At 38.7% G+C, this 144,179-nt stretch overlaps 1 protein-coding gene and 3 long non-coding RNA genes across 5 annotated transcripts in view, besides 2 other annotated features; 2 read left to right on the top strand and 2 right to left on the bottom strand.

The window, feature by feature from the left end:
* COL1A2 (collagen type I alpha 2 chain) overlaps window positions 1-19,464 on the bottom strand; it is a 36,333-nt gene extending 16,869 nt beyond the window's left edge. Inside the window, exons 1-29 of the mRNA NM_000089.4 lie at window positions 19,258-19,464; window positions 16,601-16,611; window positions 15,963-15,977; window positions 15,275-15,310; window positions 14,071-14,163; window positions 12,739-12,792; window positions 9,759-9,803; window positions 9,613-9,666; window positions 9,467-9,520; window positions 9,107-9,160; window positions 8,633-8,686; window positions 8,056-8,109; window positions 6,468-6,512; window positions 6,123-6,176; window positions 5,979-6,023; window positions 5,536-5,589; window positions 4,939-5,037; window positions 4,751-4,795; window positions 4,538-4,636; window positions 4,064-4,117; window positions 3,832-3,939; window positions 3,417-3,470; window positions 3,205-3,303; window positions 2,238-2,291; window positions 1,677-1,775; window positions 1,223-1,276; window positions 616-669; window positions 412-465; window positions 84-137 (exon numbers count right to left, since the gene is read on the bottom strand). Of these exons, the coding sequence (NP_000080.2) occupies window positions 84-137; window positions 412-465; window positions 616-669; window positions 1,223-1,276; window positions 1,677-1,775; window positions 2,238-2,291; window positions 3,205-3,303; window positions 3,417-3,470; window positions 3,832-3,939; window positions 4,064-4,117; window positions 4,538-4,636; window positions 4,751-4,795; window positions 4,939-5,037; window positions 5,536-5,589; window positions 5,979-6,023; window positions 6,123-6,176; window positions 6,468-6,512; window positions 8,056-8,109; window positions 8,633-8,686; window positions 9,107-9,160; window positions 9,467-9,520; window positions 9,613-9,666; window positions 9,759-9,803; window positions 12,739-12,792; window positions 14,071-14,163; window positions 15,275-15,310; window positions 15,963-15,977; window positions 16,601-16,611; window positions 19,258-19,327 (1,719 nt within the window). The 5' untranslated portion in view covers window positions 19,328-19,464. The remainder of the gene's footprint in view (window positions 1-83; window positions 138-411; window positions 466-615; window positions 670-1,222; window positions 1,277-1,676; window positions 1,776-2,237; window positions 2,292-3,204; window positions 3,304-3,416; window positions 3,471-3,831; window positions 3,940-4,063; window positions 4,118-4,537; window positions 4,637-4,750; window positions 4,796-4,938; window positions 5,038-5,535; window positions 5,590-5,978; window positions 6,024-6,122; window positions 6,177-6,467; window positions 6,513-8,055; window positions 8,110-8,632; window positions 8,687-9,106; window positions 9,161-9,466; window positions 9,521-9,612; window positions 9,667-9,758; window positions 9,804-12,738; window positions 12,793-14,070; window positions 14,164-15,274; window positions 15,311-15,962; window positions 15,978-16,600; window positions 16,612-19,257) is intronic.
* COL1A2-AS1 (COL1A2 antisense RNA 1) lies at window positions 22,167-47,147 on the top strand. The gene is made up of 6 exons (NR_147206.1): window positions 22,167-22,241; window positions 22,826-22,954; window positions 23,613-23,731; window positions 28,819-28,907; window positions 33,974-34,052; window positions 47,080-47,147. It is a non-coding gene; the product is annotated as a COL1A2 antisense RNA 1 (long non-coding RNA).
* Window positions 47,148-53,659: 6,512 nt separating this feature from the next.
* LOC112267858 (uncharacterized) lies at window positions 53,660-137,832 on the top strand. The gene is made up of 4 exons (XR_001745273.2): window positions 53,660-59,317; window positions 106,710-106,800; window positions 134,969-135,030; window positions 135,373-137,832. It is a non-coding gene; the product is annotated as an uncharacterized LOC112267858 (long non-coding RNA).
* Window positions 64,791-67,709: an enhancer, noted in NCBI's record as "VISTA enhancer hs1626". NCBI's record gives its function as "enhancer in: branchial arch[6/6] | facial mesenchyme[6/6]" and the evidence as "EXISTENCE:transgenic organism evidence [ECO:0001131][PMID:17130149]".
* On the bottom strand, window positions 67,296-103,224 carry LOC107986821 (uncharacterized). Of its 2 annotated transcripts, XR_001745275.2 has the most exons (4): window positions 103,111-103,224; window positions 101,875-101,947; window positions 70,641-70,732; window positions 67,296-67,699 (listed from the first exon to the last, which is right to left on the bottom strand). It is a non-coding gene; the product is annotated as an uncharacterized LOC107986821 (long non-coding RNA). The 2 variants fall into 2 exon arrangements; XR_001745276.2 differs by lacking the exons at window positions 67,296-67,699; window positions 70,641-70,732 and adding an exon at window positions 100,749-100,815 and having other exon boundaries at window positions 103,111-103,198.
* Window positions 112,904-114,103: an enhancer, noted in NCBI's record as "CDK7 strongly-dependent group 2 enhancer chr7:93929568-93930767 (GRCh37/hg19 assembly coordinates)". NCBI's record gives its function as "activates an origin of replication core promoter dependent on BRD2, BRD4, P300/CBP, MED14 and CDK7 cofactors, with strong dependence on CDK7, by STARR-seq in HCT116 cells {active_cell/tissue: HCT116}" and the evidence as "EXISTENCE:reporter gene assay evidence [ECO:0000049][PMID:35650434]".
* Window positions 137,833-144,179: the final 6,347 nt, after the last annotated feature.

Below are 144,179 nucleotides of genomic sequence, written 5' to 3'. Positions count from 1 at the left end.
ATAATTGCATAGCAGTGGGGTATTAAACAGGGGGAAATTCTCAAGTTTAGTAGTTACTACTTACTATTACTTGTTTTACTCACCCTTTCTCCTGGTTTGCCAACTTCACCAGCGGGACCTGAGGGGCCAGGCAGACCCTAAAAATGAAAAGAAATACAAATCTCAATCCCATGGCTACGTTCAGGAGATTTGCTAATAATTGAGTTTGGGGGTGGTGGCTACCAAATATCAACATGAGCACGATTGTATGTTATTAAGCATTACACAAAAGTTTGTTTGAAAAAAATGCACCTTTCTTTGCTTCAGTCCTGAAATCATGTTTATTGTGGTGGAGAAGAGAGGTACGGTATGGTGATTTACAGCTCAATAGGCTGACCAAAGGCAGTATTGTATATGTTTGAGTTGACTTACCTGGAAGCCTGGAGGACCAGGGGGACCCTGTTCACCTTTTCCACCTTGAACACCCTGAAAGTGACAGGAAAGAGAGCATAAATAGCAACGTATGTCACCACTGTTGTCTAGCTGTATAACTTTTGGACTGAAAATGGAGATGGCCAGTTTGAGGACTATATACATTCTAGTGCAGAAGAGCACAAGAGTGGGAGAAATACTCACCTGTGGTCCAGGAGGTCCCTGAGCACCATTGTTTCCATCAGGACCTGGAGCACCCTAAAAATATTTAACAGAAAGGCTGATGGTTAGCTGCAAGCCAGGTAGTTTAAGATGTCTCAAAGCCTCAGGTATTACTTCCTTAAAACAAGTTTGTCATTTTAGCATGAATTAAACTCATTGTGGGTTCCCACGAAAGCCCAAATACTGCCTACTAACTTTTTAAATTTTTAATTTGTGTGGGTACATAGTAGGTATATATATTTATGGGTTTGCCTACTAACTTTTGATATGACTCAAGCGAAGTATGCGACACAAGGCAATTTATAAAGGCCAGAGAATGCTACTACATATTCATACCCTTTTAATTACAAAATGAATAAAATAAAAGCCAAGTGCTTCTGTATTTTTGACCTAATGTATATTCTGATTTGTTTTTGCTCACTGTTTTATAAGTTTGGTTTTTAAAAAGGCATTTTATGATAGTAAAAGGACCCCTGGGGATGCCATCTTGAAAAGAAAGTGACAAAATGATATCAGATGGTGTAAAAAAAAAAGTGTGGTTCTTAGATGAATGCTATGTGAATAGATCTGTACACAAGTTAGCACCTACCCGAGCACCAGCAAGACCAGCATGACCTTTATCACCGTTTTTGCCAGGATCACCCTAGAGTAAAAATGAAAAACAAAACAAAGAACAGCTTTGCACATTTAATGTCAAATTAACCACGGTGATTTTGCAATGTTGAATCCTGCTTGTTTTTGTGTTCTTTTGAGATCCCTAGTCTGTGGTTTCTGTTATCTAAGGATGATCCATCACCATGCAGCTCCATGTACAGTAAGATGTCCCTGTGTCTGTGGAAGCATGGGGCTCAGGAGATGGATTTTTAGCAGGGATATAAGGATACACTAGAGGTAAACTTTTAATGTGATAAGTGGCCTGCAGTTTTCCTGTGTTGAAAGGAAACTCCCTGAGACTGGACTGATTCGCAGGAGATAAATACTAGAGTTTGGTAAAATTTGGCTACAGAAAGTGCTGAGGGTAAGAAAGTTGTGGTGATTCTTACAGTGGGGCCTTTGGGTCCAGGGAATCCAATGTTGCCAGGCTCTCCTCTTGCTCCAGCTGGGCCAATTGGGCCAGGCCTGCCGTCGATGCCAGGGAGGCCCTGAAAGCAGAGTTATTTCAAGTTTACTCAGTGTCAACATATTCTCACAACCTCAAGCTTATGATGCTGCCACGGATGAAACAGAATAGTTTTCTGAATGCATAGAGCTTCTTGTATAAAGCGTTAATAAATTATGAATCCATTTTCCTTTTCTAACTAGGATGTCAGTACACACATAGCCAATTCAATCTCGTATGTATGCAATTTCCCTCATTCCCTTCTCTTGCATCCCCTTGTCACCTGCTTCAATTTTCCCTGCCATGTTTTTCTCTCCCCTGCTCTGCTTTCAGTCCTGTATTCATTTGGACTCCATAATTACAATCTATTACTCTGCATTCCCAGATGATGTATGTGTCTGATATTTATTTTCAATGTGTTCATGTATAAATAAGCCACAAAATAGACTTGATAAGGGTGCAATAAGTGTCCTTGAAAATATAATGGAAAATGAGCAATACTTACGACAGGACCTTCTTTTCCAGCGGGGCCGATATTTCCAGGGGAACCAGGAAGACCCTATAAAATAAATGAGGATGTTTTTATATTGGCACTTTAACTTACATACTCAAGCCTTAGATTAACTGAAGTCTAACAAAGGCACCTTTTCCCCCGACTTTTTGTTTGTTGCCTAGGGTAAATCATTAGGAATATTAGCCACTAGCTGGGAAGTGTGAAAAGAGTTCTGAAATTTTTCTTCTATTTTTTTGTGGCTTTCCTTTTATTGAAATTTAGTGCAACTCATCCTTTTATAGATATCTCAAGAAACTGTTAAGCAACATGTATATGGGCAAAATGTATCACGTTATTTACCTCATAATAGAAAAACTAATACTTTTAGTAAACAATTTCCAAAGTGGATTTCTTATTGCTATATTTGGTGTCCCTATTACTTGTTTATGGTACAATTACAGTTGATATTCACCCATAAGAGGCAATGGAGGCAAAAAAATTACTCTATTGCTATGGATTAGTGTGTCTATGGACCTAGAGGTTATTTCTCCATAGCTAGTGTGATGCTGAATACATTACAGCACTTTGTGATTGCTAGGAAAAAGACTTCACTTATGAATCTAATAAACCAAAAATGTATAGTCCTAATATATTTCATGAACACCTTATATAAAACTCACAAATTAAGATAAAAGATTCATGCTGATAGGAGGACCAATCTAATTTGGATATATTAAAATAGATCTATTCTTCCAAAAACCTCATAGCCATTGTATCAAGTAATAAATAGAAAATTTATGAACTAATTAAATGCATGAAAATATCTACTGAGCTTTGATAAAGTCAAAAATGCAACTGTCAGCAAGACTACTAACAAATTTACTTTTGATGTTTTTATTGTTATCTTCAATATTAACCAACCCTTTAAAGAAGGAAGTAATGCCAGGTGTGATTTGCTCAGAATCAGTTTGAAACTTACTCTGGGTCCCATGAGACCAGGCTCCCCAGGGCGACCAGCATCTCCATTAGGTCCTCGGACTCCAGCAGGGCCACTTGCACCACGACTACCAGGAGGGCCCTATTCAAAAAAAAAAAAAAAACAGATAGAGGAGGAGGATGCTAAAGCTAATGACACACCCACCACCAGAAGCAGCAAGCCCCTTTCTAGGAAGTAAGTGATAGACAGCTTACCATGACGCCAGCTCTGCCATCAGCTCCAGGAAGACCACGAGAACCAGGACTACCCTGCAAGAAAGTACATGAAATAGAGAGAATTAAAGAAATCTCTTGGCTTTGATAAGGTAGAGTTTGTAAAAAATAGCATGATCTCCTTACAGGGGAGATACAGACACAAACCAAGCCAAAACACTTCACCCAACCCCTAGAGGAATTCATAGATGAGCATCCTGCAAAAGTAGGTCAACATTGTTTCCAGGCCAATTTTATAACATATTAAATTGAGAGTCACTGATTTAATAAGGCAGATGGAAAGCAGATGCTTTTTTTGCCTAAGAAAACACAGTCAGTAATTTTGACCAATTCCCAGTGAAGGGGTATCATAATCTGCCTCTGGTGTGTTAGGGTGTTGGGAGCATTTGAAACCTACTCTCAGCCCAGGAGGTCCTGGAGGGCCGGCAGATCCAGCTTCCCCATTAGGGCCTCTCTTTCCTTCTTCACCACTGGGACCAGGAGGACCTTGGGGCCCAGCAGAGCCCTGTTTAATGAAAAGAACAAAAGAAGAGGGAGTAAAAAAATAATTTTAATACTATGTCCAGCTGGAGAAACTGGAATGAGAAAAACAATTAACTTTATAAAAGTGTGATGATAGAGCTACTTACGGGCTCACCCTTGTTACCGCTCTCTCCTTTGGAGCCAGCTGGACCAGGCTCACCCTAGGGTTCAATACAGAACAGTGGTCAAAGGACAAACATTTGTTGAAACTCTCTTGCAGACAAATCTCTTAGAATATTTGTGGGTCAAGGTAAAGAGAAGCTCAAGTTCTCTAGGAAATGTACCCTGTTCATATTTAAATTGAGTACAGGGGAATGGTATTATTGGTCGAAGGGACAAAACTGATATTGTAGAACTTTGCCTCATTTACCTTGAGGTAATGATTTAAGATAACAGGAAGGGCATGTCTGTGTGCATATAGCAGACGGGAGTGTACATATATATATAAGAAATATAAACTAAAAATGCTAAGGAAGAGAAAAATAGGAATAATAAAACTACAAGTGGAAGTCTAGATAGTGATGAAATGATGGCAGAGGTGGTATTTCAGGATGATGAGAACCACAGTCATGACCACTTACAACAAGTCCTCTGGCACCAGTAGCACCGGCAGCACCAACAGGGCCAGGAATACCGCGGGGTCCAGGGAGGCCGGGAGCCCCAGCAACGCCGGGAAGGCCCTGTGAAGGAAAATGCAGTGTGGTCCATTAGGGAGGTGATGGGCTGTAGAGGCAGCACACATTAAATGCCTTTAAAATCATAGCAGCACATTTTAGCTACGCAGGTATACTCACAGCAGCACCCTTGGCACCAGTAAGGCCGTTTGCTCCAGGATTACCCTATGAGGAAAAGGAAAGGAGAAGGATATCAGTTAATTGGAATATTTCGGTTCTTCTTTGACCCCATCTTCATTCTTCTTCTTCCCCATACTCCACCTTTGTTTTCTTTTACTCAATAAAGTTTAAAGACAGTGGCTACTTACAGGAGGTCCAACGGGGCCGGAGAGGCCTGGAAGACCCACTTCACCACGGGGACCGGCGGGACCAGCAGGACCAGCGTTACCAACAGCTCCAATTTCACCCTAAAAGAGGAAATTAAACCAAGGAATTAACCAGCAAATAATGAAACAGCATATCTGTTTTTAAGATGCCAAGTTTTATGAAATGTCTTCATAAAACTTCAAAATTGCAATTATTTTTCTTATCCGTTTTATTACAAGATTTGAGTTTGGTTTCCTATTTTCCTTGCTTGATTCTGCCATCTTGGCTACTGTTACTACCTTCCCTCTCCTTCTGTCTCTCTGTGGTTGACTCTGGTTCTCAGTCAGTCCTAACTAACTAGTCCTAGAGACAATTTCCATGTTGTCATCTATATCGATGGGCACAGTGCACAGTGCAGAGAAATGATCTATTTCAAATGTAGAGTGAGAAAACTGGTCATTCTATGTCCATTTTGAAGGGAAGGAATAATTAAGGTAACTGTTTCGTAATTATCTCTTTATCTGCAAACACAGTTCCAATCTTTCACATCACAGTAAAAAGTTTATCAAAGTAGTGACAATGGTCACCAGTGTTTTTACCTTGGGGCCAGGGGCACCTGGGAAGCCTGGAGGGCCAGCAGACCCAATGGGACCCTGAAATCAAAGCAGAAGGTGGTAAGAAATTTCCTCCAAGTAAATTAAGAAAACAATAACAATGGCAGAAGATTGAAGTTGCTTACAGTGGCATGACACTGTTTATATTAGTAAAGAAAAAAACTGACAACCAGTCTGTTGTCGTTAGGATCTCATCAAAGGCAAGACATTCATGGTATCCAGGGTGGGGATATTTTGCTTTATACATCAATCAAAAGTTCAGGTACTTATAAATGGCTTACACTACTTATAAATGGAGCCTTCAAAAGACCTCACAGAACATTTGGTAAAGTGTCTGAAATGATGCTATTTCGTAAGAGATTAATGAAGAAGACAGCACCCACCCCACATTCTCAACTCCTTTCAAACTCCCCAGTGTCAAAACTTACAGCAGGACCCACGGGACCCACACTTCCATCACTGCCACGGGCACCCTAAGAAGAAAATAAAGGGAAGATCAGGTGGAAACTTAAATGACAGCCATTAGAAGATTTTTTAAAAGGATGAAACTGAACAAAAATGGAAGCACTTACAGCTGGGCCAGGGGCACCAACACGTCCTCTCTCACCAGGAAGCCCACGGGCTCCCTAGAAGCAGAAATATTTTCAATAAAATCCAGAATGCTAATTTAAAAAAAGTCACAGGCATCATTTGCTTTGTTCAGTTTCCAACCTGTACAAGAATACACTAAAAATAAATAAGTTGCCTTCTAATTCCAACTAAACAGTAGTGGATTTCAATTAAGTATCAGAAGGCTATTAGAAAAACATCAAAGAATACAATGCTGAAGGATACAGTGATTAGCAAAAACATTAAAGAAGTTCCATCTCATAAAGAGTGTACACATTTAAATTTACAATGAAGTAGTCAATACTTACTGTTTGACCTGGAGTTCCATTTTCACCAGGGGCACCAGGTTCACCCTACATGGAGAAGGATTGAGTTTTTGTTCATTAAATATAACAATTATTTTTCCTGATAGTGCAATTTTACTCTATTTTTTTTACTTTGAACCATTCATATACTTCATAATATTTCTTACACATATAGATTGTTTTTCAATTATGCCAGACACACAGATTTTAAAATGTGCTAACATGAGTTTTTATTCAGATAGTACCACATATCCAGGTTCTAAGGAGATGTGGTTATTTGAGTGTACCTCCTCCCCAATTTCTCCCTTAGATTCAGGATATCAATTATATACTAGAAACAATATCATAAAAAGAGATGGCAAAGGATAAATTTGCTTTCAATGTAACCATATTTATCCTTTTTAAAGTTATTTTGAACACTCAGTGTTATCACTTTCATAAAATGTGCATGAAAAATTGAAGCTTCATGGTATTTTTTAGAGCCATCATATTTATTTCCAATCTATATTCTTATCCTGAGTAAAAACCAGGGTAGTAGTAGTAGTAGTAGTGGGATTTAATACTATGGCACATGTAAAAGAACTTTTTTTAAAGATAATCTGATTTAGATATAGGGGAAATATGGTTTAAGAGACCTCATAAGGACCCTTAATTTCCAGGATTCTATGTGAAGTCTATTCTTTGGGAATAAGCATTGAAGTGGCAAGGGGGGATCATTTCTAGCCTATGACTTTCTAACCTCTAGATGTGTGACTTTGGGCAAGTCAATTGCTCTCACGAAGCCTCAGTTTCCCACCTCTGCAAAATGAGGGGGTCTCCAAAGCTCCTTGCAGCTCTAACATTTTATGATACAGTGATTAGTAGTCTGAGCTGTTATATCGGGCTCTTGGGAGAATGAGTTTGACCTTATCCATTTGTGTGGCAGCTGGAAAGTTAGAATAGATTCTCCATATTCATGTTCATTTCTGGTCCCGCTAGTATTCGTTACTCATTAATTTGTAATTACGTTGGTATTCACTTTAATATCACATTATCTCCTTAATAGGAAAGAGAACATTTTATAGTTGAAAACGCTGTCAGAGAAGAGCCTAGCCAAGAGATAACACACTTCTGAGACTTTAATTACCTAATTAAAATTTTTTTGAGTGTGCACAGATAAATCACAGGAAAGAGGTTGAAAAGTGTATAGCGACATGAATGTACCTATCTAATTAGTGTGTGGCAAAGGAGAATTTACAGTTTAAAATAATACAGAGTGTCGTAATCTCTGATTATATGTTTATTTACTTTTATTTTGGCTGCAGAGATACACTGGAATTATAGAGGGAGGAAAGGAAATGGAACAAGAAACTATTAATATTATTTTTATCTCAATTGTTTAATAGATATTGAATTTTAATAAATATTAATAATTGACCTTTTTTCACAGACTCTCATAGTCCCCATCCTTGAGGGATTTGAAGTACAGGAAAGAAAAAAAATAAAAATACTTTTTGTAATATGGGTAGTCTTCAGTATAATATACTTTTTTGGAGGTCATGGGGAATTTCAATCAAGTGCTTAAAAACAGTGCTTCTAATTTAATATTTACCTTCACACCAGGAGCACCGGGCTGTCCCTTCAATCCATCCAGACCATTGTGTCCCTGAAAGGAAAGCCTTATTATAAAATGCTGTTCCATGATAGTGTTTGGTCAAATAAAAATTGTATTGTATATCTTTGCCATTAATCTCTCTTGGGTAAGTCTTGTCTGCTGCAGTAGAAAGAAGTCCAGTGTTCCAGGTCCCAGCAAACTCAGTCTATTGCCCTAGATAGGTCACTTAACTTTCTTGCCATTGAGAGAGAAGGATGGAGGACTAGGTGTTCTCTCACATCTTTTCCATCCTTAATAATTTTATGATTTTCAGACGGTTGTAAATACTCAATAAGTAATACATGTTCTATATAATTTTCTCTGTAGTGAGCCTGTTTTTTGGTAGCTATGAACAGACTGAAAAAATTGCACCCCACTTTACTTTCAAGAAATCTGACTCTTTAACTCTTTCTTCCCTTTGGCAAACTCCAGGGATTTGAAAGTGAGTATATGTCACCCAAGATTTTAAACATACTTGAGTTTTTTCCAAAAATTAATAGGCATTTTCTCTCTTCTGAGTAAAGAATGTGCTCACCCTAATGCCTTTGAAGCCAGGAAGTCCAGGAGTTCCAGGGAAACCACGAGCACCCTTAGAAAGAAATACAGAAGATGGTGAATAATGTTTTACCATAAATAAAAAGACAGTGACTTCTTCCCTCCAAAGTATTTATTCTCATCAAAGTTCAAGCTTTGAACCAAAGTCTAGTATACCTCTAAGCACAGAGTGACAAATTAACTTGCTCTAATGTGAGTAACTAATAATACGGTATTTGTAGAAAACACAATTTAGTTGCTTATGGTATGCTTGCTGTCATTTATATTCCATTATTTGCATGAATAAAATGTATATGCATTTTTTTTTAACTAGGCTTTTTTCTTTATTAGATGCCTTCGATTCATGTTATGAGTTTGGGTGACATCTATGTTGTCATTTAGATTGATGCTAGTTTTAGCAACTATCTTATAGGCCTATGATGTTTGTGCTATCTACCAATGTAAAAAGTCTCACCTGTGGTCCAACAACTCCTCTCTCACCAGGTCGTCCGGGTTTTCCAGGGTGACCCTAAACATGAAAACATTGTAGAGTCAACTTCTTCTTGGTAAACTATCAGACAAAATGGGGGAATCTTGGTTTTTACAAAAGGGGAGAAAGTTATCACATAAAAATATGGATCCAGATATATATTTAATCTTTCCCTTAATACAAGTAGGTTAGTTAATATTTCATTAAAATAATATTTCCCATACATTAAGAGTTCTGTCAGGCATATTCAGCTTTTGGCAGAATACTTAATTTGAATCTAGAAAATCTTGTTGAGGCAAGAGTATTTAAATAGCATTTTGAAAGTGCTTAAGAGTAAATACTTACATCTTCACCAGCCTTGCCAGGAGGGCCAGCTGGACCACGAGCACCTGCAGGACCCTAAGAAAATGGGAGACCCATCATTTCACTAAGGTTATATTCATAAACTTCCTGGAAAAAAACTTATCACAAAGGTGGAAAAATGTACTCACAGTTTGACCAGGTTCACCAGGCTCACCAGCAGGTCCTTGGAAACCTTGAGGGCCCTAAAAGAAAAAAAGAATGTCATACTCCAAGCCTTTATTTCTTAATTCTCTGTCTTTTTACATAAGAGGCATTACAAGCTTTCAGTACTTACTGGGGCTCCAGCTGCACCAGGTGGGCCTCTAGGTCCCATTAAGCCCTGTAAAGAAAGCAGATATATCAACAGTTAGCACTGATAAGTTGTCATGGTGTTGGCTGGGGTCAGATATGACCAACTTAGCAGTGCCATTGTTGTGGTTTGATTCCATAGTTTTTATTCCTCCCAAGGAAGAATTTAAGGACTCAAACTTCCTGCACTAGTTCTCTCCCTTTGCTTTTCCTTTTCTCCCAATCCTTATCAACAGAAATCAATGAGAATTAGACGGGGCAGATAGGTTCCTTAAAGTTGTGCACAATTGGGCATATTGAGATTGTTCTGATGCAATGAAGTGAATCAGTCTTTGCAGAAGTGCAGAATATACAATTGTCTTCTATACAGCAGATGAAGCATGTCCATTTGGATATCTTTGATCATATGTCATCTTCCTATGTCATATTTAGCTAAGAAATTGGTATTTTTATTGCCACAAAGGACATAAATTGAAAAGAATCAAAAGTCCTTCTTAATGATTAGAGAGAAGTTTGTTATAACCTTATCGCTCCTCTAAGGGTTATTGGTGACTGATGAAAATGTCAAACAAAAGTGGATGTAATGAGGGGTGAAGGAAAAATAAAACATTATTGAAACAGCCTTCTGGAAGAGTCTATTATATGATATTATTGTTGAAAATATGGCCCAAATGATGGAAGATTGTTTTCCCCTTTGTTGTTTCCATAGCACAAAAGTAGGGTAAAACAGGCTGTTAATAGTTTGTAAGCTAAATACACTTTCTTGACTCCTCTTTGCAGTAATCAGTGCCTGTGTAAGCTCATCCGTAGGGTCTGTTCCTCATAATGCTGAAAATATTTCATGTACCAGTCTCAAGTAATTTGTTCATGACATCAGCTGTGGGGACTCTGCAGTCAAACCTACCTTACTGTATTAATGCCTAGAGTGAAATAACATGGATTTTATCTAAAATGTATGTCATTTTAATTATAAGAATTATTCATTTGGTTTTAGAAATTGCTCTGACATTAAAAGAAACTGTCACTTTTCCATCACAATAGCTTTTTAGGCATACATTAAAAAATAATTTTCTTTGACATCATGAATTTCTAATTATATTTATTTTTTCATGTATTTGCAACAATTTCATTTACATAAAATGTAGTGTATTTCATGGAGGCTGTGATTACTCATTAATTCAGAGAAGAACCCTGTGGGGTTTTATAGTTATTGATTTTCCAACATGGAAATTATTTTAATACTTTATTGCTGCCTATCTTCCCTATTTGTGAAACAGATATCTGTTGATTACATATGTCTGTGCATGTGTGTGGATGTGCAAGCTTAAATTATATTTCACTGATATTTCAAAGTAAAATACTCTGCTTTATGCCAAGACAGATGTTCCGAAAACAGGGGTATCTGAAATCCATATTAATTTTCCCAGCTTAGTGGGCTTTTTAAAAATGACATTTAGTAGCTCTTTACTTTCCGCCCCCTTGCTTCTTCTTGAGATGTAGGTACTGCTTTAAAACTGACTAATGTCCAGCATTAGCTGAAACAGCTAATTTCAAAAATCCAATATAAACAAAGCCAAAAGAAACACTCTACTTTTTCATTTCAGATATGAACATTTTAAACTACCAGAAAAAATTAGGGAATTAGAAGTCGTCAATTAAAGGTACATTATTTCTCAAGTGGGAGTTTTAATTTACAGAAAATATTATCTCACCCTTAGAGTATATTAGCTTACTGTGGGCCATTAGCTCCAGCAGAACATCTTCTTTTGAAGATAGAGCACTAAGTGCACTGCCCAGGTAAAATTTACATTTTAAAGACCTTGTTGACTTTGGGCAGATAAATACCTTTGTTTTGAAACAATTAATTAAAATCACTAAATTGCGTGTGTGTGTATACATTAAATTCTGTAGTGCTTAATCAACCTAACACTTTGACTTCTGGCAGTTTTCCCCTCTATTTCATATATGCTAGTATACATTTTGCATGCTCGTATTAGCATTTTTCCCTTCAAACTTCTCTCTAATGCTTGTTAGAAGCTTCATTTGTTAATAGTCATCATCATCATCATCATCATATAGGGAATGTTTCTAAGCGGTGCTCCACTGATAGGGTATGGTGCTGAATATTTGTACTGAGTGACATAAATGCTAGATTTTTACTCATACTCTCTTCTATATAGATTTACAATCAATAGACTAAAAAAGGATTTTTTTGGTCAAAATTCAGAAAAAGAAACATTTCCTATATTGTTAACTCCTTGAGGAAGGATCAGAATCTGTCATATTCCTTGTAATTTCCCCAGTTCCTAATACAGTTTAGGGCCCATTGAAGGCATCTGATTAATATCTGTTGACTAAATGAGTGGTTTATTCAAGGACTAGGTACATAAACCATGATGTAAGCAAATATTAGACATCTTGCCTGGCATCTAGTTCTAGTTATGTCATTAGTTACCTGGATGACTTTGAGAAAAGGGCTTAAACTCTCCCATTTTAAAATGAGTTAGCTGGACTAGATAGAACTTGTTGATCCTTTCCAACAAGTTCAGAGAACTTAATAAATAGTTCTATGCCTCTAAGTGTTGCTTAAAATTCTAAGCAATGTTAAAGAATATTAAAAAATTAATCAGAGTGATTACTGTTTTAAATTAAATTGATTTGCCCAAGTTATGGTTACTATGTCCAAAGATTATTTCTTGGACATAAGTATATGATCTATCTTAATGAGGATCATATAATCAAAAAGATCATATAATCATAAAAGATCAATTAATCTTTCTTTTGTAAAGAAAAGTGAACTCCTTAACTTATGTTTTCATAAATTTGAAAACAAAAAGAGTTGTTTTTATATAATCTAAGTATTGAGTGTTAACTTAGGTAGCTAAATAAATGGCGTGGTAAAATGTGACATAAAATGAATGATTTATTTAGCAATTTTTTTGGCTAAGATAAACAGATAAGCATACCATTGGTCCAGGGCCAAGTCCAACTCCTTTTCCATCATACTGAGCAGCAAAGTTCTAGAGAAGTAAAAAAAAAAAATTATATATATATATAAAATATTTTTAGTTACTAGTCATGTAGTTCATTTTCTCATTCTACTTGTAAATATTTTTCTGTTGTTATTTAAAAGAGGGCAATGTTTTTGATATAATTATTAGTTTAAAATTCTATATTGAACTAAATTCCTAAAAAGTTATGAGAGCTGTACGTCAAAAACTTGGCCGACACCTCTTTGAAATGGAGAACTTCCCTACTTTACTTTTTGAGCCCTTCCTCTGCCTTAACTCGGTGTCTCCACTCCCACCTTTTACCTCTACTCTGAGGAAGGGAAGCTTTCTAAACTTTTAATGTTACTAAGGGCTCCTGACAAATTAGACAGAGCTCAAGAGGACATCTTCACATTTTCACCTGTTGCCCTTCCCCACCGGAGCTACACAAAATGACTAAGAGATCTTTTTCTTGCTGGAGTTTCAGGAAGGGCATAAAGAGTTTTCAAGTTTAGAGGAAAATTAAATTAAAATACCCCTTGGAAGATAAAACTTCTAAAAACTAGTTCACAGTAATAACTTTACTGTTAAAGATCTCTCTTATAGTGGTAGCTCTATTAAAGAAGCTGCTTTTTAATGCAATTCATAGATAAGCAATCATAATAAGATCTTTGGGGGAGAAAGGTCTTATTTTACTGACATACAGTTGGGTATTAGAATCAGGCTTCTGATTCATAGTGCTAACCAATTAAGCAAATATGTTTTCCTTCCTGCAGTGAGGTCATTTGGCACTCATACCATTGTTAAAGACATGAAGCTAAAAGAAGATATTAATGAAAAAGGGAAATGTACTTTTCTCAAATTAGTTTCAAGCAAATTAAACCTAAAACCGCTTTGAATGTTGGTTCAGCAGACTTCAAGTCAAGGAGAATAAAAAGCGTAGGATGTTTGTAAAATTGCTTAAGATCAGGGATTTCACTTACACAGTTCAATCTAATCAAAATCCTTAATAATGCAACACCTCTTATTTGTGCCTTACTAATAAAAGATATTAAATCTCCAAATTAAATAATGGTAATGATGGCCACAGCTAACTTCAGTGCACACAAAGACCAGTCCTGTAATTGACAAGGGCTCACAAAGAGAATGGGTAAAGCAGAATCTTGAGTGAAAAAACCAAATAAATGAAATAAAATATACTAATTTTCAAATGGAAGAATTATCCCTTAACTGCTAAAAATAAATTCCACAATAAACCTTCTTTCAACTGAAGTTAGCTAAAAGTTAGCAATACGTAAGACACCTTACCCCACCGAGACCAGGGGGGCCAGGAGGACCAGGTGGACCAGGAGGGCCTGTGGGACCATCTTCACCATCTCTGCCTGGGGGGCCTGGTGGACCCTGTTATGTAAAAAGTGAGTAAGGTCAGGTTAGACAGGCCCTGTAGAAACCTAAGAATTATATGTGGTAAGATCAGTTGTTCAGACCTTTCTATGTGCAAGTAGGGTGGAAATTTAATATACTATATTTGTCATTGATTGAAATTCACTTATGAGTCTATTTTAGAAAGAGGGTTAATAACTCTTAAGATATCACAGGGTAGTTTTCCTAAAGAACTATCTCGGCCATTGAATATTAATTCATACTGAAGCTCCAGTATTCAAATATAAAAATTATAGCCAAAATGTATGGTTCCACGTGCTTCATATGTTTAACAGTGCACAAGGACTTACATCGTATTTTTATTGCCGATCTCTGACTGTGACAAACTGATTCAATTGTTTTGGTATGTTACATGTGAATGAATTAACTGATGTGACAGTTAATAAGGTCACTTTATCATAGGAGAGAAAATCCTGCAGATTTACTATCATTAACTACTTGTATTGTTAAAATAATTAACTGATTTAATTCTATTTCTAATAAATTGAGTGAAATACATGTAAGTCTCCTCTTCCTAATAGATATAAGATATAGGTATTCATATATTGGCAAAAGTGTTATACAATGCAAAACCACATAGTTATAAATGTCAAATAAGCATAGCAGGGAGATTTAAGAATGCCACAAATAAAATGTAAGCCTGACTTGTACATGCATGAATTTGAGCAGAGAAACATGTTACTGACTACTAATTCACTATTATTTCCAAGCTACCTAAGGGATCTTAGTTCAAAAGCAAATGAAATGTGTTAAAAAGAGGACTGTGGTGGTAGGTAGATATATTTCCATTATGCATGTGTTGGATGGGTCAATTACAAATAAAGAAAGTAGACCATGCAAAGAATATGACTGTAACAGTTTTTCTTTTTTAACGGTAATTTTGACCTAAAACAAATATTGATCATATATAATAATGCTCATTCGCTTCTTCTGCAGTGCATTACCTGTTTAAAGGGGTGTACAATTATCTGGATACATAATATTCTTATAAATTGCCAGTTCCTGTAGTTTCTAACATATAGTTATTCAAATACGGGACGAAGCCCTTTATAGTTCAAAAATTACACACCCTTTCTCCACGTGGTCCTCTATCTCCGGCTGGGCCCTACAGGAAAGATACAAACAGGACAATAATAAATGCCTAAGAAGTAATTTCCAGTGAACAAACAAATCATTCTTGATAATAATTAGTTGGTAAGACTGATGTAACTACAATGTTATTAGATAGCATATAAAAAATTGACACAATGCAATAGATAAAAGTATATATTTTAATTGTAATTATACGTAATTTTTTTTCAGCTGGAGGATTGGAAGCTGCTATAGTCTTCAGCTATTAGGTCAATACTATGCATAGCATTTTGAATAAGATGATAACTGTAGATTAAATGATCATTTTGTTACATTTTTAACAGCACATTTATATAGTCAAAGCCCTTTAAAATAAACTTTTTTTACTCCCTATAATTAACATAATATGCCTTCCATCTCCAGAATAAAAACAAGTCTTTTTTTTTCCTTTTGTATGTAAATCACCAGTTTGTATCACATAAATGTAATTACAGATGATTCCAGAAGATAATTAAACTTTGTTATCTTAAACATCAAAGCTACTTTATTTTATGCTTTAGCTAATGTATATTCATATGAACAAAATTTTGATAAAGTATTTTCCTTCTATAGTCTACTATAAATTTAGTTAAATTATGTTATCCCTGATAATTTTAGATATTTATGGAGAAGTAGTGTACTCTTACCTTTCTTACAGTTTCCTAGAAAAGAATAAATCAAAGATTATTATGAAGAAAATTGTATATATATATTTAAAAACAGCTTCCATTTTGGTGTAGTATACAAATATACCTTCACAATTCATTACATTATGCATTTACTATTATCTCAGTTTAATATTTCAAACTACAATTTAAAATTTTACCAACATGTCAAATAAAAATATGTACCTACAGAACAAAAAATACATAGCAATACGTACCTGTACTTATGCCTCAAATTCAACTCATGAGCTAAGAATGTGTTAACAATAAGTGCTTTTGCAAATAATTCCAAAGGAGTGAAAAGATTCTCTAGCTCAGTGAAATCTTCTGCTTCATAGAAGCTGATCCTAAAACTCAAACTTCTATTGGATTATTTACTCTATATTTCTTATGAATATTTTATAAACCTAGTCTTATTCAGTAGCCCCGCCTATTTTGGAAAATTGGGTGGGTACTTTCTAAGGCAGCCAGAAAGGTTTTGACTATCATAATTCTTCACAATTTTCTTGGGAATCTAGGATGGTCAATATTAATGTAACTTCTTCCCTTCCAAGAGAAGACATCACTGTAGCCAAGGGAATCAAAGTATTTTTAAAAATTCTAAAAAAAGTTTTACTCACCTCTTGTAAAGCTGTAGAAAAAAAAAAGAAAAAGTAGGAAACAATTATTAGTATCACTTCATGGATCAATAGCAATAATTAACAAATAGAGAAACAAGTTTATAGAATTGAATTACCTAATTAAGGACCAATTATATTTTTTTAAGAATATTTTAATGACCTAGAAATTATGCAGGTCAAAAGTATGGCAGGGATCAGCAGGGTGATTTGTTTGCAATATTAATATGTAAATGTATTTTGAATTAAATTATTAATTATTTACTATTTTATAACTGTTGTGAAATATTAATGTGTCTGAAGGATATTTTGAATGCTTAGCAATTAAGCTGGTAAAGTGCACAGATGAATCGCTGAATGTAAGACTAGTAGATTGATGAGGAAATAATTTATGATTTTGATCATTTTTAATACCTAAATATCGAAAAAAGGTAAAATTTAGGAAAGTATGTTACCTTAAAATTCTATATTGAATTTGTTTTTTATGAAACATTGAAGCTGACTTACTTTTTTATAAAACATTGAAGTTACCTAGTACTTCATTGAGTTTGTACCATTCTTAATATCCTTTTTCAAAAGGTCTAATTTGCACATTATTAACTATGAAAATGGATTAATTCAGACATCTGAATTTTGCTTTAAATTAGTTCACTTAAATTAGGTAAGATCATTTTACCAATATGTATCATTTTTGTCTCGGAGAAAGAGTTTTGTATAAATGGAAAAACCGGATTAAAGATCTTGAAAAATAATAGAAAAAATAAACAAAAGTACTATCCCCCCTTTTGCCATAATTGTTATAAGTCCTTAAAGAGTGAATTCTTCTCCTACGGTACAAAAATTATAGGTTAATACAGGATACAAGTGTGGCCAAGCTTGCAGTAGGATGAATCACCCCAAAAATTGCTTTAATTAGGTGGCCAAGAAGTGCGTTATTTGAAGTGAGAACATCTGTTGCAACAGTCACAATTTAGGAGGGTGGACCACATCCAGCACTGACATTTAAGGGCAATTTACGAGAATTACTGTTAAATTACAAGAATGATATGTTTACTTCATTGTGTCCATCAGTAGGAAGAATAATTATGCCTGACTTGATTAACGGAAGTCCTTATGATTTTGGAAATTTGCCTTTTAATTACTCAGACATGGACCATTTTGAAGAATGTGTGTTTGATAACATTTATTCCAGACTGTGGTTGGCTGTTGATCAGAAGGTAAGTTGCCTTTGTACCTTCAAATTTCCCTAAGTCTGCCTTCATTTTATTCTCTAGGAGCCGACTCTTTCCTCCCACTCTCAAGATCTCATTAAAAATATGAACTCGGTAATGTGAATTTGTTCACTGCAATTACTCCTTAGTATCCACAGTATGTATACTAAAAGTGAATGAAGGGGGAAGAGACACACAGACACACAGACACACACACACACACACACACACACACAAGCACACAAATGCATTAGAAATTATGCAGTGGTAGACACCGTGCTGTGTGGGTGGAACAACTTTTTGGAGTACTGGGTGTGGTCAGACAATACCATCCCCCATCTAGTCAATATCTTTGTCTAGCACTTTGGCAGCCATTTTCAAGATGAAAACGGACTGATCTTCTTCATTCTCTGTTGACATGAAAGTCTGGCCATGGAACCTAGAGCTGGAAAGTGGCCTTGGGGTCCCTTTAATCTCTGTCTCACATTTTAGAAAAGGCCGTTTGACTTGCCCAAAGTCACGCAGCAAATTGGTGTCAGACTCATGGGAAAAACCCCGGTCTCTTGAGTCTCATCTCAATGTTGATATTTCTCAACTTGCTGCGTTCATAATGTTTGCTTATCACTGGGAACATGTCAAAGGGGTAATTCTCAGGCTCAAACAAAATTTAGAGCAGATTTGAGTTAAAAAATGTTACCATTTCCATGACTAGAAAGTGAATTGAGACACTTATATTACTTTTCAGAATGTACCCACTCCAAGTAGCATCCATTCTTCTTTCCAGGGTTCACTGACTAGCCACTGGGAAAGGCTCCAACCAGAAATGCTGATCATTAATCTGTATAAATCCGTAGAAGCTTTAATTGGGATTCCATCTGCTTAAGGCCCTGTCCCCTGTACTTTCATTTTCCTTCCTCCAGAGGGCGCCTTATAACCATCATCATATCAGCATCGTCATCCTCCTCCTCCGGACAAGCCTTACAATGCCCAGAAGATAAAAGCTCTTAGGAGGTGAGTTTTACATTACTCAGTTGAAGGGCTTTCTAACGCAGGCCTCAAGTTTTACAAGGTGGACATCAGTGCGGTTATGGGGCCTGTGGGGTGCAGGCCCTTGACTTCCTCCACCACATTGGTCGTTAATATCTCATCCTTAGGGAAAAAGACCTTCCGCTCCCTTTGGGGGTTACTAAGCTGAGGAGCCAGACCGAGTTAACTGTCTCACTCTGAACTTAGAGGAAAAGTTCCCTAACTTTTGGCAAGGCTTTTATGTTTTCATTTTTTAAAGTAATTTCCATGTTTCTTATCAATTCCGGCGTTTTCCCACATGCCTGAGAGTCTGCCCTCCAAGTGTACCTGGAATTCAGGTTACAGGTTTTCCTTTTCAGGGCAGGGTGCCCTCCCATCTAACCTCTCTACCCAGTCTCCCCCAAACAAGCTGAAGGCACTTACATTGGCATGTTGCTAGGCATAAGGTTACTGCAAGCAGCAACAAAGTCCGCGTATCCACAAAGCTGAGCATGTCTAGCACTTAGACATGCAGACTCCTTGTGTCGCAGAGCCCCTGGGTCACCGGCGGAGGTATCACCTGGCGGGCGCGGGCATGCAGTCGTGGCCAGTACCTCCAACTTAGCCGAAACCTCCTGCTGCCGTGGTGCTAAAATAATAAAGCCCGGATCTGCCCTATTTATACGGCAAAAGTTTCCCTGGCCCTAGGGTGCCTCCAAAAGGGCCTCCACCAATGGGAGGGCTGGGGCTGGGGGCCCGGGCAGCCACAGCTGGGAGGAGCCTGCGGGGGCGCAGAGGAGGGAGCGAATGGGGGAAGGGACGTGGCCACGGGGCTGGCTTCTTAAATTGGTTCCATTCTTTTTGAGGACGTGGACACTTTTGAGGCTTTCAAGGGGAAACTCTGACTCGTTGTCTGCATACCTCCGCCCTCCGCATCCTCCCGCCCTCCCCCGCCCTTTCCAAGTTTGGAAACACTATGGGACACGTCGGAGTGCTCTGCAGCCCCGACATGGGCAGAATTTGCAGATCTCCGGCGATCAAAGCAGGAGCTGTCCAGTCCCGCCTCACCTGTGCCCTGTAGGCCACTTGTAGGGTGGAGGGCTCCAGCGGGAGCGGAGGGGGCAGAGAAGGAGGGAGGGAAGACTCGATAGCGTGGCGCAGCCGGAGCCCGCCTCCCCGCCCCTCCACCCCTGCACCCCGCCCCCAGCCCCGTCCAGCTTTTCTCTAGCTTTGGGGCTCGTGTGCGCCCACTGTTTCAGCAGTGATGCACTCTCTTTGTCTTATGACTTCGGGAAAGGGCGGGTCCTGTCTGTGGAGGGCTGGGTTGCAGTCGGAGGGCGCCTTTTGTTGGCAGGTGGGCTGGGGAGCAGGCTCGAGGCTGCTTGGCACCCGGCTACAGGGAGGATAGGCTTTGCGAACTCTAGACTAGACCGAGTCACCTGGGGAAGTCCTTCGACCTCCTAGCTTGCCTTTGCTGAGGCTCATTCCAAAGAGGGTCTTTTGGGGGATGGTCTGGCACTCCGACACGACTCCAACCGACCTGGAGACCGAGAACTTATTTCTCAGTCTCTCCTTTCTGAGGCTGCGGTGGGGGATCTTTCATGGTTTCCAGTCTCCCCTCCCCTTCTCCATGGGCTCCTTGTCTGGATTTACCAGTTCTACCCTGAGCCTGGACCCTTCAACCCTCCCGTGAGCCCCCCGGTCCCTCTTGACCTTGCTGCTTACTCTCTGTCCCATCTCTTACAGCCACACCCAAGCACCTCCCCTAGCACATCCAGAGGCCCTTCTGATTCGAGCTTGGGGTCTTCGTAGTCTTCGCTGGTAACACCCCAAGCAGTGCGCCCACCAACGTGGATGTTAACTCTCTCCCCAGCACCCAACTTCCCTCTTCTCTGGCCGCCTCCATCCAACCCTCCACTCCCTACTAGGGAGAGGAGGAACTGGTACTTTGACCCTGAGGTGGGAGGCCAAAGGTCCTGTGCCTTTTTCTAAAGCCTCTTGGGATGGCATTCCAGGCCCTAGGTTTGAAAGGCTGTGTGTGTGTGTGTGCGCGCGCGCGCGTGTGCGTGTGTGTGTGTGTGTGTGTGTGTGTGTCAGGCCTCTCCTCTACTTGCCTAAGGTCCCCATGAGGCAGCGGGGGCCTAGTTAGAGTGCTGCTCTATCCCAGAAGTCATCGCAAAGGGGGCATCTTTAGGTCAGTTCTGTCTCTAAGAAACAGAAGCAAGTGGGCTGTAGTTCCCTGAGAATCTTTTTCCCTTCCTTCCCCCCACCCCCTCCCCGCTTTTTTTGCTTTGCCTTAAGGAAGAATTTCTGCAGAAGTTAACTCCATCAGCAGCTTCTGTAAATAAAAGGGACTATTCTAAAGCAGGTTACTCTTTCTAAATGTAAAAGAAGAAAAAAAGGTTAATGCAAGTAAAAGTGGATAACCAAAAACTATAATAAACTCTTGTTTTATTCTAATTAAAGGCACTCACTTGGGAGACCACTTTGGATGATTTTTTGAAGTAACTGGGAGTGAAAGAATTTGAAAGGGTTACTGGTCATTCCTAGAAGGGGGTTTACAGGGAGCAATCCACATTCAAATTTTTTTCTAACTAGGCAACAATGTTTGAAGTTTTCTAGGTTCTAGGAACAACAACAACAAAAGACCTGAGGTTGAATTGTATATTCCAAGAACATTTTTAACATTTCCCTGAAATATCACCGTTACAGAACTAACAAAAAACTTTTAAAGTGGAAATCATTTTTATCAGGAAAGAAAAACTTCAATACTACATCATAACAAATTTTTTTCTGCATATCAGAAGAGTGAGAAATGATTTCTAAGAATCATTGTTACCACTGTGCTGAATTACCTTTGCAGGGCATATGTGTGTATTTGTCCTGTGTTGCTGAGAGTCAGAGACTAATTCTGAGCAAAATGACTCAGGGTGGTAATGCAACAGATTTATGAAAGAAACCCTCCAAATACCCTTCAGTGAGGTTATCTGATAACGCTTCTGGGGTCAAGTTGGCTCAATCATTGGATTTGCAATAGATATCCCAAGTTTTAAACATTTCATTGTAGGTTTTGTTGTTGTTGTCAAAATAGTTTAAAACATAGAATGTTTTTAGAAGTGTGATTATAATTTCTCTTTTAGCCAAAAAAGAAAAATCCTCAGCAAGTTTTTGAGAATTAGAGGACTGTAAATTGAAGCAGACATCTATAAACTTAGAGGGAAAACGTCTCTGCTAAAGGCAGCAGAGTGAACTGATAACTTGAAAAGCATTCCTGGAAACTGATGCAAATACCAAATGCCGCTGTGCTCCCTCCCTGCTGATGTGGCAGGGTTTGAAGCAGGCAGCCGTCAGCATTTGGTGGGAGGCCCTGGACCTAGAAACAAAAAATGAAAGTGGAGAAAACCAAACAAGAATCTTTCTTTCTTAAAGTGAGAATCAAGTTCTAATTGCAGCTGTTTTTCCATATAACTTGGGGGAAAATAGTTGATTAGGTGTTTGTTTTAAAGGAGGAATTTTTAGTGGTCAGTTAGATCTCTGTTAAATATTTTTGTGACTCCAAATAAGGAGCAGTTTTTCCTGGGGATGGGGGTGGGACTGGTAGAGCTGTGAGAGCTGACCCAGAACCTGAACTGAATGCCCTGGTGAGGGCCCTGATGGTTCTAGTGTGGGGAGAGGGGAGAGGGAGGGAGGAGAAAATGAGTAGAAGGAAAAACAAGTAAGGGGTGGGGTGGGGTCAAGACTGAGAGTAGAGGGATGGAAGAAGGGAGGCAGAGGAGACTAAAGATTCCTACAACTTTGGTGCTAGACGGTTAATACCTGGGTTCCTATGCCCAAATTATTTTCTATGAAAGAAAAGATAATTTCTTTAGCTTCCTATAACCCACTGATTACAAACTGGGCCACATGTTTATATATGGCAAGAAAATGGTTGAGAGTCTGGCTAATACAGAAATGCAGAACAGCCTGACGAGGCCCTGATGTCTTAATCTTATATTCCTTTCTTTGATCAAAGGTAAACATCGGACTGACATCTCCTTTCAAACATTCATTGAGGATCTACTCTGTGAGAAGAAGCAATACCATGTTATCTCATTCTAGTTCCAGTTCTAGTTGACTTGATTGTCAAACGACTGCTAAGAAGGTATTTGCTGAGAATTAATGTGGTAGCTGAAGAGTTAAGTGCTGGTTTTTAATTTTGTATTTATTTATTTATTGAGAAGGTCTCACTTTATCACCCAGGCTGGAGTGCAGTAGTATGATCTGGGGGCACTGCAGCCTCGAATTCCTGGATTCACGTGATCCTCTTGCCCCAGCCTCCCTAGTGGATGGGACTACAGGTGCATGCCACCATGCCAGGCTAATTTTTTGTATTCTTTGTAGAGATGAGGTTTCACCATGTTGCCTAGGCTTTTCTTAAACTCCAACTGAGCTCAAGTGATCCACCTGCCTCTGCCTCTTAAAGTGCTTGGATTACAGGTGTGAGCCACTGTGCCCAGCAAGGGCTGATTTCTTTCTGTGATATTTGTTTGAAAGGCATGGAGATTCCTGCTCTGTGTCATATCAATTAGGATATTCAGTTCCCATTGATTATTTAAATGAGTCAAGATATATATATATATATTTTTTTTTTTTTGAGACAGAGTTTTTGCTCTGTTGCTCAGGCTGGAGTGCAATGACACGATCTCAGCTCACTGCAACCTCTGCCTCTTGGGTTCAAGCGATTCTCCTGCCTCAGCCTCCCAAGTAGCTGGGATTACAGGTGTCCACAACCACCCCTGGCTAATTTTTCTATTTTTCAGTAGAGAGGAGGCTTCACCATGTTTGCCAGGCTAGTCTGGAACTCTTGACCTCAGGTGATCCACCCACCTCGGCCTCCCAAAGTGCTAGGATTACAGGCATGAGCCACCTCGCCCAGCTGGTAAGATGTATGTTTACTCAAGCAATATTTAGTGTTATGCCAGGCACTTACTGGGTTGGTGGGTATATAATTATGAAACAGAATGCCAAGGTCATTGCCCTCAGGGGGCTTATAGTCTGTTGGAGGATAGAGAAGAGTGTGATGAATACTGTAATGGAGGAATAGAATGCTTACATGTTTATGGGAGGATTTAGGATGGACACCTCATCTAGATTCAGATAAGTGGAATCAAGGAGGGCTTCCTGGAGGATGCAACATCCTTGTTCAACCCTTAAATACAAACAAAATTTTAAAAAGAGGTGTGAGAGTGGTGTGGGCACAGAGGCATTGAAAAATTTGGCAATCTGAGGAATGGAGCATTTCAGTACGATGGGATTGTGGTGGAAAAGAGGGAGGATAGAGGAAGGAGCTAGAGATGAGATTGGTGGTTTTGGCAGGGACCAGATCAAAAAGGACCTTTTAGGCTGTATTCTGGTGTTTGTGTTTTCTCAAGTGTGCTATGGGAGTGTTTAGATTATTTTAAACAGAGAGGGTAGGAAACCAGAGAGTGTTTTGAATAAGATGACTGGGGCTGCAGTGTGGAGAAACGATTAGAAGGGGAGCACAGTAGAGACAGGGAGAACAGTAAGGAGACTGCAGCAGGAATTCTGAGGGGAAATGATGGTGGCCTGAACTAGGATAGATGTGGTGGAGCTCAAGAGAAGTTGATGAGCTATAGAAATGTTTCAGAAGTAGAAGAAAAGTGCTCTGATGTTTGGTAATGGGGAGAGAGAGAGAGAGGAAGAATTCAAGGGGATGACTTAAGGAGCACTGCCAGTTTCTGGCTTTGGCAACTGGATGACTGGAGGTGCCATCCAGTGACTTGGGGAACATTTGAGGAGGAGATAGCTTGGGGTGGGGAGGGGAGGATAAAGAGGCCAATTCATGTTCAATTTTGGGTGATTGTGGGCCACCTAAGAGGAGAAGTCTCATAGATAATTAGATACTTAGGCCTCAAGTCCACAATCTCTATTTGGCCTTGACTTATGGATAAAGGAGTCATCAGATGACTGATGTCATGGGAGTGATGAAATCTCCCAGATTATATGTGTGTGTGAAAGTAGAAAACAATCAAACATAGGACAAAACTCTGAAGAGCTCCAATGTTAAAGAATGAACAGAAGAGGAAAATCATCAAGGCAACTGAGAAGGAGCAGCCACTTTGGATGGGGAAAAGCCGTAATGTCCCCATCACAGAAGGAAAGAAAACACACTTTGCAGGGAGGAAAGAATAGTTTTTTAGGGTGCTGGAAAGTTTCATGTTTTTCTGAGAGGTCCAGAAAAGGCTAAAAAGATTACATAAATTAGCACCTTGGAAGTCACTGGTGACTTTCGTAACAGTGGTTTCAGTGGAACAAAATCCAGGTGAGCGAAAGTGGAAGAGGGAAAGGTGAGGTAATAAACACATGTGGTGTGGAATTTTAGCTATAACAGGAGTCCAGAAGGAGCTGGATAGAGTTTAAAGATGATGTTAGGATTACTATGCAAGAGGATTATGCATGTTTAGAATAAGATCATTTGAAGCAGCTGCTTAATTTTAACACTCACCCCCATTTTAAAGCCTTCCACTAAAATATTCTTTAGGTTTTCTATGTTATGCCCCTCTTCCTTTGCTTTTTAGTATTGAAGCAAGGAACATTTAAGTGTGTATGGATTTTTTCTTCCTAACTTGTTAGTGAATCATCAATTTTTCTCATGAGCTTCTTTTACAATGTGTAGACAGAGTCGATTTATCTCATATTTCATGAATCCCAGTTTAATCTCCAGTGCCCCATTTTTCAAGTTTAGAAATATGAAATAGGTAACCACTTCTTTACTTACACATGATTCTGAGTATTCTTTTATACAGATTGTATAGAGATAGTTGTTTTGTGGTATCTTGTTATTGACTATTCCAAGCCCCATAATTCAGAGGGATGTATTTGGGCACACAAATTTCAACTTTCAGTTAAGTCTGCCTTTTTCTTTGAGAAGATGCTGATTACATTTCTGCAGCCAGTTCCAAATCCATCCTTAAGTTGAAAAACACCAGAATGTTGATGCATTCCAAAAGTCCACCTGGTTTATTAGAACTTTGGTTGGCTTGGCTTCCAGACTCATATTTTTCAATTCTTTTCAAGTAGCTGAAAGAAATAAGGAGACATTTACTTCCAGTTGCAAGAAAGAGTCTGGGTGTTGATAATTGATTAATTCATCCATGATCTGTCTTTGGTTCATATATTACATATAGAAAAACAATTATAAAGACTTAATTCTGTGTGATACTATATGTGCAATTAATACAGTTTATATTTTATTTTTTAAAACTGGCAAATTAAGTTATTGGTATTACCGTTAAACTTTTTTTTTTTTTTTTTCTGAGATGGAGTCCCGCTCTGTTGCCCAGGCTGTAGTGCAGTGGCATGAACTTGGCTTACTGCAACCTCTGTCCCCAGGGTCCAAGCAATTCTTGTGTCTCAGCCTACTGAGTAGCTGGGATTACAGGCACCCGCCACCATGCCCGGCTAATTTTTTTTGTATTTTTAGTAGAGATAGGCTTTTGCCATGTGGGACCAGGCTGGTTTCAAACTCCTCACCTCAAGTGATCCGCCTGCCTCGACCTCCCAAAGTACTGGGATTACATGAGCCACCACGCCTGGCCCTGATAAACCCTTTAAAATTTGATTTTGACCATTGGAATTCTTTGTGTGAATAATCTTTCAGTTAGTTAATGTGATGTCATAACTACCTGTTATATAGTGTGCTAAGTACTGTGGCGGGAATTTTAAATAAATTATCTCAAAGTGCCAACAATCATTATCTGCATCTTAAGGGGTGTGTTTTATTACTTTTTTTCAATTTTACAAGACAATTGAGGCTCAGAAAGCTGAAGTGACTTGTCTAAGGCTTCCTAGATATCCTAGAATGGGCCAAGTCCTTTTGTTGTACATTTTCAAAATGCCTTGTACTTCTAATACCTAATATCTACCACAAGACTGGTTGGTTAATTAATTAAAAGTGCTAATTATTCATTGACTAGCTTCACTTGAATGTGAGGTCTTTTATAGCAGACACAATGCCAATTTCATTTACCCTTCTATCACTAGATCCTGGCATAGTGCCTGCTGACTTATAGATGCTCAACAAATATTTACCCAATAAACAACTGATTTGGCATGACATAGCTGGAAAATAAGGAACATAAATATAAATACTGGTTATTTACTTCACTGATGATTTACTATTTAACCCATACATTAAAAATTTTCTTTTATTGATATAATGGCAATCAACACATGAAATGTACTTAACACATAAATGTATTTTAGGCAGTTCACCCAATAGCCATCCCTAATAGCTCATAAACATTTAAGTCAAATTTATGAGGAACAAAATACCATAAGAATAGGAAAAAGCTCATTTTATTAATTATAAAGTCATGAAATAACTGAGAGTTGGAAGATAATTTAAACATCATCCAAAACATAATCATAATTATAAATGTGTGGAAGCAAGATTTGTTTTTCTACCATATTTCTATTGTCTGACAAGTGTCTGGTATACAACAGGTATTCAATAAGTGCTAGTTGCATGAATTAATTCCTTTTACAAATGAGAAAACATGACTAGAGAGGTTATTTGACTAGTCAGCTTATGGTAGACCTGTAACTAGGGGACTGGCCTCTTGACTGCAAGCCTCTTGCTCCTTCTTTTAAATTAAAATAAAATCTAGCATTTGTCTGGAATATTTTTCAATATTTAACACAACAATCTGAAGAGTTTTACAAGGGGAAAATTATTTCACAAGGAGAAAATTGAAGCTCAAAGTTAAAGACTTTCTCCAGGTCACTGGTTCTCAAAGCGTGGTCCCTGGATAATAACATTAGCATCACCTTAGAACTTGTAAGAAACACAAATTCTCATGCCTTATCTCAGATCCACTGAATCAGAAACTCTGGGTGTGGCTTCTCAGCAATCTGTGGGTTAACAAGCCCTCTAGGTAATTCTGATCATGCGGCAGTTAGGAACTACTAGTGTTGAGGAATGTGACTGTTATGGTTAAAGTTGGATTTAGATAAATTACTTTGATAGCCTCATGGAGAATAGATTAAAGTAGGGCAAGATGGAAACCTGGAAGTCCAGTTATGAAGATAACTTCTTTTCTCTCTTCTCCTTCACTCCAAAAAGCCTCCTTCACATTTTTTTGCTCTCTCTTTAATATGTCTGTTGACTTACTACTTTTATTCTATGTTATTTCTAGTTGACCAATAATAATTGTATATATTTATGGGGCACAATGTGATCTTTCAATACATGTATACATTTGGAATAATCAAATAAGGCTAATTAACATATTTATCACTTCAAATATTTATTATTTCTTTCTGGCGAGAACATGAACAAATCCTCTTTTTTAAGCTCCTTTGAAGTATACAATACGTTATCATTAACTGTAGTCACCATGCTGTGCAGTAGATCACAAAGACTCATTCCTTCTGTCTAACAGGAACTTTGTACCCATTGCCAACGTCTCCCCTTGCCTGTCTAGGCCCCTTCTTTTCTTGATTCTCCTTGGTACAAAGAGATGGGTAGCTGGACATTCTGGAAGCCTATTAATTATTCTTTATTACAGTATTTGTAGCATGATAGGAAGAATTTTAATCCTTTTCTTTGCTCATCCTAACTCTACTTAAAGTTATTTAGTTAACAAATTTACAGTGAAAAAATGTGTACTGAAGGGTATACATGAACTCTTCAAGAAAGCTGAATGTGATTTGAGTAATGGTAAAAACCTGAATGTGATTTGAGTAATGGTTAAAACCTGGTGCTAATGAAGTCTGGGCTGTAGCCTCAGTTCCTCTATGGACCAATTAACTTCTCCCAGTTACAGTATCTTGGAATTCACCACTCTGTGGACTTGGAGTGCCATTCTCTTGGTAATTAAGCAGATCAGGTGAGGCAAAAAAGATGCATACTTTACTGTAAATTCATTACTCCTCCTAGAAAAATGCCTCCAGAGGCCCAGGTGATTGTATTTACACATTGACATATGCTTCTATTCCCTGTAGTTTCTGTGTCACGTTTTGATACTTGAATAAAAATGACACTTTGGAGCCTTGAAAAATGGACTTTCCTTCTGAAGTACCCAGGAGAGTAGGTAAGCGAATAGATCTTCCTATTCAGAACTTCAGAATGTGCAACATGCTGGACTAAAACAGTCACGTAAGTCATTGTTCATGTCTGTGAGTCCCTGTTGGGTTTTCTGACAGGGACCTCATTTTACAACTGCGGCCATTTATGCACACCAGCAGACATACTCCTGCCCAGACTTGGAACAGGACCTGTTGTATAGGATAAATTTAAGAAGCTGTTCTAGCCTTTTCTAAGCATTGTTTATCGTATTTCTCTCTGGGGCTCTGTTCTTTTGTCTGGGCTGCGTATTTCTGAAACCAGACGAAATTGTATGTCCATTCTTATATCATCTATCTCGTTTTCTTGCACTTGAGTTTCTCTTTTGATAATGTGCCTGGTTCCTCTATTATTGGTAAAAATCAATCACTCTATTCACTCCTTCCTTCCTTCCTTCATTCAACAAAACTACTACTGTCTGTGTAAGACACAATGTTAGAAACTCGGCCTGATGGGAGGATTGCTTGAGCCTGAGTTTGAGGTCAGACTGGGCAACATAGAAAGACCTTGTCTCTACAAAAAGTAAAAACATAAAAATTAGGCATAGTAGTGTGCGCCTGTGATCTGAGCTACTCAGGTGGCTGATGTGGGAGGGTCAGTTGAGCCAGGAGGTCAGGCTGCAGTGAGCTGAGATTATGCCACTGCACTCCAGCCTGGGTGACAGAGCAAGATCTTGTCTCAAGAAAAGAAAAAAGGGAGAGAGAAAATAAAGAAAGAAAGAAAAAAAATTGGGCCTGAGCTATGATCTTGGCAACCAGCCATTTATTACCCCTTCCTTACACCCTGGAGGCTGGAGTTCTGCTCCTAAATTTCAGTGCCATGTCTGTATATTCGTGTCAGTTACTGTTGCAGACCTAACTGCCTGGATCTCCAATAGTGCTTCCCCAGGACTCTACAGTCCTACACTTGTTGCGGCAGCTGCATTCCTTCGTGCAGGACCTCTCTGATGGCCATTCTGGCTTATTGTCTGCAGCTGAGTGCATTTCTGCTCTGCCTGCTCCCAATCTTCACTTTGCTCTCAGAATCTCCATCTGAGAGAATAGGATAGGTTTTGCCAATTCCTCCTGCCGCATCTTATTTTGAATTATATGTTCAACAAATAATGATTAAGTTCTTATTATGTGCCCAGTGTAGATGTGGGAATAGAAAAAGGAATAAGATAGAAATTCCAGTCTCAGGAGACTGTTACAGATAGAGTAGATTCTCCCTAATTGTGAGGATAACAAGATATTGCAGTTGGAGGTATTTAAGATTTTAGGGGGATTAAATGCAAACTTGCATAAATCTTCTTTGTATTATCTCTAAAATAGAACCATCAGAACAGCATGCTAAACAAAGAATATCGGTAACATTTTTCACATCTTAAATTAATAATAATGGTTATAGTACAACTGCTTTCCATTTATCATCTCTTGCTCAGGTGAAATTTCTCAGGGCCTTTCTCCTCTGCTATTTCAATAAAATGCCCATAAATTTGCTTTGCTTTGCCAAAGTAATATACATGTGAAAGATCTTTCCCCCTGAATTTGATTCTCCATCCAAATGTGCAATGCCTTTCTGATTTGATGATTTGGAATTGTTGACTTCTGCATCCTCAATCCCAGAGATAACTCCCCAAAGTACATGCCATCAGGCCCCTCTTACACAAATACCACTTCCCTCCTTCCTTGCAACTGTGGGAGTTCCGTTTTAAGGTCCTGGTTGACGTCTCCTCAGATTCCCTAATTTGCTAAAGCCTCAAGGCAAAAACCTCTGTTACTGTCATGCCATCTGCCTTCCTTTATTTTTTATTCCCATCACCCAATTTCCTCTTTTTCTAATTATCCCCAAAAGGAGTAACTCATAATTCTTATATACTGGAACTAAAATTCTTGTGGTTGAGAAAAAGTATACAAAAATAAACTGCATATACTGAAATACCTTGTTTATTAAAATTTGATATAGGGACAATTCATGCATGGGTAGAGGTTACTATAACTTACCTGAGAAAATAATGCATTAGCTCTTTAAAACAAAGATATTTTTCCTTAATGCAGTGAACAATGTATTAACAAGGTCTAAGGGAGTTAAAAAGTCACTTGTTCTGCTTGGGGAAGTTGACGAGGCTTCCAGGAGAAGGGAACATTGGAAGTGAATCCTGGAGAAATTCACCAAAAAAGAAAGGAAAGGAAAACCTTTTCTAGACAAGATGATATAATATTTGTAGTGGGAGGTGACATTTATCATAATTTGTACTTACATAATTAATGTTATCATAATCTCCCTCTAGAACAGTGATTCTCAATCTGAGGTGATTTGTCCCCCAGGGGATGTTTGGCAGTGTCTGGAGACATTTTTGACTGTCATTAACTGGGAACAGGGGTGTATCCTACTAGCATTTAGTGGATAGAGGCCAGGGGTGCTGCTAAACATTCTATTGTACATGGGACAGAGCCATAACAAAGACTTACTCATCTCAAATGTCAATATTGCCACTGCTCTATAAGGTAAGTCCCACAAGGGCTGGAATCTTGCCTGTCTTATTCACTACTGTGTCATAAAACCTATCATGGTTACAGTCAGTGTTGGTACTCATTTAACTTTTGCTAAGTGAAGAGAGGCATGAAAGAGAAGTCGTGTTTGAGAAAGAGCAATATGTATGTTAGTACTTGGGGTACAATTAACAGTGCAGGCCAATGGATGATGAGGGCCTAACCTAAAGCTGAAGCCATGAAGACAGAGAGAAGGAGAGAGATATTTAGGACCTAGAATTCATAGGACTTGGTGATCAATTAAATATGGAAAATGGAGGTGAGAGTTCTGGCTTGGGCTACTAAGTGGGTGTTGGTATTGTTACTTGGGATGAGGAAGACAGGAGGAGAAGCAGGATTTGTATATGTGTGTGTATATGTACTTGCCTTTGAATATTTATTAAAACCTTAGTTTGTATTGCTATCAACAAGACTTTTTATGTAACCATTACCCAGGTATGGAAGATATCAGCATATATAATTCCAGTTTTTAAGAAGCTGACATGTGAATCATTTCTCATTCATTCAGCAACTATGTATTGAATCATAGGCAGTGAGGATAGAAGGATGCTTTAGATGACAATTGCCTTCAAGTTGCTCGTGATTTAGTGGGCATGCGTGAGAGATAAATAATGTGAAAAAGATTAGTGATAGAAGTCTTTCCGTGGGAAAACAGAAATAAGGCTTCTAGCTTTGCCTGAGAATATTAAGATGGATCACCAAGAACAGAAGATCAATCTTGATGGGTGAGGATTTGTTGGGCTGGCACTCCAGGAAGTAAAGAGGAATATGCAAAATCATGGCTTCATGGTTCAATCAGATGGTTCACTCATTTATTAACTATGTATTTTATATCTACTATGTCTCAGTCACTGTGATGGGATTTGGGAACCTAAGGCAAGAGGATTCCTGCAGAACAGATAGGCATTAGAGAAGTCTACAGAATAAACTGTGATGAAACATCTTATGGGAAATATGTAGGGTGCTATGGGAATACAAAGCAGAGGTCCTGATCTAGCTATGGGACATAGAGAAGGACTCTAAGGAAATGACAAACTCAGAACTACAATGGTGTCATAGCTCGGACTGCTGTAACTAAATAGACTGGTTGGCGTAAACAACATTTATTTGTCACAGCAATGAAGGCTAGGAAGTCTAAGATCAGGGTGCCAGCAAGTTTAGTTGCCCGTGAGGACTGTCTTTACATGGCAGAGAAAGAGAAAGAGAAAGAGAGAGAGAGAGAGAGAGAGAGAGAGAGAGAAAGCACTCTGGTGCCTCTTCTTACAGGGACACTAATCCCATCGTGGGGTCCCTATCTTCATGACACCATGTAAACATAATTACCTTTCAAAGGCCCCACTTTCAAATAGCATCACATTGGGAGCTTCAACAGATAAATTTTGGAGGGACACAAACATTGAGTTCATGATAAATGGGTACAAGTTAGTGGAAGGAAGCAAGATGAGTGAGATAGGGGTTGAATTAATGCAAGTACGTTCCAAGTTATTCAGAGGATAATTAGGGAGGGCCTTGAAAGGCATGTTAGAAATTTATTCTAACAACAATGAGAACTCTCTGAAAGTGTTAAATCCTAACCCGAATATTAACTCTAACCTTGCTGTAATTCTAATTCTGATCAGATGTGTGTTTAGAAACATAACTCTGCGGTCTAGAGAATGGATTGGAGCAGGTAAGAGGAACGTAAGAGAATCTTCATGATGATAGATGAATTGTGGTAGGATGTGGGGATGATAACATTGAGGATGAAGAGAATTAGGTGAATTTGGGATGTGAGAATCAGGAAAAGAAAGGAATTAAATATGACTACCAGGTTTCTGCCTTGTGGTAACGTTTCTGAGACAGAGAATCCTGGCAGAACTTGAGGGCTTTAAAATATGGTGAATTCCCTTTTAGGCATGCTGTGTTTGAAATACCTGCACATAATTTCCTATGGCTGCAACATGGACTGCCTGAGGGAAAGAATCAGAAAAGAGGGAGTAGGCACCAGCACTCAAATCATAGAGGCAGCGGTATATATTGTTAGAAATGAGGAATCATTGAGGGATTCTCTGTAGGACACTTCTTGGTGTGATTCGTGGTTTAGAACACTTATTCTGGCAGTGGGAAGGCTGGATTATGGAGAGCTAATATTGGAGACAGTCAGCTAAGGAGCAGTTGCATCATGAAACATGGTGGTAGTAGGTTGAGCAGTAGAAAGAGGGTAAGAATTATATTTAAGAGATAGCTTCATAGTATTTATTGATAGAATATCAGGGTTAAAGGAAGAATTGAGAATGGTATCTAAATTTCCTTTAAAGCATTGAATGGATGATGGTGTCATTCACAAAGCAAGGAGGGGAAAGGCAGACTTCTGAACTTGAACTTATATGAGGACATGGGATGCTTTGCAGAATACACTCCAGGCAACAGCTGCTGGCTTCTGTGACATTGTCATGGATAGTTTTATTAATGCTGACTCATTTCAGTTTCTCTCTATAACTTCTTCTTTCTCTTGGTTTCTAAGGATGGACTTCTTCCTCTCTCCCTACACTATCCCTTGGAGAAAACCTTTTATCAAGAAGATACCAAATATCATCACTGATGTAAGTGCTGCAACTAAAAAAGGTTGACTTCTGTTTTATGAACTCAATGATAGCATTATATACACAACTACCTGGATTTTTTTTTCTTTTTGAGACAGACTCTCGCTCTGTCACCTAGGCTGGAGTGCAGTGGCGTGATCTTGGTTCACTGCAACATAAGCCTCCCGAGTAGCTGGGATTACAGGTGCAGAGTCTCGCTCTTTCACCCAGGCTGGAGTGCAGTGGTGCGATCTCGGCTCACTGCAAGCTTCGCCTCCCAGGTTCATGCCATTCTCCTGCCTCAGCCTCCTGAGTAGCTGGGACTACAGGCGCCTGCCACCACGCCCAACTAATTTTTTTTTGCATTTTTACTAGAGACAGGGTTTCACCATGTTGGCTAGGCTGGTCTCGAACTTCTGACTTCAGGTGATCTGCCTGCCTTGGCCATATTTTTATTTGGATGCTTTGCCATTTTCTCAGTTCAACATATTCATATCTCAGCTTTCCAGAATTCTTCCATTATGTCCAGAATCCTTATTTCCACCAAGTCTCTTAGTGCACTAATGTTCTTGTACTTGCACACATCTGAAACCTCAAGATCATCTCTGATCATTCCATAGTCTTCATTCTTCAAATTCAGGAAATCATGAAGTTCTATTTTTTTTCCTTTAAGATGCCTCTTATTTCAGTCCTTCTTATGTTGCTACCCCTAATGTTCTAGCTAATAGATAAATAGAAAAACATTCATTAAGGCCCTACTATGTGCCAGGTAATCAAAGGTGCTCAGAGTGTAGTGCTAGTGAAGGGACAAATGCATAAACCAACAACTACTGTTTAATATGATATGGAATCCTCATAGAGTACAATGTACAGTGGTGGCACCAATGAGAGAGTGATTAATTCAAACTACGAAAATCAAGGAAAAATGTACAAGGTATGGCATTTGGAATCCACTATTCATAGTTAGTAAGGCCAGAGTACAAATTGTGAATCAGAAAGTTACAAAGAATAAGGCTGTAAAGGGACCAAATAAATCATCCTAATCAAGAAATGCATCATACCACACCCAGATTGTTGTCCCAACTTTTTAGCTGCTTCTGATGCTTCTAGTTTCTCCTCCATCGGTTTAACAAGAATTTATTTTAAAGTGTATTTAGAATGAATTTTCAAAGCACTGTCATGTATGTCACCCATTTAACCATTACAACACTTCCTTGAGGTAGTATGCTCAAGCTAGTAACTTTCTCAATATTATATAACTAAGTTTGAACTCTAGGTCTTCTAAATTAAATTGCCAAATATTTGTCATTTATCTATGCATTTTGAGTATTTCTGCCAAAATGTCTATGCATTTTGTATATTTCTGCCAAACTAGAAATGCAATGGTTACTTACTGCTCAAAAACTTTCACTGGCTTCCAATTATCCTATATCAGCAAGAAGAGCCTCTTTGCTTGGTGTTTTCAAGACTATCCACAATGTGGAACCACCATACATATTTAATATTATTTTTTACTGTTCAGTAAACTGTGACTCTGTGTTTTGGTTATCTGTTGGTGCCTGACAAACTACCTTAAAAATAAGTGGCTTTAAACAACAAGAATTTTATTATATCTCCTGATTTATAGATCAAGAATTCAAGTAGGGCTTAGCTGGGCAATTATTCTATTCTAATTTGTACTGACTGAGGTCTCTTAGAATCCTGATGGCAGCTGGTCTGGTCTAAAGGATCCAAGATGGCTTTGTTCACATGTCTGTTGCCTTAACAGAGATGACTAGAAGGCCGAGCTCAGCTGGAACTTTTTGCTGAAATGCCTATGTCAGGCACCTCTAGCATAGCGGGAAGATTTCCTTTTTGGCTCCCAGAGTGTTCTAAGACAGCAAAGAGGAAGCTGCAAGACTTTTTCTGTCTTAGCCTTGGAAGTTATGCAGTGTCACTTCCACTACATTCCGTAGAAAAAAGAGAGCCACAATGCCAACTGAAATTGAGGATGGTATTGCACAAGGACATTATTACCTGGAAGCATAGTTCATTAGGGAGCAACTTTTGGAGATTGCTTTATACACACTTGGCTTTAGTCAAACAAATTATCACTGTACTAGCTCATGCCATGCTTATTCCTGCATCTGGACCTTTAACTGTGTTGATCTTCCCAAGACGTTCCTTCCCTCTCCTCCTTTGACTTTCCTAGACCCTACCTGTCCTTCCAGGCTTGTTCAGTTTCAACTTCAGCATTTATAATCTTTCTTTGAATACTCTAGTTCTTAAAAAATCTTCCCCATTTTAGAAATACAATAGCATTTATAGTCTAACATAGGAATAAAAAGGAGAAGACTGAGTTGGAGATATTTTTGTGGAAGAATTAACAGGGCAAAATGCCTATTTGGGTGTTGTAGGCTAGCAATAGGAGCCAGTGAGAGATGATATTGTAGCTTTGAGCCTTGATAGCTGAGAGTATTGAGCTACCATTCACAGAATCTTGAAACACCAGATGGACAGTGGGTATAGGAGAAAATGTAAATTCCTTTTTGAAATATGTTACTTTGGAGGCATAGTGGAAGAGCCAGGTAAAGGAATTGTGTAAGCAATAAATAAAGAGAAATGGAGTTTGGGAAAGAAGTGAGGATTAGAGAAGTAGATCTGAGGGCCTACAGGCAAGGAGATGCTAGTTGAGTCTGCGGGGTTGAATAAGCCTGCCAGAGGAGAATTTGTGGAGATGGAACATAAAATAGCCAAAAACAGACTTGGAGCAGAAAGAATATGATGATCCAGAGGAAGAGACCTGGGGGAGTGCCAGGGAGAGCAGATCTTCATAATCCTAAAAAGAAGGGAGCTTCTAGAAGGTGAGGATGATCAAGTGTTAAATGCTGAAAATGTGTTTAAGAAGCAGAGGACTAAAGAAGATCATGATCATGAGGTCACTGACTATGGATCTAGAAATTGTTAGGAGGAAGCCTGATTGTATCCAACGTAAGTGGGCCATGGGGTTAGAAGTAGGAAAAGTGAGGCCAGACTGGCCACTTTTTCAAGAAGTTTAGCAGTAAAGGAAAAATAGGATATCTTCTACAATAGAATTACAAACAAAACTTTTAATGATGACTGTTCTTATTGGATGGTAGTCATTAAGGAAAGTAATGTGTGTTTGTGTGTGTGTGTGTGTGTGTGTGTGTGTGTGTAGGTGTATACTATTCAGCAGTGTCTTCCAAGCCCAGATCTGCATTTAAACCACTGGAGGAACCAATCATGCTTTCTAAGGCCCAAATCAAACTACTGAGTGAGACTTATTTATTTATTTATTTGGAGACAGAGTCTCACTCTGTTGCCTAGGCTGGAGTGCAGTGGTGCAATCTTGGCTCACTGCAACTTCCACCTCCTGGGTTCAAGTGATTCTCTTGCCTCAGCCACCTGAATTACAGACATGTGTCACCATGCCCAGTTAATTTTTTTAATCTTTAGTAGAGACAGGGTTTTGCTATGTTGGCCAGGCTGGTCCCGAACTGCCGGCCTCAAGAGATCCACCTGCCTTGGCCTCCCAAAGTGCTGAGATTAGACTTAAGCCACTGTGCTGGGCCTGAATGAGAAATTTTGAGGCTGGGCCCCATGCATTTGTAGGTTAAAAAATGCTCACAGACTGACTTAAGAGTTTTGGTATACCCAGAGACCTTGAGCTTCAGAAAATAGTTGATATCTTTATGGGGGTAGGGCTAATATGCAGTTAGGTTGTCAGAAAAAAAATTGCAAAATGAAAACTACAATAAGAATTCAAGATGTGGCTAGGTGTGGTGGCACAAATGTGTAATCCCAACACTTTGGGAGGCTGAGGCTGGAGGATTACTTGAGCCCCGGAGTTCAAGACCAGTCTGGGCAACATAGTGAGACCCCTGTCTCTATAAAAAGTGAAAAGATTAGATGGGTGTGGTGGCACATGTCTATAGACCCAGCTTCTCAGGGGGCTGAAGTGGGAGGATCACCTGAGCCCAAGGAGGTCAAGGCTGCAGTGAGCCATGATCATGCCACTGCATTCCAGCCTGGGACATAGACCCAGGCCCTCTATCAAAAAATAAAATAAAATAAAATAAAAATTCAAGATGTAAAGAAGTAAAAATAGAAGACAAGTATCTCTAATTGAAGACCAACAGCTACAAAAGTTGTAACTTTATATAGATTTTCTTTTTTTTCTTTCCTTTTTTTTTTTTTTGCCTCAGCAAGCAACGTGGACAATTTTATGAAAATCTATCATCAGAATTCCAAGGCATGTTCCTTTCTTTTTTTTTTTTTTTTTGTTGTTGTTTTGTTTTTTTTTAAACTGGGCTGGGGGAAAAGGGTAAAAAGAATGTGATTTGTGAGGCAAGCTAAACCTCAAGAATTTTTTCAAACTAAACACTTTTTCTAACCATTTGATGTCTGGAAGTCTGGATATTGGGGGCAGGGAAATTAGCAGAGCTGTGGCTGTAGGACCATTTGTCATTTCCTGGGAGGTGCCTGTGCTTAACTCTTAAGGGAAGCACATTTGAATACGCTTCTGGGCTTTAACCAAGAGGAGGTCCAACCCTCCACTTTTTCTTTTTCAGATTGGTGTTTTCTTTCCCTACTCCTCAGTGGAAAAGACTGGCTTTCCTTGAGGGAGACGCAAATAGTAGTGCCATTTGGATGTCAATGAGACCAACACTGTTTAATGCCTCTGTTTTCACACTTTCTTGTGAAAATCCAAAACACAGAAACAATGTCACATTTTATTAATCATATTTAGATAGGAATGCATTCATACTGTTGTGTTGTGTGTATTTTCACAAGAAAATCTTTGTCAAAACTGAGTCTGGCCTTTGTTTTGAGACTGGTATGCCAGGAAAGGGTTACAAAATCCTGTTTCTTCTTGAAGTATAACAGCTGGTAAGAAAGCACAGCATCTCCCTCCCTCCCAGCCCTGGGGTTGTACTAAGTAACTCACTGCCAATACCATCCCCCATAGCCTCTCTCCGCTTAGTAAAATCCCTTGCAAAGTTGATATCCAGCAGCAAGCAAAGGAAGCAGCTTGGGCTCGTTAGCTTTAGGAAGACTGAGGAAAAGATTGTCCTAGTTAAGGAGGTTTTAAATGCAACAACTTGTATGAGATCTCCAAGATTTGTTGTTAGAGTGTTGTTCCTGAAAAGGAACAATTCAAGATAAGGAGTGGTCTTAGCCTTATTGAGAGCCTGAGTTAGAACTGGAAGCCCCAAACCCAAAATCACAATCAAGTCTGAAAGCTCTACCTCTTCAATTATGTGAACACCACTTGGCAGCTTTTTGCTGAATGCGACTTACAGTAGATAACAACTTCCATTGTCCCTCTAATCAATGTCTTACAGAACTGAGCTTGCTTGCTACAAATAAACAGGGACACAAAAATGAAGTGTCCGCAAAACGGCACACCCTTGGGTCAGCATAATAACCACTTAGGTTGAGGAGAAATCCACATGATTCATGAAGTCCTTAACTAAACACATTAAGAAACTATATATTACAATCTCCCCAAGTTGGAATAAGTGATTTAAGTAGCAATCAGGAAGGAGAGGTTGAAATGTTGATCTCAGAATGGCCTTTCTCTCTCTCTCTCTTTCTCTCTCTCACATAAATCGTCAGTGTGTAACCCTCATCTTTTGAATAAAATTAAGTCCCCGAGGAAATAAAAAGCAACTCATTTAAATCCAAGGATTGCCTGGGTGGACCCAATACACTCAAATGCTCATGTGAAAGCCACCAAACTGACTTAAAAGGCAGCAGTTGGGAAAACAGAGAGAGAGAGATCAGAAAAGTTTTATAAGTGCATACATTCTACTACAGAAAGGATGGCTGGTTTCTCTGATGAGGGCTGAGGGCAAACTCCCTCTGTGAAGGCGTCTCTCACCCTCACAGAGAGGGGTTGAGCCACGCTGGCTTCTCTCTGGAAGGGAGGGAGGTGGAGCCACCACCAGGCAAAGCTCCAGCTGGTCAGCTATGTGGCACTGCTGCTATTGTTGAACAAAATTCTTTCCTCATTACATATCTCTCTTCTCAATTTAATAGAAAGTACAGTTCTTGGGATTTTTCTCTTCATGAACTTGAAGGAAATCAGAAATGAAAAGCTTATTTTCTCCTCATTTCACAAGGAACTAACTTGCTGAATGTATACCCTGACACTTGTTTATATAACATGAAGTCTAAGGACAGAGAAAAAAACCCAGAAACTTGATCAGTTCTATAGGATGAACATTCAAGCACAATCCATAATTTACCAATGAGAAGTCTGTTAAGGTTGACTTGCTGTTTTTAATGGATTCCGATTGAGTGGTGCTTTGCTTTAAATTAGTTGTGTGAATTTAATGATCAGCCTGATATTGTTCTCATCATATATGTTAAGGGCAACTTCCAGAGTTGGGACATTAATTTTTTGGGCAAATTGTTAAAAACTTGGCAGGAACAGAAATGAGAGAGGGGTAAAATGCCCTTTGATCATCATTTCTTTCATCTGTAAATTGGGGGTAATATTTTCAAAGCCTATTTAATAGAATGATGAACAGAACCATTATTTGTGAATTCATCAATTGCTCTTGAAAGTCAAATGGAAGGTGAGAGATGAGGATACAGTTTCATTCTCCTACATGTGGCCAGCCAATTATCCCAGCACCATTTATTGAGAAAGGTGTCCCTCCTTCACTTTATATTTTTGTTTGTTTTGTCAAAGATCAGTTGGCTATAAGTATTTGGGTTTATTTCTGGGTTCTCTATTCTGTTCCATTGTTCTATGTGTCTATTTTTATATCAGTACCATGCTGTTTTGGTGACTATGGCCTTATAGTATAGTTTGAAATCAGGTAGCGTGATGCCTCTTCTCACTGATATGTGGGAGCTAAGCTATGAGGACGCAAAGGCATAAGAATGATACAATGGACTTTGGGGACTTGAGGGGAAGGGTGGGAGGGGGACAAGGGATAAAAGAGTACAAATAGGGTGTAATATATACTGCTCGGGTGATGGGTGCACTAAAGTCTCACAAATCACCACTAAAGAACTTATTCATGTAACCAAATGCCACTTGTACCCCAATAACTTTTGGAAAAATAAAAAATAAAAATATAAAAAATAAAATAATAAAAATGTTTAAAGAGAAAATCACATGTAAGGGTTTTGCAAATTATAAATCAGTGATTCCCACCTGGAGTGGGGAGAGTGGAGGAATAGAAATGTTAGTCACCTCTTAAGACTATAGCCAGATTTGAAGGCATCAGTTCATATTTTCCCTTAATTTTAGGTGTGGAGGCTTCTAATTCCTGGCTAATATGGTGACAAAATAAGATAGAATTTGCATGATATGCATGATCAATTATCATTGAGTTGGCACTGTTACGCATATAGGAATTCTGGGTCCCTACCCCAGATCTGCTGAAACAGAATTTTCAAGGGTTGGCCCAGCAATCTGTGTTTCAGCAAACCCTCCAGCTCATTCCAACATCCACTCAAGTTTGAGAACCACAGATCTAATCTAATCCTGTTGACTACCTGGTCATATCACCTACTTGAAAAATGACAATAATTTTTGTCTCTCAGCATCTGCTTCCTTCTTCTCATCCTCCTTTTCATGGTCACTAATCATTTCCTAGAGTACCTTTTTCATCATGCCATTCCTCTTCTCAGAATTTCTAGGAAGCCACTGATGACCTACCACATCCATTTCTACAGATATTGTAGCTAAAAGGGGCCCTTATGAGGAAGTCAGGCCATAAAAAAAAAATATTCTGAGGCAGGCAAGTAGGGTGGGTGAGTGTGACAAATCAGGTTATAAATCCTCTACATCAAATTGGCCTACTTATATCTAGTTAAAATATGTCTGTAGGCAGCTTTGGGAAGTGGGAGATACAGGAAAAAAGGGAGATGCCACGAAAGGAAAACATACAAACTGGGGTATGTCTTTAGAAGGGGCAGGGAGACTAGGATCCAAGCCACTGTATTTTGATATTTGTCATTGTCAGACCTCTTTTTTGTTCTTTCTTTCTTGGAACTAGCTCAGTGGAGTGTATTAGTTTGCTAGGGCTGCTGTAACAAAGTATCACAAAGTGGGTCGTGTAAACCAGCAGTCCTCAACCCTTTTGGCACCAGGGACGGGGGTGGGAGGGGGATGGTTTCGGGATAAAACTGTTCCACTTCAGATCATCAGCCACTAGTTAGATTCTCATAAGGAACGCACAACCCAGATCCCTCGCATGCACAGTTCACAGTAGGGTTCGCGCTCTTATGAGAATCTAATGCCACGGTAATGTTCTCACCCTCGGCTTACCTCCTGCTGTGTGGCCTTGTTAAAGGCCAAGGACCTTGGCCCCGGAGTTGGGAACCACTGGCATAAACAACAGAAATGTATTGTCTCACAGTTGTAGAGGTTAGAAGCCTGAGATCAAGTTGTTGGGAGGATTGGTTCCTTCTGAGGACTGTGAAGGAGAGCGCTCTTCCAGGCATCACTCCTTGGCTTATATTTGACCATTTTCTCCCTCCATCTTCACTTCGTCTTTCCTTTGTGCCTGCCTCTGTGTCCAAATGTCCTCTTTTTATAAAGACAGCAATCATATTGGATTACAGCCCACCCTAATGACCTCATTTTAAATTGATTACCCTTTAAAAACTATATCTCCAAATAAAGTCACATTCTGAGGTACTAGGGGCTAAGATTCAACACAGGAATTTTGGGGGGCACACAATCCAGCCCATAACATGGCATTTCCACCTTTTCCTGTATGCTTGGGTGGTCCTACAAGGAGTAGTTTATAGGAGGGTAGTGAGTGGAACAGGTGCCATGCAGAAAAAAAAAATAAATAAATTTTTCACCTAGGGAACAGCTCTTGGTTAACTCTAATTTTAAAAATGAAGAATGTCAACACCAAAGCTTCCTTTAGAAAACTTCTAGTCTGACCTCGTCATTTTGATGAAAGAACCCCCTCAGGGAAGGGGCTTGGCCACAGTTACAACTCCTGATCGGATTTAATCAGGCTTTGATTTCAACTCCATTGCTGATCCAGTAAACTGTTTCCCTAAGAGGTAAAGGGACAGACCCAAGGTTCCAGCAGAGCTTGGGACCACTAGACTCAGTTCTTTTTCCAGAAGTCTGTGCTCTTTCTGGTTAATGTATCCTGCAGAGGTGCCAGATATACTTCTGAGCACCATAAGGCTTTATGTTCTTGTGCTTAACTTTCCTAGGTCATTCTGCCTCCTGAGACAACTATTTTACTATGCACTATTGGAGGTTGCAGCGTTTTTTTCTCATCAAAATCTACTTTCACCATATTTTTACTGTGCAGTATTTGCTTGACTTTGTATCTCTTAACTTGTTGTTGGTTTGAACTCTTATAATAATGTTATAGCAGAAATAAAGAGAAGATTTGCCATTTCTAGTCATTTCTAGTAAAAAAGTATCCATTTTCTGCAAGTTGTCAGGAAAAAAGAAACAGATTGAAATAGCTTTTAATCTTTTAAGACACACAGCTGCAGAAAAAGAAAGAGTTGCTGATCAGTTTCTGCCCTTATAAAAAGTAGAATAAAACCTCATTAATTTAATCTTAATTGTGAGTTTTTGATTATATGAAAACATTGAATAACATAAATAAGATAACAAAGGGAAAGGTTAATTAGAGGAAAATTTTTTCCAAGTATACCAGAATAAAGCAGGTAAAGAAGTAATTCTCTCTTGTTAACAACTCTATCTCTAGCATCTAGCATACTGCCTGGAAAATAATACATGCTCAATAAGTTTGTGTTGAAAGAAAGAATGAATAGATGAATAAAAAGCAGATTTACAATATAAGCAGATATTGGCAATACTTGGGCTGGTGCCTGATCTGTTATTCTAATTGCAAATCTCGCTTCGTTATTTATTAAATTTGAATCTCAACGAAGCAGTTCTCAGTCTTGTTTTAATTACCGTAGCTTCTTTAAAGCAATAAGCCTGAATTTCATTAAAAGAATTACATTATCCAAACTTCATTAATTCATAGTTTTCTTTTCCTTTATTTGGTATGGCATGGTGAGGTCTAATTTCATTGAAATGACCCAGAGGGAAGTAAGCGACACCAAATAGGAGGCAAGAAAACTGATTAAAGAAAAGACTCCAATGTTTACAAGAATCCCTGTCTTCCTTTATGAAAGTCAACCTCACCTAAGCGAGAAAAAAACAAAATACATTTTTAGAGAATAAAGATGGATGAGTGTGGTTGTCTTTGGGGTACCTGAAAAATTGTTAGGAAGTATGGAAAATAATCACAGCTTTAAAGATAAGAATCATAAACATCTCCCCCGATACAGCAAACAGTGTCACCCATGTGGTGTGTATCAGTCCAGCTGGTTGAGTAAATCCTATCGAAATAGTACAATATTTCTTCCTCAACTTTACTTGACTCCAGAAGTGAAATGAATGCTTAAAATGTTGTCTTTTAAATATTGTTCAAATTCTTTATTTTAAACTTCAGTGTCTTTTATGTTTATGATTGGTCTAGATGTGTGTACATAAGTCTCCTTGCTTAATTTTACTGATTGCAGGGTCAAAACAAAATCGACATTCTGAGGCAAATCCATTTGTCATCTCAAGTGGTTAACTGAGATTGGCATTGGTCTTACCTAGCTGGGGCCTGGCTTTTTCCTTCAGTTAAGAGCCAATGCTGATTATAATCTAAAGAATAGAGGTGAGAGATGGAGAATAGTTGCCTTTGGCTAGTCTTACTGTCTATTTTATTTAGGTCTACTATCTGGTTTTCAGTAGATAACCACTGTTTTCCCTTATTCCTGGTATCAGGACTTATTTTCACATCTACCAGTGTTGCATTTTTCTCTGAAATGTTCACTATGGTATTGGCTTTTATAGGAATTTGTTTCTTTTTCCCCAAACATAAATGTGTTGTCCTCGGACCCATTTGCCTACGCTAAGCAAATAAAACTTCTCTGCCTCAGTAAACCTTTGCATCCATTATTATTAGTGATGACATGCTATTGGGCCTAATGAAAAACCACTACATAATAATTAAATTTCATAGAGAGGATAACCAGCAAGCTTTCAAAAAAAATTGCTGAGCATGATCAGAAAGTTGCATTTTACTGCCACAAAGTATTAATAAGAGCTACTCTTCATTGATAGTTCTCCCCCTTTCCCCATTTAGCATGCGTTTATGGTTAATCTCCACAACAACTTAAAGATGTTGAATTTTCTTTTTCATCACCTATATACAGATGAGAAAGCCTAGGATTCAGGCCAGATCGTCAATAAGTGGCAGAGCTAGACTCAGAATTAACTCTGCCTAACTCTGAAGCCCACGGTTTTGCAATAAAGAGCTGCCCCTCTATATGGTCTGTAATTCAGTGGTAAACATAAAATTTCTAAGCATTTAGATCACTGTAAATTGCACCTTTAAAATGTCATTTTCCAGAATGTTCATAAAAACCTCTATTCCATTGTGATTCATCCTGATTAAGTAAAAAACAGGAAAAAATCAAAACAGAAATACAGGTTTAATAAAAGAAAAAATATTCTCCTCAACCAAATGCCTTCGTGGCACTTGTAAACTTAGAGCTCTTTTGACTCCTGGCCAGAAATGAATAGGGTAATAGAAATGAAAGCAGAAACAGATGTGAGCAAGTCTTGGTGACCTGCCAAGGAAACAGTATGTTCTATACAGATGCAGACACAAATACAATGGATAAAAATCTCCTTAAAGCCATTGTTGTCTCCATTCACCAGGCACCAAACAAAGAGAAAAGTGCACATCGTTCATGGGTGACTTTTTAAAGCTTAGCTCTAAGGCTTGGCACACAGAATTCCATTTCCGTTCTGAATGATCTTCAGCTTCTTTTGCTAAGCATTATGGGACCAAAGTCTTAACCGATTGCAAATGTTTCTGTGGTAAACTTTTCCATAGGAGTCACCAGCTGGATTTAACAATGCTTATTCTTTCGCAGTAAAACTTGGAAAGAAGGAGTGGGTAACAACAAAATCTTTCTGTGGACATAATTGTAAGGAGTTGTCAATAAATTTGTTTTCTCTGTTTTTTAAAGTGCAGGGTGCTCAAAAGGCACAGGTAAAAGAAAAAAAAAGTACTTGGACTCTAATTCCTTCTCAGCGAGACTACTTCCAGTGGTTTAGGAGTGCAGCTCAGAAGAAGTGTGAGTGGTTTCCAGAAAAAACAGTATAAGTAGCCAAACCAAGCAATCTACTTAAAGTTGGGCACAGCAGAGCTGGAGGCCATTAGGAGTTTGAAGCAAGAGACATTCTTTTCCTTCCTTCCCTGACTGGTGGACCTAAGTATTGAATTTTAATAGAGAATCCAAACCTGACTAGATAGCTGGGAAAGAATTGAATGCTTAACAGTTAATCAGTGCCGTCTTCTGTTGTGTATCTTCATTAAGAATTGAGATTCTTTAAAATAGCCTTTCCCATCAGGATTAAAAGACAGAAAATCTATTATCACTATTTCTGGATGTTCCTTCTTATATTTCCCAGGAGTCAAAAGCCTTCATTAAAACACACAGCCATCCTCATATTGGACTTTCCTGAGAAGAGCTTTATTATTTAAGGCATTTTTTTTTTTTTTTTTTTGAGATGGAGTCTCACTCTGTCGCCCAGGCTGGAGTGCAGTGGCGTGATCTCGGCTCACTGCAAGCTCCGCTTCCCGGGTTCACGCCATTTTCCTGCCTCAGCCTCCCAAGTAGCTGAGACTACAGGCGCCTGCCACCATGCCCGGTGAATTTTTTTTTTCTATTTTTAGTAGAGATGGGGTTTCACCGTGTTAGCCAGGATGGTCTCGATCTCCTGACCTCGTGATCTGCTGGCCTTGGCCTCCCAAAGTGCTGGGATTACAGGTGTGAGCCACCATGCCTGGCCTATTTAAGGCATTTTGTGAGTAGAAAGACAGCAGGATTTTCCTTTACAAAGTAAAATTATAAACATGTAGTATAAGTAGCATATCCACCTAAAATATTTATTTGTGTTTTTTTTCTACTTTTCAGCAAAGGTGAAGAATGAGGTTATTCCTGACATAAATCATTTTTCTTTATTTTCCAGATAATGTCAGAGGAGGCCACTCTCTATAGCCCAACCTCCAGGATTTCAGCACTTCGTGGACATGGAGGCTGGTGTGTTTATTTTTTACATTAAACCTTGCTATTAGGGAGGAAGCCTAAATGTCTGATGGTGGCAATGTGTTCTTACTTGCATTAAGGGAGCTCACTCACTTTAGTGTTCACCACATCCGTCATAGCGCAGGCCGGAGATAGGCTCTGTCAAGCTGACTTGTCCTTGGTTCTTCCTGCATAATGCCACTTCTTGTTTGTGGTCTGTGGAATTCCTCTCCTATCTTGGCATTTCTCTCCAGAGGTCAAGACCTCCTCCTGGAGGCTTCTCTCTGGCAGGGACTCATGAACTGCATCTCTCTCTCCATGTATCTCTTACCTCTTAGGTAAGACTAGTAATGCTTTAAGTATGAGGTCTAGGGCAAACTCAAGAAGAATACACCTTTGAATCTTTTCATATAGTACCTAGGTTGAGTTAGTTTTGAGAATTAAAGAGGAACTTAAAGGGCAGAGAAGGTTTTTCTCACTGTAAAATTTTGACACCAAGTAGATACTATCTAATCTACTCAGCTCTGAGTTTAGACCCTGTAGTGACCTATAAATTCCTGTGAGAATCAATCTCATAGAGGATTTTCTTGCAGGTACTGCGATTGTCAGCCTCAACTCAATCCATAGCTGTGGACATTGCATATCTGTGGCTTGCATTATTTGTGTGATTGTGGCACATTTTTTGGATTCTAGATTGGGGGAAGCACACTTGAAAAGATGAAAAGGTGGATAGCAGGTTTAAAGAAAGGGAAAAATTTGGAAAACTAAAACAACTTCCCAAAGTTACCACACTTTCCAACTAGTCACTATTCAGCTTTAGACCCTGTTTAAATCAAGTTTTTGAATGCTCTGTCAGCACTTTTACATTAATGAAGCGAGATCCTCACACGTACCAGTAAATGCTCAGCTTTCCTTTCATGCTGAATTCAGTTTAACCTCTCATCTCTTACCCTCAAAAAGGTATATTCTATATCATACAGCATGATCAGGTCAGCTCAGCATCCTATCGATGTACATGATGATGATGGTACATCTCCTCAGTGCAGCAAAAATACATTTTGCACATTGAGCTGATACTCTACAATGATGAAGAGTTGACCATACACCAGTGTGCTGCAACCAGTTGAGAAACTGCCCCAGAAAGCCCTCACTTTCTGACTATTTCCAGCCTCAGCTTGAAGGTCTATTTCAAATGTAGGCATTTGAGTGGTAAAAATCTATAATTTTATGCATTTTTCTGTTGCTGATTCTTATGAAGAACTATGAAGGGTTGGAGATTTTATCCTGCTTGCAAACTAACAAGTAAGCCATCCACATTAAACTTTCCACAGTTTCATGAATACTAATAGAAAACACAAGACTCCTGGGTCAGAGACAAAGGATTGTTTATTATTTACGGTAATAGTATCGGTCAGAGTAAACATTTTTTGATACTTCTCTGAGCCCCATAGAGTGATGTAAAAACGGGCCAAATGACATTTGCACGTGCAGTGGGTTGGATTCTAGGAGAGGAAAACTGAATTTAGGGAACCCAAATATTTTACACTGGGCGGTAAGTTTTCCTTTATTTGCTTGTAGGGAGGCATCATCTCTCTTTTACTGGATGAGAAACATGCCTGCCCTTTGTTCCAGAGGGATATACCATCTGTTTCTTCTAAGGCTTTTCACTATATTAACATTCTTGAAAATATAGCCTAGAATAAAAAAGCAATTGGTGTTTCTCTTGAAAAATGTGTAGAAATGTGAGACCCACAAAGAATTGTATCGTAACAATTTTGTACTTCTAAAAGAACTAGTAATGATCATTTTTAGGGTAAAGGACAGCTGAATATTTTCCAGCCATAATCCTAATTCTATCCTAGGTCATGTTATGTTTCTGTAGGATTGTTTATACTGGTTTGGGAAATTAAGGAGGAAAAGAAAGGGATGAGAAGAATTGTGCTTATGTGCTGAATATATTCAAGGACTAAGAACTTGTTGGTTCTTGGTAATGATAAGTAGTGGAAATAAATGATTCTAAATGGTGACCTCTCTTTTCTTTTTATTGCTCCTGAGTCCATGCCTGAATAAAGTACCAGTGGATAGTGTTAAAAGAAAAATTTCTGCTGAATTCAATTTAAAATAGTTTAATTGAGCAAGGAATGATTCACGAATCAGGCAGCCTCCCGAGCCAGAGTAGGCTCAGAGACTCCAGCACAGCCATGTGGTGGAAGAAGATTTATGGACAGAAAAAGGAAAGTGAGGTGCAGAAAATGGAAGTGAGGTACAGAAACAGCTGGATTGGTTACAGCTTGGCGTTTGTCTTATTTGAACACGGTTTGAACAGTTGGCTACATTTGATTGGCCCAAATTCGGTGACAGGCACAAGAGCAGGCTATGGTCTGTTTACACCTCCACTTGTTATAGTTCATGATGTACAGAGAAACCTTTAGGGCAAACCTAAAATGTGTAAGGAGGCAGCTTTAGGCTAACCTTGATTTAACAGTAGTATATTTCGGCTGTCATCTTTCCAGTGTTCAAACATTACCCAACTACTGTAAGATCATTAAAATTTTTATACCATCCTCCCCTGCAAACTGGGGCACTAACTTTACTACTACAGCTGGATTCAAACTTTAGAAATTGGTTCTGTAATTGTCATTGGAAAAACATCCATTTATAGACTGGAAAGAAATTACTGTTTTGGCAGGTCAGAACTTGTAACCTCTTTACTAATTAAAAATGATATAATGAGTTCTAAACTTCAGCAGACTAAAAATACAAAGGAAGAGAACTTTTTACAAGTGGAAACATTAAAGGGGGTTCATATGGGGGGTAAAGAAAGAATAGCAATTAAAATAGTGTCTCCATTTCAAAGGGGCTCCAGGTCAATCTCCTCTCTGAATGAAACAGCATTTTCTCAGTGAGCTGTTGGTCTAGTGAGCAGTTAATTTTAAATAATGGTTTTGTATGTTCTGGGAAATGTAAATAGCAATACGAGAATTATCTCCTTCTCCTTTTTCATTATATTTTCCTCTCTCCAAGATGGATTGTATTGCAAGGTTAGAATGCATATGGGGCTCTCTCTGCTAACCAAAAAAAGCTGCTTGATGAATGCTCTAGGAAAGCACAGCTTCAGCAGATAAAAAGAATGGCAGGGAAAAAAGATAAAAAGAATGGCAGGGAAAAATGACTGCATTGCAGTCAGACAGATTATTTTCTCCCCGAGGTAAAGGACAGCTTCAACCTTCTTTTTTTTGTGAGCTTTCTGCCTGCCATTACTCTTCTTCTGGGTATCCACCATGAAGTAAATAATTTCCAGGTGGTTTCACTTTGGAAAACTAAAAACACCCTGAGAGAATTTAGAGAAAACAGACATGCTCATCAGAAATGATGATAATAGGAAAAATTTTCAGATAAACAGGGTTATTTTTTAGTATAAGTATATTCCTGTTTTTTCTTAAATCTCACAGGCCCATATGTTTATTTTTACTTCTTTTAGTGTGACTACTAGAAAATTAAAAATTATGTATATGACTCATATTTCTATTAGATAGTATTTCTCTATAATAAGTATTGTTAATATGACTTCCCTAGAACACAAACTTCATGAAGGCAAGGGAGGTTTTTTGGTTGTATTTGCCAGCAGAAATGTAGCTAATTTTTTGACTGTAAGAAGTATAACATGCTTTTTCTTGAGAACCAAATTGATTGGTTTTGTAAGAATTGTTTAATGTTGGAGGTCAAAAAGCTCAGGTATCATGGTTCTCTCCAGGATTCCCTGCATTCTCTCAACCCATTATTCCTTTCCTTTCTTAACTTCCCTGCTCAACCATGAGTCCACACACTATTATTTCAGGAACACCATGTCCAGTATCATTAATGCATTCTCCTATGGCTTTTCATTGTCTTCAATGAAACATGTCACATGTCTCTTTAGGTTTCATTGGAGAAATAAGGTCAGTACCAGATTAACCCAGTGATCTGCACTTCCTGTGGTTGCATCCAACAGTGCAAGGTGACATTGGATCTACTCTAAGTGTACAGTCAACAACAGTAAATGGATCTTTCACATTGCTGCATCTTTTGTTCAACTCCCACTCCCATTTTCTGAAAAGACTTTTTCAAACTCTCTGTTCTTCATAGTCCTCCAACTTTTCTACTTTTTTCATTGCTCTCAGAGATGTTATTTTCAAGAGAAAATAGCAACTGTTATATAAGATTGGGATATCTCATCTTCCCTTTTCCAAATATACGTAACTGCCTACATCTGTATCTAATTTATTCTCCTTTCCTCTTGTTTAATAGAAGAGCTGTTTGCATCCTCCCAACACTAACATATTCAGTTGCACTTTAGATTTGTACGCCATCTCCACCTCTGTCTCCCTTCCTGCCCCACCCCCATCCTGCACCACCCCCATCCCCACCATTTTATAGGGGAATTGGCTTGTACGCATCACTGAAGTATAATTATTCTTGCTAGATCAACCATAGCCTCTGCCTCTCTAAATCCAATGGGCATTTCCAGGCCTCCTCTTACTTGACCTTCCTGCGGCATTTGTCATCGTGGATCATTTCTTACTCTTCTTGACTTCCTGAACACAATCCTTTTCTGTTCCTACCTCTTCATTGACTTATCTTTGTGGGCTTCTCCTTCTTTCTTTTGACATTAAATACCAGAATTCCTCAGTGCTTGAGGCTGTTTTTTCCTTCAGTATCATGATCTTATGCTTTCTCTTCATGTCTCTGGCTTCCATTACTGCCTATATGCAGATGACTCACAAATGTCCAACGTTAGCTCACCCCAGACCTATATTTCTCTATGACAGTGCAAAACTGATGTCTGAAAAATACCTCAGGCTCATTATATCAAAATTGAATTCTTTTTAACAATCTAATTCTCCCCAAACCTGGTTCTTTAGAAGCATAATCTGTTTCCATGAACTCTGCCCTCTCACCTTCACAAAGTTCACACTTGCATTGCAGTGGGGCATCTCTCCAAGCCTCCTCTGATGTTTCCCCCAATAAATTGATTGCACATTTAATTCCATCTTATTATCTGTTTTTTGCACTAACATACAAGGCAAACAGAAACCTTCATTGGAGGATGAAGTAACAAAGATACAGCTAATACTATAATAGATCTCATTGATCTCAGTATCTTCATTAAAAAAATATTTATTTATTTATTTTTGAGACAGTCTCACTGTATTGTCCAGGCTGGAGTGCAGTGGAACAATCTCAGCTCACTGCAACCTCTGCCTCCTGGTCTCAAGCAATTCTCCTGCCTCAGCCACCTGCGTAGCTGGGATTACAGGTGCACACCACCATCACTGGCTTATTTTTTTATTTTTAGTAGAGATGGAGTTTCGCCATGTTGGCCAGGCTGGTCTCAAACTCCTGATCTCAAGTGATCCGCCTGCCTCAGCCTCTCAAAGTGCTGGGATTACAGGTGAGCCACCGCACCCGGCCAGTACCTTTATTTTTATAGGCAAGGATGTTGAGGCTTAGAAATCCTGAATTGGGATGGAAATGAAAAAGACCTATCATCTTCAAAATCTATAAGATAGGCTCTGTTACATTACCTCACCTGTTTCACAGCTGGTAAATGTAATCAGGTTTTTTTAGAGGTATTTAGTATATCTATTTCAAATATGTTTTTAGACATTTTCAAAGATTAATTTTAATATGATCTTTAATGATATGTGACATACACAAAGAAAACTGTATGAATCATAAGTGTCCAGAACAACAAATTTTCACAAAATAAGCACAACTGTATTATGATACCTTACAACAAGATATAAACAATCAGCACTAAAAATCACCCTTGGGCTCCCCTTCAGGTCATCACCACTCCTTCCTTTCTACTGGAAACCACCATCCTGACTTCTAACATTAAAGGCTAATTTCTAATTTACTTTCATGAAGTAGCTCAAATAACATTAAAAAAATAGATTTCACTGTGCCCCAGAAAAATAAATAAATGTACCTACAGCAATCCACCATGAAAACCTCAGAACCCATTTTGTTCACTATTTCGGTGCTGGAGTCAAGCAAGATCTTTTCCCTACTCTGATTTGGTAATACTTTGTAAGACAGACATGACATCTTTGCCAGAAATTGGGTGTGTTCATTCTGGTGTGTCACCTTGGAAACGTTACTTAATATCTCTAAAATTCATCATACTCATCTCTAAAATGAGGACAATAATGTTACATACTAACATTTCCATCATCATGGAATAAATTAATGCATACAAAAGTCATATCATGGTGCATAGAGCACAGTATAACTTCAATGAATGCTAGTTTTGTGGGAATTATTTTGAGAAATAGAGTCTTGCTCTGTCACCCAGGCTGTAGTGCAGTGGCACAATCATGGCTCACCTCCTGGGCTCAAGCAATCCTTCCATGTCTGCCTCCTGAGTAGCTGGGACAACAGGAATGTACTACCACATCTGGCTAATTTTTAAAAAAGCTTTTGGTAGAGACAGGGTCTCACTATGTTGCCCAGGCTGGTCTCAAACTCCTGGCCTCAAGTGATCTTCCCTCCTTGGGCTCCCCAAATGCTGGGATTACAGGTATGAGCCACTGTGCCTGGAACAGGAGTTATCATTAGTGGCACTATATGTGGAATTTCATACCGAAACCTTTCAGAGGCAATGTACTTAGTTGGTGACTTCCTATACAGCCTTTGGCAAATGACTTAACTTTTGAGTGTTTAAGTTTTGCTTCTTTTCTAAGAATACAAGAAGTAAGAAAGAATTAATGAGTTGTTTTTGAAAGTATTGAGCCCTACAGATAAGAAAATGAAAGATGCTTTTTAAGTATGCAAAATAGCTTTTTGTTTGAAAGCACAGCAGTTTAAAGACTGCTATCCTCACTATCATCATGAGAGATTGTCTTTTTGAAAGCGTTAATGTCATATTGACTTTTGAAATCCTTCAAGAATATTTGGATTAGATTCTAATATAAAAATTGTCTTCATTCTAGAAAGAGAAATAGTTAGAAGAAATATATAGAAAAAATAATCTAAAATTAGTTTCTTCTGAAGGAATGAGGTAATGAGGTTAATAATCACCAAGGCACAAATATACATATAAGGCTAGTTATAAAAGGGAGGGTTTGGGAGGCACAGAAGAGTAAAGAATCCTGGGATCCAGTTCCTTCTTTTTTGCTATGTAGTTGCATGACCTTGGGCAAGTCATGTTACTTTTTTAGGGCTCAATTGCCTTGTCTATAAAATGAAGTTTTTAGCTCAATAACTATGCTTCTATTGGGCATACCACTTTTTATAATATCTTCCAAAAAATTTATTTTATTTTATTTGGTAATTGTTTTATTTTAGATTCTGGGGATACACATGCAGGTTAGTTGCATGGGTATATTGTGTGATTCTGAGATTTGGGATACAAATGATCCTGCCATCCAGGTAGTGAGCATAGTACCCAACAGTAAATTTTTCACCTCTCACCTCCACTTCCCCTTCTAGTGGTCCTCAGTGTCTGTTGTTGCCATCTTTATGTCCATGTTTTCTCGATGTTTAGATCCTGTGTATAAGTGAGAAAATGAGGTATTTGGTTTTCTGTTTCTGTGTTAATTCACTTAGGGTAATGGCCTCCAGCTCTACCTCATGTTGCTCCATAGGACATAATTTAATTCATTTTTATGATTATATAATATTCTATGGTGTATATGTGCTACATTTTCTTTATCTAATCCACTGTTGATAGGCACCTAGATTGATCTTATCTTTGCCATTGTAGATAGCATTGTGACAAACATAAGAGTGTATGTGTCTTTTTGGTAGAAGGATGTATTTTATTTTGGATATGTATACCCTGTAATGCGATTGATTGTTGGGTAAATTGGTAGTTCTGTTTTAAATTCTTTGAGAAATCTCCAAACTACTTTCCAAGGCAGCTGAACTAATTTACATTCCCACGAACAGTATAAGAGTTCCCTTTTCCCTGCACCTTCACCAGCATCTGTTTTTCTTGTTGTTGTTGTTGACTTTTTAATAATAGCCATGTTGGCTGGTGTAAGGTGGTATCTTATTGCGGTTTTGATTTGCATTCCTCTGATGATTAGTGATGTTGAGTATTTTTTCAAATGTTTGTTGGCTGCTTGTATGTCTTCTTTTGAGACGTGCCTGTTCATGTTTTTTGCCCACTTTTTAATGGGATTATTCGTTTTTTGCTTGTTGAATTGTTTAAGTTTTTATAGATGCTGGAAGTTAGACTTTTGTCAGATGCATCATTTCAGAATATTTTCTTCCATTCTCTATGTTGTCAGTTTACTCTGTTGATAGTTTCTTTCACTGTGCAGAAACTCTTTAGTTTAATACTAGGTCTCACACATCAATTTTTGTTTTTGTTGCAATTGCTTTTGACGAGTTAGTCATAAATTATTTCCTAAGGCTGAGTTTAGAATGGCATTTCTGATGTTTTCTTCTAGGATTCTTATAGTTTGAAGTCTTACATTTACATCTTTAATCTATCTTGAGTTAATTTTTGTATATGGTGAAAAGTAGGGGTTCAATTTCATTCTTCTGCATATGGATAGCAAGTTATCCCAGTATCATTTATTGAATAGGGAGTCCTTTCCCCATTGCTTGTTATTATTTTTAGTAGAGACAGGGTCTTGCCATGTTGCTCAGGCTGGTCTCAAACTCTGGGCTCAAGTGATCCTCTTGCATTGGCCTCCCAAAGTGCTGGAATTACAGGTGTGAGCAACCATGCCTGGCGCCTCCATTGCTTATTTTTGTTGACATTGTCAAAGATCAGATGGTGGTAGATGTGCAGCTTTATTTCCAGGCTCTCTATTCTGTTTAATTGGTCCATGTGTCTGTTTTGTACCAGTACTATGCTGTTTTGTTTCTGCAGCCCTGTATTATAGTTTGTAGTCAGGTAATATGATGCCTTTAGCTTTGTTCTTTTTGTTTAGGATTGTTTTGGCATTTGGGCTCTTTTTTGGTTCCTTGTGAATTTTAGAATAGTTTTTTCTAATTCTGAGAAAAATGACATGGGTAGTTTGATAGGTTTAGCATTGAATCTATAGATTGTTTTGGGCAGTATGGCCATTTTAGTGATATTGATTCTTCCAATCCATGAGCATGGAATGCTTTTCCAGTAGTTTGTGTCATCTATGATTCCAGCGAAATATTTTAAACATATATGCTAATTATTGATGGAACAGAGATTTTTGAAGGATGCATAATCATAATCAAAGCAAAGACTAAAGACCAAATCCAAAACTCTGTGTGTGTGTGTATGTGTGTTAGTGGTGGTAGTTCAGGCACTGGAGAGAAAGGGGCTTAAACAAAGAGAAAGATGTTACAGTAGATGACAAGAGAATGAGTGTTTATAATGTTAATTCTAGATCTCTTGTTTCTGACTGTAGCTTCAACCTGAGAGTCCTCAATTTGGAATTAAGACAAGCAGTGTGACACAGTACAAATAGGCCTGAAAACACCGTGAGAAATCTAGTTTCCAATCACTGTTCTCAGTGATTAGTAATGTGATATTTGACATGTCATTTCACCTCCTGGGTGTTCTCAGAGGTAAAAAGAGGTGGCTGGGCATGATTACTCAGGTCCCTTCCAGTCCTTAAAGACTGAATTCTTAAGAGGAGAGTGACCAACTTTACTGTGGTGTGGGTATTGGGTGGAGTGGCTTCATGGCATTTTGGGATCAATCTGAAGTTTGTAATTAAAGAAGAGTTCAGGAAGAACTATGTTACTTATTTTTAAAGGACATTTGAAATATTTCTACCACAACTTGTGTCTTAATCAGCTATATTCACAATAATGCTATATACCAGCCGCTGCAAAATTCAGTGGCTTCTAACAAAAAAGTCATTTCTTTCTCGCTTGTGCTTCTGCAGGTTGACTGAAGTTTGGCTCATGTAGACTAGACTTCGTTCCAGGCTGTGGTTAGCTTTGGGTGTCTCTATGGGACCAGTGAACTATCCTGGGTATGTGGACTGACTCAGGGCTATGTAGACTTGCAGAGGGAAAGTGCAATTGCTCAAGCAAATTTCAGTTTTTCCACCTAGGTTGTTTTTGCTAATGTCCAATTGACCAATGTAAATAATATGACCAACCACATAGTTAAGGGGCTCAGTAGTACATTACACATCCATAAGACCATGGCAAGGGTACAGATGTGTAGCACTACTAGAGGAGAGTAAAGAATTTGGGCCGATAATTAAAATTTTGACAATGTGACCTATATGTATATGGATGTGTAATGGAACAAGGAAAGCAAACCAGGCTTCTGGTGGGTTAGGTGAGAGAACAGCATAGGTTTGAGTGGGGAAGGATCTAGGCTCTCTAACTCCATGTCAATAATTGACTAACTTGTATAGACCTAAGTTCTATACTCACTAGTGAAGTAGTTCCTTATAGTCTGATTCAGTGATGCTCGTAATGAATTTCTATAGAAAAACTATTCTTTTCAAAGTCGATGATGACCTCCATTTTACCAAACCCCATAATCAATTCTCAATTCTCACCTTATTTGATCTATCTGTGGCATCTGATATCGTTGAACACTCTGTCTTCCAGGTACATTTTTTCACTTGGCTTTACTTCTGCTTGAAGACCATTGCTCAGAACTAGTGACATGGGTTCATCCAACTTCAAGGAAAGCTAGCAAATTAAGGGAAGAGCAGGTATTCAGGGAGCACTGACTGCTTCTAGCACATGCTCTGAAGGATTCTCTGAACCTGCTTCATTTCCCTTGGTTCCATAATTTTGGGGTGTGCCTCCTGGCATTGCATCTCTACTATATATTGATAACATTCTCTAAAGGTAAGAATTCTCTAAAGAATACATGGATAAAATGGCCCTAAAGGGAACATAGAAGGAATAAGAAAGAAGCAGTGAACACATATATGGTACTGGTAGTATTTACTAGCTGATGACCTCAGCAGATTATTTAACCCCATTGTGCTTCAACTACCTTGTCTGTAAAGATAGGAGTGATAATAATAGCACCCGCCTCATAGGATTGTTTTGAGGACAAAATTAATGTACATGAGACACTTAGAACAGTGCCTGGAACATGGAGAGCACAATAAGTCCTAGCTATTATTATTTCATGAACAATTAAATTCTGAATAATAGAGAACTGAAAATAAAAGTGATTGTAAATTTATAAAATTTTAAATAATCTCCTGTATAAACCCCAGACTAATGAAGAAGGTTCTCATTTTAATATGTTTTATTACAAGGATTATGGAAACCCATAAAAAGTAAACACAGAATGTGTTCCTTCCCTGCACATGTGGCACTTTGGCTGGAGGTAAACATTTTGTTTTTGGAAAAGCTGAAAAAGAGCAAGGCAAAAGAGCCAATGAGTAGAGGGCACTTAGGATGTGTTTTGGAATTGCACGCCATATTGCTTTATTGAAACTCTCATTCAGTATCAACGGACTGTGTGATGAGGGTCCCCAGGGCGAAGGGCCCCATCAGATGCTTTCAGAGAACTCAGGCCCGCCCCTGCTGATGTGGCTCTGTGATGATGGCTTGTCTTCTAAGTTGTCAGCAGGAAGACATTCTTGCTGCCTTCTTTCCCTCTGCATTGCCAACAAGGAAGAACAGCCGGGGAAAATGAGACAGAATCTTTTTCCAATTACATAGTATGCATATTTTATTTCAGCCGCCGCCTGTGAGAAACATGATCCTGAGTGATTTAGTGGTGCTGAGGCAAAGCCAGCCTATGAAAGATTTGGAAGTACATTGGTAAATTTCCAGAAGATTATTTGGGTGAAATGGCATGGTAGGTTAATTATCAGATTGAAAGCCTTTTAGTTGCTATAGAGGAGATACCACAGTCCCAGATACAGTCCCAAATTACTCTTAGAGCATAAAATGGTAAAAAAAAAAAAAAAAAAAAAAAAGTGAGAAATCAATGTGGGTTTTTAGACTCTAATTGTTTTGAAGGGGAGAGGGCAGAGCTTTTAGAAGACAGGTGATTTACTTGGTGGCACTTAGCTGCTAACTTTCACTTTAAGTAAGGGTATATGTGAGTTGACTCCTCATTCACATCTTCATATAACTCTTATTTCTTCATAAATGTTCCTCAAGGAGAAGGCCAAGTTGAAATTTTCCTTGTGCTGAACTAAGTAAAACATCAGCCAAAATTCCAGCCAACAGTTTTTGCAAAGGCATAACTTCTGAACCAGAGTCTAAACAAAGTGAGTTATGTTTTATCTTCCTATCTCTTTCTCCCTCAGGTCTTATCACCTTTGATCCTCCTTTATTTCTTTACCTTGGATAAATCATTTTTTTTAATCTTTCTTTCTCCTTTCTCCCCTTCTTGTCTGAAAAATCCTTTGATAGCTTATAATGGAGCAGAATGCCATGCTGGGCAAGAGGTGGGAGGTGGAGGGAGATGAAATGCAGAAGACCTTTTATCTCTTCCCAGGAAATATGCAGACTTCTGAGGGTGATGCATGTGTAACATACCTTTACAATTTAGGGCATCTGGATTGGGGGTTTTTGTCATGCTGAGGTCTGGAAGGTCTCTCCCAGGCCTCTTGATTAGGGATATAGGCCAGTATAAACTCCAGCTTTGCTACTTACTAATTGGGTGACCTGGAAAAAGTTACTTAAATTCTTAAAGGCTAGTTTTTCCAATCTGCGAAATGGGTATAATACCTGGTTAGTTGAGGAGCATTAGTAAGGAGGGGATTCAAGTACACAGGAAGACGAATGAGCAGCCTACTGTAATAGTAATACTGTAGTAATGCAGGCAAAATGAGGATCTGCAGTAAAGAAGTATGGACAGTACTAATGGGAATGAAGGGGAGAGTGAAGAAATATCAGATTGATAGAAATAGAGCTCTTAGGTACCAGTTGGAGATGAGAGGGAGTGGAGGAGTCAATGGTAGGGATGATTTTGAAGTTTCTGACTTTGGTTTTTGGTGATGCCATTAACTGGGAATAAAAATTCAGTGCAGGCCAGGTATGGTAGCTCATGCCTGTAATACCAGCACTTTGGGAGGCCGAGTCAGGTGGATCACGAGGTCAGGAGTTCAAGACCATCCTGGCCAAGATGGTGAAACCCTGTCTCTACTAAAAATAAAAAAAGAAAGACGGACATGGTGGCGGGCACCTGTAATCCCAGCTACTTGGAAGGTTGAGGCAGACAATTGCTTGAACCCAGGAGGTGGAGGTTGCAGTGAGCTGAGATTGCACCACTGCACTCCAGCCTGGGTGACAGAGCGAGACTCCATCTCAAAAAAAAAAAAATTCAGTGCAAATATAAATATAATCTATTTTGGGTCTTTTGTTTCAAAGCTCTTGCAGAATATTCATGTGGAGATGCCCAGAAGGTAATTTGAAATGTAAGTCTAGAGAAGTCATCAAATATCAACATGTATTTACTGAGCACGTAATATGTGCTAGATAATCTGTGAAACACTGGATATAGGATAGTTATAAAAAGACTTAATTACCACTTTACTTTCTACTGGAGGAGAAAGATGTAAAATAAATACACAGTGAAGTATGTAACTAAAAATATATGCTATGGAAAGGAAAATCACAGGATGCTATGAAAATATCTAGCAGGATATGCTAATTTAGACTGGGAAGTTTGGGGAGGTCTCTGCAGAGACTTAATCTGTGACTGAGAATGAATTAGAATTAGGTGGTTGTATTTTACTCCTAGACTGTAATTTCCATGAAGGTGGAAGCTTTACTGTTCACTGTTCTATCCCTAGTGCTCAGAGCAGTGCCAGGCATGTGGCAGTCTTTTAATCTCTATTTGTTGAATAACTTAATGAAAGAACAAGTAGAATGGGTGAATTGAGATTTCCCAGGAAGAATACATAGAAGGTGCTGAAAATTGACCTCCAAAGAATAGACAGAAAAAAAATGTGACGTTTCTGGAGGAAATAAGTATTGGACAGATAAGTAAAAGAGAAACAGGGTGTGTCAATTAGAAACGTATTTGGCTGCAAGTAATAGAAAACCTGAACGTAGTGGCTTAAACAAAAGGAGTTTCTTGTTTGTTTAGTTCTTTCACAAAGCAAGAAGTCTGAACATGGATAGTTACGACGAGTGCTTAGATTACCACCATCAGCCCCAAGTTTTGCCATTTTCTTGACCTGGATGCAGGTTGTCAGCTACAGCTCTGGTAATTATGTCTACGTTTTAGCAGAAAGAATGAGGAAGTGGAAGCAGTGATGCCTATATATTTGTGGAAACATTAGCGTAGATTTCACTTTACATCTAATTGGTCAAAACCATGTCACACTGAAAGCTGGAAGGTAACGAAGGAGAAGGGGTTGGAAATGCAGGTTGGAGCACTTTGCCAGTGGTGTCTGCTATATTAGGCAAGAATAATATCTTCAAAATCAAGAGAGAAAAAGTTTCAAGAAGGCAAAGTGGCAACAAAATCAAATATCACAGAGGTTGAGAAAGATGAGCTCTGAAACAAGACTATGGATGTGATATTTTGAAGGGCAGAGACCCTGCCCATTATGCTCTTTGTTGTATTCCAGGCACCTTCTCCAGAGCCAGGGACAGAGTAGGCAATTAATCACTGACTAGGGAAATTAATCTGGTTGCGGTGTATTAGATGTATTGCATGCATAAAGGTCTATATTGATCATCCAGTATAAATTAAATTCTAATTTTCTCTAAGTAAATACTTTCTGGAAAGAGTAAGCATCTAGAGAGTTATCCTTCATATGTGCATCAGAAACCAGTTAAAAGGAATAGACTAGAACTTAAAAAATATTTCCCCAAAGCTCAATGAAACAAGAGAAGAGAACTACCTGGAAGAATGTCCTTATTTCTGTAGTTTTAGTAGCTGTTTTTGGTAGGTACAGATGGTTTGTAGTCACAAGAAAGATCTTTCTGCATCATTATAGTCATTTATTTATGCTCTCTTTTTATAGGAAAGATTTAAAGCAATTTTTCATCTCATAGGATGAGAGGGAAATTCCTATGAAAGGCATTTTTGTTATTGAATGTGTTTAATTAGTATCTTATATTTGCATAACACTATGCAATTTACAAAGCACATTAACTACATCATCTCATTTGATTGTTTCAATTATATAGGGAGGCGATTAAGGCAAGTATCACTAACACCCATTTTATTGTTGAAAAAAATTCAAGAGATCTTAGGTAAGTATTTTACTCCAAATCATATATATGTGTAATAAGAGATTGAGCCAAGAATTGAACACAAATTTTAATTCCTAATTGAGTGTTTCACCAAATAAAGTTTGCTCCCAAATACGTAGAATTAGTTAGGTAGTATTATTGTGTAATGGAGAAAAATCATCACGTGAAACCTCAAAATCAGTAGCTGCTTCTGCTTTCCGCCTTGTATGGGTGGCAGTGCATACTCTGTATCAGTAGGTAAATAGAGTTTTGAAATGCTTCCTTTGCAGAGACTGCTAAGAAAGGATGAAAGGGAACAGCCATTCTGTGTTGATGAGAATATTAATTGCAAGGCATGCCTTATCCAGGAACCCTGTGTTATTAAACAGTGTTCTTCATGTAGAATAACCACGACCATAACTCACCCTTTTCCACTGGAGACTCACATAGCTCAGCCTGCCTTTCATTTATGGCATTCTCTGTACATAGTCAAGTCTTACCTATGCATTATTTTGCTTGAAAATAAGAACAAACTTCACCACAGAGATAAATTATGGGTGTACAAGGTAGCTTGATTTGATTTAAAGCCTGAGTAGAATTTAGCATCTCAGGATTTAGCATTTTAACTCTTCAGGGAGCATGGTTTTCCTTGTGGATTATTCTGTTTTCCTTCCGATTTTACATTTCTACTTCAATTTCAAGATTGGTTTTTACCTGATTTCCCTCCTTTCTTCTGGAATCTTCAGCTTATCACCATATGCAACTATTCCATGTACTTTGAGTCTTTTGAGGGCAAGTGTTGATATATTTATTTAAATCCTTTAAACTCCCTACCTCATCTTGCTTGTGATCAATGAAATAATAATGGACACACCTTCTTAAGAAGAAAAACTAACTATAAATCTACATGTGGAATTATAATTCCAGTGTTTTATTTTGTGAGGAAAAAAGATGACAAAGAAGAGAAATAACTCACTATTCTATAAAAGATACTTATATGGTAAATTATTGCCCATTTGATTTGACAAAGTCTGAGTTTGTGGGCCTTGAGGCTGGGAGCAGTTCTGAGCTGCCTGAGAGATAAATGAGAGCTGCTGATCCAAGTGAGCAATGGAGCTGAGAGACTCACTTGTCACTAGGTGACTTTGTATATTATGACTCTGTGTGCTTGGAGAAGCCTTGCAGGTGGACATGTGCAATAAATCAAAAGTAAGCATATCCGGGAGAGAACAATAGCTGTGTTTACACCCTTACCAGGTTATGTTGACCCTCCCTAGTGGGCCTTCTAGAAGTGTTAGATTTGAGGACTTGCTAATAGTTTATCTGAAACAGCTTTTGAATTCATTTATAAAAGTTTTGAAGATTTATTTTATACTTTTTTTCTAGGGTTCAAGGTTCAGTGCATTCTCTCATTCACTCAACAAACCATTTTTGATGTTTTCAGTGGGCCAGATGCTGGCCAGCAGGATGCAAAAATGGACTAGGCACTGTCTTTATAACTAAGAAATTTATAATCTAATAAAGAAGGTATAAGATCCATGGACCATGAAAGAAAAAAATAGTGCAGTACAGGAATATTTATTAATAACATTTTATATATTAAATAGTTAATAGATGGCATACTGGAATAAACATGAGGAGTAGGAATTTATAAAACAAGCGGGCAAAAGAAAGGAAGGCTCAATACAGATATACTCCCATTCTGTATTATTGATTCCTTTCATTTGCATAACACTTTTTTGAAAATAAATTGATTGCTTGTGGTGACATTCTGCTGAAATTAGTCATAAGGAATCAAAAGAATAATGAATTTGTTCAAAAAGCAAGTACAATTATTGGAGTCTACAAATAGGCAAAATTCAGCCACTAAAAACTGATGAATTGGTTTATTTTTAACTGTGTTTGCCCATATTAGAATGTGTACAATTTGTGGCACTAGAATTTGAGGATAATATAGAGAACTTGGAAAGATTCAGAATTAAAGCTCAAAGCTATGTTAAAAATAGGTCCTTAATGCAACAGCACCAAGTGGCTTGGGAGAATTTAACTTTCCAAGCTCCCTAGATAGAGATGCAATGTAAGTAAACCAGTGCTTGACACCCACATGCAGCTTCAGGACAAAGGTTGGCATTCTTTCCAATAACCAGATTATTATCCCCAAAGCTTTTTTTTTTTTTTTTTTGGAGACAGAGTCTTGCTCTGTCGCCCAGGCTGGAGTGCAGTGGTGCGATACCGGCTCACTGCATGCTCCGCCTCCCAGGTTCGTGCCATTCTCCTGCCTCAGCCGCCGCAGTAGCTGGGACTACAGGCGTGTGCCACCACGCCTGGCTAATTTTTTGTATTTTTAGTAGAGATAGGGTTTCACCGTGTTAGCCAGGATGGTCTTGATCTCTTCACCTCGTGATCCGCCCACCTCGGCCTCCCAAAGTGCTGGGATTACAGGCATGAGCCACCGCGCCCGGCCTAAAGCTTTTCTAGCAGAAATTCTGGAGCCTCGGAATGTCCCTAAGTGATGGAGAATAAGATTTATATGGAAAATCTATGGGATTTTCAACATCTGCTCTGCCCTAGGTACTCGAAAATATTTGTCAAAATGAATGAAGGTAGAGATGAGAAGTGACTCAAAGACTAACTTAGCTACTATTTCCTATATTTCCTCTGTACCTCTTTTGGATTTTAAATAGAAAATTATTATTCATTTTTAAATATTTTTAAGAACTTCCCTCTACCCACCCTACCCCCCGAAAAAATTCAGTGTGCAATATATACGATTTGAGGTATATACATAGAGTATTTCCTTACTGACCTGTTGGACAAGAAGGAATAGGTTAACTTATAGAACCCTTTTTCAAAGAGTAGCTCTTCAGTAGTCTGGGATAGTTTTCAGGAGAATAACTTGAAGACCTACCAAAGTCTCTTTTTGTCTCACAAGTAAAAATATAGGACCTATCTTCATGTGGAAAACTTAATGATAGCTGAGTAAATTACAGATTCAAGGAATCATGAGGATAAAATAGCCTACTAATTAATCTCCTTGCAAACAGTCTTCATTTTCTTTTTACACATATCCCCCTGTTTTATTAACATCAGTCTCTGAAAGCTTTTCTTTATTCGCTTTAACATGCCTTCATTGAAGACCTTCCGTATATGAGATCCTATTGCTAGGGGTTGTGGGAGAAGACAAAAATTATTAAGAGATGGTTACTCTTTTCTTTTAAAGAGCATACAACCCTATTGGAAAGGAAATTATGACCTTCAAGGATCTTCAAGGCTGAAGCTCATGATTTTTAATAAACTTCCTTATTCAAGTATTAATATCTAATCTTTTATGATATTGTATATCCATGTTTCCATTGTTCTCTGCTCCTTTCCCCATGCAGAAAAATGGATGACTTAGGGTCACAGGCTATTTGGTCAGCACAAGTTTGGCTGTAAATATTTCCATACCAACTTACTACACTCTCTTTCTCTCTCCCCCTCTTAAAATTTTACCTATATTAAAATTTGGAGGTATTTATTTTGTGGTAGCCTAATTCTGAATAGTCAGTTTCTCTTCAGAATGCAGTAGTATGTTGAAGTGAAACCATATTTTGGCTTTCTACAAGGGTGTGGGCTTCTCCTTGGGTTTTCACATTTTCCTTTGTGCCTCTTGTGAAATGGTTTGTGGAGACTGCAAAAAGCAAAGGCAGACTCCTTGCCTCACTCCGCCCCTTTCCAGCTCATCATATTCTTATATAATCCAAGAGAAATCTGCTTTTGGTTAGAATGCAGTTGAGGGCAAAGTAAAAAAAAAAAATTTGGATACGTTAAATGTTCCAAGTTTGTATGAAAGTTCTGTCAAAGCAACAGCCTAAATGGAGGCAGCTGGAAATCATTAAGGAAACTTGCAGGAGACAGTGATTAAAGCAGGATGGAATTTCCACTCTCCCCGCCCCCTCTCTATTTTTATGGTACTTTAAGCAAGTTAGTGTTCCTTTTGAAATTTGAATTAGCCCTCTGACTATGAGAGTTGGAAAATTATTTTATTCCTTTACTTCCTAGAGACCACTCCACTGATTTCCGAGGCTGTTACTGCAAATGAATAAATGAACACATTTGGAACTAACTGGTGCTCAGCAGCGGTGTGCCTCATATTTCATGATTATCCTTGCATCTTCCTGGTCTGAGTCTGATTTGAAATGATAACCACTGAGTAACATTAAGAACACTTTGTGGCTGCTTTTCTAGTCTTATATGATAACTGAAGGGTACTTTTTAAGACCCCAATTTTTCCTTTCCTCCTTTCTCCTTTAATGGTTGCACCATTTTTCATCACAAGAAATAGTTGCAGATGAGTGCCTCCTAGTTCTTTTTTTCATTCCAACTTTCTATGGGTTCAACCGCAAGGCATACTGGGATCTCAGCAGCAAAGGGTGATGGGACAGGTAGAGGCTGAAGGCATAACTGGGAAGGGCTGGGATTCCTCCCTGTGGGTGTGGCATGACCAGTTTTGATGTGGGCTGGTGTTGCTACAGAGAGGTCGAATCTGGTCGTTGGGGCAGAGTGGAGGAAGCACAGAGCTGGACAGAACTTCATGTCAGGTGATGTGCATTTGAGAGTCTAAGAGATGAATCTGTCAGGAAGGTGACCCTGGCTCATGGTAGGGCATGCGGGCCAAAGAATCCAGGTCTCTGTGGGAAAGCAGGTTACCATTACACAAACTGGTCAGTTAATAGTGGGCATGAGAAAAAAATCATGATGGGCAGGGGGTGAAGAGTGAACCCAACCCAACATCAGCTGGTACTGAACTCAGGGCAGCAAAATGAATTTACAGTATTTTTTGCCTGCCTGAATGAGTTAGTTGGGGACTGGGCTTCAGCAGGTAGGGACTGGAGAACCTGGACAGAATTTTCTTCCACTGGACTACATGGACATCAAACAATTAAGTGCAACCATTCCCTCATTGTTCGTGGAGTGGAATATCTACAGTAAGACTAGGAAATAGAACTTATTGGAGGTTTTTTCTTGATGTGGGAAAATAACCTCATTATAGTGAACAAGCAGGTCTCCTGGAATGAAATCACATGACAGCTTTAATCTTTCCCCTATTTCTTTTAGCCCACTCAGTAGGACAAATTTTTTTCTGTTCTTGAATGAATTCCAGGAATGGCACAGTGGCTTTTTTCGATCACTCCACTTTCAGAAAATGAGAGATCCTTTGTGCTCTTCTAGTCACCCAGAAAGTTTTATTTTGGCCCCTAAAATGTCTACTTCTATGTAATACCTTAATAGTAGTCAAAGTTGAGGCTTCTCATTTCATTTAACGTAGGTCTGCAAGAGGTGGTAGCCTGAAGTGGGAAGGGCAGACAGGATGATCTCTGTCTCAGGCTCCCCACCTCCTGCTTCTGTGCCTCTTCCTCCTCCTCCTCCTCCTCCAGCTTGCTAATTGCAGTTTCTGACCCCTTTGGGATTGGAGGGAGCTGAGAGAGAGAGGGGAGGTAAGAGAAAAGCAAAGGCATTAGTTGATCACCACTGAAATTAGTTGATGTCTCTCAACTAATGATGATGTGCTCTCTGGGCTTGGCAGGTGTTTAAAGCTGACACTTTCTCCTGGCAAACTTTGGGGCATTATTTGAAAACTTTCCACCCACCAACCCTGAATCACTAGGGTACCTAGCCTGCAGTTCTTTTGATGTTCAGGGATGTTCCTCCCTATAGTTGCTCACTTACATGATAGTCTCCTAGTGCTACACTCCTGTGTTGGGGATACTGTGTGCCTCTAGGAAGTTATTTTGGGCAATATTTAGAGGACCTCAAGGTTGATTCTTTTCTGTTAAATTCATATAACTATGCATATTCTTTACCTCAAGAAATTCTGTTGTAACCTTTCTTCATGTCAGCTTTTCTTTGTCTTCCATCAGATCAGAATTACTAGTCAGCTAGCATTTCCCCATATTCTTTTGTCCTCTGACAGTACCTGGGGCACACCTTGAGCTCTCTACATGGTCCCATTGAAGCCACATTCCCTGGGCTTGAAATGAAGGAAAACACACCTAATCCTTCTCCCCATGGGAGTTGTGTGGGACTCAACACTCATTAACAGCTCCCTCACAAAATCCACTTTGTAAATGTCAATTTCCCTTTCAGCCTTTATTCTCCTTCATAGGCTGGAGGTGGGTGGTCTGGTCTGGGTCAAAAAAATTTTTTTTTGCTTTGCCATCTCTTAGCAAGCCTTGTATAGATGGTATCAAACTTCTCGATGGGTTGAAGGAATGCTTAACACTCATTATCTTGAAGCCACTGCACAACTAAAGAGAAATAATCAATTTTTTAAAAAATCTTGTTAAAACCTGATTCAGATATTAAGGGTTTATTGTTTTCTTGTAGGTAGAATCACCAAGAAAGAATGAGAGTTTCCTTTTTCCTCCCAACTTTATTACCTTTGAAGACTTTTTAAAAAACAATTTAACATATGTTCTTTATTTTCACAGAAGTCCAAAGTGCCAAGCTAAACCTCATATATGAATCTATTATTAAGACATAACTTTTGCTAAGACTAACAAAACAAAACACTAATTTGGCAGAGGTCTTAAAGTCTGTAGTTGAGTAGACAAACTATTAGATTGATTAAAGAGATTGTCACACAAGGACAGTCTCCTAATTTGCTGAGCATTGTATCTCAAGGTTAAAAAATTCTGGCTACATCTTAAAGCAGGGAAGATCAATTAGAACATTCATTAGATTCCTATTTACACTTTAATTGTCAACTCTGCTCATTTGTTGGAAGCCTTTTTTAGTCATTAGTGTCTGTCAGTAAGAAATATGTCTTAATTTCGCTTATATTCATTTATTCATCCTTTCATTCAATCAACAAACATTAATAATGTGCCAAGCCCTTTGTCAGCTTTTAAAAGTATACTAATAAAAAAGTCAAAGCTTACCCTCAAGGATGTATTCACCTCAAATTCTTATGTAACCAAAATTAGTAAAAATGTGTTACGTTTTACTAAAGTTAGAAAAATAATTGCCTTTCACAACAGAAATATATAAAGATGACCCTAATAAATGTACATACTGATCATTCTTTTCTGCTTGTGGTTTTAGCCCATGATTCAGGTTTAAAATATTTAAGGGTGCTTCATTTTGGCTGTTATTGGCCTTGCATTCTATTGTATATTGGGTAGCTCTTGAGAGCAGGCACTGTGTGTCTTCATTTGGTCTCTGTAGGACCACTAGAGGGTTAGTATGCCCCTCATTTTCTGTTCAGGAGAAGAAGGGGCCTACCTCACCATTGGAGTGTAGAGAGTGGAGTCAGTTAAATTTTCCAGATTCTAAACAAAGTGGTTCCTGAGTACAGCTGCTGGTGGGACTCTCACAGAAGTGAATCTTCAGAGGAAGAATATAAGCTCTCCGAAATCATCTACATGCTATAGGCACACTTTAACAGTTTTCAGATGGCTGATCTTAATGTCTAACACAAAGTTTTTGGTGTTTCTGGACAAGATCTGGGCCAGGAATTAGGAACACAGGAACTAGGTCCTGCTGGGTGCGTGGCCCACACATTTCTGAACATTTAGCAGTCAGACTGCAGCAAGAACTTTTTTCTCTTGGGGTATAATTCCAGTGATAAAATAATTTTGCATTAAAGGTTGAACGCTAATTGTTCAATTTGCTCTAGTACATCTAGTGCTTTCTTGCACCCACAATGGTACCAGTCACTGTGAAGGTTACCGAAGACACATTGACCATAGTTCTGTGTATTAGAAAGGCATATAACAACAGAATATGATGGCCAGAGGGCCAGTCCAGGAGCCTACCAGCTGCTCTGCCATGAACTAAGTATGTGAAATTGGTCATGTCATTTCATTTCTTTGGGCCTCAGTTTCTTTTCTTTCAAGATATATTTATGTTATTTAATTTGAAATATCTGGAAATATTTCAAACACAGAAAAGTACAACAAATACTATAACAAACACTCATATATCCACCAATGAAATTTAACAGTTGTTATCCTTTTTAAAAAGGGGTGAAATGTTACAGAAAAAGTTAAAATCCACCCTATCCTATTTTCTCTCCTTCCTATCCCAGAGATAACCGCTGTCTTGAAGTTGATGTGTGTTCTTGCTACCCAAATTCTTGTAATTAAAAAAACTATCTAGAGTACTATTTATGTGTTTTTAAATGTAAACAAATTGTGTCATATTGTTTCTGTGTTTTTGCAACATTTTTTGTTCACTTAATATTATATTGGTAAGATGCATCCAGGTTGATACTTTTGGTTTTATTTATTCTTTTTATCTATCTACCGTACCATTAAGTAAATATACCCCCAAATTTTCCCTTTCTCTATGCTTGAAAATTTAGGTTGTTGCTGCTTTTCTACTATTTCAAACCATGCTGTAATGGACATTGTTGCTTACAGGTCTTCTTGTGCACATGTCTGAAAGTTCTTTAGGGTAGAGCTTCCTAGGTTCTCCAATGGTGTGCTCAGACTTGGTGTCACTTTGGGTCTCTGGAAGAGCAGATGGAAAGATGAGATTAGATGTTTAAGAAATTTATTTTGGAAAGTGCTTCTGAAGGAGAAAGAAAGAAGGATGTGGTAGCAAGAGTCTTGAGATGTCAACGCAATTTTGACACCTGTGAAAGAAGAGAGGAAAGGGAGTGTTGGATTGGAAAACTCAGACCCCAGCACAGTTCTGAGACGATATACCCCAGGTTCATGGGAACTCCTCCACCAAAGGTTGTTGGTTGGAGGAGTCCAGTGTCAGGTAGGAAAGGGCTAGCTCTACTACCCTGTGCTATGCTCAGGCATGGGCTAGGGACAGCTAGGGAAAGCATGAATCCCAAAGGTGACAGCTGGAGCTAATAATCAGCTAAGTTGCCAGCATAGTTTTCTTGAAGGAAATCTTAGCAACACACCTGTACGGCCAGTGCAGATAGTGATTGCCTCAGCCCACAGTGGCTGAGAAGGGCAGAGGCAGCCAGAGGTCTGACCAATTGTGAGGTCCCAAACCTCTAGGAACTGTGGCAGGGTTACTTGGAGCTTACCATTCCTGCCAGAATAAATCCCTCTCTCCTGTTGGCTCTGGGGATTCCTCTTTGTTTCTTTGGAGGTAGACTATGTATTGAACACTCTTTTTCATCCTGTTTTATCATGTATTTCTATATGGCTGAACAGGAACAGGTTCATGTTTCCTCAATTCTCCACGTTATCAGAATTGAAAGACTTCATTTTCTTCATCTATAAAATGAGAGTCTCAGACCGCAGCACGGTCTGAAATCAATGATCTCAGGCCACTTTCTGCTTTATTAATCTGATTCTAATTTTATTTTTTAAAGTACCAAAACAAGTGGGCAAATCAATGATGTTCTATGGAGTAATGTAGTCAGAGATAACATAAGGGAAAGCTAGAAATACAAGTCTTGATTGGAAAATGGGAACAGCATGAACTGATAGACCATTTACATTTCACAAAGTAGAGGTATTATTTAAGTCTTTTAGTAGACATCTTTGAGGATAGGGTTCCTGGCTAATTCACCTTAGTGTATCTGACCCTAAATACACTGCTTGGGCCATAAATTATTTTTTAAAAAGTGTATTAATTTGAATTTAGTTGAAAGAAGAACCAGCACTATTGTTCATTGGAGGAGAGGCTTAGTTCTGCATTTAGAGACTTATATTTTACATTTTAATGATATGTGTAGGTAGAAAGGGTAAAAGTTAGAGTAAAAGTAGTTTATCTTAATATACATATATTGGGTAGAGAACTAAGCTTAAGTAGTGACGGACAAGAAGGTAGAGCTTGGACCAGGACTTTGGGGTGAGATGATCTTAATTTCATTTTAGAATAGTTGGTGCGATGGAATTCATCTGACAAAGTTATGGAAAGGTAGACAAATTACTGAGTTCTCTGAAGAAAACGATACAATGCTCAAACTGTCTATAATAGCAACAACTTATGGGTCTTTCTATATATGGCTATTCAAGTCATTTTCTGACAACAGCCAATAATATTATGGAAATGGAGGCAAATGGTCCCAGACTGACCAAGTCTTAGATACGTAATTTGCAAAATTCACCATTGTCATTGAATCAGATGCCACAGAGGCTAATTTTCCATCTTTATGACTAGAGTTGCCCCTTCCTCAACAAGTCTGTTTTAAAAACTACACTTCCTTTGTTCAGCTGAGTCACAAAGACTTTTCTTCGGTAAATGTATTGTACATTAAAAAACTGATCTCTGTGAACTCAGTTTTCTCATTTAGTAACTGTAGCATTGGTGTTAATGTCAGTATAAGTCTGGTTGTTATAACCAAAGCAAGAGGATGTCTCTCAGTGAGTTCACATGTATTTGAGTCTGGTGATTTAGGATTCTGGGATTTCCTATTCTTTCCTAGCGTTTATAAATTCAGCTTCCATTTTCAGATTTCCAAAGGCCACTTGAGGCTTTAAGTAATTCCTCTAATTATAACTTAAAGTATAGGCAATTGCATTTCATGAAGCTAACAATTATCCAGAGTATATTATTAGAGAGTGAGTTATTGAAGTCTGCATAGTTTGTGAAACACCCATGAAAATAACTGGGGAAGAAAAGAGATAAACTAGATTGGAACAATGAAGCTTGAAAACAACTCTGATTATGTCTGGAGTTTACATGGTAATGAGTCCTAATTCTCAGGCTTTAGAATTCTTTGTAAAAATCTTTATAGTCTCTCTTGCTTGCCCTTATTCAGAAATAGAGACGTTGGCAACGTTTTCATTAACTTTTAAAATATAGACGCTGAGTGCTAATGTGGCAGCTTACTATGCTTTTGCAGACTGCGTTTTATGTAATTTTAAAAATTTCCCTGTGACATAAGCAACAATGCTCCCTTGAGAATGGATGCTAAGGGGGTATAAGCAATTTACCCAAAATCACATAGTTCAGAAGTAGCAATGCTGAATTGCAACCCAGATCTTCTGCTCTAGAATCTAAACAAAAAAGCCCATTATGTGATCATATGACTAGAATGGTAGAGCAATTTTTCAGTATTGAGAGGCATTTTTCAGATGATTTTAAAAATTTGAGTAAGCAAATACTCATAAGAACGACATCAGAAAATAAATACTTTGATTTAAGAATCAGTGCCAATGTGTGTGTGTGTGTGTGTGTGTGTTTGTGTTTTACTGACCCATTTTTTCCTAGTCATACTCACATGTCCCTATAACTTAAGGATGATGATGATTCTGGCATAAAGGAGAGATGTATTTGCAGTCAGACATGGTTTGAATTCGAACCTTCATTTATTAGTTACCTAATCTTGGGCAAGCTCTTTGGTTTACTTACTTGTGAAATGGTAAAATAATAATAATAATAGCAACCCAAAAAGATTTTTATAACTGTAATTCAAGATGAGATTTGGGTGGAGACATGGCCAAACCATATAACTGAGCAACTGGGCAGTTTTCAGGGGGGTAGTAGGCAACACGTGGCTTTTCCATCTGTAGCATTCCTTTAAAAATATAAAATAAAAAGCATAAGTTACCTCAGATATGATGCCTATTACAATGATGATTTTATAGCTAACATTAGTTAGCATTTATTGAGCACCTGCCATGTGCCAGGCATAATGAACTTTGCATAATTTCTCAGATTTCTTATAACAACCTTGCTATGGACTGAATCATGTTCCCCTACATTTGTATGTTGAAGCCCTACTTCCCAATGTTGTTGTATTTGGAAGCAAGGCTTTTATGGAAGTCATTTAGGTTAAATGAGGTCCTAAGGGTAGGGCCCTGATCCAATAGGATTAGTGTTCCTATAGGAAGAGATACAGAGGGCTCGCTCTCTCCATCATATGAGGACACAGTGAGAAGGTGGGCATCTGCAAGCTAGGAAGAGAGCTCTTACAAGAAATTGATCCTGCCAGACCTTGATCTTGAACTTTCAGCCTCCAGAACTGTGAGAAATTAATTTTTTTTTCTAAAGTCACCCAGTCTTTTTGTTATGGCAGCCTGAGCTGACTAATGCAATCCTTTATAGATGAAGAACCTAAGGCTTACTTAGATCACTAAGTTAAAGAACTGACAGTATTCTAATCCTGTTTTTAACCTCTCTGTCTTTTCCAGCTCAGGGTGAGATTTGGGGGCGGGGGACTGCTTTGTTATTTTTTCTCTAACCACAAGTTTGCTTCCATTTTCCCCTTCTATTTTTGTAGTCTTTCTTACAAATTATTCTCTCAACACTCAGCACTCTCAATTTTCTGATTTCTTCCAAAATCGTATCTCCCACCCCCATGCAAGCATTTTGTTATTGTCTTGTGTCCTCTCTCATCTCTTCAAAGTGTTTTCTGAAAACTGTTTCCTCTCTCAGCCTCTGAGGTTTTTTTCTCACTTATCAAGTGTATCTTTCCCTATCTCTATTACAGTGTTGTTTCCTCAATGTTTTCACTTAGATAAACATCTCCTGAAAGACATTGGCTTTTGTTGTTTTTGTTTGCAACTTTGGGAAAGTTCTTGGTGATCTGAGGTGAGAAGTAATGAGAAAAATAGGCAGATAATTTGTCATTTTCCTAAGTCAAGATTTAGTGATTTAACCTCCACTTACTATCCAGTTTTTAAATAATTTAAAGATGATTTATTTTGTGTTATTTTTGTAAAAAAGCATTCTACCCATTTCTCTGCTAATTTAATTATGAAGCAGTTCTTTCAAATTTTGAATTCTCCACCTGTGGGGGTGCAAATGTCCCCATAGCTTATAGAATTGCCAATATCATGACACACGGTAATGAACAACAGACACGTTTTAGTCTTGAATACCCAGGGCCATCCTACTGTTTACATTACTCATTTCTCTCATGTAAGAGAAAAATAAAGATACTCCCCATAGATCTTCCATTTTTACCAATTTTGTGAGTCATTCTTTCTTTCCTACTCTGTTACCTAACCCTGTAATAAATCATCAGGTCTCAGAGCTACAACTTCTTAAATACTGTGTCTCTTGCAATCAGTCTTGTCTCTGGTCCCTAGTCCCTTGCTGTTATCTCAGGCCTTCTTATTGCTGACTTGCTGCTCCCCTCTTGTGTTTAACACTTCCATGACTTCTGGAAGAGAGGATAACAAATGTACACAGCAGGGCACACGTTGTCTTTCAGGCTTAGTTTTAATCTATAAATTCAATCTTAATCTTACCACCTGTCCTTTCTCCAGCCCCATCCTATGCCTGGAAATTTTGAACAATTGATCCATTCTGCATGCATTGCCAACTATTTGGCAGGCCATCTGCCAGACCTTGGGGATACAATGATAATCAAGATAGATATAGTCTTGTCCTCCTGGAATGTGTAATCTACAGGAAACTATGGAATAAATCCACAGAGGTTAGACTAGAGTGTATCAAGCGCTACAGTAGAGAAGTTATGGCATGCTCTCAGGGGATGTAGAAGTAATACCTAACTTGGACTTGAAGAGGTCAAAGAAGACATGTTATATCCAAGTTAAGTCCTGAAGGTTGAGAAGTGCTATTCAGGTTTCACCAGTGCTTAGGAGTTGAGGACGAGGAGAAACTGCTTCAGGCAGAGAGAACACCATTTTCAAAGGCAAGAAAGAGCATGTAATTCATATTCAGAGAATAGTGAGTAGTTCATTGCAGTTACAGCAGAAGTGGCTGAGTGAGCTGTGTTGGAAGGTGAAGCTGGAGAGATATATTCTTTAACAGTCAGACCCGTGAGGCCATTACTTAGGCTGTTCCTTCTGTTGGAAATGTCCTTTCCACTCCTGTCCACCATGCAGCCTCCTACCACTCTTAGACTCAGCTTAAATATTATCCCCTCTGTACAGTTCTCCCTCCCCTTGCTCAGGGGTACCATTTTTATCTAACTCATACTTGGATTTACACTCATATCACAATATCTGTCTCTCTGACTACAGGGTCAGCTCATGGAGGGCAAACTGGATAATTTATTTGTCTTTATATCCTCCTTGTTTTAGCAAGGAAATGATTATGAAGGGGCCTGCAATCTAGAACATTTGCTAATGTCATGCTTTTTTAAAGTGTCCTGTTTTTTCCATGGGTAATAAAACTTTTTTTAACTTAAGTCTTGGGCTGGGGTTGTGTAGGTGCGTGTCACTTAACTTTAACATATCCATATCCAGTGATATATGGGGCTAGGAAACCACTCAGTGGAGTTGTTTATTTGATTCCACAGGTTTATATAATAAGCAGGCATAGCTCTCAGGAGAAATGTGACCAGGGCTCCAAACTGCTCGCTTTAAAGATTGAGTTTCTTGTGAGAATTGAATGAACAAAGTTTGGGAAGAAGGGTATATGTCAGGTGTGTTCAGTACTGAGAGTCAAGGGTTGAACCACAGAAGTTGAAGCGTTGCTACTGGTTTCTCGTGGCAATTGATGCCAGAGTCCATCCTGGCCTCTCTCCTCGTAGCAGCCTTAGCTCCGAGAAAAGTGGCCATGAGTGAATTTGAAGAGCTGTATTAAAACTATCAAGGCCAGGCTTGGCAGGAAGCATTCTTGAGTGAGCCTAATATCAAAGGAAGATTCCACCACCTTCACACTGAGGGGAATACCATGCCTGGGGACTAACTGGCAGACCCTTGCCTCTCTGATGTGGGTGGTTATCAGGTTGGGGGGGTTTGAGCACAGAGCAGATGGCCCATCTGTGGCTTTTTTTTTTTTAATCAGTAAGCCTCCAAGTTAGAAATGGTAACAACTGAGACACAGGGATCAGCAGGGGCAAATGCTTCTGTTAGAAATAAATGTCAGTGAGACCATCAGGTTGCGCAGCCCCCCTGGAGTATTGTTTAGTACTTCATTTAGTCAAGGCTCTTTATCGAGGATTAACTATATGCCAGACGCTTCTTTCTTTATTTGGGATATAAAAGTAAAAAGTGAGGCAAAATGTTTGCCCACATGGAGCTTATTTTCTAGAAATAAATACGTATAAAATATCATTTTAAGTAGAGATAATTGCCATGAAGAGAGAAAGAACCAACGAAGTAGGGTAAGGAGGTAGGGTACGAGTGAGTCTGTGAGTATGGGGGGTGCTCATCTGAGAGAGAGTGGTCAGGGAAGCCTTTCTGAGGGAAGCATATTGAACAGAAAACGAAATGAAGTCAGAGCAAGAAGCACATGTGCATGTGGGTAAGAGTGAGCCCCACGGAGGAAGCAGTGCAAAGCCTGAGGAGGGAAGGAGACTGGCATATTGAGGAGCATTGTGGGAGCAGAGAGAACAAGGAGAATGTAGCAGGAGACAGTGCTGGAGAGGTGAGTAAATGATGGATCCTGAAGAGCCATGCAAATCTGGAAACCATCACCAGGTGAGATTTATCTTTCTGAATAATCATTGACACTATAACTGATGGTGGCAGGGGTGGAGAACTTGCATTAGTTTAAGCAAGGAAAGAAAAAGGAACCATTCACGTGGACATAGGTGGTCACAGTGGAGATGGTGAGAAGTGCTGCCTTGAGGATAAACTCTGAAAGTGAAGCCCACAGAATTAGATTAGATAAAGGTTGGGAGGAAAAGAGAAGAATCAAGATAGGAGGGTGAGAGCAAAAGAGATATCTCTCTAGGGCTGTGACCTTTGCGTAGTACATCGTGATCACTGCTCATTTTTAACTGCACCTCTAAGAAAGATGCTCTTTGAGTCTCTGCCCATTAAGCCCTGAGCTGTGGATCTCTACATAAAGGCCTGGTCCTGTCGTGCTGATCTTCAGCTGCACTAGCTTTTAGCATACACAGCTTGTGTGGATTTCTAGGAGCCAGCGCCAAGGGCACCTGACCCTTACTTCTGGGACTTTTATACACACCTGGGTTAGTGGAACCTTGGAGAAACAAGGACTTCCTGTCCATTTAGGAAAGCAGGAAGTTGTGGTTGCCATACTTTGGGGTAGGGCTTTTTTGTTTCAAGGTGGTGAAACCTGGACTTACTACTTCCACAATATTGCACATAGGCACGAGAAAGTGCCCCAGATGGGTGAAGTATAAGCAGTCAGCTGAGAAAGCTTTAAAATAAACACACCCTCCCCTGCAATGACAACAAAGAATCCTTTGACATATAGTAGCAGAATCTCTGCAGAGAATGGCCAGCCTTCTGAACATGTTGGCCTTAATGAAAATCCCAGATGCTGTTTTGTTTTTTTCTTTTTCTTTTCCCAAAAAATATTTAAAGGTTTTGAGTTTTCATGGTTCCTCCCAAATATGCTCTTCTTTTTCCTTGGGCTGACTGCTAGCAAGCCTGATGTTTTCCTCTCTCTGGACTTAGAGGCTTAACTCAAAGTGGAGGTATTAGTGTAAAGCTTCCTGTCTCTACATGTCCAGACTGAATCATTGAATTGAGGTGAGATGCTTTTCACATTATCCCATCTGTCTCCTCTACCAAGTCCTGAGGAGAAAATTCTGGACACAAGCATTCAGTCATCGACTGGTTGGGAGGATAGTTGAAGCCACAGGCATTTAGCCTCTTCATCTGGGTCATAATGGACTGTGCCTGTGGATAAACTATATCTTTAATTATTTCATTAGTGAAGATTATATGTGAACCTCTCCATTCTTGTGTGCTTCTTACTTCAAGGATTGATCTTTCTTTTATTTTCAAAATTTAATTGACACATTATAATTATTCGTATCTATGGGATACAATTTGATGTTTTGATACATCTATACATTGTAGGGTTCAAACCAGGTAGTTAGCATATCCATCACTTCATGCATCTACCATCTCTGCATGATGAGAACACCCAGCACTTCCCCTGCTCCAGCCGCTTTGTAATACACAACACCCTACTGTTAACTGTCATCACCGTACTGTGCAACAGAACAGAACTTATTCTTCCTATCTAATCATAACTTTGTATCCATTGACCAACCTCTCCCAATCCTCCCTTCTCCATCTCCTCCCTAGACTCTGGTAATCACTGTTCTACTCTCTACTTCTATGAGATCAACTCTTTTTTAGATTCCACATATGAGTGAGATCACGTGGTATTTGTTTTGCTGTGCCTGGCCTAGTTTATGTAATATATCTCCTTCAGGTTTGTCCATTTTGTTTCAAATAACATGATTTTATTCTTTTTTTATGGATGAATAGTATCCCATTGTGTAGATATACCACGTTTTCTTTCTTTATCTGTTGTCGGGCATTTAGGTTGATTCCAAGTGTTGGCTATTGTGGATGGTGCTGCAGTAAACATCAGAATGCAGGTATCTCTTTGATGTACTGATTTCATTGCCTTTAGATATATACCCAGTCGTGGGATTGTTGGATCATAAGCTAGCTATAGTTCTGGTTATTTGAGGAAACTTCAGACTGTTTTCCATAATAACTGTACTAATTTACATTCCCACTAGCAGTGTGTAAGGCTTCCCTTTTCTCCACATCTTCATCAACACTTGTTTTCTTTCTTATTTTTGATAATAGCCATTCTAATTTGAGTGAGGTAATAACTCATTTGGTTTGGATTTGCATTTTCCTGATGGTTAATGATGTTGATACTTTTTTCAGGTACCTGTTGGTAATTTGTATGTCTTCTTTTGAGAAATGTCTAATAAAGTCTTTTGTCCATTTTAATTTTTTTGCTGTTGAGTTATTTAAGTTCATTATATATTCTGGATATTAACCCATTTTCAAATATATAATTTGCAAATATTTTCTCCCATGAGGTGGCTTGTATCTTTACCCTGTTGCTTTGTTTGCTTTGCAAAAGATTCTTAAACTGATGCAAACATTGATCTTTTAACAGCATGAATATGGTTATGAACCAACAAAAAATTCTGACAAGTGCAGGAACAGTTTGGTGGCCCATTTTAATTGAAGGTTTATATGTATGTAGGAGGCAGTGGTAAGGAAGATTAGGGAAAGAGATTTTTTCCTCAATATTCCTTCAAGGCAAATCAATACAAGAAGCTTATACATCCTTGGATGCTACATTCCTAAATGTTTTCTTTGGAGATTCTCATTGCTTTGCAGTTATCTATTGCTGTGTAAAAACTTGTCCCAAAATTTGGAGGTTTAAAACAATAAACATTTCTAATCTCAGTTTCTGTGAGTCATAAATCTGAAGGTGGCTTCTCTGGTTCCTCTGGTTCAGAGTCTCTCACAGTATAGCAATCAAAGTGTTGCCTAGGGCTCTAGCCACTTCAAGGCTTTACCTGGGGAAGATCCATTTCCAGAGTTACTCATGTGGTTGTTGGCACACTCATGATAGCTCTTGGCTGGTGACATCCATTTCTTGCATGTGGGCTTCTCCATAGGGGTACTCACAACATAATCATTTGCTTCCCCTAGATTAAGGGCTCTGAGAAAGAGGGACTGTTGTCAAAGAAGATGGAAGTCACATTTTTTGTAACCTAATCTTGGGAGTGATATCCCATCACTTTTCCTGTATACTGTTCATTAGACTCCTGTCACTAAATCCAGCCCACGGTTGAGGAGAGGGGATAACACAAGGGCATGAGTATCAGTAGGTGGGAAATCACTCCCACTGGGAGCTATTATAGAACCTCCTACAATACTAATTTATTAATTAATAAGCAAATATTTATTAAAGACATGCAAGAAAAGCTTTGCTCTATGAACTAAGGTTTTAGATGGGTCCCAAATGCAAAAACAAAGAGTATATAATGTGTTGTATTTCTCAAAATGTGATTTACAATCTATCTAAGAAGAAACATTTATACTTTAAAAATATCCTACAATAACATCAGTATATACTAAGTGTTCAGACAATTATGAAGGCAGGAAAAACTCACCGTGGAGACAATTTAAGAACTATATTCAATCTAAGAGAGAGGCATGCTCCCATCTGACACAGCTGCTACAGAGTGAGACATTAAAGGCTGACTATTGGGGACATACTTGGAACCAAACAGGAACCAAACCAAATAGCTTTACTCCTTTCTAAAATATTTCAGGATCCTCTCAGAGCCTCATTCCAACAATTCACCTCCATTCTATCCTCCCTCTATGCCACCCCCATACAAATTACGGGGTGCAAAGGAGAGAAAAGTTGAGGGAAAGAGGATTTGTAATTCTAATGATGTGATTTTTTTCTAATTTTGTTTCGGGAACTTTCTGTGGGAATTTGCTGTGGAGCTCCTCCTATTTGTAACTGGAAAGTAAATGATGATTAGAATGATTTTTTTTTCTTTGTGCATATGTGTTTTAGAACCCTGTCCAGGGCCAGCTTTTCATTTTATCAATGAGGAAAACAAGGTCCTGAAAAGTTCAATGACTTACTCAAGTTCACATGAACTGAGAAGAGGGCAGGGATTCGCCATCTTCCAAACCACTGCTCTTTCCGTGACATCTTACTGCCTTCTACCTAATGTGCAAACACCATGGACTCCACCTGGATTTCTCATACATCATATCAGATTTCACCACAAGTCCAGTGACAAAGATTGTCCTTACATCATACTTGAGGAGCTCAGTCAGTTTTGAAGGTGATTCTTTTATTTGCTCATACCAAGTAGTATTAGTTCAGTTTTTTTGATAGCACTATACACACTAAATACCATGTATTTCAAGATTTAGGCCTTTCTTTCCAATGGAATACTCAATTTAAAAAATTAAATACATTTTAATAATGTATGCTTGCCACTGTAGAAGGAAGGGAGCACTAGAATTACATGAAATTGAAATGCAATTTGAATTTGAGTTTCAAAAAAGATTGGTTTACACTTCACAATAACAGAAGTTTACAAAAACATTCTATTGTGTAACACTTAAAGTGGTTGTTTATTTCTGATGTTGTATATACTAAAATGGCACTCCAGGCAAAAATAAAACCCCAAACTTTTTAATTGGAGATTTAAGTAATAGAGTCTTTATTAAACCTATATTTTAAGTTTATGTTTATATATGAATTTAAAACAGTAAATCTCTTATCTCAATTCTTGAACTTCTTGTGCATTTTCCAGATGTCCTCCAGACATGGAGAGGAAATGAAATCGCATCACCTCTTAACTATTCCTTTATCCTCTCTGCACTTTCTTTTTATCCTCCTTAATTTTAGGAATTTATAGTGCTAGCCTGAACTTTCATAAACTGTAATATTCCTGTAGAAAGCGATAACAGCCATGTTAGATGCTGTGATTTTTTTAATAAAAGCGATACAGCATCTTTCCTTAGCAGAAATCTCAAACCAAAAATTAAAATATGGTTAAGCATTACAGATCATGTTGATATCTGTGTCATTACTTTGTGAAGACTAAATCTGTTTAGAAGAATAATGGTGGGTTCTATTTTGCTGTGACAGAGTGATCTCTGGTGATACTGTCAAGTGAAACTGGTAACTTGAAATTAAATAAAGATTTGTGGCTGTAGTTGTACTGACTTATGAAACAACAAAACCTTTCATGAGCACCTATTAAGTCCCAGGGAAGATTGTAAGCATTTCCACAACCTTTACTGTATGGTATATTTCCAAAGGCATTATATTATTACACATTCGGACTCTTCTGTAAGATATGATTGTCTTTACAGAAAGAAGAGGAAATCAGAAAGATAACATGACTTACTAATGATCACACAGTCACTGGGATTGGATCTTAGATTTTCTAAGTCCATGGCTGGCACTTTGCAACTTAAATACTTTTGGGTAAGGAATGGGGTGTCTGTATGCAAGAAATGCACCAAAAGCACTCGCTGACACACAAGTGAATACAAACACAGCTCGGACAAAGTGAAGTGTTCCTTCCGTGCTCCAGTTCTTCTCGGCCATTTGTTGTCTCTTCATCTCACTCTACTTTTCTATATTTGTGAGTTTGGCTATCTTTTTCTCCATAGATTGGATTCTCCTTTATTTGTTTTTCTGCCTGATGAAATTCTAAGCATTGTTTATGTTCCATCTCAGATATAATTAATTCATTTGGTAGTCTTTTGATTTGTATTGACTGTTTCCCTTCTTAGCCTTGGCCTCTCAAAACAATGCTATTTATACATGACTTTGGATGCTTTATCATATGGATATGTGTGAGAATGGCTCATGTTCATATCTGTCTCTTCTTAGGAGGGTCAGCTTTATAGGAGCAAAGAACATGGCTTGTTATTTCTGGGCTTTCCTTGGCTTGTACATAGGAAGAGATAGGTACACATGGAATGAATTTAATTAAGGATTTGTATGAGCAACTCATGGCAATGACAAGCCACGAAATAAAAAATTTACCTTTTCCTTCTTGCGCAGTAGGATTCTGAACTCCTTTAGATGATCAAGCGGCAATTGCAGAGCAGAGGGAGAATGGCAGACACTAGCAAAAGAACCAGTTGTGACAGGTGGTGGTAGTAAGAGTGACAGAAAGCAGGGATGTCTGAGGTTTCCCTTTACAAGCACTCATCCTACCTCACTTGCCTGCTTTATTATGCATCTTTCCTATTCAACTGAAAACTTCGTGAGCTTGTTCCCCATTGTATTCTCAATGCCTAGCATCATGCAGGGTTAGAGGAGGAGCTTAGAAATATTTTTTGACTGAATGACATGACAGTTGAGTCTTTTACAGTAAAAATAGAAAAGGGGAACACATGTCATGTACAGATGGTTTATTCACTGATCATAGTCTCTGCATAAAGTGTTTTGATTGTTAGTGTGTGTTTTCGTTCATTTGAATGGCTTATGCCTTTGTAAATTTTGTTTGTTTCCCACTTTGGTATGTCTTTCTGTTTTTAGTTACCTTTCTACGCTGCCAAAACAAAATAAAGCCAGCAGCTGCCTCCACTTGTGTTGCCTTTAGTATTGTTTTACAATCTCTCATCTCTTTAACTATATCCTAAGTATATAGTTGGGGAGGAAGGAATTTGCAGAGAAAGCCAAGTCAGTCAATCCTGTTTTAGCACAGTAATTTACTCTTAGATGTCTAGCGGTGGAACTAACTTACTTCAGTTCTTTCCCAAAGATTCTTTGCATGCTAAGTATCTTCTTCAACACCATCCTACTTATTCATTATTTTCTCAGTTTAAAATAAAATCATCACAGGGATGTTCCTTCCAGGAATATATATTAATTGGACCCACTTCTTTTTCTTTTCTTTTTTTTTTAAGTGGAGAATTCATAAACCTAAGTGGGAACTTTTATTTAAAATATTCTAGATGTAAGAGATTTAAATATACTTAAAGGGGGCTAATTAAATTTGATATGTACTCTCTCAAGGGAAATGAAACAGCAGCGTATGTGACTTTCATTAGCGACTTTACCATAGAGATATAACCCAAAGTACTTAATAGGGAAAATTTGATGATTAATTTGATTGACTTTTAAATTGTTTGTTAGTGGGTATTATATACTTACAAAATACATCTTTTGTGTATTTTCTGAATAGCTGTCTTGGGAAAAAGGCAAGATGTTACTTATAGTAAATCAAACCTTGTCAACTGTTGGTAAGGCAGTCAGGGTCTCATGTCTCTCTGCATATACCAGACTGGGTCTCTTGATTTTCTGAGATCATGAGATGTGAAGAAAACTGTAATTAGTTGTCAAATTAAAACATCATTTCATGTAAGAATTCAGAATGGGGTCATCTTTGATACAATGACTATAATAGTAAAAGCCAATCTAATGTATATTCACAAAGAAATTGTTTAAAGAATAAGGAGGGAACTCTATGATATCTTGTAGACTGATTGTTATTTTCATCCAGAAAAAAAAATATTTACTAACATTTACAATCCCAAAGAAACCCACGACAAAGTGAACCTAAAATTTAATAAGGTTTGATTTATTATTTCATGATATTTTTGTTAACTATTTTCTTAAGTGGACATTGAAGTACAGTTAAATATAATTCATGTATTGCATGTTGCTTTTGTATTTCTTTTTTTTTTTTTTTTTTTTTTTGAGACGGAGTCTCGCTCTGTCGCCCAGGCTGGAGTGCAGTGGCGCGATCTCGGCTCACTGCAAGCTCCGCCTCCCGGATTCACGCCATTCTCCTGCCTCAGCCTCCCAAGTAGCTGGGACTACAGGCGCCCGCCACTACGCCCGGCTAGTTTTTTGTAGTTTTAGTAGAGACGGGGTTTCACCGTTTTAGCCGGGATGGTCTCAATCTCCTGACCTCGTGATCTGCCCGCCTCGGCCTCCCAAAGTGCTGGGATTACAGGCGTGAGCCACCGCGCCCGGCCTGTATTTCTTTAGCCTAAGAAAAGGGATTCAAATACCACTTGCGCCAAATGTATATGGACAATTCCCAAATTTGCATGTCTGGCCTAGACTTTCTTCTGTACTCCAGACTTGCACACTTGACTTATCTACTTTATGTATAGTAATCGATAAAGTTTGTATATTTGTCCCTGCCCAGATCTCATGTAGAATTGTAATCTCCAGTATTGTAGGAGGGGCCTGGTGGGAGGTGGTTGGATCATGAGGGTGGATTTCTCATGAATGGTTTAGCACCATCTGCTTGGTGCCATTCTTGTGATAGTGAGTGAGTTCTCGAGAGATCTGGTGGTTTAAAAGTATGCGGCACCTACCCCCCACCTTGCTCCTGATTTTGCCATCTGATGTGCCAGCTCTCCCTTTATCTTTCGCCATGATTGTAAGCTTCCTAAGTCCTCATCAGAAGCTGAGCAGGTGCCTGGTGCCATGCTTCCTGTACAGCCTGCGGAACTGTGATCAAATCAAACCTCTTTTCTTCATAAATTACCCAGCCTCAGGTATTTCTTTATGGCAATGCAAGAAAAGCGTAGTACAGTAATAGACAGCTCAAACTTCAGACATCCTAAACTGAGTGCCTGGCCTTCCTCATCTCCATTCTTTTTTTTTTTTTTCATCTATGTCCCTGCAAAGGACATGATCTCGTTCTTTATTATTATTATTATTATACTTTAAGTTCTGGGATACATGTGCAGAACATGCAGGTTTGTTACATAGGTATACACATGCCATGGTGGTTTGCTGCACTCATCAACCCGTCATCTACATTGGGTATTTCTCCTAATGCTATCCCTCCCTTAGCCCCCACCCCCTGACAGGCCCTAGTGGGTGATGTTCCCCTTCCTTAGTCCATGTGTTCTCATTGTTCAACTCTCACTTATGAGTGAGAATATGCAGTGTTTTGTTTTCCGTTCCTGTGTTAGTTTGCTGAGAATGATGGTTTCCAGCTTCATCCATGTCCCTGCAAAGGACATGAACTCATCCTTTTTTATGGCTGCATAGTATTCCATGGTGTATATGTGCCACATTTTCTTTTTACTTATTTATTTATTATCGTTTTTAATTATACTTTAAGTTCTAAGGTACATGTGCACAACGTGCAGGTTTGTTACATATGTATACATGTGCCATGTTGGTTTGCTGCATCTATTAAATCGTCATTTACATTAGGTATTTCTCCTAATGCTATCCCTCCCCCTCCCCACACCCCACGACAGGCCCCAGTGTGTGATCTTGCCCACCCTGTGTCCAAGTGTTCTCATTGTTCAATTTCCACCTATAAGTGAGAACATGCAGTGTTTGGTTTTCTGTCCTTGTGATAGTTTGCTCAGAATTATGGCTTCTAGCTTCATCCATGTCGCTACAAAGGACATGAACTCATCCTTTTTTATGGCTGCATAGTATTCCATGGTGTATATGTGCCACCTTTTCTTAATCCAGTCTATCATTGATGGACATTTGGATTGGTTCCAAGTCTTTGCTATTGTGAATAGTGCCACAATAAACATACGTGTGCATGTGTCTTTATAGTAGCATGATTTATAATCCTTTGGGTATATACCAAGTAGTGGGATTGCTGGGTCAAATGGTATTTCTAGTTCTAGATCCATTCTTATCCCCCTCATTACCTCAGTTAATGACAACATCACCCTTCCAGTTGCCCAGGTCAAAACCCTGGAAGTTACTCTTGACTCTTTCCTTTCCTTAGCCTCAATCCATGGAGTTTCAGAATGCACACAGAATCTGACCATTTTTTACCACTTCATTCTACTGGTCGAGTCCGAGCCCTCATTATTCCTTGCCTGGGTTTACTACAAGAGCCTCCGAGTACTCTCTGCTTCAAAATTTGCCCTACTGCAGTCTATTCTGAGCATAGCAACCAGACTGTTCCTTTAAAAATAAAGGTATATTATACCACTCCTCTGATCCAAAACCTCAAGTAGCTCTCCATTTCAGTCAGAGTAAATGCCACGATCCTTACAATGGCTACCAAGGCTCTACATGATCTGGCCTTCCATTACCTCTCTAACTTTGTCTCCAACTACTCTCTACTTGGTTCATGCAGCTGTAGCCATACTGGCCTCCTTTCTGTTCCTGGAAAATGACTCTGCCTGGAAAACTCTTTCCTCAATACCCACATGGTTCACTGTCTTTTCTCCTTCAAGTCTTCCTTCAAATGTCATCATCTTAATGAGGGCTTCCCTGATGCCCTTTTGAAAAATTACCATCTGTGCCTCTAGAGTGGAAACAGCATATCTTATGTTCACATTCATGAGTCCTATTCATGTTTTGGGTAGTTTGTTTATTCTCTCTAGGTTTCAGCTTCCTCATTATAAATTTAGGGATATAAACAAAATTTTCCATAAAGCCCTTTGGGCTCTAATATTTTAAAAATTCTATGAGACCAATTTGAACCTGCCAAACTGAGTAGTTACATTTGATCTTGAAAGTCTATTATCAGTGAAGGAGATACAGGTCCCATTTTCCCCAAACTCAGCTCCTGTACGAAGTATTAAATACAGCATGAGATGTTTACTAAGGCAAATATTGCATTTCTGAAATAAGTCTAATTTAAAAGTGTGTTTGTTTTTGCTAGTCCCAGGTCACTTCGACTAACTGAATAGTTGGAAGCCTTAAAAAAAGAAATAGAATTCTCTGGGTCTTGGTTTCCTCATCCATGAGGATACTGTGGTAGATGATCCCCAAGTTCCTTTCTAGATTTAGAATTCTTCCTTTAGAGGAGGAAAATCAGACATTTTCCCTCATAGTCATGACTGACTCTTCAACTAGTCTTATAAAATATTCATATGCAAGGTGATGACTACAGACAAACTCCCTTGGCTTTGGGTAGCATGGCACCATTCCCACTGAGTATGATTGTAGATATTTCTTATTATAGTTCTGTTCATATGCTTTCATACCACAGAGACCTCAGAGTTTAGAATGAGTGCCACTCTAAGAAATATACCTGTGCATTTATTTTCAATGTTAGATGGTTATGAAAAAGACAAAGTAGAATGAATACACTCAGCAGCTGCTTCATTCCCACATGTTTGAAAGCTTCCTGTTAGAATTGAGAGTTTTATTATGTGTGACTATAATGATCAGAAAATCATAGATATCTGAATATTTTAATGTAAATACTCAAAAGGTTTTTGGAGGGAAGGCCCTTTTCCAGTCTAATGTGCTTAATACTTTTAATTCTGACAAAGATCAGTTTTCTGTTTTCCTTCACAAAGAATACTGGTGAATAACAGCCAACTTAAATTATCAAGTTAACAAATCATTTTTTCTTTATGAACTCTACTTAAACATAATTATTAAACTATAATTTTAAATCAGCACTTAAAGACTATTTCTATATAGAATTGAAGCAAATAATATTTTGTAAGCAGTAACTTCTAGGTATATAACTACTTATGGATTCTAGGGTGTGATTATATAATTAACCAGAAAGATTGTATAAAAAAGACATTTTCTGGTTTTATTCTTCATGGAAGTGGCAGCCGAAAGGCATAAAAGTAACTTCTGATTTAATTTTGTTATTTGGAGTCATGGTGCTTTGAAATGTATGTTTCTGTTGTTTTCAAATGTTTTTGAGGTGTTATCTGACAAATTTACACCAAATTCCTTTGAGAATACAAAGCAAATAAGATTGAGATGACCAGTCTCCACAGGGCAAAGCCTGGGAACCTAGAAAATGAAAGCACAGATTCTCCAGAATACAACCATTCAACATCTGATTTCCTATTGGGTCATGTGACTAATGTTATTCATTCGTTCATTCATTCATTCGTTCGTCAGTCAGTATTGTTCCAAGTTAGGCCTTGTAGAGACTTTGGGGATGTGATTATCTTGTTACAGGGAGTCTATCAGGAACAATGCACTAAAATGCCCAAGGATAAACCAAAGGATCTTTAATGACATTGGTACTTATTCTAGTTCTTTTTCCATTTTGTAGAGAGCGTATTTTTGTGGAACTGTGAAACTAATTGAAATCATATGTCACCACTCTTGGTGTTTCCAGACAGGCAGACCAGCATCAGCTGTGCTAGAGAAACTCGACACTCATAAATGTTTTTCTCTTTATTACTAGGGAGGTTTTTAAGAAGACTAAAAGCTCATGAGTAGTTGTAGAGTCTGATAAACACTTTCAGTTATAAATCCTGGGATTTTGTATGCTTTTTCCTTTAGCTAGAATTTAACTTTATTTCTCTTTAAATTTCTTTACCCTTATAAAAGTTATTTCTCTTCAATACACACAAACACATAATCTTGAAATGATAGAGTTCCTTCTTATTTCTGGCCAATCATTCCAGGCCATATTCTTGACCTCTTCCTCCAATCCAGGATGGGGTTCCATCCAGAAGCTTGAGGAATTTGATCTCAGTTGGCTATAGAAAGCTGTCTTGTTCTTGGCAGTTCATGTTTCCCAGGAGCTGGATGCTGCCTCTCCACCCCATGTCTCCTGGTTATTACTGCAAAGGGCAGACTTTCTAGAATAGTAGCAACAGCCCAACTAAGAGGATTTATTTACTTTCATCTTAACTGCACCAAAGCAAGTTGATTGGGAGGAAAAAGCCCAATTCTTGAATGTCTTCAATAAGGTTTGGTTGCTCTCATTAAAAAAAAAAAAAAAAAAAAAAAAAAGATATCTCCAAGAACAAGCTATGGGAACTAAGAATAACAGAGGAAACTGGAAATTCACTTACTTGGAAGGAAGGAAGGGGAAAGAAAGGAATAAGCAAGAGAAGAAAGAGAAAAATAAAGAGAAAAAGAGAAAGAGGAAGGGAGCGAGAAAAGGTGACGTGGCTGTTAACATTAGTTTCTGAAACCAGCTGGAATATTGTGTGTCTCTTAGCTTCTGCATAATGAATAAAGGTTTTCCAAATGATATAGGTTTGGTTCCAAGAGGGAGGAGGCCACGTTAGCACTCATTCCTTCAGAACCACAGTATTGCAGGCTACACCATCTCACTGCCTATTTTCCTCATCTGCCAAAGGGGAAGGGGGTGGAGTTGCCTTTAATTATTAACCTTTAAAATATCCTCTTTATTATTTGTGGTCATTGCAAAAGAAAAACTTACATTCGTCATCTCAATCCTTATTTTAGTCCTTTCCTTCAGCCTTTCCCTGCTAAAACTTTTGCCTGAACAAAACCCCAAATTTAACAGATGTATAGCAATTAGACCAAAGAGAGAAAACCAAAGAAGTCAGGTCCTGTGTGATACCCACCCCCGCCCAGTAAATCACAGAAAGAAATCCCTGAGAATGCCCTAAACCTACCTCTTGGGGACCTCTTCTTGGCTGTATCAGAGGATAATATCCTAAATGGCTGCTTTTTATTTTAATAGTTCCAAGGAGGCAAAATGAAGTTTATTCCTCTATTATATTTATTCCTCAATCATCTCTGAGCATTTTCTATACAATTAATTAAGGTTTCCATAATCAAATAAAAAATGCCTTATTAAGGAATTAGGAATAACAAATGAGAATGCAGACAAATTGATCTGAACCTTTATTTGGCTCCCTCGTGCTTAATTTTTGATGGATTATTTGAATTTGTATGTCTTAGAATTTTCATGTGTGAGATTTACTGTGTGAATCTGAGTCACGATGACACTGATGTGTGTTACGTTCCTCAGAATAGCTATAGGAAAGGTAAGCGTAGCTCTATCACCAAACTCTGAGGTAAGAAAATTTCTCTTGGCATTTCTTTTTTACTGGTGAAATAGAATATTGGGTTTTAGGGTTCAAGATCTGCTATTTGAATATGAAAACTGGTGTTTAGCATTGTCCTTATATGTATTAGGCATCTGGTGTTTGCTTCATGGATGAATGCCGATTGGCATGATAGAAAATATAAAATCAAATGAATGTATGAGACACAGTTTTCCTGCTAGTTCTCAGATGTTTGTCTTGGAAAACAATAAGAAAAGTGAGGTGTCTTATTACTTGTCTTGGAAATTCAAATTGATATGTAACTGAAATGATTGTTATTTTAACACATAAGGGATAAGCAGTCTTCTATGCCCAGTGATTAGTTTAGTGGCTACTTTTTGCTTTCTCTGACACATGTGTATGCCCAGAGAATAGAGGACTTGGTCAACATTCACGTTTTGGAACTATTTAGCTTCTTTGATTTTAGGAAGATACAACTAGGGATGCTATGTTTAATGGTATAACCACAAACAATAAGCCAGACATTTAATGAGCATATTGTGGGAATTATATTAAGGCTATAATTTAAAGCTAGTGCTGTATCTTCAGGAGACTAAAGAAATTAGCTTGATAAAACACTATACAGTAAGTCATTTAGGCTTTTTCTTTGCTGGGACAAGGAAGTGTTTCACATGACCATAAGTTTTTATAAGGGTGCTTTAGGATAAAATGGCACTATGGGGAAACCAATAGGCATGATGAAATGGCGCTGAATATTTTATTCTTTCTATGTGGTGAATTTCTAGTGCTAGATTACATAACGGAAGGCATTAATGTACCTGACAAATTTTCTGGAAAATTATCATTTATCCTAATTGGAGTGAGTACACAGAAAAATAGACCACGATGGAAAGGACCAGACAGACCTATCCGTTGAAACAAGGTTTGTGTCCAGGAGTTACTCAGCTGTGAGCAGTGAACATTGAAAAAAAATCACTTCAGGGGAAAGGATCCAACTGAACTGGGTACAGTGAAGTGAGTTGGTCCAGGTTTCTGAATCTTCCATTTTGATCCAGCTAGGAATGGAACAGACAATGAAGGGAAGTCCAACAAACATGAACCTATCTAAAGTCCAATGATCAAAGGAATTTGTAGGAAGCTAAAAAGTGATGCTACCACTTAGATCCAAATATGAAAGAAAACATAGCCAGAGCTAGAGCAACTGGGGTCAGAGTGCAGGTGTACAGGGGCTCAGATGAGACAAAAGACAGGTCACAAGAATACCTCAATACCTCAATTCTGAGATAGGGAATGGTATGGTTTGGCTGTGCCCCCACCCAAATCTCAACTTGAATTGTAGCTCCCAGAATTCCCACATGTTGTGGGAGGGACCCAGGGGGAGGTAATTGAATCATGGGGGATGGTCTTTTCTGTGTTATTCTCTTGATTGTGAATAAGTCTCACCAGATCTGATGGGTTTATCAGGGGTTTCCACTTTGGCTTCTTTCTCATTTTTGCTTGCTGCTGCCATGTAAGAAGTGCATTTCAGGCCAGTGCGGTGGTTTACACCTGTAATCCCAGCACTTTGGGAAGCCAAGGCAGGAGGATCACCTGAGGTCAGGGGTTCGAGACCAGCCTGACCAACATGGAGAAACCCCATCCCTACTAAAAATATAAAATTAGCCGGGTGTGGTGGTGCTTGCCTGTAATCCCAGCTATGCGGGAGGCTGTGGCAGGAGAATCACTTGAACCTGGGAGGTGGAGGTTGTGGTGAGCCGAGATTGTGCCATTGCACTCCAGCCTGGGCAACAAGAGCAACACTCCATCTCAAAAAAAAAAAAAAAAAAAGAAAAAAGAAAAAAAAGAAGTGCCTTTCACCTCCCACCACGATTCTGAGGCCTCCCAAGCCATGTGGAACTGTAAGTCCAATTAAATCTCTTTTTCTTCCCAGTCTTAGGTATGTCTTTATCAGCAGCATAAAAATGAACTAATACATTAAATTGGTACCAGGAGTGGGGTGTTGCTGAAAAGATACCTGAAAATGTGGAAGCAACTTTGGAAGTAGGTAACAGGTAGAGATTGGAACAGTTTGAAGGGATCAGAAGAAGACAGGAAAATGTGGGAAATTTTGAAAATTCCTAAAAATTTTTTGAGTGGCTTTGCCCAAAATACTGCTAGCAATATGGACAATAAAATCCAGGCTGAGGTGGTCTCAGATAGACATAAGGAACTTGTTGGGAACTGGAGCAAAGGTGACTCTTGCTATGTTTTAGCACAGAGACTGGCAGCATTTTGCCCCTCCCCTGGGGATTTGTGGAACTTTGAACTTGAGAGAGATGATTTAGGGTATCTGGCAGAAGAAATTTCTAAGCAGCAAAGCATTCAAAAGGTGACTTGGGTGCTGTTAAAAGCATTCCATTTTAAAAGGGAAACAAAGCATAAAAGTTCAGAAAATTTGCACCCTGACGATGCAGTAGAAAAGAAAATCCTGTTTTTTGAGGAGAAATTCAAGCCAGCTGCAGAAGATTGCATAAGTAGCAAGGAGCCTAATGTTAACCCCCAAGACCATGGGGAAAATGTCTCCAGGCCATGTAAGAGACCTTCAAGGCAGCACCTCCCATCATAGGCCTGGGTTCCCAGGGGCAAAAAGTGGTTTCATGGGCCAGGTCCAGGGTCCCCATGCTGTGTGCAGCCCAGGACTTGGTGCCCTGTGTCTCAGCTGCTGCAGCCATGGCTGAAAGGGGCCAACATAGAGCTTGGGCTGTGGCTTCAGAGGGTGGAAGCTCCAAGCCCTGGCAGCTTCCATGTAGTGTTGAGCCTTTGAATGCGCAGAAGTCAAGAATTAAGGTTTGGGAACCTCCACCTAGATTTCAGAAGATGTATGGAAACACCTGGATGCCCAGGCAAAAGTTTGCTGCAGGGTTGGGGCCCTCATGGAGAATCTCTGCTAGGGCAGTGCAGAAGGGAAATATGGGGTCAGAGCCCCCACACAGAGCTCCTACTGGGGCACTGCCTAGTGAAGCTTTGAGAAGAGGGCCACTGTCCTCCAGACCCTGGAATAGTAGATGCTTACTGACAGCTTACACTCTGTGCCTGGAAAAGCTGCAGACACTCAGTGCCAGCCTGTAAAAGCAGCCAGGAGGGAGGCTGTACCTTGCAAAGTCTCAGGGGTGGAGCTACCCAAGACCATAGGTACCCACCTCTTGTATTAGTGTGACCTGGATATGAGACCTGGAGTCAAAGGAGATCATTTTGGAGCTTTAAAATTTGACTGTCCAGCTGGATTCTGGACTTCCATTGGCCCTGTATTCCCTTGGCCAGTTTCTCCCATTTGGAATGGCTGTATTTACCCAATGCTTATAACCACATTGTAACTCGGGAGTAACTAGCTTGCTTTTGATTTTACAGGCTCATGGTCAGAAGGCACTTGCCTTGTCTCAGATGAGACTTTGGACTGTGGACTTTTGGCTTAATGCTGAAATGAGTTAAGACTTTGGGGGACTGTTGGGAAGGCACGATTGGTTTTGAAATGTAAGGACATGAGATTTGGAGAGGTCAGGGGCAGAATGATACAGTTTAGCTGTGCCCCCACCCAAATCTCAACTTGAATTGTAGCTCCCAGCATTCCCACATGTTGTGGGAGGGACATAGGGGGAAGTAATTGAATCATGGGGACAAGTGTTTCCCATCTTATTCTTGTGATAGTGAATAAGTCTCACGAGATCTGATGGGTTTATCACGGGTTTCCACATTTGCTTCTTTCTCATTTTCTCTTGCTGACACCATGTAAGAAGTGCCTTTTGCCTCCTGCCGTGATTCTGAGTCCTCCCCAGCCATGTGGAACTGTAAGTCCAATTAAACCTCTTTTTCTCCCCAGACATGGGTATGTCTTTATCAGCAGTGTGAAAATGAACTAATACAGGGACCCATACAATGAAATGTATAAGTGGCCCCTGCTTAGAATATGGATTGGCCTCAGTTAAAAGATAGACCTAAGCTCTAAGATGAGAGTTTGACAGAACAGGCATATCTGTTAGTCAGGCTTATTTGAGACTAGGAATAGGGAGCCAGGCAGGACATTATATAATCATCAATTATATAATTAATCATTACACAATCTTCAATCAAATATATTGATCTTTCAGTGGACATTCTGTGACACAATTTTAAGTATATTGCATTTGCAATCTTTATTAAGCATAGGATTAGCTTTTTGGCCATGAAAACACGTTGTTCTCTTTTACTTGCTATAAGAAATAGCTATGTTTCTTTTCATCCTCACTCATGAGTTCCAATACCCCAAATATTAATACAGGGAATATATTGGCCTCAAAATGCATTTCCTAAGTTCATTCATTCACTAAGCATTTATTGACCAATAATCACATGACAGATTTAATGGTAGGGTCTGAGAATAAAATGTTAATCTGGTGTGGGTGGATTTTATTGTTTGTTCACACAGCATTACTTCCCCTCTCTTCTAGTGACAGTACCCTTTTCACTTGAGGAAAACCTCCCTCCTCAATTCCAATTCTGGTAGGGCTGCCTATCACATGGCCCCACTGGTCCAGGCCAGATGGCTGGGAGTATGCTACATGACTGATTAGCCACAGTGGTTCCTACCTCTGGCTATAGCTATTGGTCCTAGCACTGGACCAATCTCAGAGCATTAGTCTAAACCCAGCTCAGATTTTGTACTTGGATGCTAGGAGACAGAGGATTTTTTTGTTTTGATTATTGAATTGTGATGATGTAATCTAAAGCTGTTTATAGCCAAACCAGCCCCCATCCTAGGTTCTCTCCTAACATTTGCAGGAAGTTATCGATAGTGAGAAAGAAGATCACTAACATATCAAGAGAAGTACAGGTGAAAGTTGGTGAGCTAGAGATGAAGAGAAGATAGAGATATAGAGACCATGGATGATGAAGGGAGCTAGAAATAGAAGAAAAGGAGCATAGAGAGAGAAGCGCAGGTAAGAGATGGAGATGGACAAAGAGAAAGAGAAGACTGACAATTTCAAATAAGTATCTGGAATGCCTGAATATATAGGCAATATATCCACTTTTTATCATACGTGAATTTCAGTAGGCTTTCTGTCACTTGCAACAAATGGAGACCTTGTTAATATTAAACAGACACAATTTTTGTCCTCAAGGGACAGATAATCTACTGGGAAGTCCCAGAGTTAGGTAGGCAATGCCAAGGAGGTGGGGTAAGATCCGGGACAGATAAAGGCAGGTGGTAGGAATGCATAGGAAGAGAAGCTGACCATGTGAGGGAAGACTTCTCACTGGAAGTGTCATTTGAGGTAAGACCGAAGCATCTCCAGGGGGGTGGGTGAAGAGTGAGGGGAGTGCTGCAGGTAGAGGGAACAAAATGCTTGAAATTTCCAAGGCAAAAGAATGCAAAACAAGTTTGAGAAAATGGAAGAAGTCCTGATTATCTCTGGGGGTAGTCAGCAAGGGAGGAATATTGAGAGATGGCTCTAGAGAGGTAATAAAAGGGCAGATCCTGTGAGGCCTCCTAAAATGGTTAAGAATGTTATGGGTATATCACTTATTTGCTTTATATTAAGCACTAGCTATACTCCAGACATTAGGCCAGAAATTCAAGACAGAAGACAATAGTTTGTCTATGAAGATTATAGTCCAATGACTTTTCTTGGATTTAAGTATTTAAAATTTGTAATAATTCAGTTTATTTTCTTAGGTCCTTCATATTTTCTCTTCCAAATGAACATTACTTCATCAAGAGAGTCAAGAGGAAAAATGAAAATGATTGTCAGATTACTCAAATATATTATGACTTTGACTCCTCAGTGCCTCAGTTTTCTCATCTAACATAGGTTAAAATGGGTAGAGGTGGCTCCTTCAGGGAATATGGAAATTAAGAAGCAGTACTTTATATGAATGACTGACGCTTTTCTGCAATTTTAGTTTTTGTTGAATATTCCAGTTTACAAACTCAAGAGTAAGCTGTCAAGTCTCATAGTTTGGCCATACAGGAAAGTAATAGAAAGTGCCAAAGACAAAGGCCCCTAGTTCATCTTGAAGGGTATATCAAATCCTTTATGTTATGCTCAAAGGTGTCCACTGAATTGATCAATGCCGTTATTCCGACTGTGAAAGAAATTGCAGATTAATCAGTAGTATTGACAGAGGTGATTGTTAAGAATGGCATGTCCTGAATTATTTTTGTCAGATGAACATAGTAAAATATTTGCACAGAAATTCACCTGGCTACCATGAGACTTCAACTTTTTTGTTTTAAATCTGTTTACCCTGGAGTAAAGATTGTGAGGTTGGTAAATTAATCGGTGGCAAGGGTAAAACTGTATATGCTAGAGAATTCTACTACACAAAAATCTCCTTATTGTCTCTTTTACCTAATGGCATTAATGTGGAGAGTGGAATGGTTGCCCTCACACCTCGAGACAAGTGCTGTTCAGGGCTTGATTAGATGAGGCCAGTCCTTCTAGTCACCTGCATCTCAGGCACTCATCTACTGAAGTGGTGAAATAATGACGACAATGCTATTATTAATTTAAAACTTGTGTTGGCAGTTTTGATTAAAAAATAAAGGAATTGTGGGACTAGAAGGGACCTGGAAAAGACAGTTAGTTCATCTTAGATATATAACCATTGACCCTGCTTTTTAGGATTTTCAGAAAAAGGAATTCAGAATTCAGTACTCTGTACTGGTAGGAGATGTGTTGATTCTTCATTCATTCACTTACTCTATTATTCAGCAATTACCTGTACAGGGAATGGAAATGAATTGGGCAATAAGGCAGACATAATTTTTCAGCTTTCATGGAATTCATAATCCAGTAAGGAAGAAGGGCAATAAAACAAGAAAGTTTGATAAATGATGACATATGTTATACTAAGCTAAGTATAGGGGGCCACAGGGGCCCATAATGGGGGCTTCTCTCACTTGGTCTAGGGGATTGGGGAAGGCTTGATGGAGGAAGTGAGTTTCAAGTTGAGTCTGAAAGAAAAATAAGAGTTTTCAAGTGAAGTCAGGGTTTGGGTGGGGCAAGGAAAGGGGGAAAAAAGACAATATTCTAGGGAGAGGAACCGCATGTGTGAAGGCCAGAAGATAAAAGTTTCAGGCAATGTTCCAGAATCTCTATTGTCTTGGACATCAGGCTAAGGATGGCCTTTCCCATGAGAGGTTGTCTTCCTGTGTTTGTTGTCCGAATCATGCCTCATCCACATCATAAAGGTTTGCAAACTAGTTGCACTCCTTTCCATGCTCGTTGCTTGGTGAAACTCCATCAGAGGCCTAGGCCTAGGCTTAGGTGTAGCTTGGAAGGAGGAATGTGAGCAGAGTTCTACCTGGGGTCTGGTGGCCCTGCGGTGAAAAAGTTAGTGATTAAGAGCGCAGGCTCTGACTTAACAAAATCTCGGCTTGGAGTCTCAATTCTTCTATTTCCTAAATTTATATAAATGTAACATGGAAACATTAACAAAAAAAATTTTTCCTATAGATTTGTTATAACAAATTAATGAAAGAGATCCCTTGGTACAATTAAAGAAATCCCTTGGTACATTCTCAATAGGTATTGTTATTGTTATTCTTGTTGTTATAATTTCTTTCTCATCTGATCTGAAGAAGCAGAAGTGAGTTTAATCACAGTTACTGAAGAAAACTATCATTTCTTACTTTCTATTCTTTAGATTTATTTCAAAATCATGACATCTTTTTCCCAGCCATTAACTTCACTATTTCAGCCACAGGTGGTCCATAAGTTGCCCGATGTGTAGTTCTGAGTTAAAATCCCTGAGTGTGTGTTTATCACTAATTTTGGGGAATATTGGAATATTGGAAGCCCAAATCTAATTAACATCTGGTAAGGTGTGTACGTTTCCAACAGCATAAGGCTGGTAATGGCATACCCCTCAAATGTGAGAGAAGATGGAAAGCATGTCATTGAAGTTCTGTTAGTGATAGTCACAATGACATCTGCTTTTTAGACCTGGATGCTGTTTTCCTGGAACTGGGATTTAATGCATTATATATTTTTCTCTTCCTGGGGGAGAATAGTGAAAGCAGACCTAAAAATAAGCATAATCATGAAGGGCTGATTGTTTAAAAGGCAGAAAGGTCACGAAGATACAGGAAGGGAGAACCACAAGCTAGAATTACTAATTCTAAGCCCCAGTGGAAGATGAAGAGGCTCTTATTTACACATACTGGTCTCAAGTCTGAGACTACCCAAGATAAGAGGCATAAAGGTCCCCATTTCAAATTACCAGGCATCTGTAGCTAATGACTATATTCAGTTATAGTGCATATGGCAGGTGAATGTTCTCCTCTCCAACTTGTTCCTGCTATTATCCAGATAGCTACTCTTGTTTTTCATTTTTGCTTTTTTTCTTGCTAAAATCACAGAGCTGAGCAAAGTAGTAGCAAGCCATCGGGACCTGCTAATCAAATCTGAGAGACCAGGGCTCCAATCTAAGCTCATCATATGACTTAAGAGGCCCTCATTTAGACAGGATCTGAAAAGTCCCTTCTAAAGCCTTTACAAAGTGAGAATAATCTTCATTAAGTGCTACAGATTTCACAGAACAAAAATGGATTAGGGGCTTGTCACAGGAAAGATAATTAATGTGCTGGAGAGAAGTATAGGCAATGGAAAGAAAAATTTCTCCATAAGAAAAGAAAAAAAAATTACAACAGCCAGGGCGGATAATGATTAACGGTTAAGAAGCAGTTCCTGCTGGCTTCATTTTTACAGTATAATTAAGAGAGTGAGAGAGGTCGGGTGAGAAGAGACACATACACATGCACAAAAGGAAATAACTCACATACAGAAATACAATTTTAGAATTGAAAGGTACATCAATAGTTTTTGTTGGTACATTAATATTTATTCATCTCTTCTTAATGTAAAAATTCATCTTTTCTTGTGTTGAAGTCCTCCAAAACATCTTGCCAAATTGCCTTTCGATATATTCTTGCTGAAAATATTGTTGTGTATTGGGAAATTATTTTGAAATTATTTTCTAAGTTATTTTGTAGCTGAAGAAGTCTTAGGCGGCAATTTTTCTCTACTGTTTAATTCTGCTATCTTGCTTCTCATAGTTCGTGCTGCAATTGGTGTTATTTTAGGCCCTGAAGCAAATGGTTCTTTCCCCCTTTTCTAATTTCCTCCTTTCCAGACAGTGGGGCTTGGCTTTTTATCAAGGAATCAAATGCCCACCCTATGGGCCTTCTGGGACTTTTTCCAACCTAAATACATTTCTTTCCTGTGAATGTGTAATCATTTGCAAGTGAGTACACAGCTGAAAACCTGTTGATAGGAAATGCTAGAAGAGCCAGTTCTTTTTCTGTGGTGCCAAATGTATCTTGGATAAAAAGAATTAATAATTATGACTTGCTATTTACTTATAATTGCAATCAAAATTCAAGAGGAAAAAGGAGATTGCCCTTTCTTAGGTAGGGTGTCATATGATATCTGCACTTCAGTGGAATTGTACTGAATTCAGAATACAGTCCTAGGCTTTGAATTTCAATTAGATTCCATCCACTTGAAATATGGTTCCATGTTAAACACAAACAAAAAAATCTAAAAATGAGTATGATGGTCTAGCTTCATGGCTTACTGGGAGACAGAACCCAAAAGACCTCGTTGAAATGAAATGATCATTATACAGGATGTGTTAAAGTGCAACAGTGTACAGAGAAGAAGCTCTTAATTCTGCCTGGGATTGATTTCGTGTGGGTTTGGATTTCTTGGAGGAGGTGTGGTTGAAGTTAGTGCTTGAGGAATTGAGTAGGGTGTCACCTGGCAGAAAAGTGGGGAAAGGGCATTTCACTGCCATCAGAATTATCTTGTGAGATAAAAATGTGATAATGACATTCTATTGCTCCAAAGCTTCCAATAAACTCACTTTACTTACACAAAAAAAGCCCCAAATACTTAGAACTCATTATTTTAACACTCTTTCATAAATGCATGCTTAACAACATAATGTTTTTCTGGTGTCTTTGAGGGCAGGCTTAATGTGCAGAAAAGACTACTTGTGATTCTTTTGGATTTTCAAATTAATATTTGACTTATTACAGATATATTTTTTCCTCTGTCGTTTACATTCAACTTAGAAAAGCATATCTCAGCAATCACTTTCAAGCAGATCTTCAAAACCTAATTAATTAAAATTGCTTAAATATTTCTAACTGAATTTTTAAATTTAAAATACTTGATTTTTTAAGACCGTAAACTAAATAACAAATAAAATCTTTTAATTACTTAAGTGAATTTTAAGAAACACAATAAATTAAATTTTCGAGTATGATGACAGTTGTTTTTTTTTTAAATGCCTTGATACTACTTCTAAACTTAGGAAAATTCTCTTATGTCTTTGAAATTAAAGTGCAAAGTTTGACAAATTATCTAATTATATAATTTAAATGGGAATTGCAGAACTAATTTATTTGATGCTCCAATATGCCAAATTCTCTTATGCATTAAAAATATTAAAATACCAAATATATACATATGCTCCTATTTATAACTCCCAAGTTAATAATGTGGTTTTAGTTTACTTTATTATCTATGTATTTATTTCTAAATTCCCCAGGTTTATATGACATCCATTGTAGCAGAGACTGCTGGCTGCCATGTAGTTTCTAATCTCTTATTCTTTCTTAGTAACAAGATCTTGGTTTTGTTTAGAGTAACAGTAGGCCAGATAAATTACATTTCCCAAATTGTTTTGCATTTTGGGGTGCATATGAGACCAACATCTGGCCAGTGAAGTGGAAGTGTTGTGTGTGATTTCTAGGAGAGCTGTTTAAAGAGCAATGACTTATTGGTTATCAGGCTTTTTTTTTTTCCCCTTACCTTTTTGTTATCTCCTCTTTCTTCCAGTTGCCATCTTGAATCACAAAGTGATTTGAGGCTCCAAGCCATAATCCTGGATGGTGAAGTAGAAAATAGAAGGAATTTGAGTTCTTGATAAACATAGACCTTCTATGATATCTCTAAACTATTTGGAGTTTTCTTTCAAGAAAAAAAAAGGGTTATTTCTGTTTATTTGTTACATATAATCGAATCCAATCTGAGCCTGGTCGATCTACCAAGGGGATAGTTCTATCATTCCAAGCAATGTGCCTTTTCTATTTCAGTACACTGATGTTACTTATACATCAACTATATTAATTACTTATACTGTTGATAAATTTTATATGGAATTTCTACTAAATGCTTGATCTTGAATGTTTGACTTGACTCTTGCTCCTGACACTGAGGGGGCACACTGAATCCTATTTACACGCATTTTAACATGGGCTCTCTAATCTACAAAGAAACCCCAAATTAAATGTACCGTATTAGTCCGTTTTCATGCTGCTGTAAAGACATACCCAAGACTGGGTAATTTATAAAGATAAGAGGTTTAATTGACTCACAGTTCAGCATGGTTGGGGAGGCCTCGGGAAACTTATAATCATGGCAGAAGGGGAAGCAAATAATTCCTTCTTCAGATGATGACAGCAAGGAGAAGTGCAGAATGAATGGGGAAAGCCCCTTATAATAGCATCAGATCTCGTGAGAACTCACTCACTATCATGAGAACAGCATGAGGAAACTGTCCGCGTGATTCAATTACCGGCTATTGGGTCCCTCCCATGACACATGGGGATTATGAGCACTAAAGTTCAAGATGAGATTTGGGTGTGGACACAGCCAAACCATATAAGTTACCAGGTTACTTAATTCTGAAATGTGCTTTAAATCTTCAGTGTCCTGTCCAAGTTGCTTCACTGCCTGATATGATTCGAATAATATATTTACTGACAGATTCCATTAACAGTTCTTCCTGTCTAGTGGGATCATATTTCTTTAAAATATTTAAATGATATGTTATCATGGTCTGACTATTTCTTATGGATTCTTGGACCTATTATCAAATAGCAACCTATTTTTCTGGATGATCTCTTACCACCCTCCTTCTAATACACTGTGCTTTGACCTCGTGTTTCCCGAAGAGTATAAAACAGACCAGTAGTCTTATAAAGGTACACTATGGAAAGAAAAAGGGCATTAAAGAAATATCTCATTCTTCTTTTGAAAACTCACATGCACATTAGCATATTAAATGCTCAGAAAAGTCCTGTAGTAAAGATACCTATTTAATTTTACTCTGTCATTAACTACATTTGAGCTTAACCCCCTTTAGCTTCAAGAACTCTTACATCATAATCTGCAGAATTTAATGACAAGTGCAATTCTAGTGATTAAAAAACTCCTTGTTAGTTTCCAAACATCAAAGCTTTGCTTCTCCATTCCCTACTGCCTGAATTTCCTTTTACTCTTCTTGGTTCTTTCTTCTCACTCTTCTTTCAAGACCTAGACCCTGGCTCATCTGCTCAAATGAAACCTCTGACTCTTCAGTGTTGTTTGTTCCTGAATTTGGGCTCCAGATTAAGTATGCATGTGTCACTACCTGGGGAACTAGCCCTTTCTGCTTTAGTTTTTTTGTTTGCTCTTTGACTTCTCAACTTGATTGGGAACTCTTTGAAGACAAGGACCATCCACCACAGGGCTTGGTATTTCATGGGGTACTGAATTAAAATAAAAGTTTAATAAATGAAAGAGAAATTTAGTTCAATTAAATAAATCTGTATTCATTTATTTTTTCAGTCATTTCTTCACCCATTTTTTTCCCAAGAAATATACCTGTACATTGAATTCCTGCTTTATGCCAATCACTCTATTGTGTACCTGGAATAAAATGGTGAATAAGAAGAGGAATAATCCTTGCCTTCATGGAACTTATACAAGAGGTGCAGGGGGTCGGGGGGTGGCGGGGGGGAAGATAGAGAAACAGAGAGAGAGAGGGGCATTAATTTTTTAAAAATAAAGCAAATAAAAGATAAAATGAACTCTCTGGCAAGTGAATTGGAGGGAGACAGATACAGAGTAATTAATTGTAGTAGTCATCTAGCGCTGCCACAACGAAGTGCTGCAGACTGGGTAAATTAAACAGCAGGACTTTATTTTCTTACAATTCTGGAAGGTCGAACTCCAAGATTAAGGTGCTGGCAGGATTTGTTTCTTCTGAGGCCTCTGTCTTTGGCTTGTAGATGGCCACCTTCTCGCTGTGTCTTCACAGACCACCTCTCAGTCAGTGCATTGTCTGTGTCTTCATTTTCTATTCTTTTAAGGACACCAGTCATATTGGATTAGAGCCCACCCATACGATCTCATTTAACCTTACTTACCTCTTTAAAGGTCCTGTCTCCAAATACAATCACATTCTGTGGTACTGAGGATTAGGACCTCAGTGTATGAATTTGGAGGGATGCAATTCAGCTTGTAATAGCGCTATAGGAACTTGTAGAATTTTACCAAACTGTAGAGGTCAAGGATTGCTTCACAGAAGTGTTGAATAAACACAGATGTGAAGCATAGAAATGAAAAATTAAGACATGGGGTAGAGTAAGGTAGAGTTCAGGAGGAGAAAGTGGTGAGAACAAAGGCACATGGTGGACAGGGGGGCATGTGACAGGGTTCCTAGAGTGACAGAGCACCTGGTGAGAGGGATGGCCAGAGAGGAAGGTGGGCGAGACTGGACAGGTTCAGGGAGGTTAAAGATCCCCTTACTTATAAAGCAATGGAAATCCTTTGCATGTTTGAAACAAGGGTGGTATGATCAGATTTACATTTTGAAAAGGTCATAATGGTTGCAATTTGGAAAACAAGTTGGAGGAGTGCCGGAATCAACGGGGGAAAGAATATAGAGAAAAGAAAAGAAAAAAGGCAGGGGACTGGACCTGGAGGAGTGCCTGCATTTAATGGCTGGGGAAAGAAGAACGAGCCTGCTAACGTTTTCCAAGAAGCAGCCCTGAGAAGGAGATGAGAAAAAGATCAGTAGCTGGAGGAGGGCATGGGTTCAGGTTTTTAATTTTTTTATTGGAGAGGCATGAACATGTTTAAAAGTTGACAGCCAGCTGCTATGGAAAATAGTTTGGTGGTTCCTCAAAAAATTAAACATAAATTACCAGAAGACCCAGGAATTTTACTTCTAGGTATCCACCCAAAAGAATTGAAAATAAGGATTCGAACAAAAGTAGCACTGTTCACAGTAGCCAAAAGACAGAAACAACCCAAATGTCCTTTAGCTGATGAGCAAATAAAATGTGGTATATCCATACAATGAATAGTATTCAGTCATAAAAAATGAATGAAGTGGGCTGGGTGCAGTGGCTCATGCCTGTAATCCCAGCTCTTTGGGAGGACAAGGTGGATGGATCGTCTGAGGTCAGGAGTTTGAGACCAGCCTGGCCAACATGGTGAAACCCTGTCTCTACTAAAAACACAAAAATTAGCCAGGCGTGGTGGTGTGTGCCTGTAGTCCCAGCTACTCAGGAGGCTGAGGCAGGAGAATCACTTGAACCCGGGAGGCGGAGGTTGTAGTGAGCTGAGATCGCACCACTGCACTCCAGCCTGGGCAACAGAGTGAGACTCTGTCTCAAAAAAAAAAAAAAAAAGAGTGAAGTATCGATACATGCTACAACATGAGTGGACCTTGAGAATATGCTAAGTGAAAGAAGCCAGACATAAAAGGTCACATATTGCAGGATTCCAGTTATATGACATATCCAGAATAGGTAAATTCACGGGGACAGAAAGCAGATTAGTGGCTGCTAGAAGCTGTGGGGAAGTTAGAGGGGAATGATTGCTTAATGAATCTGGGGTTTCCTTTTGGGTGATAAAAATGTTTTTCATGGAACTAGGTGGAGGTGATGGTTGCCCAGCATCATAAATGTAATAAATGCCACTGAATTATACATTTCAAACTGGTTAAATTTATTTTCTATAAATTTTATGACATTAAAAAAAAGCTGCTGGGAAGATTCTGGGTGAAAAGCAGAGAGCAGTGTTAATAAAAAGTGACAAGTTTCTGATAACTTCTGAAGAAATAGAATTAAAGTAAAAGTGGAGAGATTTGCCTAAAATAAGTGTGGGATAGCTCCTTTATTGTAACAGGAAGGAAGGAAAAAAGAAAGATGGGCAGATATAGATGAGTTTGTGCATTTGCTATTGAGAAGTTGAGGAGAACCCATATTATAGCATGTATTTTCTCTGTGAATTAATGTGTGAGATCACCATATGCTGAGAGAAAAGGGGCTGCAGGATGAGTTAAAGATTTAAGGACAATTTTAATTTTTTTTTTTTTTTCTGAAAAAGTTATTGGAGAAAGTGAGAAAGTATAGACCAGAGATAAGTATTAAGAACTGGTTAGGCTCAGAGCCTGCTTGATATTGGGCTTTTGAATTTACAAAGGAATTTACCAAACTGCCATTTTATGTGATCCTCCATGCCCCCACCCACACACAACTATGTTTAGCTACTCAGGTGCAGGCATGGAGAAAGAGCTGGATAACCCAGGATTGGGGATTTGCTGGACTCATGTAACTAAAGATAGTATAGCAAGAGAGTTAAGATAATTGACAAGAGGGCTACTGAAACAATGAGTCATGCAATTAGGTTATCTCAGGAGGGAAATGAGGGAAAGAAAGAAACCGTTGATTAAGAGAAAATAGAGGGATCAATGCATTGGAAGTGCAGATAAGGTTGAATAAAGGCCAAGGGGTACCCAATCAACTACACTAAAAATAGAAGATATTATAAGAAGGTGATGCAAGAATTAATGATTTTGTTCGTGGGAACAGGTGAAATAGAGGAGATGACATGAATGAGGGACTACATTGGAATGAAGAAGAACCTGGAGGAGGTAAAAAAACTGAAGGCTCCGGATGTCGGGTGAGTCAGAGGGTTATCTGTGAAGGTATTGGTTTCATTCAGCCTTTTGACAGGACTTTAGTAGTAACCAAGTTGGGAGCTGGATGCCAAAGCCTTTGGCTAAAGAGAGGGAATAACAAAGTGGTGGCTTGGGTGCAAGTGGGATGGTTAAAGAGTAGTAAAGCCAAATGGAATGGTTCTGATGAGCAGTATTTGAGAAGACAGGTTGGAAGAATATTGAAGTAACAGGGAGTATCGGGCCGGGCGCAGTGGCTCATGCCTGTAATCCCAGCACTTTGGGAGGCCGAGGCGAGTGGATCACGAGGTCAAGAGATGGAGACCATCCTGGCCAACATGGTGAAATCCCCTCTCTACTAAAAATACAAAAAATTAGCCGGGCGTGGTGGCGAGCGCCTGTAGTCCCAGCTACTCGGGAGGCTGAGGCAGGAGAATGTTGTGAACCCGGGAAGCAGAGCTTGCCGTGAGCTGAGATCGCGCCACTGCACTCCAGCCTGGGTGACAGAGCAAGACTGCGTCTCAAAACAAAACAAAACAAAACAAAACAAAAAACACAGGAGAGCATTAACATTAGCTCCTGGCCCTAGAATAGTTGAAACCTGAGATAGACAATGACCCAGGAGTGTGTTGCATTGACCAGGTGATACATTTTAATTAATGCAGGAAGGAGGAGGAAACCCTTGAAAAGGGGGTTGAGTGTACTGAGTGTATCAATCAGGGACTGGTGGTCAAGAAGACGGGAATGATTCCAAGTCTTTCATACCATGGGAATTTAATTCAAGACATTGGTTACAAAGATTTTGGCAGGACTGGAAGATGAAAAGGTGAGAACTGAAACGGCTGAAGAATTATAAAGGGAAGGGTGGATTCTCAGTGATTGGAAGGTGCTCATGACCATAAACCAGCCCTTGCTATTATACTATGCTGCTGAGGAAACTGTCATAGCCAGTCCTGGACCCATCTCTGCCAGGGCTAGAACCACTAACAATGTGCTGCCCTGGATGGGCTGCTGGAGTCCAGAATTCTGACTCTTGCTTTCAGTACAATTGCCTACAACCAGAAGCAGGAAACTGTCCCCTCTCTCTCACCTTCTGATCTCCTACCATTGTCTTCTATTGGCAGAAGGAAGCAGTTGATAGGGGTTCTGAGAAAAGACGTTTGCAATTTTCCAGTCCCAGCAATGTAGATCCAAGGGGAGAAAGCTAGGTGTGGGCTGAAAGAAAATGCTGAGTAACTGGCAGGGGGAGGGCTTGCTGATTATGGATAAGCTATTCCAGAGGGCACAGGGAAGGGTTTGGACTATTATGTAGAGGTATTCACTGGGCCAGGGGCAATGTGTGAAGAATAATGGGAAGCATCTCCTATCTAACTCTCAGTTGAAGATCTGAGAAAATATAAAGAAATGAAAGAAAATTCCCCCAAGCTACCACCAACACCTCTACTAATAATGCATCCATAGGTCTACCTTCCCTCCTGTTACCATAGATGAGCTCACCATGCTTGTCAAGGAAGACCAGTCCTGTGCCCTCTCCCCTACTCAAGGACATCATGCTAGCAGTTGTTTCCTCATTCTTTAGCATCATGTATTTTTTCTTTCTCAATTGTATCATTCCCACCAGCATTCAGTCATGGTTTAGTTTTCACGTTTAAAAAAGAGATAGAAAGAAGGAAAGAAGCCCCTTTCTTGATTCCATTGTATTGTCTTCTGACTCCGTGATAACGAATAGTAACTCTATCTTTCCTGTTGTTCAGACCACAAACTTTGGAATCATTTTTCTTTCTTTTTTTCTCTCACTGCTGCCCCCGCCCTTTCCATTCTCTGCATCATTCTATTGATTGAATCCTGGCAGCTCTGTCTTGAAGGTACATCATCGAGAATCTCACTACTTCTTACCAGTTTTTTTGTTTGTTTGTTTGTTTGTTTTTTGAGACAGGGTCTCGCTTTGTTGTCCAGGCTGGAGTGCAGTGACATGATCATGGCTGGCTGTGGCCTTGACCTCCCAGGCTCAAACCATCCTCCCACTTTAGCCTCCCCCATAGCTGGGACTACAGGCATGTGCCACCATGCCCAGCTAATTTTTGTATTTTTTGTAGAGACAGGGTTTCACCACGTTGCCCAGGCGGGCCTTGAACTCCTGAGCTCAAGTGATCCTCCTGCCTCAGCCTCCCAGAGTGTTAGGATTACAGCCGTGAGTCACTGCTCCTGACCTGCTTACCACTTTTGCCACCACTGTTTTAGTCTATCTTATACGCAGCAGCCAGATGATCCTTTGAAAATGTTTTTTGGTCATGTCAGTTCTTTGCTCAAAGCCACCCAAAACTTTCCTATGTCACGTAGATTGAAGCCCAAAGTCAATTCAATCACTCGTAGGCCTCTGCAAGATGTGGAGTCTTCCCTTTGACTTTTCTGACCTTATGCTACTCCTCCCCTCACTCATTCTGCTCTAATCTCATTGGTGCCTTGCTGTTTCTGAAACATACTAGACACACCTCAGGGCCTTTGCACTTGCTGTTTCCTTCTCCTGAGATAGTCCTCCCAGTTACCCACATGACTGACTCACTTACTCCTTTTAGGTCTCTGCTCAAATGTCATCTCTGAGAGGTCTCTTTGACTAATCTACACAGAGGAGCAACTGCTTGCAACCTCTTAATATTGATCAACATCTGCCAGACCATCTATCTACTTGTTTATTTTTCCCTTGTTTTTCTTCCCCTACTAGAAGGTAAGGTTGAAGAGGACAGGGCCTTTGTTTTCATTTTGTTCTTTGCCATGTCTTGAGAAAGTGCCTAAAAGGTACATATTGAGTTGAATGAGTACATAAAAGCATGGAAGATAGATGGATAAATAGATGGATTGCATTTTGTGAAGAAGACACCAGACTAGTTTCCTGGCTCTGTTCTTCGGCTTTGGATACCAGCTCTGTGATTCCCTTGATACTTGTGGGAACTAGTGAGACCTACAAACTCTCAGGGGAGGCCATCATCACTTCATTCTGACCCCAGGCCTTTCTACTTTGATCCAAAGGGACTCACTTATATTTCTAGATTAAGCATTTTATTTTTTCACTTTTGAAAGTTTGAGGATTGTCTTTGTTTTCTTAGTTTTCTCCTGAGAAAGAACACAAACATGTTAATACTGATGAGGAAGAATCTCTTAATTCACGAAATGTTCTGATTTTTAGTACATTTCTCTTGGACTTGATGGCTGTTTTGGTTAGGAATGCGGCATTGAACTCCAAATTCTGAATATTATGCAGAAAAATCTACACTTCCGAATACATTGATTTATATCTGGTAGGAGCTTCTGAGGAGTGTGTTATTTTCCCCAAGCAGTGTACTTTTTTTTTTTAATCTCATAAAGGGCAGGATAATTTGCATTGCCATTTTAAGTTGTTTGGAAAATATGTTTATCTCTCTGTCTCTCTTTCTCCCTCTCTCTTTTATCACTTTGGTTGCTTTTGAGTATTAGTGAATTCTTCCCATGTCCATTAAAGATACGCGTGTGTGACAGAGTGACTGTGCTCCCCATTGCATGCCTGCCTCCTCCTCTTGGACACATGAATGAGGAGCTGGGAGGGAAAGGGTGCAGGCAGAGAGGAAGCAAGAAAGAGCAATAACCAAGACGGAAAGTATGCGTAAAGGCGGGGAGAGAGGCTGGAAGAAAGACGCTAGAAGAAATCTGAGAGGCCAGCTTCAGGGGTAGAGAGCAGCTGTACTGCATATTGCTTTCTGACAAATCAGTTGAAATGTTTCATAAAAGTCCTCAACCCTTTCATCAAATGCAGGGTTTTTGTTTTGTTTTGTCTTCTTTCTTCTGAAAAGCATATAAAGGAGTTGAGAATGCAATGTTTAATTAAGGGAAAAACGGTTCAGTTCCTGTGAGTAAATTAATTTCCACCTTTAGGCAACTTAGTGGAGTGTTTCCTAAGCCAAATGGAAGACTCTGGAAAATAAAGATCCCCAGTAGCTGATCCGATGAAAATAGATTAAGGTCTAGGATTTTTAGAGGAATGGACAGAAACATTTTTGGTCTTTGTAGTAAACCTGTTTTATATTGACTAAGCAAACCAAATCAGACAAATGGGCATACTTGGTCAATTCAATTTTCCAAGGCACGTCACCAGAGTTGCAAGGTGACTTGCAAGTGGTGGTGATCTAGAGACCCAGGGTGAAGAGGATTTCTGGGAATCTGGCTTGATATAATTATTCAAGTTGCTCCTTTTACTTGACGGCTCTGTGTAATTCAGGCCTGACATTTTGCTTTGTTTACACTGTATATTTGTATATGCTAAGGGAAACTTCATCTGCTAAATGATGTTAGCAGATGATTGGGAATAAACATTTAAAATGTTTGCTCCGGTGCTTTCCGTCTTGCTTATTTTGGAGGTGGGGGATGGTGCATTTTAAAACATGGGGCCATACTAGATATAGTTGGGGGATATGGTAATAAAAAGGACAGGAAACTGTCCCCACTAAGGGACATAAGAAATACAAGCAGTCACAATGGAGGTCAGACATTGGCAAGGCCATCTATATAAGAAAATTCAGATGAAGGAACTTATGCAGATGTCATTATTTGCTAGCTTTTAGAGAATGAGTAGGGTGGGGGAGTAGGGAGTCATTTCAGAAAGAGGAACATAGCATGAGAGAAGTTATGGGAAGTAAATAGATGGATTTAGCTGGCTCCAAGTTCATAAGAACGTTTAAGTATGAGAAAAAAACAAACACAAACAAGAAAGGTTGTAACCAGATCACTAAATGCTGACTTCCAGGTTAAAGAGTTGGTTGGAGAAAGCAAACCCTTGGAAATATCCTCAGGAGGGAAAGGAAATCAATAGTACATTGCAATGGCTTCTGAATCTTTTCATATTATCTAATACTTTCATCTGTGGGTAAATTTGTTGCAAGGTTCACAAGATTAACTGAAGAAGTTTACACTGTTATAAAAAAACTAGAAAGTTGTTAAAAGTTACTTCTTAGATTGCGTCTTTTAATTAAGAATAAATTATTAGCAGATCTTTGTTGTCTTAGTGTTTCAACCTTAAAATAGGTAACAGAACATGAACCAAGTAAATATCAATGTCAGTTTACAAGTTTGTATTGCACTAAACTGTTATGAAGCAAAACAACTAAACTTTAATTTCTGCTTTCAGGAAAACTTTTTACTTATGTAACTAATCTATCAATTCATGTCATACTAGATTTGGGGTACAAATTAAGGTTATGCTTCACTTAGTTTTCATTAACACCGTTTCTTTGTATTTAAACAGGCTACTCCTTTTTTTCCATTTCTTTCTGATACATTATGCATATTTAAACAAACAGAACAGAAACATTTAGAAATAAAAGTATGTGATGGTTTTCCCACACCAGTGTAAGCATAGGATGGTGGATTCCATTGAAAAGTCTGAGTTTTTGGGCTTGGGTGGATGAGGGATTGGGAAGACGGATCAACTCCTCAGAGCTAGAGTTCTTTTCAAGTGTGGCAGTCAGGGACACAGACTCCTCCTCCTCCTTTTCAATGGCCCAGTTTTAGAGTTGGGTTGCTACTGCTGTCTGTAACTGTTATCTAAGAAGTTTCAAAGGTATCTACATTTAGTTTTGTTGGCTTTTTGAACATTTCTTTAAAACTTGTCCTTGGGAAAGTTAGCAAGTTTGGAAGCTGCCCAAAAATCTGGAACTGGGGGAGGGAGAAGGAACTTTGTTTTGATTGTTCTTTTACTTCATTGTCTGGCTCTCCCTCCACGCCCCCTATCTCTGTCCCTCTTCCCCATTCCTCCCTCTCTTCCTCTGCTTCCTCCTCCTCCTTCTCCTTCTCCTCCTCCTCCCTCTCTCTCTCTCTCTCTCTCTCTCTCTCTCTCTCACACACACACACACACACACACACACACACACACACATTTTTGGAGGAGAGCTGCAGTTCCTCACACAATTTCCCTTCTCATCCGTCTTGAAACATTTCGTTTTCCCCAAACCTGAGACAACAATACGATGATGTATAGTATGGATGTGTGTGCATGCACGTGTGTATGTGTGTGTGTGTTTGGTCTGTGCTGTGGAAGGACTGAAAAGAGAGTTGACTGGGGCTTCTCCTCCAGGCCTCAATCTGGCATTAGTCCATTTCTCTCTTTTCCCTAGGTGGTCTTAGATGATGGGGGGAGGAAAAAGTTTTGCTGTGTCATGAATTACGCTTTTAATTTCCACAGGCTTTAGAACATTCTGGCCCTCTCAGTGAAAAACACTTGTGGCCTCAGAGCTTGGAGGTTGGAAGTGGGGGAAATATTCCCTTCAGGCCCTGTGATGACTTTTCACAGTGGAAGGCTGCAGGGCTCTCACAGGGGGAGATTCCATTTGTCTGAGCCTGCAGAGTGTGAGTCACTGCCCAGGGAGGGCAGAGTTCAGCCCGAGGAGCTAGTGAGCCCCTGCTGCCTTAAAGGCACAATGCAGGGATACCGCTGAAGGGAGGGGAAAGTGCTAGCCACCAAGCGACTGGGCTAGTCCTCAGTAATTTCTAGCTGCATTATTTATGTGGGGGTCATTAGGAAACCTAAATTTCAGTGAAAAGTCAATCGTTTACTCAAATTTCCCTGTACAGAACAGAGAAACACATACTGGATTTTACAAGCCTTTGTGAAATTGAGGTCACCTGCATCATCCACATGGAGAACAAGAATATTTATTGTGTGATTAAAGTTCTGATCCATAGGGGGAGGAAAATCATTTGCATGTCACAATTTTTTCCGCCTCCTTAATTTTCAACCCACTCACCTCATAAATTAACAACAGGTAGCATCAATCTCTCTTCAAAATATGTAAGACACTTGTAACCTTGATGGGGCAGGGGGGCTCTTCGGGTTTCACCAGCTGGTGAGAACAGGTGTTGTCATTAACTTGAACACCCACATCTTGAAGTCCAAGACTCTGCTTGCCTGGCTGCAGGAAGTCCAATGTGTTAGAGAATCCTACTCTAGATGCATTTCCAGGGAGTGTGTACGTATACTTATAAATCCTTTCTTGTCCTTTCTTGCTGAGATGACCCCTAAGTTACCCAGCAGCCTAGGGCCTTGACAGACCCAGAAATGCCTTTTGCACTTGCCATTCTGACTGCATGCATCCTGGGCATTGCTACCAGGATTTGGACATACTGCCACTGCCATGATTCGCGTTGGAGGAGCTAGAACTCAGGGACACTCCCACACAGGAACTATTATACTGTCACTAACCTGCGGCCACTCCTCGGAAGCGGAAAGATGCCAGTTATTTCTGTGATCTGTTCAGTTTATGGGTGGGGGTGGGACAGATTATTTTCCCCTGTACTTGACAGGTTTTAGATATGTATGAAGAAGTAACTTATATTTAACATTTTTATTGGAGAAACTTTGATGTGTACTTCAATTTACTAGCTATCACCTTTAAAACTCTTTGACATGCAGAAATTTTCTGGTTGATTTTTCATTGTCTTTTGAAGGTTGACTCATTTAGAAATGACGTGACATTTGCATTTGAAATCAGTACTGTATTTATTTCATTGTTCCGAGCCTTTCCAAATAAATCTGTGTGTTTTTTTCGTAGGATAATTGTGAGAAAAATAATAATGTAACAACCGTTTAGGACTCTGTGGGTTATTCATAGTTCACAACGCTTCCAACTTCAATCTTCACAAACTTTGTTTGGAATAGCAAAATGACCATGTTCCACAAAAGGAAATATTGTACTCCAGTACCATGGCCGGAACAAGATTAATAATAGTAACAGTAAAAAAATTAAGAACAAGCAACATAATTTTGCCAATGTTTCTTCATTCCTAATATCTTTAATAAAGAAAAATAATAAAACTGATCTTAAATGTGGAGAAATTAAAAGCTTCATCATGAAGATAAATGCATGGAGGGCAGGAAGGGCTGAGACTGGTTGAAGTTCTTTAAGTTGTGGTTTAAGATTAACATAAGGACACATACTACACTACAATTTTTAAAAAGCTGCTATGAGTAATAATATTCTTGATATATAGCATGGACACTGTATCCAAGATATTTTCTATTATCCTTATACTTGATACCCACTTAGATTGCTATATGTAGAATTTAGACTACCATTGATCAAAGAGAGAAAAGTTGGAAATAAAAACTGCAATGCCATTCAAAGTCCCAAATCGCAGCCACTGTAATTTATCTAAACTCAAAATATAGGAAGGAAAGACTGTCATATAGTGAACTTTTATTGACTGCCTACTGTTTGTCACACACTTTTCTGTTTCTTTACCTGAATTTAGTCACTTATACATCCCAACAGCTCCTTGAGGTAATGGACAGTGAAACGGGCCCAGCAAGTTTAAGAAGTTTGCCCCAAACCCGGAGCTAGATGGTGGAGGGCTGGGATACAGATCACAGCTGTCTCGTTTGGGAGCTTGCATTCTGAATCACCATGGATGCCTTTTGGATGTGAAATGTGCCTGAATGATGAAAGCTGAGCAGAGAAAAGAACTGAAGGTCATAATAATCTCCTAACAGAGAAAGCATGTCTTAGAGAACCAAAGACTTTGTACTGCAAACATCTTGTTTTACAGGTGGAGAAACTGTAGCCAAAGCAGCTCAGATGAGTTTGTGAAGGTTACTTACAGCTTGCTAATGGCAGAAGGAAGACTGGAGATGAAGTGGATTTTCCTGACATTCATTAATTCCACCAACATTTATTGTCCCAAGCACTTTTTTAGGTATTAAAGAGAAAGAACAAGACAGATCAGGTCCCTGCTGGTAGGAATATTACACCATGACCAGAACAGTGATTTGACATTTGAATAGACAACTAAGTGGAACACCCACACTAAAGTATTAGAAAGTGGGATGGGCTATGGGCAGGGGAAGGGGAGAGGCTTTATATACATTCTACTCCATTTTATAGATGAATTCACTAATGTTCAGTGGCATTAAATAACATGTCTAATTCATAAATGTTAGACACAAGATTCAAACCTTCACAGTAGAGAGAGAGAGAGAGAGAGAGAGGAGTAAGAGAATAAGAAGGACATCACAACCTCCTGGTTAGGGAGTAGCTCTTAACATGAATCAATAAATCTGGTTGGAGCAAGGTGTCTAGTTAGATTGTCAGATTTCCGGGAACCAGAGATACCCGTTTTTTGGCAGAACCTAGACAGCCAGAAGAAGCCTCCTACCTTGTTCTTCATGCTTAATTTCTTTAGAAAGTCAAACTCATGGATGAGCATTTGGCTCAAGTTCTTCAGCTCCAGGTCAGGGAATCTGTGACGTTAGGGAATATCTACCACTCTGGTAGCTGCAGAGGAGATGCAGAAACACTGGAGCTGGGGACAAGCATGCCACCTCCAAAAATTAAAAAGAAAAGAGTTTATCATATAGGTGTGTGAAGATTCATTTTACTGAGAAAGGTCAATTCAGCTGTGCCCCTTCTATATAGCTCCTTGGAGAGAATTAGCAAAGGCAGTCCCTTTAGGTGGAATTATTAGAATAAAGTATCCATCTCTGAAGGAAATTTGTAAAAGCATCCCTCCAAAAGTCTCCCCATTTGACTGTCAAATTAGAAAAGGAGCCCCATCAGGCAGCCCTGGGTCAGGTTTCTTGGATGGGTGGGCTGCACCACTGCTTAGTTTCCTGGTCCCTAATACTTTAAGGAGCCGGATGGGAGTGAGATCTGAACAACTCACTCTCACTTTCTACAATTCTGTAAGGGTAGGGAGTAGGAACTAGAATGGGGTGCTTTTTTTCCCTGTGAGAATTGCTATCGATCCTGTGGAGGGTTTCTCAGCCAGGAGACTCCATCACTCTGGCCTCTCTGAACTCAGAGCTCACTCACCTCCCTTTCGAAGCTAACGTGGCAGAGCTGGCTGGGAGGTGGTTACTGGCTCAGGGCCCTGAAACACTGAGTAATTCCTATGATGGCTGGGACTGGAGACACCATTCCAGACACTTCCACGTTGTCTAAAAGCAAAAAAAAAAAAAAAAAAAAAAAAAAAGTCTCCACCACCCAGCCCAAACGGTTAGAGGCAGATTCCTTGGTGCTGAAACAAGACCTATCCCTTTTATGGAAGGCCATTGCTGGAAATTTCCACCATAGAGGAAAGCCAGGGTTCTTTTTCTATTTTTTACAGAACAGGGAGGGAACAAGTCAGGGGTGAGAGATGAAAGGGGATGGCTGAAGGGAACCGCACCTCTTTTCCTGAAGTTTTTGCATGTATATGATCACTCTTAGCTTATAAAGACGAAGATTTGAGCTTCCTTGCCGATCTCCTCCAGTGTTGACCACTTTTATGGAGCCCCCAGTGCTATACTAGAGCTATGGTCTAATCAAGGCATCAACAAGCATGAAGTTTATGATTTCAGAAGAAACAGGACAAGACATATTGCACATCAAATCCTATAAACGACAATCCAGCATGGCCAACAAAAATAGACCATTGCAGCTGTGCTCTGGCTGAGTGTTTATTTATTGGAGAAGAGAAAGGTACAATCAAGAAAAGGGGGAATCATGTCAGGATGTTATTGGAGTCAAGCAGATTGACTGCCTGAAGTGAAAGCCCTGGCCATGCAGAGTAAAGGCCAGCGATTGGGTCAGAGGCAGGAGAACATTGGAGGCATGGACTTACAGCCCCAGTATTGATTTTACATTGAATTCCAGGTTTTGCTGCAATTAAAAGCTACTGCAAGGTTTTGAGAAGAGAAATGGTATGATCAAATAATTAGAGCAATGTGGTTTTCATTTTAATTAGGAAAGACCACAGGGATGAGAGAGATGAGAGGATCAGCTTGTGAGGTAATTCACTAACCAAATAAGTTCAGGAGCCAAAGAGGTCTTTCTGAAATCGACAAATTAAAGCTACAGTGTTGTCTGACATTATAACAAGAGGTTTTTACTGTTATTATTATTAATTTTATCTGATTCAGTTACCTTGTTAGTTCTGACAGACTTGGATTGCTAGCTTGATTAGTTCCCTCTTATTTGTCCAGAAACACCAAAACACCAAAATTATACCATTTTATCAATGTATGCCTTTATATATGGCTATGGTTTAGGCAAAGTGAAGAGAAAAATGTCTAGACTAAAGGTGACTGAATTCTTTCTCTATCTTATTTTGAAAAGAAGGAATTCATGTGTTTCTTTCTCATCGTCAGCCCTAGTCTTTTTGGGACATTTTAGTCTGAAATCTGAATGTGCTTACCAGCTGGGAAAAAATTTGACATTTACTTGATTTTGTCCCTTGGAAGTAAAAAAAAAAAAAAAAAAAAAAAATGGCAGCTTTATTAAACAACAAGTCTGCTTATTTCTTTCTTCAATCCCTCCCCAGGTTGCAGGCTCTTTTCAAAGCTCTGGTAGACCTCTAACCAGTTTTCTAAAGGTAATTTCCCAAAGTGCTGCCTCTAGCCATAGAAAATGCCACGTAGGTTTCTGGATTTATAAAGGCCGAGAAAGCCATTTTGGTTACATTTGCAGCTTTTTCTGTGGTTCTGGGTGGTAACGCCCGATTGCCAACATTATTCTTTCCTTCTTCTGGGAAGAGCCATAATTGTACTTGGCTTGGTTGACACAAAGGCCTCTGAAAAATATGAAGCTGATCCCTCTAGTGTTCTTTTGTGAAGACTACAGTACAGAATGTTGAAGGGAGGGAAACAGCAGCACAATGCCACAAACAACAGCTCCAAAAGTTAATTTGTTTTTTAAATGACATTAATAAAATGATTTGCAATGACAGTTTTGTGTGCTGCATAGAGTAGTGACAAAAGAAAATGTTGGCACTTTGAAACAATTCATATATGTATTGCAGGCATGCAATTGGCTACCTTTATGGGAGAATGTGTGGCATTGAGAATTATCTGAACAGATAATAAACAATTTAAATAACATTGGCCAGAGTTATCAGAGGTACAGAGGCAATGTAAACTTGCCTCGTTTTCAGAAATGAATTTACTCCACTGGGTAGGATTGTCTGACTATATTCATAGGCTTTTTCTGGTCATAAACAGAGAAGAAGAGATTTTACATATTTCTACATTCCATTTCTGATGTTCCCTGATATTCAATAAAAACAGTATGCTATGTTCTTTATGTTTTTCTTTGACATTTTCTTCTACGTTCAGACATTTATTAAACAGCTATTCTATTCCAGGCACTGAAGATACAAAAATGATAAGAGAGACTCACTTCTCTCAATAAACTACATAATCTCACTGGGAGATAACTTCTAACTACAATAGAGATGTATGCAAAGAGCTTGGGACAGGGAAATGATATTAATTATTGATATTATTTAGTAAGGGGGATGAGATATTTAAACTGGGTTTTGAGGAATGACTGAGAGTTAGAATTCTCAGGTTGGAGACGATTGATGATTTGGCATCTCTAACTAACAGCTTGATTGGGTCCAGTTTTTAGAGAGAGCTGTGGCACAGTGGGCAGCTGTGCAGCCTTAGCTCCTCCTGCAAACCACCTCAGAATTAGTCCAGTGTCTCTTCTAGTAGCTTCTACCGTTCACATTAAGTAAAAAGAGCTACACCATAGAAATGTCACTGTGCAGTTTAATGAACATAAAATGTGGAAGCATCATAGGGATCGATATTTGGACTGCTGCTATAATTTGGAGCAGAAAGAGGAACTGAGAAAGCAAAACTAAGGGAAATAGTGATAGTAGAACCAAATTCGCTGTGCAGCTAAAAGCAGGTCCTGATTGAGGGAGTCAGGCTCTGTTTGATGATTTCTAAGAGCGCTTCCAGTTCTAAGAGTCCATGAGTCAATTTTCAGAATTATTATTCAAAGGATTGATTGCCCCAGAGTCTAGGTAACCACACAGCCGCTTGAGATCCTACCACACTGATATTTCCAGCAGGCGTTGCCTAACAAGTCTTGTATAAAAAAAGACCCCCAACTGACAAGATAATATGAACAGTGACACTGATATGAAAGTTCACTAGCTGGAAGACATTGAGGCAGTTTTCAAAGGCTTTTAACTCTGACTCTCTTGGGCTATATTTTTACACATTCAGATCATTTGGTTCATAAGTAAGATTAATGCCATCTGCAGTTACTATATTTACAGTTTACATGTACCATCAAAACCAATTCATAGTCATAAAAGTTAAAAGCATGTTAAAGGTCTTTAAAATGTAGAAGGCAAAAATTGTGTTGTAATTGAGCATGAATGTCAATATAGTAAAAAAAAGATCTTATAGGCAGTTAAAGTATTATTATTATTGTTTTATTGAGACTTAACTTTAGTATTTCAATAGCTCCCTAATCTTACAACAAAACATATTTTAATGGCAAAGGCACCAGAGTATCCATCTAATGAAATTACTCAAGTGTAAAATGCCATAAGAGGCATGCTGAAACACATATTAAATAGGAGAATTGAGAACTGCAGATTTAAATTGATCATGCTCATTGCTGGTTCTCACAGTTCTTTGGACATCAGAGTTTTTCTTGTAAAACCTTTCTTCTAGGCTGTGAGTTCCCATCGGTATCTTGAGATCGCCCTTCTGTCTTTAGCCTCTTCACTCCTGCATTCATCACAGTGAAGATTGTTGCATCCATCCTTCCAGTGTAAGATAATTTTTATACATGCTCTCAGAACAAATGGATCCTAAATGAATCTGGGAATCAAAATTTACATATTTAAAAGGAGATCTGCATTTTGTAGTGGGGATATATACTAATTATAGAAGGGGTATGGAGAATGAGAGAATATACATCGTGAGACAGGGCATAAGTTCATTATGCTCTTGAAATCTAAGGATGGCTTACACTTGAATTTCCCAGGGATCTACATCCTTTGCAGGTAAATGAGTTCATGGCCCAAATTTTATTGGCTGATTTTATTTTCATGAATGATGTTGGACTTGAGAACTTCCAAAATGCCCATCTTCTACCAGACATTTTAAAAACTGTCTCCAGGGGATGTCTCCCATGTGTGAAGGAATAAGCAACTTCTCTTGACCTGCAGCTGTATTCCTGCACACTGCAGGGTCTCTTTCTCTCTGCTTTTCCCTGCATTTTAGCTCCCCATCCAGTGATGCTAATGCTTTCCCAGGTATATTAGCTACTGTGCCTGACACTGCTGATTTTTACTGGATATTGACCCAGGTTCTTTAGAATCCTTGAGATGCCAAATCTGGGAAGAGAAAGAAGGAAGGGAGGGAGACAGGGAGGAGAGAAGGAAAGATTTTTCTCCCTGATTTTGTTTCATGATTGACAGTGCTGTTTATGCCTTGGCGTGTTACGTAGTAAAACATTCTTTGAAGGTTTTACATACAGCTCTTTCTCACTGAGACTCAACATTGTCTATATGCATAGAAAAAATATCAAAAGGTAAATTTGGGATTCAAAGTTATTTTTATTTTCTTCTCAATACTTAAAATTTTCATTAAAAATTTTGAGTAGGTATTAAATTTTACTTAAAAAAGAAAGGAAAACATCTACAACTTAGGGTTCTGAGCTTGAGTAAGAGGTCCCCAAACTAAAATTTAACAGGGAAAACCAAAATCAGTTTACCATTCTGAGTTAACAATTTTATCAATTATTGATTTGTACCCCATTTATACATAAAAGAGTTTGATGGCATCTATGATAATTAGAGAAAAGCCAAGGTTAGAAATGAAAGATAAAGCCCAAAGAAAAGGAGAGTATAAAGAGTGCTCAAGGAAGAAATAAAAGTAATTTACTCTGATAAAAAAGAATCTAAAAAGACTAATGGAAAAAGACCTTGTCACTGAGGAAAATGAGAAAGAAGGAGGCACTGCTTACATCAATAGGTAGTTCTCTGTCTTTATTTTCTATGGCGCTATATTGTGAAATCCTGCTAGCTCTTTGATAGCTGACCTGGAGGGCTAAACTAAAAAATCCAATTACTTTTCTAGAAGCTGTAGTGATGACCAACTAAACTGTGGCCCTTGGGGACAGTATTTGTATCCTTTGACAGCAATTAATGAAACCAATAAATCAATTAGTTAAATTAAATTAAGGTCTACCCAGCTGTTTCCACAGCCTACCCATGTGTAACTAAATGTGATTATAAGAGTGCCCTTGATGTGAAACGGATACAATTCAAGTGATCTTTGCTGTCTTTATGTCCTAACTGTACCCCCATTTTATAGAATTATAGTTATTCTACTTTTATCTTGGCTCTATATTGGAAGAACTTTGCTTGGGGGAGAGTTCTTGATGGAGGCAGCAGAAATACTCTTTGTTTGTACCACTGAGTGATAAGCAACAACACCAGGGACCAGTTTGTTCTATTTGTTTTTTTCTTGGAGTTAATATATCTCATTTTTCTTCCAAAATAATCACTGTATCAATATCTGTTTTCAGTTTCAAGGAGGAGGTCTTTTCTTCCTTGACAATGCTGACTCCTCCAACTTCTGCCTTTTTCTCTAAGACCTTTCTGATTGCTCTCCTTCCCTCACTGGATTATGCTGTTCCTCTGGTTAGCTTCATTTTATTTCCCTACTTCCCAAAGAAGTAAACTGTTTCCCTGATTCTGCTTCTTCCCCATCTCCTCCACACATCAGCATTCTCACATCTCCAGCCACTCTTCTCTGTGTTATCAATATATCTTCTCTACATTATCAATTGCCTACCTGACAGGTAGGCAATTGTTCTCTACTGATCATGACAGAGTTAGCCTGTCCCCACCCAAGATCCTCCCCTTGACTTCTCTCTAGACTTGGACACTCTTGACCAATCCTTCCTTCCCAAACTGCTGTGAGATTAGCCATAATACATAATCACATCCTCTCTTTACCTCTTTGAATATGTATTCTTTATCACCTTCATTAATTCTTACATCCATCAATTCCCTCTCATGTCCATTAAATATATATCAAGTACCCACTTGGAAGGCATTGCTTTAGGTCCCAAATATAAAGATAAATAAGACATGCCCTTGAGCAGCTCATAGGATAGTAGAGGAGGCAGAGGTGCCCAGAGTGCTATAATGTGGCCGAATTGTAATAAAATCTGCTACAAGGATATACAGGAAGAAGGGATAATTTTGCTGGGTTGTAACAGAAAAGGACAAGGTAGTGATATCTATGTTGAGTGACCAGGATAAGAAGAAATAAGTTATTTCAAACATGGAGAGTGGGATGTATAGAGACCTGGAGTCATAAAATCCGATATGGAGTTTGGTGACTTTGAGAGTATTGTCTGTGCAAGACAATGTTGAAAATGTAGACTGTGGCCAGACTCTGAAGAGCTTTGAATGCTGGACTAGAGTTTAGACTTTTTCACTAGAAATGTGTGGGTTAAGATTTTTGAGAAGATTCACATAATCTTACATGAGTTGCAAAAGACACTTGTCAGCAGTGTGGGGAATGGATTGGAGTTGGGGGACCATTTAGAAGCTCATTTCAATGGTCTAAGAGAGAAATGATTAGGACCTGAACCAGGATAGCTGTGGTGGGAAAGAGTACTAGACAGCTTCTGCAGGAAAAATGGGTAAAAGATAGTGTTGATTTGATGTTGAGAATTGGGGATAGAGAAAAACAATGTAAATATAACTCCCACATTTCTGAAATAATTTTTAGGAGCTGTCATGCCCCTGTGCAAATGTTCTAATACTTTCTCACTGTCTCTTTGCAGTGTTTGAAATAGAGTTTCTGTATCAGTCATCATTCTTTTGGTTATAAGCAAAAGAAATTGACTCTGCCTAATCACTCTGAGAAAAAAAAAGAATATTTAGATGGATACTGTGGTTTCTCACAAAGGTCAAGAAAGGCTTGAACAATCCAGCATCATGAAGGGCAGAAATCAAACTAGTGACAGGTATCTCAGAATAAGGAATTCATGAATATTTTCTCTAGAATTCTATTATTGAAGTAAATGAATTCCCACAACCCTAGGCTCTCAGTTCAAATCTGTACACATTTGGGGTCTGATTGGGCCTAAGTGAGCCAGTTGTTTGCTCAGCTTCATTCAGCTGAGACTATAGGAGCAAGGTCAGACTGTACAACTCTGGCCACTAGAGGCCATATCCTTGTGTTCAAGGTCAGCCTCTAAATAAAGAGGGGTCTTTGGGAGTTGGACAGATACCCCATGGGAAGGGTGTTCTATATGCCCTGAATTGTTTTGTGTCATGGATCTTTCCCAGAAAAAATACTCAATTACAAAAAATACATAAGGAGTTTCATGAATCCTTTGAAAATTATGCACAAATCCATATTAAGAACCCCTTTTCTTAAGAAATAAAGTTCACACTTCTTAGCCTGACTTGCAAGGACCTTTGTGATTGGATTTCTAAGAGCCTCTCACTGGTCTTGTATCTCATTCTTCTTTCTTCAAACACTCGCAGTTAAAGAAAAAATTACTTTCCAAACTCTGAAGCTTTAATCATGTCATCTCTTTTCTTTATAAGGAATGTCCAAATCCTCTTATTGAAAAATCCTACTCATCCTTTAATGGTCGAACTGAAAACCTGTTTCTTTTATGAAGTCTTCCTTGACTCATCCATCAACACAGGGGTGACGCCCTCTCTCTTCTTATCAGTCATAATACTTTATACCTATTTTTCTCATGACATTTATTACTTTCTTCTTTCCATTATAGTTTCTATATAGCTTATCTTTGCTTTTAGATCCCAAGATGATCATAAACAGAAACTGGGTGTCATTCAGCTTTATGCCTTGCACCTCTAGTGTTCTCTGCGTGCGTGGGGCTCTCAAGACAAGCTTGAAAAATGAGTGAAAGGCTACTTACTGGGGAAGAAAGGGCCCCTGTCTAATTTTATCCTGCTTGTATTTTTACAAGCTCTTCTTTTCAGAGGAATGAGTTATTTTTTCCTTATTTTTCTTTTTATTATACTCATTTTCTTGGGCTTTGTTTTATCTCTGCTTATTTCCCGGCAAATCCTATCTTCTTCTCCTTTTTATTTTTCATTTTCCCATCGTGATAAAAATTTCCCCCTTTAGTTTTCTAAAATTATTATTAATTTGAATGACTTTCTTGTTTTCATTTGTCCTAAAAACCACAGCCTTTACTTTGGCTTCATTATTCACAGGCGGGAAAAATCTGATCATTTAGATAAGCACTTTCTCCTAATTGAAAAGCATTGTTTTCAGATGCACTAAAGGGGAGCTAGAAAATCACAGAAAACAGTGACTGATACTTATATTTTAAACAGCAGCGTTTTGCTCATTCCCACTCCACTCCAATATTTTTACTTCCTTAAAAATGATAGATTTAGAAATCACCACTAAAATATTTAAATTAACTTGAGCTGAATGAAAGAGTCTCTTCTCTTTGTTTCAAGTGCAAAACCACACTTGCAAAATGGCCCAATAGGAATCTTTTCTCTGTGTGAACTGTTTCCTGGTGGAACTGGGATTGGAGGTGGTTGGGGGTTGTTATGCCATGCATGGAAAAACAGCATCCTCTGCTGGTGGGAAGGCCTCTGAGGCTTGAGAAGCCTGAGTGTTGAGAGTCAACAAAGCTTTGGAAAATTCTTAGCTAGCATATCCACTACAGATTGGAAATCAATTCAAGATTTCTAATGATTATCGCTCATGATATAACTGAAACTTAGTTAACTTCACAACATTGAAAATCAGTAATAAATCTTCCTATCCTTCTTTTTTCTCCTCCCCCAGGACTTTCCTAACAGTTAAGAATTGCTCTTATTCTTAAATCCCTCAGAAATTCTCATGATGCAAAATTTTTATTATGGTTCCATAACAACATATGTTGGTTCAATGAGAGCAACTTGATGTCATCATTATCATTAAATATTTCATTAGAAATCAGCTATGGCGGTGTTCTTGGGTTCTCTATGTAGCTGCTTTATTAGGGAGCCCATCTCATAAATTGATGTCTTCTTGGTATTTATACACCCTTGGCTGGGGTCCTCAACCAGCCATCATTAAATGAAATTTCCATCTGTAGCAAATATGTGTGAAAATGAATGTATCTTGTATTTATTAGAAAAATATGGTAGTTGACATTTTCTTCTGTCTCATACAGACCACGTTGGCTCAGCTTGGCTTCTCCTACTTCGGATTTCTGTCAGTTAGCTAACACCCCAAATTATTGGCTTTACCATGCTACTCATGAAATCTTGCAAAGTGGCATCTCTCTGGAGGAGAAGTAAGGTGGGGTAGAGTTAAGGACAAATAATCACTGGGCAAATACAGTGACTTTTATAAGATTTATGAATTGCAAAATTTCATCCATCCATCTCTGTAATTGTCAGGCACACGTAGTTTGTTGTTGTCATGACTGACATATTTCCCAGAGTGACCATCTGCTGTATGAAGCAATATGAAGACAGGAGAACATTCCACAGGCTTTTTCAATAGGAAAGTCCCCAGGAAGTTCCATTTGTAGGTATTTTCATATGAACTTGATGGGTTGGCAGTTTCTTTCATTAGTGTGCTTCAAGGACTGTGTCCATGCTATTACTTTTTATCTCTAGCTCATTTGGTATTAAAGAAGTTCCCAGTATCATATCAGCACATTTTCTAAATTTCAAATTGGTTTCAATTTAAGGCATGTTGTTTTAAGAATGATACCCATTTTTTCTCAGGGGGCCTGACGCAGATCTGAACCAAGTCTGGGTTTATCAAAATTTTTTCTTTGGTCTGGTTTCATGGAGAAGGTTAATAACTAGTAACTAATATCTGCATACATTCTTTTGCCTTATAATCACAACCACATCCACTTACAGTTCTATATTCTAATTTCTTTATGATGAAGCAATTAGCATTAAACCATCCTGAGCTTATTATGATTACAATGGCTGCTATAATCATAGTTAGTCATAACTATAATTATCATCACAAATATAGTGGCTATTAAACTAAATTTTAATAACTCACTCTATCATTAATATAATCGTTATTGTTAACTTCATGCCTTCTTATAAGCTGCATAATAATGAATAATTGACAAAGAAGTGGAAATATGAATCACGAAGCACAGAATAAGAAATCCCGTTCCCTGTACTAATGGTGTAAGTACCAAAATTTACTGATAAACTTAGAGTTTGAAACTCAACACATTCTTCTCAATACTAATAGTTTTATGAATAATGTTGAGTCTTCCAAGTAAGCTTCTGCTTCAAAATCTATTTAAAGTATAATACAGATTAATATAAAACTAATAGGACAAGCAAGAATTGGATTGGGCATCTAGGTCAGCATCAAGCCATACAGAGAAGGAGGGAGAAAGAGAAAGAAATTTTCTTTTCTTTCTTGGAAGCAAGGCTGATGATAGGCAAAGTTTAATAATAGTGCAATTTTCTCTCACCTCCAGTTCTAGTTCACTACAGTGGAATCTCACCTAAGTTATGCCAGGATGGTGGGAAAATGGCTATTTTATTTAGGATCACTGAGCAGAGGAAATGAACGCAAACCTTGGAAAGAGGCTTCCACCCACATGTCGGGGGCTTGTCCTTGCCTGTAGCTGTTTTCTTCCTTACCTGGCTCTCAGCATTTGAGAGTGCCAAGAGTTTGGGATACACTTCTGTTGTAAAAGAGTTTGGGGTGTCAGGGAAGAAATCTGGAGGTTAGCAGCTTTTGCGCCTCTATTCTTCACTTTTTTTTTTTTTGAGACGGAATCTTGCCCTGTCGCCCAGGCTGGAGTGCAGTGACACCATCGCGGCTCACTGCAACCTCCACCTCCCGGGTTCCAGCGATTCTTCTGCCTCAGCTTCCCGAGTAGCCGGAACCACAGGCGCATGCCACCACGCCCGGCTAATTTTTGTAGTTTTTAGTAGAGACGGGGTTTCACCATGTTGGCCAGGCTGATCTTGAACTCCTGACCTCGTGATCCACCCACCTCGGCCTCCCAAAGTGCCGGGATTACAGGCGTGAGCTACTGTGCCCGGCCTCTTCTTCACCCTTAACTTACCGTCTGCAGTTCTGTTTCCGCAGTCTCTCCTATAGCTGCCTTCTACTGGTCATTCTTAGTAACCCAATTTAGCGCAGGCTTTTCCATCTCTTGCTACAACTACTGTTGGAGATTTCATACTTCCATACTCTCCTTTCCCAATCTCCAGTTTTTCACCTATACTGCTCTTGATTTTTTTCTCCTCCAACAGAACATTATTTAATAATATATTCTGTCTTCAACACTGTGCTATGTGGTGTTATTCCCTTGCTTAAAAATCTTTACAGCTTTCTTTTGCCTATATAATAAAGTCCAAATAGACCCAGTAAGCTACTCTCCTAGAACATCTCCTAGTATGCTGCATCTTTTATGCTATGACTCAGTAACACGGTTCTCTGAATGTAGCATGCATTTCCACATCATTTTATGTTTTTCCAAGCTGTTTCCTCTGCCAGGAATGTCTTCCCCCTTATTTTCCTGTCAAATGCTTGCTAGTCCTTCAAGATCAAATTTAAACTTTTTTTTTTCATGAAGTATTTCCCAATTGCTAGTCTCATTCACCTTAAAAGTAGGATTAGTGGCTCTTTTCTGTATTTTTAACTGATAACTTTACTGCAGTCCTTCATCTAGCACATATTTCCATCATCAGCTATGTGCCAGGCACTATGATAGACGTGGAGGATGAATGACACAGGCAACGACCCTGTCCACAAGGAGCTCATCTTCTTTTATTTTGGCCTGAGAAACTACAGTGATAGATTTGCCATTTACTTGAGAAAGGCCATAAGGGGAAACAGGGGTGGGGGTAAAAACAAGAATTCAGTTTTTGGAATACGTTCAAAAGATCTATTGTACAATATGGTGACTACAGTTACTACTAATGTATCGTATTTTTAAAAAATGACAAGAAAGAAGATTTTAAATGTATTCACCACAAAAATGATATGTATATGATGTAATGCATATATTAATTAGTTTGATTGAGCCATTCTACAATGTATACATATTTCAAAACAAGCAGTTGTACACAATGAATATATGTATATAATTTTCACTTAAGTAAGTAATTTTTTTTAAAGAATGCAGTTTTTGACCTGATTGTGAAACACTATTGGATATACACATAGAGGCACAATGTGGGTAGATGAATGAATGAGTCTAACATACAGGGGAAAAGGTATGTATTTGGGAATTGTCAAATATATGTCTAGAAGGCTCCTTAAAGTCATTAGATGAATGAGATCTCCTGGGAGAATGAGAAGAGTAGAGATCCGAGGACTAAACTAGGGGGTCACTTGAATGCTGGAAAGACAAAGAAGAGCCAGCACAGGGGATCAGGAGAGCAATCAGTGAGATGGGAGGAGACCCAAAAGACAGTGATAAATGAAGAAGGTGTTTCAGGAAGGAAGGTTGTGCCCAACTGTGTCAATGTTGCTGATGATCTGAAGAAGATGAAGACTAAGAATTTATCTTTGGATTGGTAATGAGCTGGTCACTGGAGACTCTACCAATGGTCGATTTGTGGGGTCAAAAGTTCAACAGGAGTGAGTAGAGGAGAGAAAGAAAAGAGAGGAAGCAGAGACAGCAAGTATAGATAATTATTTCTAGTGTTGTAGTGTCAAGGAGGTAGAGAAGTCAGGCAGTTAGTGGCTGGAGGAATGGGAGATCCCAAATTCATTTGCATGGTGATGGACTGACCCAGTAGAAATGGAAAATGTCATGACATGTATGAGACAAAGGACAACTGCAGCAGCAGTGTCCTTCAATAGGTAAGAAAAGGGTTGTCCTTAGGAGCACTGACCACTGATCCATTTTAATTGTGGGGAATGCAGAGTAGGTGGGCCCACATGCTAATATCTTGGTAGATTTGGTAGTAAAAATGGTGGTAGTGGTTGTGGAAATTCTCGCTTTTTTTTTCTTTTTTCCAGAGTGAAGTAAAAAGCCAGTCCAGCTGAGAGTGAGAGACAGGGAAAAGGCTTAGAGGTTTGGGGAGAGAACAGAAAGAGTGAAATAATGATCTAGGAAGAGAGATAATTCATCTTCCTTGTATTCTTCTATTTCTTTTCAATTCTATCTTTCCCACTGGAACTCCCTTCACTGAACTTCCAGCAGAGGCTTTTCCCCAGAGAAGGGTCTTGAAAAATGTTGACTGCATTAATTAATTGGAAGCTCTTCTCTTTCAAATCTGGGCATGGGGGACGGTCAGCGGTTCAAGGCTGTTTCAAAGGCTTTGGATAATTAGACTACTCTCCCTTGTAAAATTTACCCACAACCCTTTCCATCTTTCTGTATTTTAAACTAGTAATTTAGCACGCTTGCATCTGAGCCACATTTTGCAAAAATATGTTTCTGTTGACATCAGATAAGAGTTGAGTTGTGAAATACATCTCTTTAAAGGATTAACTACGCTTCCAAAAAGGCTCTTTGTTGTGAGATTTGCTAACAGATGGGAAATTCTAGGCTCTGGGTGTTAACAGTATTCTTGTGATTGCAGAAAAATAGCTTCATTTTGTGTAAGCAAAATGAACATATACATGTGAAACATGATGACATTGTAAGTAAATATGCAAATAAGAATAGAAAAACATAGTTAAGTTGCTTATGGAGTAGAGAAATGAAAATGGAAAAAGGTTGTTTGTTAATTAACCAGAGCATGCCTAGAAAATATTCTCTCTACCATTTGCCTTCCCAGCATGGTTTCAGGAGCTGGGCTGGCAGAAGAAGTATTTGATACAGCCCTAACTCTCAAATGTGATACAGTTTTGGAGAGAAGCCGTCCTTGTTTTAAAGCATTGGAAAAGTGCTAATATAAGGTGTGGCAGCAATTCTGAAAGCAGTAGAAATCTAGTTTAGACTGAAGCAGTTAGGAAAGGCTTCCTGGAGGAGGCAGGCCTTATGCATTGGCAAACTCTTATTTCTTTGAGTGTAACTTGTGTTTGAAGGGCTTGCTTTGATAAAGTGGAAACTCTCTGGCTTTAAACTTCTATTACACTGGGCTTTCTCTCTAATTAATTTTTTATGGGTATAAATTATATCCCTTCAACTGCCGTGTTTGTTATTCAACAGACATGTTTAGAGCCTACTAAGTGGCCTGGCGCTATGGGTGCCCTTGTGAACTATTTGGTGTCTGCCTTTGAGAAAAATCATAGTATAATAGACAGAGGTTAGCTGGTATGCTTCCTTTTTTTTTTTTTTTTTGCTTTTAACCCAACTATAGTAAAAATTTCCACTTCTTGCTAAGCTATATATCAATTTTTTCCTCTCTTCAAGAAAAACGTCTTTTTAGGTTGATATATGGAAGATACTGGCAAAAATCACTTGGCCAGTAAGGCTCCTGAGGTACTGCTTGGTGGGGAAAGTTGAGGAATTATAAGGAGCATCTGTGGGGTGTGCACAGGAAGAGCCTATTTTAAGTTTACTGTCTAAGTAGGAGATGAATTTCCTTCCAGAAAGGGCTTCTCCTCCGCCTTCCACTGTAGAAGATGCTGATTGTTGAGAAGCTTCACTTGCAGCAGATTCTGGGCTCTTAGGTATAGAAGAACAAGGGATGACTGCTCCTTTTCATTTAGCACATATTTATCAGTCACCTACTATGTGCAAGGCACTAAGACAGATGTGGAGGATGCACAACAATGGCACAGGGTCTGCCCTCCACAAGCTTATATAGGTTGAGTATCCCTTATCTGAAATGCTTGGGACCAGGAGTGTTTGGGATTTCAAATTCTTTAGAATTTTAAAATATTTGCATATACCTAATGAAATGCCTTAGAAATGGGACCCAAGTCTAAACACGAAATTCATCTATGTTTCTTATGCACCTTATATACAGAGCCTGGAAGTAATCTTATGTAATATTTCAAAATAAATTTGTGCATGAAACAAGGTTTGGATTGCATTTTGATTTCAACTTATCACATAAGACCAAGTGTGGAATTTTCCACTGTGGTATCATGTTAGTGCTCAAAATGTTTTGGATTTTGGAGCATTTTGGATTTCAAATTTTTTTTTTATTAGAGATTCTCAACCTGTATTCTATTACAGACAATAAGTAAATAGAGAGATACATAAATAGCTCGTGTACTGATTATTGTTATGAAGAAAAACAAGCTGTGTAAAGCAGAGTAAGGGGGAATGAGAGAGAAAAGGAGAAGCAGTGCTATTTTGGATTGAGAAATCCACTCTGATGATGTGAAATTTGCACAGAGACATGAAGAAAGCAAGGAAATGAGGAGCATGTGGGTCAAGGAAGAAGCTCATTCCAGGAAAGCAAGAGACTTAATGAAGGCTAGGAACTTAGGCACTGTCCAACCGGCAGGTGCACAGATGACCCTCTGTAGGAGGCTGGCATGGCTAGTGGCTGATGGTGTGGCTGGAAGGGACAGCGGGGAGGGGGTGGCAGCAGCAACGTGTAATGTGGGACTCACAGAGGCACAGTACGAACCAGCCAGATGTCTCTTCTTAGCCATGCTGGCCGAATATCCCCTGCCTCATGGCGAGGACTTGATCTCTTACAGAGTTCTGACTCTGTTATCTCAAAAAGCCCTCTTGTCATTTTCAGGAAGTCCTGAGGTTGTTACTGCCTCTTGCTTATAAAAACCTTTACAGCTTCTTTTAGGGCACTTGGGAGAGTATCTCTTTCCTTCCCATGTCCCTTAGAGTCATGGAGAAACCAGTTCCTGCCACCTCCCAAGCTCATCTTGGACTGGGGTCACCCTCTCTTCCTCCGTTGCATTTCCTTCACCATGGCAATTTCCTCTGATTCCTCCTTTTTCTTCCTGATGCTTTTCAGACCCTCCTCATCAGCAAACCACATGGCTTGTTTCTGCTTCTGCTCCTGCTATAGGTCCTAATATTGGCACCCTTGACTCAGAAAGATCTTCCCAGGCCACCTAATACAAAAGTAGTTGCACCCTTCTCAACATTACCCTGCTTCCTTCATATCTCTTAATATTAACTTTCTTAATATTAATTTTCTTCATATTCACAAAATCTCAAAGGATCTCATATTTAATTGTTTATTAGATCTTGGCTTGTGTGATCAGGGACTTGCCTTGTTCACTGTTGTTCCCCTGAGGATCTGTCAGGATGCCTGCCATATGGGAGGAATCCTACATTAACTATAAATATTGGTGCATGAGAGAAAGAATATAGATGCCCTAAGTTTAACAGGTCCCAGAAAATGATCACAGTAAGGATTCTGGAGGGTAAAACTAAGTAAGCAGTTTCCTTAAAAAATCCTACCTTAACAAGGCTTACTTCTGTCTGGATGCTACATTATATCTTCCAAGTTTGATCCATTGACCCCTTTTTATTCCAATAGAGAGACTAATCTGGTTCAGACTATTTTCATTTTAATGTCTACCCCTAGTGTGTCTGAATGAATTAATACAGACCCAGCGTGGAACTGCTTGGAGAAACGGTACTGGCATTTTGAAACTGCAAGACTCTGATTTTGTTTAAACGATGCATTGTTCAGTCATTCATTGGATGACAATGTGAGAAATGATTTTTCCTGCCTTTGCTGTCAGGTGGTCTGATTCACTGAGATATAGAGGGGGCGGGGAGGGGTGCACCTATGGAGAGAGAATTGAACTATAAATGCACTGGTTTCTCTGGAATCAAGTAAAAAAAATAAAATTTGCTTTTGTGTTTATTCAGCTACTGGGAAAGAACACAGCTGTAATAATAATCCATGAAGGACAGACATTTGACTTGAATACTTTCTCACTTCTGTGAACTGTGATTTGAAGTGGGGACTACTTCCTGGCCTGCCTCTGGACTCAGGCTCTTGTCCCTTTGGAGTGGGGTCAGTTTTCCAGCAACGAATAAAACCTAGGGTGCCTGAATTTTCACCAGGGGAGGTGGGAGAGGAACACAGTCCAAAACAAGAGGCGGATTTTTTTCTTTTTTAAAGCAAGAGCCAGCACATTGAGACCTGTCTTTCAATTACCTCATTGAAAGAACAAATGTTACTACATTAAAAAATGACCTGTTTATAAATGGCAAAACGAATATAAAATAACTAAAAAGACAAACAGAGGTCCTGTTTTAGTGTAGGCAAACTGATGCACAGAGATCACCTGTATCCTCAACTCTAACTTTCTCATCTGCGTATATACCAACAGGAAAGTCTTTTCATCTGCTCTGGGAAAAAACAACAACAAAACCAAAACAGTAACAAAAGCCACACTGTTTGCTTATTTCATGTTTGAAGTAAAAGCCCTTCAGCTTCTAATTAGTCGCACCAAATGGTGTTTAACTTTAAAATGAAAGTTTTGTCATTATCGTGGGTTAATTTTGGTTGACCTTTGATCCTCCCTTCCTCAACTATTGCTGTAGATTACTGCACTGTCTGGTATGGTAGCCAGCAGCCACATGTGGCTATTTTAATTTAAATTAATTAAAATTTAAAACTTATTTGCTTAGACATCATCACCATTTTAAGTGTTCAGTAGCCACAAATAGCTACTGGCCACTGTACTGGACAGCACAGATATGGGGCACATACATCATCACTGAAAATTCTGTTGGGATTGTACTGCTCTAGAAACTAAAGGCATGAATTGGAAGACAGCATGGTACAAGAGAGTTTTCAAAGTATTTTCTAGCTGAGGGAATAATTTCTTGAACAAAATTGTGTATGGAAACTCAATACATACAAATGATAGTTATGGAGCTGCTCTTGCTAATGTCAACGTGGAGGGTTCTGGATCCCTGCGCATTTACCACCTATTCTAGCCCCTCAATCCCATGCCCAAACCCTCCAGGTCATCGGAGAGTAGAGGTTGAAGATCGCGAGTGCAGTTGGTAAGGTATCCTCCTCGGAGTGAGCACACCTGGGTTTGAATTTTGGCTCTTCCTCTTGCTAGTTTTGTGAACTTGGAGTTCTTGGAACTTTCTGAGAGTCAGTTTTCTTGTCTGTGGCATACATCAACTATCTCTGAAGGTTGTGAAGGCGGGTTGAATTTTCTCATTTCTCAGATGAGGAATTGAAGCTTGGCAGAACTGCATGCCCACCAGACGGCCACCCAGTGAGCGGAGGCCAGAGCTGGGACCAAACCCAGTCCTCTCTCAGTGCCATTTCACTCCACTGCTCTACAATTTCCTGTTCAAATTGAAATTTTTCAAGCCAAACTACTTTTTAAAAACCAGCTGTCTAGGTGTCACTTATGATTTTTTATTTCCTGGATCAATATAGCATGTGAATACTTCTAAATGTACTGAAGCAGAAGTTGCCACCCTTGAACTGGTAAATGCTGTTTGAGTAAGTCAAATCTTCTTTGATACCCTTCATACTTCTTTGATATGCTTCGTGCTCTTCTCTTTGCAGACGATGGAAAATAAAAACAACAAGCAAGTGAAACTCCCTGACTTATCAACCTTACTCAAGAAGTAAGTGGTATTTTTCAAAAATCCTCATTTTCAGTGGTGAGATTAGAAGCCAGCCTGATTGTGAGTTTGGAAAACACACTCCTGTTTCATGGGCTGAGCATGAACTCAGCTGGCCTGTGTGACCTCTGCCATTTCCAACAACAGCCGACCATCCAAGGACAATTTTGACAGATATAGGAGAAAGATGAGTGGTTCTCAATATTGAACTAACTATTAAATGATGTTAGCGTAGGATAACCAGGAATGGTGGGAATTTTATGATTATCAGAAAAATCCTTGCTGCAACTGAGATACTGATGGATTGCCTCTTGATACTCCCTAGTTCCTTCTTTCTTTCTCTAGATGGGAATTTCTGCCCTAGAGAGGTCTTGGAAACTTTCTCACCAGAAGAGCACAACTTGATGGCAGGAAGCTCCTGATGGAGGCCTGAAAATGGCCCTGAAAGGGATGCCAGGGGACCAGGGCTCCACTATTATCAGCGTGTGACTTTGGACAAGGATGTTAATGGCTCTGTGACTCAGTTACCTCTTCTGTACTTTGCTTAGGGGTCTATTGCTTTCCATTTTGTCTTTTTCATTTGTTAAATCCAATGATGTCACTGACAGTAAAAACTAGTAAATAGTAAAAAAAAAAAAAAAAAAAAGTAAAACCATGGCTTCTCTTTTGGAGATGGCATCCCCATGCTGCCTATCTTTTCTTACACTTACTCACAAATATTTTTGATGTACTTATAACTCAGGAAATACCTTCCGAGGCAAAAATGTGTGTGGATCAGTAGAGGTAGCAGCAGCAGTAGCTGCCAAGTGCCCTGATGGCCTGGAGTCAGATGGCTACATTGCACTCAGTTCTCCCATCTTCCATAGATACTGGATGTTATCCTTCAATGTTTGCCTTGAGCCAGATGGAGAGGAAAGAGGCAGAGTTAACTTGTCTTTCTATTTTCATTCTCCCAAATACAACTGATTTTTTACTCTACTCCTGGATACCTTTCTTATATCACAACTCTGATGATGTAACTTTTCTCAACCAAACTTTCAGGGGACCCTCTATGATCTCAGAATGAAACCCCAACTGTGTTGTATACATTTAACATGCATTCTACTTTCCTTCCTTCCTTACATTTTAGCTGCGTGGAATTCCTTGGCTTTCAATGTGGAAGAAAGTTTGTGGTCCTTGCCCCACCTCCCCTCCCCAAGGTTGCAAGAAGAGGGGGTTAGAATTGTGGCTTTCTTTAATTTGATCCAATGCTCCTTCCCCTGCAACTTCTGCTTCCATACAATTAATAACTATTTTCGAATCAATGAAATAACAATCATTCTTTAATACCTCAGTATAAACGATCTTATTAAAAGTTATGCAGCCTGGTCCAAAAATGGCACAGGACAGAGGATGGGGCCAGAATCTTTGCCAGGGCACTGCCAAGAAGGGCATGACCAGTGGAGACACTTGAGTGGATGGATGCTGTGTGTCCCAGAATATACATGGAGTTGAGGTACAGGCATGGCATTGAATATGAGTAGAGCAGTGCAGAAAGAAAGAAAGGAGCAAACTTCAGAAGCCTCACAAGTTTTCCTAGAGTCATCCCTGTGAGCTTCACAATCTAGCTGTCCTTAAGGAATGTTTCTTTTATGTGGAGCACTGCACACCTAAGACATTTTTAATGTTTTGCTCTGCCAAGTGCAGCTATAAGAAGGAATTTCCAGGTAGAGAAACAGAAGGATTGGAGAAAATTCTTAGAATCGTGCGTATAAGGCAATTCCGTTGCAGCATCATCTGCTGTGGTCCTTTGAGAAAACTAAGTGTTTATTTCCATGATTTAAAATCAAGTCAGTCTTTATCTAGGGTTTGGGAAGGCTTACATTGGCTCAGGACCAAAATGAAGATAGGACTAGAACTTTCCCAAGAATGTACGAATAAATGTATGTGTGAGTTTCAAGTTGCACTGGCAACACTTTGGAGAAGTTAGCACTTCAGAATCATGAGGATTGTTTAAGCTGTCATCCCATTGGCTGGCTGTGTGGAAGTTACCCATTGTATGGAAGGTGACCCTGACTAGACCTTGTACAGTCCCTTAAGATAGATTAATAGTGAAGTCCTCTAACATGTTTTCTGAACCTGTCAATGAAAGAAGAGAGAGATGCCTACCAGTGCAGAGGAAAGGAGTGGATATATCTTAAGTCTTTGTTATTTCTGTCATGCAGATGACTCAGGTATAAAAACTAGAAATTCTTCCTAATGTGGATTAGGGAACTCAGGCTTCACAGTATAAGCCAAACAAAAAAAAGTTTCATCACCAACAAACTGTCCTACCAGTTGGTGGCACCGTTATCCACATCCTTTGTTCCCCAAGGCAATACTGATGATAAGGCTACATTCAGTGACATTTAGTGAAACTGACTGCTGTGAGGGCTCTTTATAAACTTGCACCAGAAGTACATCTCTTTTAGTTTATTTTTAGGTTATGATAATAGGTGCAAGGCTTTACAGCTAAAGGATTCCTCTCTTATATAGTTATTTCCAGTAGTATGAATAATAGATATTCTAGTGGTAATAGTACTGGTAGCAAAAACTACTCTTCTGCTGCTAGGATTCTATGAATCCTACTACTTTTACTTCAGTTACTCCTATTATTGTTATATCACTAATTGTGCAGGTTTTGTGTCAGGGCTTTTGATACACGATGTTTAATGCTTATAGTCATTCTGTGAGGTGTGTAATATTATTCTTACTTTATAGAAGAGGAAACTGAAGTTCAGAAAGATTGATGTATCCACACAAATAAATTGCTGACTTGGAATTTGATCTTAGATGCATCTGCCTCCAAAGCTCACACTTTTGCATCACATTTTGTCTTTCATCTGCCCTTCATAATATGGCCATTGCTCCATAATCCCTGTCTTCAGAAGATATGCACAGCTCAAGGACTGTGAACTTCAAAGGGCTCTGCCGGAAGTCCAGATGGTTGTCCAAAAATGGCCTGTTTCCTTTGTGTTCACTGGCTTGTCTTGAATGCGTCAAAGTTATCTTAATGTCATTTCAAAGGCAATTGAGGGAGCATCCATGGAGATAAATTGTGCCTGCAGCCTGTTGCTGAATGCATATTAAGTTCTATTCATGGATTTCCTAGCAACCAGAGCTCTGTGACGCATGGAGTCAGTGAGCTTGCGTTGTACTTATGTAGAGAAATTAAATCACTTGGATTTTATTATTAATATTTTTAGAAAGCCTCACTAGATTAGCTGTTTGAAATGCATTGTTATCTGAGTTCCTGTCAGCAGCTGGTCCCAGTCACATCTGAAATCATTGAGGACTCTAATTTTCACAAACGCTCCAGTGAGAGATTATCTCCATTTATATATATTTACAATTAAGTATTTAGTTGGGAAATAAGGAAATTAAAAAAAGGAAAGTTGCTCTAGCAGCTTGTGATCTAGGCAAAGTTCTAAAACTTGATACAAACATAACATAAATAAGCAGCAAGCATCCTGGTGAGAAGAGACAACTGGGCTCCTTTGCTTCAAAGGGACGTGGTGAAGTGGAAGAACATAATTTTAGTAAACCTAGTTCTTCACAAGACATTTCATAAGGGTGAAATATTTTTCATTTTAGGGTTCACCGAATATACTGCTTTACAGGCTTAGAAAATTGACACATTTCTTCTTCATAGTCCCAACCAGCCTAAAGTGCTGCAGACATCTCACAAGTTTCTCTCAAGTTTTAATTTGTGTTTTATTGGACATACAAGTCAAATCTATGTGTGGTCTGCTGTAGTGGTATAAGTGTGGCATGCCAATGCATGGTCAAACACACACACACACACATACACATGCACACGCATAACTATTTAGGAATATCAAAAATTTAGGCATCTGATTCCTGAATTTATGTTCTTCATAGAAGGTACCTCTAAGACATTGAGATTTCTTAAAGAAACATCTTTGGGTTCAATATCCAAATGAACGTGACATATTTTAAAGTGGTCAATTTGAGAGAGTGACCACTTAATCCAGTGATTTTACTTTGCTTGGAATACTTTTAAAACTTCAATTTTAGAGTTGCCTTTAGTGGCACTTATTTTAAAAACAACATTAATGATGACAAATATTTTTCTTGAAAATACATTCTGTTTGTGCTCCTTGAGTGATGATTAAAACTGGAAATTAGCCATTAGTGTTTCCATTACCCACTATCAAAAAATATGAAAATGGGAACACATTTGGAGACACTAATGCATGAATCTCAAAATGAGCTTAGGTTGTCACAGTGAATGACGCACACAATGAAATGGTAATCTGAGGGATCAGTCCAACCCACCAGTGCCTTTGATGTGGTAAAGTCATCAGAAGAAGAGTTCCTTTACGTTAGTGGAGTTGCTTATATGATTGTCATGGCAAACGTAGAGTATTTCCAGTTAACAATGGGAACCAGAAAGGTAAACTGAAGGTTTTCACAAATGCTTAAGACTACACTCTCATTGAATACTTGGAACCAAAAAATTAAAAAGTACATTCCATCAAATCTCTATAAAATTATCTAAATTTTCTCTGCTACAGCTATTTGTTTTTCATAGAAGCAGTATATGTAAGTAAACATCAAGGTATTTGTTACCTACATGTTTTACCCATATCTTAATTATCTCCGAAATTGTTTGAAGAGTCTTAAAATCTCTAAGAAAAGGGCAAATAGATAAGCAGAGTGACATAGGACAATACTTATACTAGAAAATATAAAAACTTTCTAGCAGTCAAGGTTTCTAGGAGATCATTGTAGGTTACCTAATCTCATAATCTTATGTGAATAAGCATTTCAGTTCCTCAAGAGCACCAAAAGGAAGTCTCCTTGAGGGTTTTTGTATAACTCATATTGAACTATATAATTTTCAGAATCTTTGCCAGAAATTTTACAAAAATTAGAGTTTTTCTTATAAAGTTGTTTCTTATATAGACAGTTGACAAAAACAAGAGCATAATGAAACCAGCTCAATTGTCCCATAGAACTGATGTTTACAGTCTTTTAAAAATAAACATATAAATTGAAACTTACATTTGTCTTGTCTGAGTTTTTTCCTCAGGAAACCAACCCTCAGGTCTCCCAGACAGTATCAAGGAACTGGAACTCACCAGATCATCATATCCAGACAAGAAGCTAGACCCCTCATCCCCCATGATTTCCTTACCCCTCTCAAATTCCTGCTTACCCACATGTAGTTACATTCCTTCTTTCATATATAAACCCCCAATGTTCCTCTGCAGGGAGACAAATTTGAGACTGATCTCCCATCTCCTTGGCTGCAGCACCTGATGAAAACCTTCTTTCCTGGCAATCCTCATTGTCTCAGTGACTGGCTTTCTGTGTGGAGAGCAGGAGGACCCAGGCCAAACCCCTGATGTTTCAGTAACAATAATATTAAAAAAGAATTCAGCTAAGGCATAGATCTAGGTTCTTTGGGATAACTCTTGAATTTGACTTGTGCCACAAGCCATTTTGAACTCCAACTATGGTGGATGAGTATGCCAGACACGTGGACACATGATCTGAAGCCACAGTTAGTCAAAGCCTCTTGGTCATGGTGAGTTGAGGGTGTGAATTGCTCTCTGCTTCATTTCCATTGCCACCACATTTAGAAGCCTAATGTGCTCAAAGATTTCTTTGTAACATTAGTTGATAAAATGTGCCCCTTAGAGCCTCCACTGGGACCCCTGTGGTCATTGTGGGCTATCACAGCACTTACCCTGCTTATAGCCAGAAGGAATCCTATTCCACACATCACTTTTTCAAGTAAATTCATGTCTACAAAAGCAAATGGTTTGGAAACCACTTTTTTATAGGCTGATGTCAGTGGCTCATTTGTTCTTGGTGAGGAGTTTGGCATGAAGGCTTGCTTATTTAGAGAAATGAGCAGTTTTCAGATTTTCAAACACTTGTGCATTCTCCAAAATTGCTGATTATGCATGAATTTCATTTCAGTGTTAGTTTAATATTTCATATTAATGGCCACCTGTTGCCAGATGGGAAAGCAATGATGGTGTCCAATGAAGTATGCCCTTACAGTGGTACACATGGCTTACACAGGGCTGCTTTGGGAAAACAGACCTCTGCATATTTTCAGCAAAAATTAATTATTTTGAAATGGATGCACCAGTTTTCCTCCAAGTGGTTAAATGTCAATAAACTGGAAATAACTTGTCTTTTTAGGGACTTTTATGTTACTGCAAATTTGTGTGTGGGGTGCGTGTATGTGTGTATGTGTGTATTTTAGGCTGAAACAAGTGACCAAAGATGTCAACCATCTCTGACAATGTGCCAATTCAAAGGAACTTAAACAATTTTCAAAGAATGACTGATTCACATAGAATGCAATTTTGGATCTAAGTCATAATAGGAATTCTCTTTACTGCTGTCCTTGTAGCTTTTCTTTGACAGACTATATGGGAATAACTGAAAAAAATAATTCATTACTGAAATAAGGGAGTCTAGGAGATAGAATCTAGATGGTCTTGCTGATGGCAAGAGAAACTTGACCAAGATTTGCCAAAACTGACAGAAGAAACTAAGGGAAGACAGTGAAGACTAGTGTTTCTTTCACTAAAATTCTGAAATTTACCTACATCTTTTAGAAAATATTTTGTTTCAAAAAATCCATTAGAATTACTCAAAATTTCAAATCTTAATCAAAACCAAAGGATTTTTTCTTTTTATATGTAATACCACCAATTCTTTGAATATGTTGGTTGTTTTTACAATTTCCACCCTTTGATCCTTGTATTGTTAACATATAGAAATTACTTCACTACTTGTCTTAGCCTGAAAATATTCAGAATTGTGTATTCCTAAAAAAGTAAATTTAATTTAAGAATCTAAAATAAATAATATTTTATGTCACTAATCTCTTTGATAATCTTTGATAATTCCTATATCTCTAGTAAAAAGTTATAATTAGGTTATTACTATATTCTATTTTTCCTATTTTCACCTTATATTATTTCATTTATCTCCCTGAGTCATCATGGCCCACATGTGTGATTTAAAAATCTGCATAGTGTATATTCTTGTTAACAAATCTTATTTGCTTAGCCGTCCCAAGGTTTTCTTAAAATGAGGATTAAATGGCAATATTTATGAAGGGCTTAGTACTATATGTCTCATAATAAGTGCTAAATAAACATTTGTTAAATAGATAAACTGTCTTATTGTTGATAATTTTTCTTGCTTAATATTTTTGTATTATAAATAATACCTCACTGTCTTTAAATATTAAATTAAAATAAGGATTCTAGACTACTTCCTTGGCATATGATTCTTCAAATAGAAATACCAGGCAAAAGGCTCTGGTTGTTTTAAAAGCTTTTGCTTTGCATTATTTTCTAATTTATAGCAAATCTATGGATTATATATATTATATATATGGATTATATGTAGACACTAATAGTGCAATTAGTAATGTTTCTGTTTCTTCATGGTTCCACCAACTTTGGGTATTATAATTTTTACTTATTTTGCTAACTTATCAGGCATGTTTCTGGACAATTAAATTGCTGTACATGAAACTTCTGCAGCAGAATCACTTAGGATGTTTGTTAAAAATGTCAGAAATCTGGCTTTCTTGCAGGTCTACTCAAAGCATATCTTGAGGTAGGATTTGAAAATCCCAAGGTTGAACAAGTTTTCAAGGCAATTCTTAAGCACTCTAAAACTTCAGAACCACTTCCTTATAATTATCTCAATTTATTTTTCTTTAACCGAGAATAAAGCTTAGCATACTATTTTAGACTTGCAAGTACTGTAGGGAAATGGAAGGTTTTCATAGTAGTAAATGAATCTCTCAAATCTTTACTTTCCCTCCCCGCATCCCTCTGCACTTCTCTAATCTAAAACAGTGTGTGTGATTATCTCTCTTTTTTTAAATTTTATTATTATTATACTTTAAGTTTTAGGGTACATGTGCACAACGTGCAGGTTTGTTACATATGTATACATGTGCCATGTTGGTGTGCTGCGCCCATTAACTTGTCATTTAGCATTAGGTGTATCTCCTAATGCTATCCCTCCCCTCTCCCCTCACCCACAACAGTCCCCGGTGTGTGATGTTCCCCTTCCTGTGTCCATGTGTTCTCATTGTTCAATTCCCACCTATGAGTGAGAACATGCGGTGATTATCTCTTTTAAGCAAATTTGTTGCTTATGGTTTGATACATAAGTCCTTTTAGAGGACTAGATGTTACAAAAAACAAAATCTTACTATTTGAGGGAACATGCAAATTGCAATTGCATCTGATTTAGCTGTTACACATCCTGTTAGTATGCCCATACAAGCTACTGTTGGAAAATGAAATGGAAGATGTGGTCACGTGGTCATCAGAAATGATTGGCTATACCTTGGCAGAAAGAATGGTAGTTCTCTGGGGGAGAAATAGAAACACAATACCCTGGTTAAATAAAATAATTAAGACAATAAAATTGATCATAGACTTCTGATATATTTTATATACCAGGGTATGTTGTAATTCATTTATTAAGTTGTTTCAGTTTAATTCACTCTATCTCTGAAACATTCCTTTCATTTTTATGTTTATATGAGATCAGTTAAAAAAAGAAAAAAAAAGGTAGAAATAAATGTGTGGATAGACCAGGCTGAGGAAAGGTTCCGGAAATGAAGAAAGTTTAGCAATGAAAAGTGATTATAGTGGACTCAGAAAAAGTTAATGACATAAAAAATACTGATAAAAAAGTAGTTACAAAATCAATATATTCAGCAATTTTACTGTAGGTACAGCTGAAAAGTAGTGCTTTGCTTTCATTGCCTTTTATACAATTTTTCTCGCCAAATACACCCAGTCATGTGTAGAGTTAAACTAAAATGAAGGAAGATAGCAATGAAAGGGTAAACTATTGTTTCCCAACCTATAAAAACAGGAGGACACTCATTGTAAGTAAAATAAGAGAGATTTATTTAGGCAGGAGAATTTGAGAGGCCATTTTGAGAAATGGGATTAGACTATGGAGAAAAAAATGCAGGATTACATTTTTCTGGCCCTTACTAAGTATAGATGCACACAGGGAGTAGAAGGGAACTAACATTTTTCCAACACTTTGTGTGGATACACCCTGAGCTAGAGACTTTATACAAGTTTTCTCATTTACTTTTTCCA

Source organism: Homo sapiens, chromosome 7 (genome assembly GCF_000001405.40).
Source record: "Homo sapiens chromosome 7, GRCh38.p14 Primary Assembly".
In the NCBI taxonomy this organism is placed as follows: domain Eukaryota; kingdom Metazoa; phylum Chordata; class Mammalia; order Primates; family Hominidae; genus Homo; species Homo sapiens.
Note: the sequence above shows the minus strand (reverse complement) of the source record. Positions and strands in the feature narration are given on the sequence as shown.